Here is a 118,798-nt window from a genome sequence, read left to right on the forward strand (position 1 = left end):
AATGCTTTTACTTATTCCAGTCTGCACTTGATAAGGCAATATCAATTGACGAGATGATTCCATAGTCCCTGCCCATTTGAATATGCGAGATATCACTTGCCTGTTACCTGATACCTGATACCTCTTCTTCGACTTCGCTGGTTAGCTGATATCAGCTAATTCTGACGCATCTTGTGGGAATAACTCACTGTTATCCGGTTGCGCATCATAAAAACTTGGGTAAAACTTAAAAGGTACTTTGTGCCAATGTCTATTTAGACGATTTTTAAAAACATTTAGAGTGGGGGCTTCTACTACTGTACTGGGGAGTGAATTCCACGAATCCACCACTCGTCGACTAAAAATTCCCTGTGTGACTGTCGTTCTGCTCTGTTTTTTATATAGTTTTTTTTAATGTCCTCTGGTGTTAGTTTGTGCCATCGTGAAAAGCATGTTTTTATCCAATATGTCTGTATTGTTTAGTATTTTGTAAACTTCAATGACATCATTGCGTTTACGTCTGTATACTAGTGTTGGTAGCCCAAGTTTTTTTAGTCTTTGGTGATATGGCAGATCTTTTATGGAGTGTACTCTTTTTGTGGCTCGTCGTTGGATATTTTCAATGGCTATTTGCATTGGTCTTTCCTTAGTGATGGTGACCAGACTTGTGTTGCATATTCTAAATTTGGTCGAATCAGGCTTTTATATAGCTAAGCGATAGAAACATGGTTGTGTTCATGTACAGAAAAGTTCTAAAAATTAGACCCAAATACTAAGTGATATCTGGCTTATAGTGGAATAGGAATAGCCTAGCGAAACGGTGCTCTGTAGGCATAGAGATAAATTATCACAAATCTATTATCAAAGGGGCGTAACTCCTGTCGAGTGGCGTTCTAGATGTCGTAAAACCAGGAACTAACTTTTCGTTATTATTTATAGACATGCTATGAATTTTAGATATATACATACAATAGAAATATTAGAAACATATTTTTTTTTAATTCGACTGATTTTAGAAAAATCAAAAGAGATTTTAGTTTGAGTCAACAAATAAACATTTCACAGCACGTGCTTAGACCGCGTGGCGTTGTTTGTTCCGCCATCTTAGCTGTCACTGAGCGGTGGATGGGTGTTGGAAATCAAAATGAGCGATGAGGAAAGAGATGTGGATATAGAGAGTGATGTATGATTCCATTATTATACTTGGAAATTCGTAATGTTTAATTTTATATAAGTATTTCAGTTTGGGGAGGAATAAATACTGCAACATTCGTCAGCTGAAGGTTAATAAGTTCGGTGATTTTTACACTTCATTGCTTTCACAGGAGGACGACGATGATTTGGGGACATCGTTTGGTTCCGGGCTTGCTGGCACAGAGTTTATGTCACAGGTATAAACTTTGATGCCTAATTGTCTTTCAGATTTATTATAGAAAGTCTGATAGTGAGATCAGATGATATAAATAGTAGAATTTTACAACATTCCTTATCTGGTTTTTAGCGCATGTGCAGAAGCATGTGTACAAATCGGTGGAGATTACTGTACACGTCATAATTTGACGTTTGTATTTTGATTATGACCTTTTTAACTTCTTGTTTTTCTTTGTTTTGTAATATTATATTGTGGATATTTCAGTCAGCTTACATTTGTAATTAAATAGCTACAATGGAATGCTGATACTGTTGGAATCCCTTGGTCCACTTGTTGTTTACAACATGTAAACATGTAAATGTCATATGGTACCAACTTTCATAATATTATGCCAGTACAATTACCTGATTGATCTGGTCCTCATTTGTTTCGTCATCACTTATTTCCTCTCCAAATAACCGGTTATAATATTTGTACAGCAGTGTTAATTTAACGGGATGGACATGGTACATTGGTTTCAAGCTGTCAACCTGGACCTATATATGACACCTACCTGATTTAAAGCTTCGAAATTCCTAGTTGGCAATTCCATTGATTGAATTTAGGGGAACTCTATCTAGGCCTAGGCTTCTATTAAGCTAGAAGGCCAAACTTAAGGGAAATTGTATTCCTGTATACAACTAAATAACGGCTTGTGCATTGGCCCTTTTTGAATTATGTTCTTTTTTTTGCCACCTTGCCCCTGACTCTTACACTCCTTACACTTTAAAGGCTCACCCAGATTCCAAATCAGATTGATGTAACAAGAAAGCATGTACTGTCTACGCTTGCCTTTAAGCAGAGACTAACTGTGAGAACCCCAGCATCCAAATTCCCTTTGATTCCACCTAATAAATATAACCTCCAATCTACCACTACCACATAGACATATTCTATTCCTTCTAAAAGATAGTTAATAAATACCCTATTTTAGATGCAACATATATTCTTGTTATTGTGTAGCATGGATCAGTATTGTGGCTGTTGGTTGCTCTTATGCAAATTTCCATTTTCTGCCATAATCTTATAATCTTATAACTGAGGTAGCATTACAAAGTTGGCATTGACTGTTCCAGGCTGTGACAAGGAGGCAAACAGGAACATACAAATTATATTAGCCTCCTAAAATACAGTCATCACATGTACATGCATGCACCTCATCCACAGGGTAGACCATAGCTGTTGATATGGCATTTAACATTATGAAACCAAATTAAACCAAACATTCTCATTAATTTAGTCTCTCAAACTCAAAACTTAATACAATGCATACATTCCTAAAAGCACTTGCATGGAATTGCTTTTCAGGTATGAAGTTCATTTGGTCAAAATAACTTTCTCTATTAAAAAACAAGAGATTAAGTTTGACCTATACTCCCTTTAATAAACTCTTCAATCTCAATTTTGAGAAATTTCTAATGGTGCTTTCCTGATCATGTGAAGTGCTGACTATCTTAAGATTGTTTCTCGGATCTGAAGGTCAAGGTCACCATATCTACAAATGCAAAATCAATTTCTTTGCTATTGCTTGAGTTCACATGGTTTTTATTATGGATCTCAACTCAAAAAGAATAATTCAGTACTAAAAGTATGTATTAAGTAATTATCACTGTCTTGATAATTCATCTCCCTACTGTTGAACATGAGTCTGGTAACACACCAATTTCTGTTGAATCCACTTTTGTTTCAATTGCAATACACATAAAACAGATACCATATGCATTGCCTTCTCATTTTAAGTTGCATTGGTGCAGGACCCATTGATTGGAGAGGAATAATTCTATACAAATGGAGAAATTGCAAAAATTGCCGCTGGATCTTGAATTGCAGTTCAATTTTAACTTAGAAATTAAAATGAAGTGATTTTGTTTCAGTCTGAGAAGCGTGCTCACCATAATGCCTTGGAAAGGAAAAGACGTGACCACATAAAAGAGAGTTTCCATAGCCTAAGAGACTCTGTACCAGCCCTGCAAGGAGAGAAAGTAAACGTAAACGTTCTGTCAGATTTAACATCTCACAAACATATACATCTCACACCTGTACTTCCAGGGAAGGGTCATTTTCTTCATCAGAAACGAAAAATGCTTACATTGATACATATTGTATGAATGTAAGTGTGAATTTACAATTGTTGAATGGTGATTCTGGGGAAGGAGAAGACCATTTTTTACACAGGCATATGGACTGTTATATCCTAGTTACTCTGGGAATATATCATTCTCTGTCTTCCCTTTATGTAATACCAATGTACATGGCTAAAGATTATTATTTAGTAATTGTAGCCATTGACTGTAGATGCACGCTGAACCTATGAAGGTAATATATAACCAACCTACATGAAACTTGAGGTGGTGGGGGATTCTGATTCATATTAAATATAAAATTAAAATGTTACATTATCTTGAATATATGACAAAGAATTGATATGAGCTTGAGCTTGTTTTTCAATATCAGTGAAAATGTTATATGTTGTGAAACTATGAAACAAAAGTAAGTTAATATGTAACTGAAATGAGCAAAATGTTTTGGAAATTGCAAGTGCTTGTTTAAAACTAAAAGAAAAACTACAACAATAAAAGCTGATGATTGTATGTATGTTGAAGTCAGAATATGTAACTAGAATTGCTTGATTTTTTAAGTTCCCGGGTATATAATTTTGTGTCTTTTGTCGACAATGTACACATTGCAACGGATGTTAAGGTTTGATTTAAACTTGTAGGTATCCCGAGCCCAGATCCTGAAGAAAGCTGCAGATTATATCCAGTTTATGAGGAAGAAAAATCACGGTCATCAAGAAGATATTGATGATTTAAAAAAGCAAAATTCAATTCTAGAACAACAAAGTAAGTCATTATTTGTGATGTTAGATTTAATGTGATTTTAATTAATGTAAAGGTCAAGGTCAGTGGTAATGGTCTAAGGTCAAATATTGCAACAAATGTCCATGCCAGACTAAATCTTCTAAACCCTGACATACTTTGCAGTTTCACAGATTATGTTTCACTTAATCATGACCATATTTTATGATTAGAATTTAATTAAGGTCTTTGCCAGAAGTTCAAAGTCAAACAATTTTGATGCCTTTGCTTAATAGCCTCTTTGCTGAACACTACAATGTGAAAATTCCCATGTAATTATGAAGAGTAGTATATGTCTTAACTTTTTCAATTGCATACCTTAAGTAATTATATAAAAGGCTAGTTGATATGTGGCAAGTGATTTAATTTCAAATCAGCTTCTTTGACAAAGGAGATTCAATTGTTGTATATGATTATATTAATTTAGGAGTGGAGAGTGAGCCCCATCTTTCCCCTTCAGTATTGAAGCTATCACCTAAATGCCAACACTAGCTACTGCTATTCCATATTGAAATATGCGTAAAATTTTGTTTGTTTCAGTTCGTGGATTGGACAAAGCTAGGAGTACAGGACAGTTTGCCCAGTCGGGCACAGTTAGCTCGAAAAATAGTGCACTGACATTTGATGGTGGATCTGAGTCTGAAAGCTCAGCAGAAGGTGAACTATCACAAGGTCGTCGGAAAAAGTTAAAAACTGAATAACAGGATTATTAGGCTATATATTTTTTCTTCTGTCGTGACTATCGGATGGCAGGCCATGTGGTTAGACGGAAAGCTGGTGTAAAGACATATCGCTGGCATGTGGGAAATCCAAGTGTGTATGTAGTGTGGAGTGAAGCCAAACAGGATCTAAATCATAATGTACAGAATAAGATGGAACAACTGTTTTATAACTTTTTTAACTTCACGCTCAATCCCATTGCTGCATTTGGTGATTGATATATATATACGTCAGACAGTCCACGTGGAATTCATACTCAATTAGATCTCATTCTTTTATAAATATCTGAGGGGAGAGAGCTTTGACCCCTCACTCTGTGGATAGCAATTGCAATCAACTATAAACATCAAGCCCAGGACTTGTTAAAGCTTGAAGATCTAAGATCTAAAACTGTAAAATAATTCAGAAATGATAAGTTGATCAAAGTGCTTCTCTTGAAAAAGGTGGAAAAAACAGATGGTCATAAATCTAGAGGAAGTTAGTATTTCATTTTCTTCTTTTGATTAGTTGTATAAATTGTGGGCCAGTCAAAAGCCAAGGCTATTTTAGTATGTACTGGTTGATACATTTAAAAGGTGGTGTTTGAACTGAACTGATTCTTTGAAATGTACTTACATGCACATTAACTTAACAAAACCCACAACTTCCACTACTGAGTAATATTGAGATGATGTCAGGTGAAATTTTAAGTTTATGAATTATTTGTCTATTTATTTTAGAGTGACATATGCATGAAATTAACTAAAGGTGAAACGTGTGAAAATTAATTATTTTTCAGTAACAGGCATTTGGGTAAAGTGAATTTCCTGTATACTTACTAGCTTATGAGTGCAAACAATGTCCTGAAAGTGTACCTTCCAGCTACTACATATTCAAAGTACCATGTCTGTATGTTAATTGGCATCATTTGGTTTCTTACACCTTTGGTTAAATTCACCTATTTGTAAAAGATGTGAACTTGAGTGTATAATGTCACACATATTATTTACTGATACCAAAATCAATGATAAATGCTGTACATGTATGCTGCAAGAGTGTCACTTTAACATCTATTGGTGCAAATGTTCTTGGTGATAAAAGTCATTGTTTTGAATGTTGTACATTGAAAGTGTAGTTTTCTTATACACCTCTATGCTTTATACATGGTATTACGGTAGATTCAATGATTCAGTTTGACAAGGATTCATGAGTTATTGAAAATCTTGTCTCTTACAACAAGAAATTTTTTAAAAGTCTGTATCATATGTACATGTCTGCTAGATTAGATTTTCATTGTAATCCAAGTCATGTTGTGAATCTTCTAAGGATCTGAAAAGAGGTGAGAAACACAGATGAGATTGGGTGTTTTAGCTTTATTTAACAAATTTAAACTGTGTATGAGTGATATACAGATGAACTATAACGTTTTAAAGTGTATATATATGGAATAGCTGTTAATTCTAATGTTGAATTTGGCACAAAACATCTTAATTCTGCAAATCTATTGGAACAGAAGTGCTATAATGATTAATAATGAAATAAATGTACCTGATTATGAATTTGTGGTCTCCTAGTCCATTAGTCTGGCCCTTCTTTTGTTTAACTTTATATCAACATCTTTTCTGAGATTTTTTTAATTTCCACATAATTTTAAAGTAAAACTCGAGTGTTTTGAAACTGAAGCATCGATATTTCTGACTGCCATTGCCCAAGGGATATCAATCTGAAAGTGGTAATGGTTGCAACAGAATTAGGGTGCTTAATTAGTTTGAAACACTCGGAAAGCATCCAGATAATATACAAATTGAAATCCTTTTTGGTTTAAAACATAATCAAAGACCACAAAGTTGTAAAAACATGAAATATTTGTGTATAAATGTAAATTTTAAGCATATTTTTATCTTGTTTACAAATCCCAAATTCCAAAAATCAAACATTTAACTCTAAAAGAGGGATTTGTAACAAAGAGATTTGTGATTCTGTCTTCCCAACAGGGAGCCCTTAGTTTGGAGGTGTCGTTTCCTAGTCTCGGCTTGGTCTATTTTGTGTAGCTGAGTTGAGTCATGTCATTACTCATTCTTTTGTATATCTGGACTTACGACACACCTGACTTATAGGTAGATGTGAATGTTGTACAAATTAATAAACATGTAAAATCATTCGGATGTCTTTGTTTGCTTTCAGTACAAGTTCAGCAACATCAAAGATTAAATAAGCCTGCAATTGTATAAAATTTAAATCATCATTCAAAGTTGGTCGGTTTAGTATTGCTGTGTTACTTGTTTCACACATTTCACTGCCTCTGAGAAGGTGTAATATCATGATCACATACCAATATAATAATGAAACCTTTTCTAACCTTTTCACCTTAAATCTCGGATTAGTGTTTGAGTACATCTCTTATCTCTTCATACAAGGACTTTTCAACAATATATAGATCTGTTTATGGCTAAATATTGATCAGTTCATAGCCAAAGGACTGTTTTGTAGAGTGTTATACCAGTCCAAATAACTTGAATTATTGTCTGGAAATCAATTTTCTAGTTATGGTAAAAGTGACCTTGACAGTTGACCAGTTACATCAAAAAGGAATTCCAGGCAAGCTGTGCCGGTAGGAAAGTACTGTGTTAATTTTGAATTCATTTGGTCAAAGGGAACTTTCCAAAATATATATTATATTTATAGTGCCAATGACCTTGAGCTTTTGACCCTTTATATAAAATAATGTTGTCTTCATGATTTCTCTTGTTTATAAAAAAAACTTAAACAGGTCACAGAGACAAAGTCTCGGGTGATCTATTCGTAGATGGAAGAGTCTTGAGGTGCTTTACCAAAATCGTGAAGTTCATGAACCTCGGGTCTTGCATCCCTTGGAGAGGGGTAAAATTAACTATAATTTATAAATAGAAATGATTTTTTTTAGGATCATTTGTTGGACTGCCATTGGAAGTAATTCAAATTTGGTTAGAATTATCACCATTGGATGGCAGTTGGTGGTTTGCACATATTGGTCTTGACTGACCCTAGCGGTTGATGGTCGTGTATGTGTCAAATGGGTCATTCAAATTGACTTTAACATTATGGCTTAGGTGACTTAATATAAGGTCAATAAGCCTTTTATGTGTACCAGGGTAGTTCTATAATTTGAAGGCACATATCTAGAGACGCATACAAATAACTCAAGATCATCGCAACACAGCCTGTTGTGACCTTTGCTAGCTCACCTTCCCGAAGGGCAAGTGAGCTTATGCCATGGTGTGGTGGCCATCCGGTGTCAAATTTTCTCTCTCAATAACCATTAGACCTGATATTGGTCCTTTGGCATGCTGGGATGAAGGGCTACTTATTTTATTCAAATGAATTACCTTGACCTGTGTTCCAGGTCAAAGGTAAAACAACTAAAATCGTTAAAAACAACTTTACAAAGTTTGTTCAAATGAATTACCTTCACCTTCATTTAAGGTCACCTGGGTCAAATAGATTAAAATCTTTATTCTCAATAGCCAAGAGGCCAAAGGAATTGATATTGGTCTTGTAGCATGCTGGGGTGAAAGGCTACCAAGTTTCTTCAAATGAATGACATTGAAATATATTCACGGTCACGGGGTAAAATATGTTAAATCTTTAAACAATGATTTCTCAATAGCCAAGAGACTTCCGAGACCTGATATTGGGCCAATAGTATACTGGAATGAAGGCTGAAAAAATTAGCTTACATGAATAAACCTAGCTAGACTATTAAGTATCCTCAATAAAGTGGTAATCAGCACTAGTTAGTATCTGCATATAAATGACCTAGATTATAACCGACTTAAAATAATTGCAACGCTTTTAATCGTACTTGCTTGCTTGTATTTTTATTTTAAAATTTTCATACAGCGAAGTTTTTAGGCAAAAAACAATAAAGGGCCTGTTTCCAAAATGGCCCCTTCTCTGATTCAAATTTCCTGTTGGTGGTGCATTGCCCATGCCGTTGTGGTCACAAATCTATAAAGTATAAAGATTTAGGTCACTTGGTTTGTTTTTTATGGCTCCTCAAAGTTGTACATTTCAGAAGCTGTCTAAGTGTTGATAAAATGTGCATGTTATGTAAAATATTAATGAAAATCTAATCAAATGATAGTCACCGTAAAGGATACATTCATGGCATGATTGTGACAAAAAATCATGTTTCCAGCGCGCCATTTGGCTGTTTTATGGAAGAAACAATCTCAAAAATGCCATTTTCGATGATAACATTTTAGACACAAAAACTGTGTTTTTTAGAGAATACACCCTTTTATGGGCGTTGGATGCAAACCAATTTTTATCCTATTAAACAGTACGTAATATGCTATTGATGAGAGGAAAAATCATCAACATGTAAGTGGTGGAACATTTTCAAATCTTGGGTTGAATTAGCCTATGGTTGAATTGCCGATTTTCGACTTTCTTTAGATAATTAACAAAAACACGAGAGTATTTGCTCGGTATGTTGAGAATATGTACACAGATATGAAAAGAAGTGAGAGAAACACTTTCAAAAATCCAAGATGGCTACTTCACAAGTCCCCGTGGTTGAAGATATTAGCTGACAAATAGACAGAACAACAAACAAATTTGATCAAGATCAAAACACAGGATTTCCAACTAGAAAATGATTGCAGACATGTTCTCGTTCTGACGAACGCTTTTGTACGTTTTACCTACGATTTCTCTTCGTTTTCTCTTCGCTTCCCTTCTTTAACCGATCAATTGGCTTTCAACCCTCTCTGTGACCTTGAACTTCGAAGGTCAAGGTCAAATATGTGCATACCTTTTGTAGCCAGTCATTAATGCTTTATATGTGCCAATTATCAAGTCTGTTGGTGTCAGAGTATTGGAGGAAAAACATTTCAAGTGTAATTGTAGGATAATATTTAATTTTGGCAGTTAAATGTTTCCTATGTATTTTTTCTGAGATAAAGCTGACGTTTGACCTGGAAACGTTGCAAACATCTTCAAACAAACTTTTTCTTTAATATACAATAAAAATTAACCGTTTGAAAGAGAATTTGAAATTTTCGATTTTTGATCATTTGACCTCTGTGACCTTGAACGAAGGTCAAGGTCATTGAAAAGCAATCAAGTTTGTAGGCATCCGTACATGCTATCACTGTGCCAAATATAATATCTGTGTATGTAAAGATTTTGGAGCAGAGGGTAATTAAGTGCATTTTTGGGAAAATTTGAATTTTGGCGGGAAAACAAATATTTTTCAAAGTGCCATTTCTACGGCATTTTTTATCGCACGACCATAAAACTTGAACCGTTCGTCTTCATTATTCATGCACTTTGCAATGCAGTCAAAAAAATAACTAATTTTGAATTTTTTTACCTTGATTTGATCTCGCGCTTAGACCTTGACCTTGACATATTTTCTGATAACATATCGCGGAGAAAAGTGAGCCCCGCCAATGAACTACAAGATGCATTGATTGTTTAAGGAAAAAAACGAAAGAACAAAGAACCTGATTCAAAAGAATTTTTGTTTATTTTTTTTTTTATTATTTGACCTTGAATGAAGTTCAAGGTCAGTGAAAAATAACTTCTTTTGTAGCCACTCTTATGTTCTATGGTTGTGCCAAATATCAAGTCTGTATGTGTTTAAATGAAGGAGCTGAAAAAAATTTAGGCATTTTTGCTCGATTTTTTAATTTTGGCGGGGAAAACTTTGAAATTTTCAAAGTGCCATATCTCTGTCATTTTTTATCCGATGATCAAAAAATTTTCAAATTCCGTCTCAGTGCATCATACTCTTTTATTTACGGTGAAGAAAATTCTCAGATCGAGAATTTTTTTTTTGACATTTTCTTTATCCCATAGCGAGGTCATGACCTTGACATATTCTCTGATAAGATGGCATGGAGAAAAGTTAGCTCTGTCCCTGATCTATCTGGCACACTGAACCTGAACGCAATAGAACGATGGCGTGGTCGGCAGGCACAAAGAAAGTGAGACAAGTCAGGGTCCCAACCCTGACAGAGTCGCAACGCTTTAGAGATGGGACAATAAAACAAGGAAAGTGAGACAAGAATAGCTAGCGTCGAGTCAATGATTCCGTAAACGTATAGACAAAGACAAGAAGATACGGATAAATGTACAAGGCCACACAATCAGAAAATTCAAAAGATGACAACTTGAGATAGAACTGTATTCATGTATCAGGGTGTCCTCAGTGTAAATCTTTATATCGATACTGTTTATTTAGTCGTTAGATATCATAAAACTGTCATGAAAATATCCGCTCTGATATTCAATATAAAATTTTGTATATAATAAGCTATATAATAGGGTTTCAGACAAGGTTGTTACTCATTTCTCCTTTTCTTTCAATTTACAACCACATTCAGGCGGCGATATGAGAACGTTCCACCACATGGAATTAGCTGATTTTTGGTACACATATGAAACAAGTAAAGCTCTATCCGATTTTGTGATGGAAATTTGCATCCAAAACTATATAACGGGAGAAAATTGCAATTTTATGGCATTTTTCTTCATAATTGTGTCTCTGCAAGTGCATTTTCATCCGAGAAAATTTTGTTTTATGTTTTATGAATAAACACGATGTTTTGGAAATATTTATCAAAAGAAATTTATACTATGTTGCGAATTACAATTTCGAGATAACCTTCTTTTATTTACGACCTTATGTCTTTGATGCTCAAAATGACAACTTTATAAAAATACATTTTCACTGACATTATGAAATCTGGGTGTCGGAAAGGTGTAAAATTATTCTTCGGAAAAGAAAAAAACTGTAGTTGAGCTAGATAAGAAATTATACGGGGGCAGGCTCCTATGGAGAATTAACATTACTGGAAACAGGCCCTTTGTAATACATGTAATACGAACTATCAATATAACAAACTGATTCAGTTGGTCCCCTGGGATTATAAACATGTTTTACTGTATTCTCATATTTGACCAATATAATTTATATCTGTTTACCAAAATCAGTTTAAAATGATTTGCTAGCGTAATGACAAGGATTTTCTTTAAATAGTAACTGTGACCTGATCTGGGCACCCTGAAACACTGTGGTATTCTTATACTTGAACAATGTATGAAGCATGGTGCACACATATATGTACAGTATTTATGATGAATCTTTATGAATTTAGATCATATTTAGTGAAGGTGAGACAGAATTAGTAAAACTGTAATGTTCACAAATTTTAAGCAGGAAAAATGACAACAAATCTTATATTATTTCATAATCTACTTTATTTCCGGTTGAGTGAGCAATGTCCATTTGCAGACTTAATAATGAAAACCTAGTAGAAGGAACCAAATAAGAGACATGTATTCTTGTCATTAAAATTTTTGCTTCCAATGAATACATAAGGTCTTAATATTTCTAAAATGTAATAATATCAGTATCTTAAATACCTGTATTAAAAGATATCTTTAAAAATGGTTTTCCCAAGTATTCATAGACCGATCATGAATGAAACAACTCAAATGTTCTTATACTTAAGACAATGGATGTTATTTTAAGCAAAATATGCTTCTTTTCCTTTCAGAAAGCAGAAAAGGGGAGCATTTTTAGCAAAAACCATAAAACTTCAACATACCCGATCTATTTTGTTCAAAGACTAATACATAGCTAAAACTTTTAAAGTAATCAATGATTTCACAAACTACAACATATGTATGTCATACATTATATGCATGTTTCTAAATAAAAAAACATTTTTCCTTAAGAAGCCAATCTTTTTTACAATTTAATTACATGTACATGTACTTTGTATTTCAACCTTTCACCAAGCAGAGTCTCAGTGACCAAAATACAGTGCAATACACACTGCCTGTTGATTACTATGCACATAAATTATCTTAAGAGTACAAACATGCATCATCAAGAAATTCTTCATTTTAAACCAAGAAAAGACATCACAGAGCAATTTGCACTCATATAAAGTTGACCTGGCAGTGAAGATCATTATGACCTCGTAGAAATCACTGTATATCTAACAGGTAATTGTGGTGAAAGATCATGTGTTGAAAAGTTACAATCTAAACAGTACTTCATTACATGTATTTAATATTTTACTTATAGGCAATGCTAATTTACTTTATAACACTACATCTTCTTTTGACATGGTTGAACCCTCAATTCAAGTTTCGTTCATTGGCTTATATTGTTACAGCCAATATGTGATGTAATTAGAAAAGCTAAGAAAAAAAAACATTGTCTCCTTTCAATGCTGACCCCCCATTCTCCCTCCCCTACACCAAAATATAATTATACAAACAACTTACTGGTACACATGAACACAGGAAAAGCTGTGTTCCCAGATTAGAAATACATTCTGCATGCTTCAAATTTACATGTCTCTCTGTAGAATCTAGATCTTATTAACCCACTGAATTGGAAATGCGTATGAAGTGATACAACACGCACAACATTTAAGAACCCTTTAATTATCTTTATTTGGTATTCTTCTTTGGAACACCAATAATTGAAAGGCAGCTTTTTGAAATGATTCATGATTAACAATTTGGAACACAACAACATACATTTACCACATTTGGTCCAACTTTTCTGGTCCCCAATAAACATTACTTGGGTATTTTACCACACAACAGTTAAACCTGCTGTCACATGTACAGCAAGTAATCTACATAAAATCAATGAAATCTACATAATATCACATGATGTCACTTTATTCTCTTCCTCATCATTAACCAATAAAACAAAAGGTGGCACACACATGAATAATTGAAACATTGTTATGATCATTTATTCTGTATCAATATTGTATAAACAAGACTTTATGATTTAGATCACACAAATATCTCTAAAATGTATATTGACTGGCAGAACTTAATGAGATGCTCAACATACATTTAGTACTTACAGTAACTAAGGAAAATAAAAATAATAGCACTTCACCATTTTGTGTAATGTTGAATCATGTTTAGGTGACATGATGTCATCTTTGACAAGTTCTAGAACTGTTTTATCTACTGTAACACTGTAGTTTGATACCATATTCAAAACAAGTTGTCCAGAGGATATTTATCACTTCAAAATAAATTTCCATAGTAGTAAAATTCGATTTTCCCAATTTGAGATCTTCATGTTATGGCGGACAGCCCGTTACACTGCAGAGTTCTTTGTTCAAAAGAAGATTCATAGTTTATTCACCGAACTTAAATACCCCAACTTTCTTTTGGCTAATGAGCTTTGCCAAAAGAATTATAGACCCTTGGTCAAATTCTCCAGACCAAATCTAGTCAAAGTCTATTCCCACATTCTGAACTATTAGCACCTTAATGAAAAATTTGACATATGTTGAAGGGATGCTGCACCATGACACAAGTTCAACAGTCCTTCATTGAGCTTCTATACTATTACAGTAATCAAAAATATTGTACAAGTCTATTAAATGCTTCTATGAGATTATGTTGACATTATGCATATATAAAGCAAAATAAAAAAAAGATCATGGCTAAGGATTTTATGGTAAATGTAAAACTACTAAAGGAACAGCTAAAATGAAATACTTAAGGTTTTGGTTGTCATTATATCAGTTTCTCTTAAAAAATCATAGGAGTTGTCTGGATTGACAACCCGATTCATGTATGTTCCATATCAGTCTTGCCGCCATTATTTTTCCATTTTGACCCATTCTCGGCCCCCCATCAGCTGACAAACTATTGCTGTACCACCAAGTGAAAGAAAGGGAAGTAACTCTGATAGATCATTGGATGATAAATAAATATACAAATCACAGGGACTTGGCATAAACTCCAAACCTACTCTGCATATATACATACACAGTAAAAGTGGAATTGTTCGGGGGACGAAATTTTTTACTTATTTCGCGATCATTAAATTTCTGTGAAAATATCCACACACGAACATTTTAACATGTAAATATATTGACATGCGTATATTTCAACCAAATAAACTAAATACAACAAAATCCAAGAAGCAATTTCTTGGTGGTAAACCATGTCGGCATTTAAGCGCCATGTTGTCTGTGATGTGTAACTTTGCTATGGTCGGTCAAGTGTTTGAGACATAGCTATAATAACTTGAAAAGTGAGAAGAATGAGATTTCGGAATATACGGTTTATCTATAGAAAAGGAAAAATAACATAGAAGCCCTAGAATATATATTCAGTATGAATGACAGCGCGAAAATATCCACACCGTGAACAGTTTGGAAGGTGACTAAGCGAAAATATCCACTTCTAAAGTGTATGGACCATGTGTTGGGAATCTGTGACAAATCCCTGTGATACAAACAACTTTGGTGATATCTATCTGGTATGCACAGACCAAGAAATAATTACATGTACGGTTTGTCTAACCTCAATTTTCTAATCTAAAACATGATCTCTCAAAATCAAACTATTACTCAAATATATTTTATGTGTAGACCTTTCAACATTCAATACATTTACACAGAAACTAAAGCATTAGAGCAGTACGGTACCATAACTACACTGTATACCAAAGCATTCCATGCATCCATATTTACGCATCTCTTATACATACAACCAAAGTCCAGAATATCACATCTGTTAATGTTACATTAAACTTACTATACTGGAACACTATATGTGTAAATGCAGTAACATATCGAATGTTTAATATAGATATATATAAATTTTCATTTGTAAAACACAATCTAGATGGACACAGTCTATATAAACAATACTTTCTTTCTCTAGTGGGACACAGTCTTTATAAACAATACTTTCTTTCTCTAGTGGGACACAGTCTATATAAACAATATTTTCTTTCTCTAGTGGGACACAGTCTATATAAACAATACATTCTTTCTCTAGTGGGACACAGTCTATATAAACAATATTTTCTTTCTCATCACAACAGTTTCACACAGATTATAAAGATACTCTTTGAGAACATATTTGTGAATATGGTTTTTAGACACGTGTCTACGTGTAACTAGTCTAATAACATATACATTAAACATACAGACTGTTTACACTACAAATTGTATTCTAAAATCTGTCGACTTGGACACTATATAAATGCAACACAAATATTTGTATATATATATATTGATATCAATTTACATTTGCTCTGCATCATCCCATTGATAGAGCATATTACACCAGGGTTTGCATTGAAGCCATCCCCATAGTCTTTTGAATCAAAGAAATTTGAAAGGACCCCATTTTTTTCTGGAAGCTCCATTCAAATTATTCACAGGGACTCCATTTTATCTGAAAAGGACCCCATTTATGAAATGCCCAGTGCAAACCCTGTTACACCATGTATGTGTTCTGGGACTATAACACCATTTGATCATATGACCACTTTTGTGACATCACCTATCTCATTTTGACAGAATAGATTACGGTGTTTCAAGAACTACAGAAATCTGATGGGAAGTGTAACACAATAAAGAATACCTACACTTATGAGGATATTTCATGGTGTAATAAAATGTATTATCATTGCTTACAAACCAACAAAAATCTGTGGCAGGTTTTATATTAAAAGTTTATCAGCAATAGTTATATGTGTTACAGGATCATGACACCAATTCCTAAAACAATAACTGTGTAAATGTTTATTTGTTTTGTCTTGAAGATATGAAATATTTTAATAATCTGCAGATAGTTTTGCTCTACCACAGAGGCAACAGTTTACAGCTATAAGAAAGATCCACATTATATCTAATATTGACATTTTAATCTGATTCCCTGGATAATAAAGTGAGATACAGCAGATAACAATGTATGCCTATAAAATAATATACCTTACCAGTTAGTATACAACACTGGTTTATCGATATCAAAATATATTCAAGTCCAAAATAATTTTCTATACTTAACAGAAATGATATACATTTGTATTTGCAATGCACTGATGCTATGCCGATAACAGTCTGTATAAAATATAAAGTGCTGGTTTGTATACCACTTTCATAAAACCTTTCAAATTTATAGAGATCTCAGTTAAAAATCAATTTTCTTTTATCTTTACTGATACTGGTAATAAATTGTTCACTAGTCTGAAACTACCTTTTCTTTGAGTAGATGAAATGAATTACGTAAATAAATCACTTAATGTTATACATTAAGAGTCCATAGTACCAGTGATACATATAAAACACGACCAGACCTCGCAATGACTGATCATATGATACTGAAGAGATACTTGTAGAGGGAAACATGTGACCTAGGGCCATGTTATTTATGTAGTGAAACTAATTAATAAATTTCTTAAATGGAACATTTCAGGCATAAATCTTGAAAGATCTGCTGGTGTTAATATAGGCTTTGAAAGTCTTTGTTAAGGCTCGTCTGAAAACAACAAACCCCCTTGTAAGAGCAATCTGTCTATCCTTATTTCATAAACAAACCAATCTGGTCCTATCAGTCAAACCATTTGGACTGCGATAAAGGAAAGCAGATTTACTGATTGAACAAAGACTTGAACTTAAGCATACCTATATTTTTTTATGTATGTATTCTAAGCCTTAACTATCAATCAACTGGTCATTCCGATCCTGATGTTCTGAGAATGGGTAACTTTGTTGTTTCGTCGGAACCTTGAAGGATCAGGTGTAAGGAGCTCGCAGGTAATCTCCCTTGCCTTTCATCACTTTTATGTATATGCTACCATACACTTAGTCTCTCATATACACCACAATGGCTGACATCTACTTTGTAGACACGAGTTGCTTATTTTTTCTCCTGTGTGACACATCAAAGTTTTCTTCCTTTTTCTATACCAGCTGTACCTGCGTACAGACGTAATACCCTAGTATGTTGTCTCACGTTGTCCTGTTGAATACCTGACCTGGAACCTAGACACCAGGGAAGGACGTTGATGGAGCTGACCAATGTTTGATGTCATACATCTGGCTCCTGAGGTAGGGACAACTTGTTAAAGTACATGTTAGCGTGAGCCACAGCATCAACTCCTATATTGAATACTGGATGTGTTGGTTTCTGCAATAGGAATGATGAATTTTAGAATCAAAAACACACATAAACAGCAGATTTTTTAATTTTGTACAGAACTGGCTGCAATGCACTGTACTTTTTCTTCAAACTGTCATAATGAGTGTTAAACCATAGAATCTAATGAAGTTATCATCAAGATTCTGACAGGCCAGAAATCTCTTATTTTTGGGCTGCCTGTAAATCTTTGGACTTGCCTGCATGCTTCTTTCAAAAATTTTGGTTACATGATTCGCTCAAAACGTATCTGAACTCGCAACATAATGTAATCTTGGGAATGATTTTTCATAAAACTGAGAAATTAATCTAAGAAACTGTATATAATCTTTGTAAAATATTCAAATTCATGATTAATATTCCTTGTGTTTTAAATAATCCATCACAAATGGCTTTAAAGAAATCCAATAGTTTCATTATATGAAATCAATTCATTTTCTGGTCATAGCAAGGTGCGTTTAATAAATATAGCAATCTAATTAATATTAGACTTGTAATTTCCGCTCCTCTACAATACTCTATGATACACTTCAATGCAAGATCTAACGATGTCCCATATGAGGTCATCTCAGCATCATTGAATCTTGTATTCCAGTGTATCGTAGAGGAGTGGAAATTACAAGTCTAATTTTAATTAGATTGATATAGTTACCAGTTCATTGTCTTGGGATCCTACTGTGTGAAGATGAGCGAGTTTTCCACCAGCGAAATGTTGTGACACTGCTAGTCCACTGAGACAGTAGCAGGTGTGGTAGTAGTCACGGGACCTGAAATAAATACATAATCAGGGCCTGAAACTTTCAATAAATACATATAAAGGGCCAGCCACAGACATGTGAAGTTGTGCATTTATATAATATATTCATGGCATCCTACATTCGAAAATATAAATATATACAGTGCCTCTATAGGTAAATGTACAGAATGATTCTCTATAAACTGTAAATTTGTATAAAATAGAAATAGTATTTTTAATTTCATTTATTTTTCAATATTATTTTTCGAATCATTTTTTCTACTACAGTGATCAAAATAGATTAAGATCTGCACAAATATTCACTTTGACACAAAAATATTAAATATCATCTTCTTCATATTCCACACCATCATTGATATAGATTGCTATTGTCGTCATTGTCATCATCAATGATTGGTGATATTATATCTTAGGCCCTAGCAATGACTGGCTGTAGTATCCCTTACTGTTATCACTTACTTTCCAGGTTTGTCAATAAGACCCCCTCCTTGGTGTTGACAACAGACTAAAATATATTCCTGTAAGGCTTCGTGGTCAAACATCCAGCGTTCTGTACTCAAACAGTGGTCATCTGTGTGAAAAGTGTTTCATAAAACTAAAATCATGTTGAGATATTGAGGTCAAATATACGTCAGTTAAGTGTTAATTTACCACTGAAATCTATTTCAATCAATTACAATTAAACAGATAAAACAGCCAGATAAGTTTATGTTTATTTTGAATTTGAATGATCGTGTCGCTTTGAAATTTCAAAACAATTCTTAAATCAAATACATTGTATATCAATCAATATTTTGTGATTAACAAATTTTTTATTGCATGGACTGATTAGATTTAATAGCTGCTTAAGGTGGAGTCACTACAATAACCATACCTTGCATGGAACAGACCATGTGGAACAGAGGGAAGGCACCAGCCTGCCAAAAGGAGTAACACCCATCTACTAGTTTATTGGTACGACCCTGGAATCCACCCTCAAATCTCATCTGTCTGTTGGCTGTCCACCTCTGTAGGAATTAATCCAAGAACAAAGACAATTCTATAGTAGGTACATGTCTTACAGGCAAAACAAAATTAAAGTAGCATGCATATACCGGTATTATTAAGCACTTATCTTATTCTGAACTGTTTGACTTATTGAATTTGATTGTATAAGAAATAGTTACAAACCTAGTGGTTTGATGCTTTCTCGCAAGACTTGGAATAAGACTTTCTAAAGACGTTTTAGGCTTTAACTAACAGAACAGGTCCACCAGGAGTTACATCATCAGACAAACTCCCGAGACCTAGAAGACAAACTTTTTCCTAAACTACACTGAATGGACGTTGGTTCTTTGGGGATTTCCCCACTTTAATTTAGATAAACTAATTGTTCATCTTATGTGAGAATGTGATACATGTGTGGTGCTATATCATACATCGAGATTCTAATTTTGACTATGATTTACATACCAGACATGCCCGGAGATCACAAAGACTTGTCCGTCCCATGAGAGATAGAGCTGCCAGTCCACAGAATGAATATCCTCCGTGGGCCTCCATACCAGGACAACCTCCAAATCCACCCTCATAAGTCTGACAACTGTCAACAAAATACCTTATTACTTAACACAAAATCCAAAAAGAAAAGAAGAACAAAACAAAACAAGAGATCCCAGAGGGATCTTGGCGCCCACTATTGAATGATCTTTATAGGTTCCATGTCAGATTGATCTTTTCTCTACTTTTCCCTTCCTCTAAGTCTTACTAATCTGTGTAAATTCAGAAACAGCCCTCTAGTACTTTTCAAACAATGGAAACCTATATATAAAATTTAAGATTTAGCGATAATGGCCGCCTGTTGTTTTCGGATTGGTCCCAAAATGCAACACCAGGGACCAAGGGGAACCTATATATGAAATTTGAAAAAGATCCCTTCAGTACCTTCTGTAAAATAGCGATAACAAACTTCAATTGTCAAAATACAAGATGGCTGCCTGTCGGGCAGGTTGTTTTCTGACTGGTCTCAAAATCCAATATGCATAACTAGGCACAGAGGGCAACCTACATATGAAATTTCAGAAAGATCCCTTCAGCAATTTCTGATAAATAGCGATAACAAACTTCAATTGTCAAAATCCAAGATGGCTGCCTGTCGGCCATGTTGTTTTCCTATTGGTCCCAAGATGCAATATGCAGAACTACAGACCAAGGGGAACTTACAAAAATGTTTGAGAAAGATCCCTTCAGTACTTTCTGAAAAATAGCGATAACAAACTTCAATTGTCAAAATCCAAGATGGCTGCCTGGGGGCCATGTGGTTTTCCTATATGTCTCAAAATGCAATATGCATAACAAGGCACCAATGGGAACCTACATATGAAATTTGAGAAAGATCCCTTCAGCATTTCTTAGAAATAACGATAACAAGTTTCAATTGTCAAAATCTAAGATGGCTGCCTGTCGGCCATGTTGTTTTACGATTAGTCTCAAAATGCAATATGCATAAAAAGGCACTGAGGGGAACATACATATGAAAATTTGAGAAAGATCCCTTCATTACTTTCTGAGAAATAGCGATAACAAACTTCAATTGTCAAAATCTAAGATGGTTGCCTGTCGGCCATGTTGTTTTCCGATAGGTCTCAAAATGTAATATGCATAACTAGGCACCAAGGGGAACCTATATATGAAATTTGAGAAAGATCCCTTCAGTACTTTCTCAGAAATAGCGATAACAAACTTCAATTGTCAAAATCCAAGATGGCTGCCTGTCGGCCATGTTGTTTTCCAATAGGTCTCAAAATGCAATATGCATAACTAGGCACCAAGGGGAACCTACATATGAAATTTGAGAAAGATCCCTTCAGTACTTTCTCAGAAATAGCGATAACAAACTTCAATTGTCAAAATCCAAGATGGCTGCCTGTCGGCCATGTTGTTTTCCGATTGGTCTCAAAATGCAATATGCATAACTAGGCACCAAGGGGAACCTACATATGAAATTTGAGAAAGATCCCTTCAGTACTTTCTCAGAAATAGCGATAACAAACTTCAATTGTCAAAATCCAAGATGGCTGCCTGTCGGCCATGTTGTTTTCCGATTGGTCTCAAAATGCAATGTGCATAACTAGGCACCAAGGGGAACCTATATATGAAATTTGAGAAAGATCCCTTCAGTACTTTCTCAGAAATAGCGATAACAAACTTCAATTATCAAAATCCAAGATGGCTGCCTGTCGGCCATGTTGTTTTCCGATTGGTCTCAAAATGCAATGTGCATAACTAGGCACCAAGGGGAACCTATATATGAAATTTGAGAAAGATCCCTTCAGTACTTTCTCAGAAATAGCGATAACAAACTTCAATTATCAAAATCCAAGATGGCTGCCTGTCGGCCATGTTGTTTTCCGATTGGTCTCAAAATGCAATATGCATAACTAGGCACCAAGGGGAGCCTACATATGAAATTTGAGAAAGATCCCTTCAGTACTTTCTGAGAAATAGCGATAACCAACTTCAATTATCAAAATCCAAGATGGCTGCCTGTCGGCCATGTCGTTTTTAGATTGGTCTCAAAATGCAATATGCATAACTAGGCACCAAGGGGAGCCTACATATGAAATTTGAGAAAGATCCCTTCAGTACTTTCTCAGAAATAGCGATAACAAACTTCAATTGTCAAAATCCAAGATGACTGCCTGTCGGCCATGTTGTTTTCTGATTGGTCTCAAAATGCAATATGCATAACAAGGCACCAATGGGAACCCACATATGAAATTTGAGAAAGATCCCTTCAGTACGTTCTGAGGATTAGTGATAACAAGAATTGTTTACGGACGGACGGACGGAGGGACGGACCACGGACGCAGGGCGATTTGAAAAGCCCACCATCTGATGATGGTGGGCTAAAAATCTTCATCTTTTATGTATATATATATTTGTTAAAGTTTAAAAGATGTATTTTCTAGATATGACAGGTTAAGAAGGATAACACTATCAGCTACTACAGCATGTACAATGTGACCTTGGGTAAAGGTCTGACGTGAGCGTTGATCCCTATCCAGGGCGGTTTGTGTTTGAAACTTTCTCATGGAAGCTGAGAAGACGGACACCCCTGTGCTGTCCTGGTTGCGACTTATGCAAGACAATCAACCATTATTGCTCTGGATGACATGTGATAGTCCCCTCACCTGGCTACTACAAGGAGACTTTGCCTTAAAATGACTCCAGCTGTTCATCTGTAATAAACACAGCAAACAAACAAACAAACAGACAAATTTGGTTAAGATAGCCTACCTTACAATCCACTCAGGGGTGCCATCAAATAACGCCGGAGTCACAATGTTGGTCAGTCGTGCTGCACTCGCTGCACAGTAAGTTCCTCTGTAACAGAAATGTTTGTTATCTCCCTTACTAGGACATCAAGGCCATGTTTTATCACTCTTCGAACAGTTTGTTAGAGCAAAGTCAAAACTGTTGAAATGATATATGAAGGGATGGACCTATAATCATGTAATTTTCTTTACAGGTGAAACCTGAGACATGGTTTCACAGCCTACATCTCATACATCTCAATACATCTCTCATTTCACTCTTAACTCCCACACAGTCTAACACACTTACCTGGTTTATCACCTTTTGGAAAACACCATATAGAACATTTAAACAAACCAATTCTACACACTTTTACCAGGGTATCCCCCCCCATGTGTAGCAGAGGGGTATCACTTACCGTATATCAACTTCACCTCCTTCATGCATTTTGTAAGCCCCTTCTGAAGTCCGCATCTTCATAAGAAATGTATAGAGCTTTTGTCTGGAGAGAAAGATTTCACATCTTAAATTCTTAATAAGTAATAATGTGAAAAATTATTATAACATATAAACACTTCTTTCTGCTTCAATTTTTGTGATAATCTTATAATACTTAAGTAATTTTGAACAAGAGATCCCGGAGAGATCTTGGTGCCTGCCAATGAATGATCCATATCAGTCAAATGAAAGATCTAGACTGACCTTTTCTCTTCCTTTCCCTTCAAAATATCTAATAACTTTATATAACACTATATAGCAGGAACAATCTGCAATTGTCAAAATCAAAGAGGACCATATTCATTTTCATCCATTTAGTTCTTTGGAGACTAAGGGGAACCTCTACATTCAAATTTGAAAAAGAGTTTCATTGCCAATATCCAAGATGGCTGCCTGTTGACCATGTTGTTGTCAGGTTGGTCCTATAAAGGAATATGCACACCTAGGAACAAGGGGAGCATACACGTGAAATTTGAGAACAATCCCTTCAGTACTTTTTGAGATCTAGCTGTAACAACCTTTAATTGTCAAAATCCAAGATTGTCACCTGTTGGCCATGTTGTTTTTGTTGTTAATTTTTAAAAGATCGGGTCATTTTTTTTATTATCTATTATCATGTTATCTGCTTCAAAATCTATGTTAACAATGGTTTATCTTTCAAGGTTCTTTGTTTCACATTTATGAGCATGTGCTCTAATTTTATGGCTAAATATACATAATAGCCTTGGACAAACAGAACATTCACAAATGTATGGGTTTTTTACCTGTCTATAATTTTATAGGCTTCCTCCGTACCTAAGATGCATAATGCATTCACAGCTGCATAGGTTGGAGCTAAATGTGCATCTTGACCTGGTCCCCCTTAAATAAACAACACACAATTTTATGTACATAAACAGCATCAAATATAAAAGAAAATATGCCAACTTGGTTTTCCGCAGAATCACTCAACAATAAACAAGAAAATTCATCTGAATACATGTAGTTAGAAATAACTTAAATTCAAAGTCTTATAAAAATGGACTGATTTTTTGACAATTATCCTAAAAAAATGAGTAGGTGATTAGTGCCTTTCTATAAAACAGGTCCAGGACTTAAAAGCAAATATTATTTTTCGACACTACACATATAGTCTCTGTAAGAACACCTTGCTCCCTTCAGTTACATAGCTCGGTCAACAACAACTCGCACCAAGCTCTACAATATGGTATCATGCTATAATATATCATTTGATAACCAGATACAACTGGCCGGGTAGTCAAGCACCACAGCTGTTATAGTCCCTTAACCCAGTGTATAATGTGTAATACATAGCTTGGTATAATCTCAATGTATTTTTGAGTCTTTTGTTGATAAATTGATACATGTTATTACTCTACTGATAAGATTTATTATTGTATTGTTGCTTTTTACTGAATACCTGAAAATCCTCCACTCGCACATTGACACTTCCCCAAAAACTGTGCAACACTGAAAGTAAAGAATTCAAAAATAAAATCACTTTCAGGAAAAAATATTAATTTCATACTGCGAATAAGTCATATTTAATTGTCTTAATCTTTCAATGTAAAAACTCTTATAAACAAATTACAATACAGATAACAATCAAAGCAGAAAATCTTTCTGTCTCTCTATTCAAATTCAAAGAAAATTATTAGTAATAAATGTAAGTCTTTTAATAAATTTAGGGCAAAGAACTGAATATTGACACCATGTCACCAAACATAACCTACTTTGACAAAGTGTCCTCAGGGAGAGGTTCTTCCAGCAGTTCAAGGCTATGAAGAATCCAGTAACACAACCATGGTCGACTAGCATCTAGACACTGCAAGAAGGCCATCCTTGATGTTAATTTTTTGGCTTATCAATGCATTAAATACAGAGTATAGTTCATTGTTTATCATATAAAATTACTGGATTGATCAATGATATGTCAATTATTAGAATCAGTCAATTTACTGTGTGTGTCTGGTCCACAGACAGACATACTGGTATATGTGTTGGTTCAGTCAGTTGTTATATGCTTAAATTTAGTTACTTATTGAACTTGTTTTGACCAGGACACACAAATAAAATTCTCTGTATTCCTGACTTTAAATGTCACACTAGAGCAAAGAAGATTCAAAATCTACTTCTGACTTATTACCTCATATGATAATGATAGAGCTTTTAAACCCTTCAACAAAAATGCTATATGAGAGTGTCTGTTCAGCACAGGTTGTTCTTCTAAGCTGAAATAGAAACAGAAATACTGATCAGGTAACTGCGTTTTGTGACATTCAACTTTTTATAAGTTCAAACTTTCTTATTTATAATCTTATCATACCAATTTGCTGCTCAGTGATGGCATAATAAATTCTTTTATCTATATTTTCAATTATAATTGATAATTGGATCAGATGTTCACTTAATAACAAGTACCAGCATATGATAAAATAAAATGTTTCATGAGTTACGGTTAACAAATTGTATCAAGAAAATCCATGCAGTTGTCAATGTTTTTGATGTTAATTATCAAAGCTTTAGGACACGTTTCATCCGGAATCCATTTATCATTTTCCCATATACATGATAACTTACCTGTTATCTAACTCTAGTCTGCTCTTAAAATGCCTAAATATTTTCCCCACTGATTCTTCAACATGCATCTGTAAAATATGGAATATTAATTACACAATTTGAGAAAACAATGTTTGATCATGAGATATTTAAAGCAATTCCACTAGCTATTTTAGCCTGTTTTGTCACATATTGACGCTGAACATAAATTTGTCAATTCATTGCGGTATTTTTTGAAACTATTATTTGAACATTGTGCATGAAAATACTCCAACAATGTTAGATGTTTTACACAGCGAGATACTTTTGACAGGCGCTGTCGCAGTCGGCAAAATCATACCCGATAGAGAAAGAGCCGACCAGCGGCCTCTTATGTTATAGGAGTAACATGAAGAGTGTTATGGCAATACAGTACCACTATGTATATGTTGCCCAGGCTTCGTGATTGACCAAAGCAACATTGGCAAGCCTGTGTGGTATCATGGGATAATGGTTAATCCAGGTCTGTATAACAATTACCTACAGCTGTTTTGTTAACGTTGCTAGTTACTATAACTTACTAGAAATTCAAAGCTGAATTTACTGATCATTTAGGCTGACCTGTGTATGCCTCTCTCGTTTTGTACAATCTAACTGAAACGCTTTCGCATCTGGACTTGTCCATCACATCAAGTAATAGGTAACACCTGTTCTCATCCATCAATCATTTACAGTACAGTATATCTAAGCTAATGTAAGTATTTCTAACTTGACTACTGTAGATATATCAAATATATTTTCATATAATATATGGAATCCGTAATATTTCTGTGTACTCAATTTATAGCATTATATAAAATATAATCAATCTTATATCAAGACAGCAGACGCTCTCATTAAGAAACGGTAAATCTAGTACTCTGTGAGGCCGGTTTTGCAGCTGTTCCACACGATATAGGAACAACATGACAGTTAGGCAAATTTGAAGTTCGGACAGAGAAAGGTACATAGCTTTTCTTAAAGCATTATGGATGTATCGTTAAATTATATTCGAGAATATTCACCTGTTCATATGAAGAGTCTGTTGGGTTATCTTCATCGTCGAATCTTTCATTTTCAATCTTCTTGTTCACACACCGGAGTCGACTGTCATCCATTCTGCTTATCGGTACCAACTTTTCTACCTCCAATAACAATATCCTCGCAAGGGAGATAACTGTGATTATCTACTGCTGAGAGAGCCAAATTCGAATAGATAGGCCCTAGATCTCTAATGGGAATTTTTAACATAACCATGTCGCATTGATCATGCAATACTGATGGTTTTCTCACGAAATGAAATGAAATTTTCATATCTTCATATTGATTGGTATTACTGAATGTTATAGCGATGATTTCATCTACAATACTTCTTAGAAACAGAGACCTTTATTAATTTAGTATATATAGGTCTCTGTTAGAAATGCCTAAACTTAGCCTTTATTAGAGACGTATACTAGTATATCACATACAATATACGTCTCTGCCTTTATCCTAATGATGTAGCTAGGTCTCTGGAAATGTGCGTTTTAAGCTAAATATGCAACATAATTTGGCCTACATTCTTTATACAAAAGATAGTTTCATGGGAAATGTTTTTAGAGATATAAAGCTAAAGAATACCTCAAATCTGCAGTCTAAATGTATTACTTTCCCGCGCATATTCTGTCTCATTTTCCTTCATAGAGGGAAATGCTGTCTATTGTTTTACAGCCGTAATTAAATATGGAAAGGTTATGTTGTAGATTTTGATTTCATATTGCGCTTAGACAGAGACCTATATAGGCCTACTATAGTAGTATATAGGTCTCTGGCTTAGATAAAACATTTTGCGAACTACTTTATGTGGACATATTTATGCCTTCGACAACAGTGAAATATTTGATATGAAATGTCTTTCGAGATACTAAATACTCTTATCAATCAAAGCGAAACCATTACGAATTGTTTATATTAGATTAAGGGATTCTCTTCTAAAACTGGCCGACCTATTTCACTCACCTTGTACAACCCACTGGCACCTCTGAATTGCTAAAGTGTAACGGCAGCGGGGACTACAGGTAACCCCACCCCTTACAACACTTCGAATCTGATATCTTTTTCCTCCTTCCCTGTCTATTCTTTTATGGTTTCGTTTGGTGCTGTCTTACTATGTCACTGTACGGTTTGTTGTTGCGAGAAAAACACAACTAGATAATATGAAAACTATATATCGAAACAGACTTTTTGTAGTGAAGAAATAGTTATATAAGTAAAAATCAAGACGGCCATGACATGACTTATAATTTACACGACTATGTACCAATCATTCACGCGGGTAGGTGCAGTATATTTTAAACCAAAATATATTAATACATGTATCCCTTTAATAGTGCAAGAAAGAAAAAAAAAGAACGCAAGGCATTTCTTGAAATAATGATCGAAGACGAAACTCAAGTATAACCTCGCATAGGAAACAGTTTCTTTTATTTATTTAGGATACAATGTCTTTTGTAATTACTAGAATACCTCACATACAAAATATTGCGTTCAAAACATTAATTCTAATTAAAATGAGTCCAGCAAAATGATGACTTTAAAAGGATATATTACAGAATACGTGTTGGTATCGACCTAAATGAGCACCGGATGCAACATCAACCAACATTTCATCCATCCATGCTATCTGGTATAATCTAGTACATAATTTAATCTATATTACCGAAAGGAACTTTACTTGAAAGTTTTTACATTTCATAAAACAACAAAAATGCATAATAGGTTGGGGGGTAATACAGACATTGTATAGTTATATACAGGATGGCCATACATGTGTCTAAACTCTTTCTAATTATAATATCCATCACCTGATAGTGCATCACAGTGATCTAGAGAAAAGTTAGCATACCACAATGATACATACCGAAAAACACGATGGACAAAAACTAACATCGTTAAACGAGAGCAGTATCTGAATAAAGTATAGATTTTACACAGAGACCATAAAAATAACAAGACCAGGCGTTTGAGAAAGGTAAGCGTCTTTTTTTTCCTTGACGACACCCACCATACAAAGCATACATCATATGACATTGGACAAGTAATAATTAAAGGTTATGTTAATAAAATATATCCTGTTTACAGACACCGTAGTACACAACGTGTGTACGATCCAAAAATTGATTGCCTAACGAAGTTAAAACCAGATCTGATGTTTATACAATTTAAACACCAGTGAAGATGAAGCCAGTCAGTGTTTGTCAAACATCTTGTCCTTGAGGTTTGGCACGATTTTCCAAATGATGGTCCATATATATATATGATATTATAGTGTCAAGGGACACTATACTACATATATATATGGACCATCATTTGGAAAATCGTGCCAAGCCCCTGTGGTATTTAACAGCGTTAGAGGCCGCATCCACTCCTATCATGAATACCGGATCTGCTGGTTTCTGTAATTTGAAATGGTTACAGCTTTTAAAATGACAATGTTATATTTTCACTATTGACAATGAACAGTACATGTTTGAAATATTCTCATCAACTGTATCTTAATAAGTTAGTCAAATACCGACTATTTTGTTTGACTTTTATTCAATACTTTTCTGATTACTCTAGACACCCACGTCTTCCAGTTGGTGATTACTGTCCGAGTTGTACATTGGGTGATGTAGTCATAGATTGGAACACATAAGTATATACATATCATACTTGTCAGAACTATTATATACTATGAATACTAGCTGCATCATTATATTATGTTTATATCACCTAGCCTTATAGTAATCTCGATATTATAAACAATTTAACGCTATAATAACTAAATGTATAAAGGAGTGTGGTATCGTAGCAGTAAATACATTCCGTTATGTTAATTTAATTGATTATATCACTGAACCGTATCTTAATGAATAACAGTAAAAGAAAACAAAAATATTAGCCCCTACTCCTACTTTAGTACGAGCAGTGGCTAATATATTTTTTCTATTATACTAACCAGAAGCAGACGCCTGTGATATTATATAAGATATAACATATACTATCTATTATAAAGTGTGATATTATATCGTTAAGTATCTTAAGTTTTGTAAGTGATTATAAATAGCACATTTCCATCATAATTAATACATTTTATCTCGCCATGCATAAAAACAATGTAGTTACGAGTTCATTGTCTTGTGGTCCTAGCATGTGAAGGCGACCAACTTTTCCACAGGTAAAATGCTGTGACATAGTTAGCCCGTTGAGACAGAAGCAGGTGTGGTAATAATCTCGGGGCCTGTAACGTTTAACATGTCTATACCTTCCACAATACACGTGGTCAGTAATCATCATCTTATGCATCAAACAATTTCGTTCTGTTAATATACTAGTATGTAATTTTGAAGTGATGTCATGGCAAAATTAAATGATTATGGTTAGATATTCCAGTCGTTCAAGATATAAGACACTCGACAATAGATATATCTGCTGTTATACACTGTACATGAATGTCCCTTCAAGATTGTAGAGCAAAGTCAAGTAATATCATTCACAAGATTAAGAGGTAGTAAATTTGTCACGAAATATTTCTAGGGCACAGAAAAGAACATCAATCTACATTAGTAGAGATATGGTCAGGGTTTTCTCAATTCTCAAGAGAGATGTCAATATTTTGTGAAAGTAGCCTGACCTGATGTTTCTTTGTTCAGAAACACCAAGTCAATATTGCGTTTATGATGTCATAATAATTATAACGTTACTATGAATGCCGCAGTGTAAATTTCCTGCTATCGAGATAAATATAATGCAATTCCACCATTTTGAAAACAAGTTCCATATACATGTATAATATGAAAATAAAGAACCTTTGAGTCGGTCAATATGGTGTAGTGGTATAATCTAGAAGATTTGTCTTCGGGTTTCGCCCTCATTCAATATTTGATACTACCAGGTTGGTATAACACAATATTGACCTCACCAAAGGACCGTAATTAATTGATAATGACTGTAGAATCCTTGGATTTTGGTATAAAATGCAAATGCAGAACTTTTTTTTCAAAATGTAGGTTTAAGAAGAAATCCATAGAAGGCGATAGAAAAAGAACGTACTTTAGCCTTAATGTTTCACATTGCCCTATCGTCCATTAAAAAGCTATACTACAGGTGATCTAAAGATGGGGAAATAGTTTTAGTTTTTTTCTCAGTAACAAAATAACACTAACTTGCCAGGTTTGTCAATAAGACCCCCTCCTTGGTGTTGACAACAGACTAAGATATATTCGTGTAAGGCTTCGTGGTCAAACATCCAGCGTTCTGTACTCAAACAGTGTTCATCTGTGTGAAACATGTTCAATAAGTTTATATGTATGCTTCAGATACTGCAGTATCTCGAAGTCAGTGGACCATACAGAAACCGAGATATCCCGGGTAATCCATGTAACCGAGTTTATAGTTTCTGTCGGAATTGAATTTTTACTTCGAGTTTTGGGGATATTTATAAAAATATATGTTATATATTTAAAAAACAGGTGTATGTAAGAAAATTATTTAGTAAATAAAATAGACAGCTAAAACTGTTATAAATTGCAATTACAGTTGTGATACTGGTATGTGTTTTACATAAAATTTTTACCAAGCATGAGATACAAGTGAAACAATAACTGTCAAATGATGTATGTCACTGACATTGATAAGCAATACACTAAATCATGGAAATTAATGCAGAGAATCCGACTACAAAGTACTTATCTCAGAGTAGATCATGTAGTACAAAGATAAAGTACCAGTCAGCCAAAAAGAATAACACCCATCCACTAGTTTATTGGTACGACCCTGGAATCCGCCTTCAAATTCGTATCGGTCTGTTGGCAGCTCATTTCTAAACGATTATGAACTATGGTGACAGTTATTTTGACACTAGCTAGACTACGTGAATAATAAAAAATGAAAAAAGATTATCGGATGCTTTTGTTTTCTACACAATTTGACATATTATACAAGATTTTCCTTTGGGAAATAGTATATTGTTCAGATGATGTATTCTGGAAAACTATCAAACAATTGGCAAAGTCTGCAGCCGTTTACATACATGATAATTATTATCTAGACACATTTTACATGTAATTTTACAAGTAAAAGTCGACATACGTCAGTCTCCACTCAGAACTGCGACTATAAGAGGAGACAAGTTGTATTCACAAAATTTTAAAAAAGACTGGCGTTGACATACGAGATATGTACGAATGTCACAAAGACTTGTCCGGCCCATGGGAGAGCCGCCAGAGCACAGTACGAGTATCCTCCGTGGGCTGCCATACCAGGGCATATTCCAAACCCACCCTCGTACGTCTGGCAACTGTCATCACATAACATATAACCATTATATAGACATTTCAGATGTCAATTTTCCCAAGAAAAAATACATAGAAAATATAACAAAAATATTGCTAATGAACCAAAACAAATATTTTACTTCGAAATATCAAAAATCAATGAGACATATCAAATTGTCTTAAATATGAAACTTGATATTGATATTGATAGCTAAAATAAAGTACAGAATATGGTCTGTCTACACACCTCAATGCTTTGATATATTAATTCACTTATTGTTTATTTATTTGGAACTATTTACATGTATCATCAAATACAGATACATAACTATGTAGTTTGCTTACCTGACGATCCATTCAGGGGTACCGTTAAATAACTCTGGAGTCGCTATATTAGTCAGGCGTACAACAGCCGATGCACAGTAGGGTCCTCTATGATAGAAACCAGGCACAATGGGTACCTCTTCAGTAGACATCTGAGCAGGTACCTTCTTTATGTTGATAGCATACCTCAATAATGTTGTTTTCCTTATTATGAAAGCATTCCTTATTTTCTTGTTTACAATACTAAACTATTAACATCTATTCATCGAACAGAGCCAGAATACTGCAACTGTTAGTGGATTTTAAGCTAACTATACGTCTTTGGACAGGAATTGTTTTCTATGGAAAGCATTGTGGTAGCGCCCATTCATCAGGACACTGATCTGTTTTGATTCAAGTATAAGCTTAAATTATAGTATGCCAAAAGAAAAATGGTTTACGGTTTATCAAAATACTTGCAGTAGATCACGTTTTTAGTAAATATCTTATTTTTTTTAAAATTCAATAATGCCTTTATGATAATTCTACATAATATTTCATAATAATTTAAAATAACAAGTACAAAAGTAGCAAATGAACTGTATCCAATTCATTCTTTTACCGCATATCAGCAATTCCACCCACGTACAATCTGTAAGCTCCCCCTTCTGTGCGCATTTTAAGAAGAAATGTACAGGCGCGGATCCAGAAATTTGAAAAGGGCCCCCCCCCCCCCCCCCCCCCCCCCCCCCCCCCCCCATTACTGCCATTACTGTATATACTAAAAGTAAAGGAAGGATGACATTTATACCACTATGAATGCCATAACTTGTCATTGGCATTACTATTATAATGGCACACTTGTTATATTGAGTACCAACGATACTTCATAGAAAAAAAACACAAAACAAGGATACACTATGATACGCATACTTGAACTAAATTAATTTTGATAAGTTGAATGAATACTCAAAGATTTTTTTTTAATTGCTCTGTTTTTTTAAAACAGTCAATGCTTATGTAGGTTCTCTCGACGGCATTGATTTATTATAGTGTATATTTCTCTACCTAGAACACACACTGTTTAGTCTCACCTGTCTATGATTGTGTAGGCCTCCTCCGTACCCAGGATGCACAATGCACTCACAGCTGCGAATGTCTAGGATAGGTCAGCCTCCTGACCTGGACTTCCTTAAAATATATAATGTGAAAGTCAGACTCGATATACCAGATAGAATACTTTCAAATAAACTTTCCTTGGTAGTTTTTTCCCTGATGTGTCATTGTCGAGTCCTAGAAGGTAGAGACAGCTGTATAGTTGCAGTTTATTTTGGCTTTACTGTATCTTGCCCCCAGTTTATTTCGAAATGTGCCAATATCTTGTGTGTCTAATGTGCATGTACAGTCCTTTCATAAATAATACTGTCGCCAGTCGTGAGAGACTCTCACTATATAATTAAGATGTGTCTGTCACTGATTTCTTCAGTTATAACACCATCTATGCTTCCAATAATAAAACATCAAAAAATTATCCTGACGTCCGAAAGCCAAATATCATACAAGACAGGAATGTTATATCACATTCTATACGACTCCCGATATCATATATACGTCTTTGAAACAGGTAGGAACTTTGGATGAAGGCCCAAGGAGTAGCCCAAAGGACCAGCAGAGGACGATGCATAAAAAAAAGGAAAGTCATGTAGCATTTATGGAGCAAAAAGACGTCGATAAACAATGGACCAAGAAAAAACCAAACCCATAAGGAAGCCATTTGGATCATCGAACGAGGACACAGGAACACGAGGTAAGTGAAAGCTAATATCTTGTAAAATGGAAGTGTAGTGTTTTATTTTGTGTTTAGTGGAAAATTGTGTTTTGCAGAATCAAATAGAATAGATGCATAGTTATGTAGTCCATGAAATTTCCACGTGTTTTGAATTGGGACAGAGCGAATAAAGAATTGTTACAATTTCCCGTACTATTGTATATTCTAACATCAGACAATAACCCTCTTACAACATAGCAACTGACAAACTGATATTACATTTGTATTTAAACTATTGGACACTTTTTTGCTTATATACCTGAAAATCCTCCATCCGGGCATTGACATTTTCCCAAAAATTGCGCCACAATGAAAGATTGAAATAGGTTTTACAGTTAAATCTCTTATGTGAAACGTTCAAATTGAATCGAAATACAAAAGGATCAAACATTGATATTAATTAACAAATAATAATCATAATGCCATGCTTTCATGTTAAATTAAATGTAAGTTGCTACAATAAACATCACGTTAACACTGCCGTCATTCCATCTCAATTCAAAGTAATTACGAAATCAGAATATTACAGGGAAATACTCGTTTTAGACGAACATACTTTGATGCAAGATCTTCAGGGAGAGGTTCGCCCAGTAAGATTCTTCAACATGCTTCTGCAGAGCAAAAAACATATAGACGTTATACCAAAGATAAAAATACTCATTAAACATATTAATTTGGTGCAACATTAGTTTTAATTCAAATAGTTAACAGAGATTAGAATTGGTCAACCAAGAGCAAACCACGAAAAAAATATTGATTACGTTGGAGCTTTGAAAACAGAAGTAGAATAAGGCGCTCTGGAAGGGTAAGCGTCATCGAAGATCTTCATTACAGATCATGCAAGTGCAATATTTGGATATCAAATTTAGCGATGGTTTTATATAATATGAACAATGACATTTGTATATATCACTATAATGAAAAACGTTACATAATGTCCCCAGATATGTTCATTATGATATCTATCAAAGTTCTGCGATGTTGATTCTATTATACATTTGATAGTAAACTACAACAATCGTGACATTATTTAACATGATGGGAAAATCCATTCACACGTGCTGGCCTGAAATATCCAAACCTGGCCCATATCAGATTATTCTTTCAGATTAGATCCAAACTAGCACCTTCAACATGGTGGTTCGGCAGCCCTCCAATTATACAAACTTGCTACAAGCGTTTTTTTTCCAGCATGCGCGTTCTGCTACAATACGTTGTGTATTGCATGTCTAACCCGGGGTTTAGATGAAAAGAACAAGTTGATCTTTCGAAAATCTCCCAGCAAAGCTGAAATAAAACATATTACGTTAACTTATAAGAGTAACGTATGTTCATCAGTGATTTTTAATTAGCAGGTGGGTAAGAAATAGTGTATATAGTTTATGATTATAAATTTATTGGTAAAAAGATATTTTACAAGTATTTAATGTTTAAGATACAAATTTGTTTGTACACACTATTCGATTGATATGCCTATAAATCAGATATTGAAGGAAGTCTTACAAATACGGACACATAAATAAAGCACCAGTACTTAAATTAACCGTTTACCACTAACATCAAGTCCGTCTAATGGGACTTTAATTGGTGTCCCGTGTGAGAATGTCTAACTTGCACGATAAAGATCCCTCTGTGGTTTTTTGATGAAGAGTATATAGGGGTGATAACGCCGGCCCAGAGGATAGGATATTCTTAGGCCAATATTCAATATTTCGAAATATTTATTAGGTGTTTAGATGGACGTCAAAAAACCTTGATAAACCAAATTCACAGGGTAGGGTCTTCTCTCTTCTCCCTTCATCTTCGCTAGGGTAAGCGTAACTTCTACTAAACAGTGCTAGGTTAGGACCCCTTCGAATCTTGGGGTCGCTTTCAAAATTTAATCACACCATCAATTAGACAGGCGATTCTCTTCCACCTCACTTTCTAGATCGCTTATTGGTAAATGGGGCATAATCTTATCATTGTTCCACGCCAACTAATTCACCCATTGGTTGACGAAAGTAAGATGCACGCCCTCAACATTTAAATTCACTGCGTGTATATAATTGATGAATTGATTTCCAAAATTGTATTTATTGATTTCCATATTTATATACTGTATGAATGGGTCTGTAGAATTTACAAAACGAACAAATTGGCCGAAATGAAAATAAATGAGTGAAAGATGTGAAAGAGACCTCCTATGAGAGACTTCATATTGTAAGAGGGGTGAACCCTGGGTCCCAACCATGGCATCCCTCAATTTTGCTTGGATAATACAAATCAATTTAAAACCTTTAAAAAAAGCATAGTTGCATCTAAACTTTCACAGAAAAATAATAACATTTGGATTATGCCCTTCTGGCATCACCTGAAAATTAAAATGTGTCTATTTATGGATTTCCCAAAATAGGTATTTATTGATATCCACAAATCGAATTATAGAATTCCATAATTCATTAATGGATATCAATAAATATTAATTGATTTCCAAAAATGAATTATGGAAATCAAAAAATAATTATTGATATCCATAAATCGATTTATTGATAGGCCTATCCATAAATTGGGACTTTTTCCATTTGGCTTGCCATACAACATGAAGGGTACGTGGTATGTACTCGTGCACAGGTCCTGATTATATATTGAGTGTATATTGACAGACGATGCTAGGAGCTGTGTACACGTGTAGTAGTACGGACCGTCAGTCAGGTTCCGGACCGGCGTGTTTTCATTTTTCTATTACATTGTTATAATAATATTACACAGTTGTATTCGGCATGATTTTAGTTCAATTCAAGTCCTGCACGATACTTATCAAAAATAACTTGTTCAGAAATGCGCGTTTACTCGCTAACACCTCATCGGGTCACCTTTATAATTATGTTTACAAAAATCCAATGAAAGAGAGACACATGTTTTTTAGCTATTTTTAGACGCCGTTTCTATTTTTAGTTTGCTGCCACATCGGAAGTACCGCCATCTTGGAATCAAGACTTGGAAGTCGTAACCAAAATCACAAGATGAAGGCCGTGTTGTTAACGGGGGTTAGCTTTATCCTGACATCAATTGTCGTAGGAAATGCATATTATCAAAAGAAGCAGTTTTATCCGTCGGTTGTGTATATAACGAAGTCTAACCCGAGTATGGCCGTAAGTAACGATAAGTTAAAAGATCAAAGTGACAAGTGTAAACATTAGCAAAAAATATTTTGTTCAATATTTGATTATGTACACGTATTAGTACACGTATTAGGCGCGAGACCTTGTGAAAGTAATTGTATTGACACATTGGACAGAGCATAGATGATTTGAATGATCCAAATCATTCACTATATTCCATGTGCTTTACACATCTTATGTTGCACAGTATTAAAATAAAAACAAAACAGATGTTATAATCATAACATGATTTTGTTCAAAGGCAATGACTGAAACACTGTGATAAGAAAATCGCGGACATGGCACTCATGTTCAACTATAGATCCTAAATGATGTCATGACAATATAAAGCTATCTATGGTGAATTTATCAATTCACATAGAGCACTTGCATTCATTGGATAATGTAACGCAGTGGGACATGCTATTTCATTTTGAACATTAGGCCTATAAAATAAATGTGAAAGGAGTAGGTCAGTGTGGCTTAAATAGATTGTACACAATGATAAATACTGCCTCGGTCATTCAGTTGACAGAACATGCTTATATTATTTATCTGTAAAGGTATATGTAGAATCAGGGATTATCACGATCATACCATATATATATATACTTAATTGAGATTTGAAATCGGGGTCATTACATATAAAGCAATGAAACGAAATAAGTTTCATGTAATATCATAAATGTAATCCTGGCCTAACAAATACTTGCCGCAATATTTTAATATACCATATGCATGTGCACTCTGCTTGAGAGAACTTCTCTTTAGCTTGATAGGACGATTGAGCATAAGAATAGATAGCCAGAGGTCCTAGGTTTGATCCCTAGTGGAGTAACTAATAAATATCAAATTTTAAATATCATAGAATTACAATTCCTATTATGGGCTATGTTACATGATGTTTAGTATGTTGCGACCAGTAATATAATAAGACTACTGGTATGTATTTTACCAGGGTAACGTATATTATACCCCCCACCCCCAACACACTCTCCATCTCTGACCCCCGCCCAACAAGGAAGAACTTGTCCTTAAAGTTTCCAGGTGTTACAGCAATGCTTTCACATGTATAAGTGATACTATGTATTAAGTATCATTCCCGGTCCTTACGTATGCAACTATGCATGCATATATGGGTGCCAAATGCAATGTAAAAGAGTGCATGATCAATGAAGTTTAATATCAATGTTTTCACCAGGGCTCAAACACCGGACCTCTGGCTTGCTTAGACTCAAAGGAGCGAGTTAAAGAAAAGGTCTCTTTAGATGACCAATATATTAATTCCACATACCAGGGATACACTCGCAAAACATACATTAATTCATTATTGACAAGGTATATTTTTGTTTCAGATGCTGTATATACAAGCTTTTGTTGGAGTCATTTTAATGGGAAAATTAATGAGGAAAATTTTCTTCGGGCAACTGCGTGCTGCAGAATTGGAGGTAATGACTGAGCTAACAATTGATAATACTCTTTTTCGAACTACATTTGTAATACTTAATTGTGTCAAAAACCTTTTGAACATCAAATGGGCAATATTCTGAAATGTCAAAAGTTAATGGCTTGCCAAGGGTTTGTTTTGAAGAATAATGAAAGGTAAAAAGTCAGTGCCTGAAGGTAGACAATGAATTATTTTTTCTGCCTACCATCAAATAATATTTCAACAGTGAATCATGTTTTCTAAGCCAACTGCATAGTAATGAACATGATATCATCTGAATGTGAAATGTAATGACATTCTATGATATATATACTATATCTGTGTCTTTCGCATCCACCATCTCGAAATTTAGAGCTATTTTTTGATAACAGGTGAATCTAATTCCACAACATGAAATTTCTGCAAATTTTTTGTTGTTAAACAAATCAAATTTTGAAATAGAGGGACCTTTTTGTGAAGATATTTAATAAAACAATTTCCAATATGTTAGGAAATTTTTACTGTTTTGGTAATAATTATGATGCCACTGTAATGTGTAATTATGTATAATTTGTATTTTTTTTTTAACTTTGTAGCATTTGATCGAAAGATCTTGGTATGCAGTGACAGAGACCTGCCTGGCCTTCACAGTGTTTCGAGATGATTTCAGTCCAAGATTTGTAGCTTTGTTTACCCTTTTGTTATTCTTGAAATGCTTCCACTGGCTGGCAGAGGACAGGGTGGACTATGTAAGTGGATATTTTTTACTTATGAGTACCAGTATAGGTGACTAGTCCCACAGAACAGCATGACTTCAAGACTCATATATCAGGGCATCCAGTTGACCCTTAACATTGAGCTATTTCAGAAGTCAAATCACTATATCTCAGAAATCTGAAGGGTCAAAATATGTCAAATAGCCACGTCCCTTCAAACCCAAGTCAGATCTCAATTTGGGGACTCAAAAACTTACTCTCAAGGGTCTACTGGATGTCCAAAATATCACTGAAACGTTAATGTTGTCTAGTTTTAACAAAGACTGCACCATACATGTGTCCTATAATGCTTGGGACTCCAATACCTTTACCTAATTTTCAAATCAATCATTACCCCTGGTATATCTCCCATTTGTTCCATTTAGACAAGAGAATCTGTCAACACAGGGGCTTTTCTTGGGGCTTTTTAGGACCAATTATGAAATTATTTCATATTTAAGCTAAATTCCCAAAATTTGTGGTTTACTCCTGAAAAAATGAGACAAAGAGGCACTTTCCCAAACCAATGAGGAAACAGCCCTGAAACATTTGTCATACATTATAAGATTTCATCACACCCATTTGACAATCTGACCAATAGGTGATTAATAGGTTAAAACTTGTATTCACTGTTTAGGAAATAGACAATACAATACATAAAGACAAGCAGTGCTAATCACAGGCAGTCATTTGTCAGTCCAATTAGACTTACAAACTGGCATCTGATCAATTTTATTGTTACAAAATTGTATTCATCTTACTGGTGCTATTTCTGATTTAGAACACAAGCATAGATTTGAGGTTTCCATAGAGGACAGGTTTCTCCAGTGATTTGTGAATTTATTGGTGATTTCATAGAGGACGTGCAATTGCAAGCTGCCTTTCCAAAAAGGGGAAAATATGAGTGCAAATACTATCTATGGATATTGAATGATTATGTTTAAGTAGAACATTCTGAAATAAATTTCTATATGTGAAACTTTCTAAATCTTACTGGTATTTAAATATTCTTTAAATTTATTTTTTGTTTTTAGATGGAGCGGAGTCCAGTGATTTCTGTGAAATTTCATGCTCGAGTTTCATGTAAGTTATTTTTGATTGCTGTATTACCAATAATACTCATATTTAATATTATCAACATTTCAAGGAAAAACGCCACTAGTTGGACATCCTAACACATCAAATGACAGGCTTTATAATTATGTTATATAATTTGGGCCATACAATTTAAACTAAAGCCCATGTATACGTATTAGACTACTGAGACCGATTAAACAAACATTTTAAGGCAAAGATGTATCGTTTTCATTATGGATATGGAAAATGTTCACTAGCTCTCCAGACATAGAATCTAGCCCCTTTTGTCCATTTAGTAGAACTGTGCACCCATAATAACTGATTGTAGAAGATTACATATAGAAGTCAGTAATGTTAATCTTGATACATATCATATTTATCCTAAAATTTAGTATTAAGGTTTTGAGAGGGAGTATTTGTCATCCATTTTATAGTTTAATTTAACGTCTCAAAATTTATGATTCTGCAAAAATAAAAAAGAGGGTTTATTTATGGGTAGGGATTTATTTTTGGATAAAAATGTATATCAGGTTTATAAAAATCTTAAAAATATCCTTATACTCACCAGCTGATTATTTTTCCAGCTCTGCTTGCCCTGTTGGCAATGTTGGACCTGTATTTCATCAATGATGCCTACTACAGCACTCTCACTAAGGGAGCCTCAGTACAGCTAGTATTTGGGTTTGAGGTAAGGCTTTTATCTATTCCCTTGTGGAATAACACTGATTTCATTCATGGCCAGTAAATTTTAATAATCAAGTTATTCTAGATACCAACAGTCAAAGTAATAAAGTACTTCTGACATGTGTTTTTGCTTACAATATGTCATATGAGTTTCATTATAATCAGGGAAAAAATTGAAAACACAGTGGAACCTGACTTAACTTACCACTGACTTTATCAACTGCTTGCATATAAAATCTAATCCACTAGAAATGCAACATGCTTCCCTGACAAGATGATTCAGTCCCATGCTGTCAGTAACGTCAGATTTCACTGTTTATATACAGTATAAGATAATGTATTTCGTTATTGTATACAGTATTACAATTTTTACAAAAACAAATCCAGCATATAATGTGTGTATATATACGATATACAAATGTATAAAGATTATGAGAAATCATTATTAGAAACTGCCTATTTTGTGAACATGATTCTATTGAATAATGTCTATTTTCAGTATGCAGTCTTGTTGACAGTGGTGTGGATGACCTTGATGAAATACCTACTTCACTCCATTGACCTTCAGAATGAGAACCCTTGGGAAAACAAAGCTGTATACCTTTTATACACAGAACTTATTATAGGTATAATCTTGTAGACCTACCTAGTGTATTTGTACATTATGCTACAGCATTATCTGTTATCTGTTATCTGCTAAATAATATATTTAAAAAAATGTCTTACGCCAGTGTCAGATATATTTTGGAGTACGAAAACGTTATTCATAATTCTGTGAGTTCTAAAAGTCTTAAGTAGTTATATTTTGTGTTTCAGGTTTTATAAAGGTTGTGTTGTACATAGTGTTTATGGCCATTATGATAAAGGTTCACACATTCCCGTTGTTTGCCATCCGTCCTATGTATTTGTCTTTGAGGTGAGTGTAATTTGTAATATATTCTGGGAAATTTGATTGATGTCTGTCCTGGTTTTCGAGATCGTTATTATGGTATGACCATATATCCCTGATAATACTTGTCTGTATATCCCGAGTATTTAAGGTAACCAGGTATATTTTATATAGAACATTTACTATCGAAACTGAAGAGTCTTCAAGTTATCAGAGTTTGGGATAACAAAGTTTGACTTCAGATAATTGATACTGATAACTAGTTATGGAGCTCAAAATCACTGTATAGCTACTTCCATAATATTACTGATGCAAACTTAACATGTTCATTTGAATTTAAGAAAATTACCTGTTGCTTCACAATGTAAAGGACACTTTGTTCTCGTTAACACTGACAAACAATTTTTGAGAACATAAAGCACTAACATTACAATTTTTTTTATCTTATTGTAGAGGCTTTAAGAAGGCACTTCATGATGTGATCATGTCCCGACGTGCTATACAGAACATGAACACATTGTACCCAGATGCTACCGCAGAGGAGCTCCAGGCTGGGGACAATGTTTGTATCATTTGTCGTGAGGATATGCTGGCCACTTGTAAGAAACTTCCCTGTAACCACATCTTCCATACAAGTTGTCTGCGTTCCTGGTTCCAGCGCCAACAGACCTGTCCTACATGCAGAATGGATGTATTAAGGATGAACCGCCCAGAGCTGGCCACACCCCAGCAACAGCCTCAACAGCCACAACAACAGCCGCAACAGCCACAAGTACCACAGATGCCACAAATGCCACAAAACTGTAAGACATTCATTTTCCTAAATCATGAATCCTATTCAAGATTTACTGAATTCTTGTTTGTATCAATTAACAGGACTTTACCCAAGCGGTATCCCAGAGTTTTGGGGCATCATATTTTGTTTTCAGGACGATGAACCTTAAGTACTAGATTTTACTTGTCATATGAATATTGTGGGGAAATTTGTGGATTCAGGAGTCACTGGTGTTGGAATGTTTGAAAGCAAACACGATGTAGACCACTATTTCAAAGCATTCATTGTGATTAAAAACATTTGCATAGAATAACAGACATGATTCTTGGAAAAGTCAGACGAGCTAATTAACCCAAATTCTTAAGTTTTAAGACATGAGTGGTTATTTTGAATGCACATCTACATGTACTTGGATAATATCTGTTTATATTACATTAATTGTTCAGATGTTTTTTTCTCTCTCCATCATATTTATGACAGTTCCTTTCTATTATAACAGTATTCCAGGGATTTCCTGGTATGCCGCCAATGTGGCCAAACATGCCACAACAGCCACAAGGTAACTGTCATGTATTATATATCTGATAGTAACTCCTCAAGTGTTACATTAGAATTGATATAAGTTATATGAAGGCCATGGGCAGTACCAGTTACCGTCCCACACAGAACTGATGTTCTCATTACTTTAGAGGTTGTTGTTTTACTGTATTACTCCTTCATATGTAGAAGTTACTTTCCTTATCAGTACTACTAACAGCATTTGATGTAATATACAAGAGAAAGTGAATGTGGTCAATTTGAATTTATTGTCCTCAGAAGTTAAACATATCAACACCTTTCTCAATATAGATTGTCTACATGCATGGACTTAAACTTTAAATTTACTTTTCTGCTTAACATCCCATTATGATGTGAAATAAAGCTGTAATAATGTTGTTCAAAACTAATTCATTATGACAATATTTTCTGTTATCAGCAGCCCCAAGTACCACAGGTGCTAGTTCTACAACAACAACCCCAGCAGCCACGCCCACGACTTCTGCAGGCACACACACAGTGGGCTCAACCTCCACACAACCAACACCCACCACCACTCCTACCTCTGCGGTTCCTCCAATAGTGCCACCCATGCTGCCATTTATGATGCCGTATGGTAACTATGGTAAGATATTCCTATGTATCAGATGTCCTTAATACCTGATAGTCTATTTGAGGTTTAATTTGTTCAGAATCTTGCATGTTTATTTTCATATTCGAAATAGCTTATTTTCTGTTGAACAAATTTTAAGACAATATTTCTTTATTGTTGTGCTCATGTGATGATGGTTTGTGAGGATAAACTCACTTTGACAAAAAATAAGTAAAATAAGAAATATTTCCAGATGATTTATTATGAGTTTGACGAAGAATTTGTGAGTTATTTTCCTCAATTTGTGTTTTAGCTATACCTAAGTTTAAAATGTTTGTATATGTAGCCATGCCGAGGCCCCCTAGAAACCTGACAGGTCTGTCTGTGGAGGAACTGAAGGCGATGGAGGGACAACAACGGGAGAATGTAGAAGCCAGACTTCAATGGTTACAAGACATACAGGCCCTGCTGGACGGGGCTATGGTGCTCATACAACAGTACAATGCTGTAGCCACACAGACAGGGTAAGAGTTAGCTCCCTTCTCCTGAAAACCAGCAGTTATGGCTTCTTCCCAGGATTGACATCAAATGTATGTGAATTCATTGATAAATCTGTTTCCATTTGGGTTGGTGTTTGTTTCTCATGCCATATCTTTTGTAGGAAGATTTTTGTAAAATTTCCTTAATATTAATTACATCAATGTACTGATAAGTTGGTGTATTTCTTACAAGTATAAGCAACAGATATTGTCAGGCATGCAAAGGGAGCATGATGACTTTCCAGTATTCTATTATTAAGCTACATTTGTAGGACTGATTTGCTATATTTGTATAACATTGATACCACGAATGGTTTCAATTCCTCTACCGGCCCTGCTGGACGAGGTGGAGAGGCATTTAATATTATGTCTAATATCACTACGTTATGTTTTCTTTGTTGTTGATCTGATCTCTCTGTTGTTGTTAGATTTTAGGACTGAATCGCTATGTTTAGATAACTGACACAATGAATCGTTTTTCATTCTTAATTACCTAGTTGTCAGTACAGTTGAAATTTGTCTCTTTTTACAGGATAGCAGAAATCAGTACAGCAAGTTTTCCATTATCACAAAACAAATCTGATATAAAGAAAGAAAAGGAAGCTGATACTGAGAAAAAAGGGTTAGACCCCCATTCCACAGATAAAACCAATACAGAGGATCAAAAATTAGGTAAGGCCGTGTATACCATGTGCATTTAGGCATGTTCATTTTAGATCAAGTCAAACCTTAGCCAGACAATTTATGGGCTTTATGTAATCAATGATCAAATAAAAGTAATTTTTATAGTTTTTTTTTTAGTTGAGCTCATAAAACCATATAATTGGTACTCGTAATTTGAGGGAAACCAAAACTGAAATAAATATAAAATAATGTATGTAGGGTCAGGATCCTATTACTCAGGTAATAAAAATACTCATCAACATAAAATATCTTATTGCGCTTTATTTTTTCTTCAAATATGTTTTTTCTTTCAGATTTTACAGGTCTGGAAGGAGCAACAGGTTTCTCGCCAGCAAAAGAGGAAACGATTCCATCATGGGAAGACCCTCACGAAGAGGAACACAATGATGAGATGCACGAAGTACGGAAACGCAGGCTTCAAAAGTTTACTCAAGAAAATCCTTCTAGTGTGAAAATGGAACACAAATCACAGGACTGAGCAAGCTGCTTATCACAGACATTCAGCAACGGTGTGTTTTTGGCTCCTAGTCAACAGAGTGCCGCATTCCTTGGAACAGATGATGTTGTATGTGTGTGTTCGGTATCTAAGGTATCTGAAAGTGTTAGATACCTGAGGTATCATAAAGAGTGATAGTTATATATGTACCTGTATCCGGAGTGTTAATGTGGTTTATCAGAGAATTTTAGTTATACACGTATCTGAAAGAGTGCCTGCTACTCGGGAGAATGATGCCTGCTAGGTACTGGACCTCAGAGCGTGTGCAATAAACAGAATGATTTACAGTACCTCTTGGGGACATAAAATGGTGATAATGGAATCACAACGATGATGCCAAATGACAATTTTCGAAAAGAATAATCATGTGGGTCACATATTGAGGTTGTAGCCCACATGTTTACCTAGTAGGTAATTTGAATTGCTTGAACTGACTTACCCATCCCATAAATGCTATTCCTTGGGATTGTTATACACATTCAGCATTTTACCATTGTTATGCATTTTTTCTCATTATTCAATATTTGGATGCATAAAATAAGTGGAATGTTAATACAATCATTTTAATTGGGCTTCACAGTTTTAATAAAAAGAAAGGTGGTAGGGTATTTTAAATTCAGATTAGATAGGTTTGTGTTTTTTCTGATATTAAGTTACATGCTAGTGTTAATTTTGATTAATTACTAGTTGGTTTTCCAACTCGTTGCATTGCTTAATAAATCACATATATGTGTGGTTGTTTAGGCGGCTTTGATTAATCATCATGTAACGGTTTTAAGAAAGCTACACAAATTTACCTCCATTGTACTTCCATCTCATATATAGTAAAAATAACAGGTCAGTATTCACACCAGACTTTAGAAATTAATTAAAATATTTTGTTCACTGTGATGTTACTAGATGTTAGCAAACTTATTTCTAGTACATTATACACAATCGTTACATGTGATCATTTTTCAACAATTGCAAAACAAATCAATTACTCATATTGGCTCTTACGGAAGTGTGCTAGTGGTCTTGCAGTGTGATAGAAAGCAGAAGTATCCGGAGAAAAATCATGTTGTTCGGCCCAGGTTACCCCAATACATTTTCATTTTCGATTGGGGGCAAACCCCAGCTGTCTAGATGAAAGGCAAGTGTGTCATATAACGGTCCTGTAATAAGCCTGTACCTCTACTTGGATTAAGAAAGTATGTGTTGACCATTTTTGGCTAAGAGTGAGTTCAGAACATCATTCATTATTTTAAAAATACATATGCTTTGGAGATGAAGTTTGTAAGTGTTTATGAAGTCAATTCATTGCAGGAAGTTGACAAATGTTTTATTACTTTAAGAGTAAAAGGTAAAACATGCAACATGATACAGAATTGAAACATGCAACATAATATGCTATAATAAATCATTACAACTTATAAAGACATAACAATCCATTTTACTAAACATTTATAAAATATATAATAAGTCTGTCATTGTGGTTTACAATGTGGTGTCATCATGTGGTTATGCACAAATAAATGCAAATCAACGTAGTACCATTTTATTTATTTATTTATGTTGGTGTGTATTTGCTTCCCAATTTGAGAAATAGAGAATTTTTGTAGTTGTACTATAATTGGTGTTCATTTGCACCTGTTGAAGATTTTGGCAAAATGTTGATATTCTAAACAGAATGATTATGAAAAAAGGTATATTCAGTATAAATTTCCTCTTCGGCGGGAACGCCCGGAATTTGAGACCTCTGGTGGTAATTTCTGTAACTAGGGGTAATGATTCGCTTATAATTAGTTCCAAGTATGAGGCACGTCATTGTAGTCCGTCAATCAAAGTAGATGTGCACAGAAATGTATTAACTATGCTGATAATGTTTTGAACATTTCAGGAATTATTTTGAATAAACAATAATAATAATGTCTTGTAAATATCTACACCCTGCATCGATTTTTGCAAATCTATATTGAAAATACTGTTTGAAGGGAGATAACCTGCGAGATTCTGACGTTACCCTTAACAGAGGACACTTGTTTAACTACTAGAAATAAGGATGGCATAACAACCAAGCATAAACAAATTCCTGATTTTCATAATACCCTCCAGGTTTTGGCTAACAACATTTCTTTTGTTTACAACTTGGTAGTTTGTTCACGAGATTTTATGAGATTTAGTCCGATATGTAGGCGATCACGTGTTCCGTCTGTTACGTGAGCGAGCACTCTGTCAAAATGGAAGCACGTGGACACGGGCTTCACACGAAAGCATCAAAATGATGTTTGTCGCTAGAAATTAATATCTATCAACATGAATTAAAGGCAAGTTGCTTACAAAGTTTTAAATCTGTTGTTGGACTCACTGAAATAAGTGTTTGTTTATTTAGGACTAAACTGTTTACGGTAAGTTGTTCAAGCCTGGCCAGACCACAAAATCACAATATCTACTTGCGATTATAGTCCGAATTTTCTGACGATCTTGCTATATACTATATGCAAACTTTAATCAGCTTTAAGGCGATATCAACACCCCAGAACCCTTCGGATTACTGCGATAACTGATCGAAGTCCCTGTGTTTCAAATCCATGAATCGGTAGACTTACGTGATGGCGTGATTGGAATTCGATCGTTTATTTTTAAAACTAAGAAAACTGGCACATATCTGTCGTGGTGGTCATTGGTGCTGTACCTTCCCCGACAGAGACAATATACAAAATCTGGATTTCTGTGATAAGGTTTACTGCAGTAGCTACTCGCGCTCGTAATATATATGAAAATGCTAAATTATTATTGAACCAGCTTGTCTTATTATATATTATTCAGCTCACGATTCAACCTTTTCAAATGTTTTCATGTAATATATATATACATTTGTATACACCAAGCTGTGCAATGTTTGTATTACATAGAAGATTTAAACAATACAAAGTATTGTAGATTAACAAAATGTATACCAATTGCATTTAACCTATTAGTAACACCTTTTTGTTGTTTTCATGTAATATAACTTTTTGTTGTTTTCATGTAAAATGATAAATACATGTATATCTATTGGCAATCGATATCAAATCCATATAATATAAGACTTTCTCAAATATCAATATTCCCTATAACTTTCAAAATAAATCTATATTTGCTTTTGAAATTTAATTAAAAATGTTTGATTTTCATCAAAATAATCATCAATCTCCTTATTGGTCTCCAGAAAGTGTGAAAATAAATGAAACTTGTTTGTCAATAATTCTATTTATTATGAATTCATGTATACCATTTAGGTTTTTTCCAATGTTGACCTTTAAAAACTATATATATACAAGCAAACAATCTGTGGGATGTCAAATATGGAAGGCTATAGCTGTTTCAGGAATAAATTGCCAAAATGCTTATAAGTACTGTTTCTTATCACTGATAACATATATTGGGTTTTCGACTATTATGTGTTATTGCTACTTAAGTGTGATTTTTTTTCGGCTTAAGTGATATGTTATTTCTTTGTACTTATGTGCAACAGACATCGTGAGAGTTTAATTCTCGTACATATAATATTGACTCTACAAAAAGAAGTTGAGTGATCATGAGTGGTTGACCTACGAGAGGCATTTTATCAAATCACATATTGACCATACTGATTGCTCATGATCATATTTCATCCGGCCTAGTAAACTCTAGAAAAAACATCTTAATTTATGAAAGCAGCTAACTCATTTAATGTATGTGTACAAATTAATTATATATATATCGTACAAACCTCAAACTTCTAATATGGTAGATATGAAACATACATTTAGGCTGACTGCCTGATAATATATACAAATTTGTACGAGTTTACAATCCTTTGACATTCAGCTCATAATATACACCATTATAATTTGATCTGTCGTCATGCGTCGGTCTTCTTCTTAAGACCAAGATATCGCAGAATGGTGTACAAAAGGTTCTTCAGCTGTTTTATCAAAATTGTTAATTTCATGGCCCTCTATGTGTCGCATTCTCCCTGGGGAGAGGATACATTTACTATAGTTTATATAGGAAACTCATCACACATATTTTAGCATAATTTGTTTCATTTTATTTGGAAATTGGTTAGCACGTGGTTAGGGCAAACTTTCTTCAATGACATATTGTCAGAGAATGTCAAGGCCAACGACTTGTTTATGGGTTCGAATGTCAAAAATAAAAATCTCAAATTGATTATTTTTTTCATTTCATATGAAAGAACATAGTCCACTGAAACAGAATGTGCATATTTTATTGTCATCAGATAAAAATAAGGCAGAAAGATATGGCACTTGGAAAAGAATCATAAAGCTATTTCTTCTCCAGCCAAAATTAAATAATAATCCAAAATTGCAGAATAAAGGTTTCTGCTCTTTTATCTATATACACATGAAGGCTTGATGTTTGGCGCATCGATAACGTATGGCTGGCTACAAATGTTATACTTATATTTGACCTTGACCTTCATTCAAGGTCACGGGGGTCAAATGATGAAAAAAATTCAAAGTTCTTTCAAAAATTATTAATTTGGGTCACATTTTAAAGATCGGCCCTTCTAAAGGTGTGTGCAATGTATCAAGGTCAAATAATCAAAATGATATGGCACTTTTAAAAAGAAATTCCTACCAAAATGAAAAAATGACCCAAAACTGCACATACACATAAAGGCTGGATATTTGGCAAACAGATACATGTAACATGTGTGACTGGCTACAAATATTGAGTTTATCTCTCTGACCATGACCTTCATTCACATTTTAAAGAACCGGCTCTTATGAAGGTGTGTGCGAAGTTTCAAGGGTAAATTATTAAAAATGATGCAGACATGCCCTTTAAAGAATGTTTTCTTGCCAAAATTAAAAATTATCCATAAATTGCAATTCAATTGTTGGCTCAAAAGGAGTGTCCAGCAAGATTATGGAGTTGGGATCTGAATGGTTTCACAGATAAAACAAGAGGCCCAGAGGGCCTGTATCGCTCACCTGGTTTTATGAGATATGAAACAAGAATGATGCTTAAGTTAATTTGTCGCTGGTATTTCTATGTCAATATATCATAAGCATTTTATATGGGTACATGTACATTGGTTTATTGTTATTCTAAAAATGTCAATTTAGCGAAATTGACCTATTTTGGTCCCATCCTTCAGCCCCCGGGAGGTTAACCCCAGCATTCGTACAATTTTGAATACCCACCCCATAACCATGCTACCATACAAATGTAGGTTTTATACCAAATTGTGCAATTAATCCATGAAATGAAATTGACTTTGGGTACAACCCCATAGGGATTGCTACCACAACCAATGTGAGTTATATCCATAACTTAGTTTCAGAGAAACCAATTGACCCCTTTTGACCCTGCCCCCCAGGGGTCAACCCCACCATTTTTACAATTTTGAATCCCTACCCAAAATGATGCTACCAGTCAAGTATGAGCTATATCGATTGCTTAGTTTCAGAGAAGAAGTTATTTATGTCAATTAAGCCAAATTGACCAAGAGATGAACACAATCCTGATGTAAAAATAGGCCCAGGGTTCTTTCCCCACCCCAAGGGACTTATACAATCATATTGAATTGATATCAAATATGAAAGTTTCTTCAATATTTTGCATGTAAAACGCTGTATATTTATATACAGTACCTATAGCTACTAGGCTATTATCTACATCTTGGTGGTAAATTAAAAAGCAACAAATCACAAATCACAGTTTATTGTTAATATTGACATTGGATCTATTAAAATAGATGGAATTGATATCTAATTTTAAAATAATTGTCCTTAACAAATGAGGTCTTTGTTGAAAAAAAAGTGTAATAACTTTTAAAAGCCGTCAATCTAATTTTGATATTATTCTAAGATCAAAATAGAAAGGAATAAACAATTTTGTTTACAAGATATTGAAAGACATTGCACACTTTCAACAAAAAAAGTAGCAGACACTCCCTGTATTTTCAATACATATCGTGTATTGTTATAACATATCGAAATGCATATCATATTGTTTCGACATTCTAATACCCAGGCCTGTAAAATATAAGTTTGTTTAAACACATAAATGCAAATTTTGAACTACTTAAATATAAAAGATGGTTTAAAGTATGAATGTTAATGACATGTACCTAAGTAGAAGTCGATTTGAAAAAATTTAAAATGTTTGACTTCTTAAGTAAAGGTTTGATTGAAATAAGAAATGTTTAACTACTTTTAGAAGTAGGTTTGAAACTTTAAGATGGTTAAAACCATTATGTATATCGGAACAGTCTAAACCATTACATTCATCAGGACTGTGAAAACCATTATGTCCAGTTGGTTTGACACACTTAAGTGGAAATGTTTAGTCATGTTGATATCAGTTTAATTTGTATTCTTGCTTTATTTCAAATATCTCCTTTTACATCTGACAAACGCCTCCTACAGTACTTTCAGTACTTTGATTTTTATTGTTTTTCCTGAATTACATCTCTTTACGTCATAAACATTTATGTTCCATGCTATCATCCGACAGCACTTTCTACCAATGAGATTTGAATATACAATTGATAATTAATCAACACAAATCTGTTATGAGATAGGAAGTTACATAATTGATATAAAATTATAGAACAAAACATGTTAACACCTAGAACTAGACATAAGAACTATAAAAAAAAACACTTTACAAATAGTTTGTATTCTGTATACATATACAAATTACATATGTGATGTATATGGTTTGTGAAAATCGTAACTATGTAAATGTGATATATGCGGCTTACCCAGATTTATGCATGATAGTATAACTATTTGTAAATATGGTAAGTTTGATGTGCTCACTTGCTTCCACAAGTCTAGGGGTGGTGGTGGAACTATGTGTGAAAAGTGTGGCTTTTAAAGGTCTAAGGACTACAATATTTTGAGGTGACGTTTGTCTGGAATATTGGCAAAAGGGACACCTGATATCATCCTAAGGCTTGTGGGCTAATATCAACCTAAATGTTAAAGATACGAGTGCTTGTCATTATCTGCCCAAGATATAAATGTCTTCTCATTCTGGGTATCAATCAGCTATCAGGCAAAATACTTCAATTTTCTGCCAAATATCGAAGTCAAAAACCTTTTAAGACATTGAACCAAAATGAGGTATATCAACTCACATTTTAAAACTTGAAAGGAAGCCTATTATGGACGGCCTGTTTTTGTATTTCAGGTATAAATGTGATAAACATTTGGAAAGTAAAACTCCAACCAAGTGATGGATTCTGTTCAATTTACGAGTTATTTACAGTAAAACTCCCTAAACAGCCAAACACAGATGGTGGATATAATATATACATAGTTTGAATCCCAAAAATATTCCTGTATAATTTACATCTTATTAATTTATAAACGATGAAAATAGAAAGTTCTGTCCTTGTTTAAAAAATATATACATATATTGATGTAGTAGAATGTACGGAAATCAGTTTGATGTGTTGTGGATTAGAAAACACACACGACAAAGTGACATTATAGATATGATGATTTCATGTACAGATTAATCTCACTCTAAGTGGATATAAGGGTGTCAAATGTTTAATGTTTGATGAGGTTTTCTGTACACACAAAGTCCGGAAATAAAGTACTAATGAAGTTGTAGAAAATGTATTTTTAGTTATTTGAATATGTATATATACTACATATATGGGAAGTGTGGTTTTTGCACGAGGAGTGGTGCATGCATTCCTTATCCATCGTCTGATTTTTCTATGAATAACACTTTCTGGGAAACCATATTAAATACACTGGATATTTGGATATAGTGTATCTGAAAAACCAGAGATAAGTTCGTGTAAATGACCAGGAATGTCACAGGTATCAAACATGCTTAAAACGCCAAAAACATTTATCCTAAAAGGCACTGGGACATGTCTAGTCTTATATTGATAAAATTTGCCAGAAATGCCTATTACATATCTGATCAATTTGATAAATATATGACTAGACTTGCCTTTGTGGCAGAGGTCTAGAGCCATAATACCTGGGAATATAATGTAGACTGGCAGCAGATGCAAATCTTTTACATATGAATGAGTTTACTTTTTTGAGAACAAGTTTATGTTAAAGGTAGCTAGACACATCGATAGTCATTCTTCTTCTGAAGTACCATATAGCTGAGTAACATTTATATAAATTACCCTATGTTCTAGACTACTTTATGCTGAAGATCAGCTCGTGCGTCGGCCAATTTAATCATTTGAAATTCAATACTGCTGCAGCGGTTTCTAAAAGGCTGATATATTTTCAACTAATGAGAATTTTTTTATATATTGTCGATAAGTTGCAATGTACAGTAGAAGTGCTGGAAGCAGACGTCTTTTTGAGGGATTGCTGTGTATGTTTCATGTAGTCCCTTACCGGTGAAACCTGGGGGACTATAGCCTAGGTGTCCTCCCCGTCTGTCTTGTATATATATATATATATATATGTCGACATATTTCTGAGAAGGGGTCGCTTTAAGTCGTAAGTCGGCAACTCGATGGCAGAAATATGCCACCTACTAGTGGCTTCATTCCTTGAGGGATTTTGATTAAACTTCACGCAATGATAAATTACCATATTATCTCGAACAAGTTCGAGTTTCTGGGGTTTGGGGTCAAGGTCAAAGTCACTTTTTTTAGCGGAGTGCATTGAGCAACACCAAGTGTGCTTGTTAAGTTGGACTGGAGAACAACTAATTTGGTATACAACCAGGAAAGTGTAGGTTCCTCAATTTAAAGCTGCGCACAAAATAATACTTAGGGGAAAACACCAAACACTTCACCTATCCGATGACACAGGAAACGTCCCATAGGAAAACGATGTCGGCTGAAATGTCTTTTTGTCACCGTTATGCTGGTGTCATTTCTCTAAAACCTTTACTTTCATCATCTTATATCTATTTATATATAAAGACCAGACATTAGATATATTGAAGTATCTTTGAGAGCATAATTAAGTTCACTCTTGTCTACACATACTTCAATTTGCTAAAGGCCGACACTTCACTTATGAACTTTTTAGGAGCAATGGGAGTGTCTAATGGCAGTCTGTTGTGGCAATAAAATGCGGGCTCTACAGGATGATTTGGTGTCTTGGAAGCTATAACAGACGGACTTAACAAAAATAATAAATACACCGGTAAAAGATGACCGGGACCTGGCGAAATACTATTTCCATTGGCATCTTAAAAGATTCTTTAAAGGAGCCTCCAGTGTTCTGTATCCAGGCACTGCCAGATGGCCTACCTTAGACACAAGTCAGCACGAAACTCCCAAAATGAAAATCAGCATTACCATAAAGACGTCCCGATATATACATGTGCCTCAATGTGTCACCATAGAAATGTACTATTGTATACCCGCGTGACCCTGACAATGTTATATTGTATACCCGTGTGACCATGACAATGTTATATTGTATACCTGTGTGACCATGACAATGTTATATTGTATACCCGTGTGACCATGACAATGTTATATTGTATACCCGTGTGACCATGACAATGTTATATAGTATACCTGTGTGACCATGACAATGTTATATTGTATACCCGTGTGACCGTGACAATGTTATATTGTATAGCCGTGTGACCATGACAATGTTATATTGTATACCCATGTGACCATGACAATGTTATATTGTATACCGGTGTGACCATGACAATGTTATATTGTATACCGGTGACAATGACAATGTTCTATTGTATACCCGTGTGACCATGACAATGTTATATTGTATTCCGGTGACAATGACAATGTTCTATTGTATACCCGTGTGACCATGACAATGTTATAATGTATAGCCGTGTGACCGTGACAATGTTATATTGTAAGTTTCGGAGCAAATCTTGCGTTCAAGTTTAGACATTTTTCGAGCAATACTCGATAATCACGGAAACAAACAGGTTATTGGTATAAATGTAGCCCAGAAGGTGTTGGAAATTAAAATTGTTTGAAGTTGATGTTAGTTTTAGAGGCACCCAATATGATTTATTTGTATTTTGTTGCACAGTGTCATTATATGGGATAACTGAAGCAAAAGGTCGGAAATCAAACAAGAGATGAGTTTTATTACAACTAGCTATCATACCACGAATCTGGCCATGGTGATAGTACCCAATGACTGGCAGGACAGGCAAATCAGATAAAACAATTGTTATCTGATAGGAAAGATGATTAAATGAGAGAGGTCAGGGAAATACTCTTCCGTATGTCAACAGGAAAGTAACTTGTTTAATAAAAAATATTGTTTCTGGTATTTTCACTGGTCGAGATATATTCACTATCAGCGAAACTGAATAATATATCCATATCCTTGTCTGTTTTTGAAACACGACCAGGAAAGGTTGGTCATTTGACCACATATCGCAATAATAAAATGCTGTTTAAGACTTTGGAGATGGTCTGGTTTCGATCAATTGTCGGCTGTAGTGTCAGTAACTAAACACACAATGGCTGGTATTCCTGCTCATCTGTCAAGGCCTGCAACATTTCGGATCGGCTACATTCTTCGCTTATCATTCGTCTGTATGCGGGTTTATTATATACACTGTAGAGTATATCAGTTGATATGTCATATATTTATAAAGATGAGATAAACAAATCTCCGTCCAGCCAGCTTCTTTAAACATTCAGCATACTTGGCATGGTCTCTGGCCTGCGTGCTTGTCCTGAGAGTATCTGTCGCCGTCTTCAATACCGAGTTTGTGTACAAACATCACAGGGGTTGTATACGCAGTATATAAACGACATTTGTAACATCAGGAAACGGGTCGACCTACGTTGTAGGGCCATGTCCGGATATTGATGTATAGAGCTCTAGTACAGCTGCGGAAACGATGTCTCATTACACCACACACTGTGTAGAGTCAGTCCACTGCTGCACTGATTCGCACGTCTAAACGACACCATTTAACAAACTGTGGTTATCGTAGGGCACGAGCGGAGGGGTAAAACGTTCGCGACACTGCCGACATGGCAGACGACGGTGTAGACGAAGAGAGGAAGATAAAGGTGACGGCGGTGGGAGATTGTGGGGTGGGGAAAACGTGTCTTCTAATGACCTACGCCACCAACAAATTCCCCGACAGTGATGTCCCTGGACTTTATGAATGCAGTCAAACTGTGAAAGGTAGGGGCGCGCTTAAATTCGTTATGAAATCGATGTTTTAAACGGTATGAAGTTTCAATGTCATTTGTATCATAACGTAAATGAGTGCTTGAGCAATCCATCAGATGTCACGCGCACTCAGTTATAAGTGAATTGGCTTTTTATCAAGAAACTCTATTGTGAACAGAGATCCATTTAATGTAGGTTTAAAAGGATGTAAACAATAGTTTATGTGATAGGAGGACACGCTGTGACGTCATAATGCATTGGTATTTATATGTGTTAAGGCATATAAGACAATTTTAGATTATTGGACAAAGACATCCAGCTTTGAAATGAAATGTTTTTCTCTCCACACTTAGTGCGTATTATAAATAGAGACTACACGACTCGTATCTCGGCCTAATTTACATTGCCATCACCATTGTTCAACGAAAACAATTCAAGTATTATTGCAAGTGAAGTCTAAGCTATTGTATATGTGTGGTATGTATGCATCACAGTCTATCACAGTTCTACAAAAATACGACATTTCAACCACTCGCACTGTGAACAATACAATTAAAAAAGTCATGGGTACCAGCGAGTACATATCATTTGTTTTAGTTAAACTGTCAAGGTCATCTCATTTATTTACACAGATTATCCTCTGGGCTATCAGTCCAATCTAGCCAGATCATTATCCTCATCTAAATCCAATATTGTGAACGTCACACTGGGTATGACGACGGAAAGCAACTGCTGTTGAAGTAAACATTTGCATTGGCCCAATCTTGATCAAGCCTTCTCTCAAATTTTAGAGAATGTTCATTTATCAGTGTAATTGTGAGGGAGTTCAAGTTATATACTATCCTCTTTTCATTCTCCTGTCATGTCAGTGGTTTTTTTGTTTGCTGGATTTATTACCCGTGAAAAGCCAGGTTCATTATGAGGTGGAGTCTCCGTGTAGTAGTTGGTGACTTCCGCACTGAACAACATACAGGAGGGCCGTCGCATATCATCCGGAGCAATTAGGGTAGTGTCTTACTCAAGGACAAGACCACGACAGCGCGGACCGGCCCGTTTATCAGCTTCCTGAGATACACAAACCAACACGAGCTGGGAGAGTCGAATAACATCTGTCAAACATTTCTTTTGTTGAAATCGTAAAGGTGATGCACCTGCTGTTGTTTCAATGGAGTTTTTCTTCTTTAAAGGCTAAGACTGTGCGTTTTTATTGTTGTGAACAGTTTGTCTTTTGTTTTATTCGCCAAAGTCATTGTTCGTTGTTGTTGTCTAGGACTACATGGCTATTCACAGTACCCTTTGTCTTATTACATGCATTACATTGTGTAGCATTCTTTTTTATCAGCAACATAATTTTTAGTTTTCGTTCAATCAAAATGTTGCTAGATTTTGTTTATTTTTGTTTTCTTGTTGCTTGTTAAAGCAATATTTTTTTTCCGTTTCGTTTTCTGATTGTCCACTTCTTTGGTTTTTACGATTTTCAGTTATTAGTAGATAATGTTTTTGTTTCGTTGCCAAAATCACACCCTTTTTCGCCAAGGTCCATACATGTAAGTGACAGAGCTATCAGTGGTACTGTATACGGTATATCACAACCCGAATCTTTAGGTCTATAAAAAGCTTTAATGACCGATAGAAATCGTCGTTACCATGGTAGGGGTGTTATGCTATACGTAATTTTGTCATGACGAGTTTTCAAGTGCAAAACCACTTTACCCTGATGGTCAATTAGATATGCACGCTGCACGCGCTACAACAATTGTTAGGTTATATTGCTCTCGGATTTGATGTGATATTTAGTTATTTTTATCGTTTGTATGAAGTTATTGTTATAGTGAATAAAAATAAATCCATATGCTTATGCAACTCGTTTTGGTGTAATTTTGTACACTTTAAACAGGTTTTCTGTCCCTGAGTGTCTCTAGAATTCACGACTTGATGGGCCACTTCCTGTGTTAGACTTCCTGTAATGTACGTACAAACCTACACTCCTCGGATCACGTGTACCGCGTGTGGAACAACAGCACTGGCCGTACAGGAAATGTTCTCTATTTCCATACCGAGTCTCCGAATAGGACAACATTGTAGTTTATATTTAGGGTATTTTCGTGTTAACGAGCATACCACTGTACATTTATACAGCATAGATTACGGTAATTTGTATTGCTCGTAACATTCTAATTGCATACGTCGTTTGTGTTTCTCGGGAAGCTGAGGAACGGATCGATCTGTGCTGACGTGGCTGTGCCCTTGGGCCAAACACTTTACTATGATTGCGCTGGATGGCATGCGACGGGCCTCCTATTCGTTGTTTATTTATGTAGACACAAACTACTACAAGGAGAACCGGCCTCAAAATGACCCTGGCTGTTAACGGCGATAAACAAAACACAAACAAACAAACAAACAAACAAACAAACGGTTGTGAAGACAATAATGTTAAGTGCTATTTATATATTAGTTGTAGTTATTTAAGTTGTTTGGGCGACTCCAGTTTGCATTGTAAGTACATTTTAGTTGCTATGACAACTCCAGTTTGTATTGTAAGTAACGTTTTAGTTGTTTGGACAACTCCAGTTTGTATTGTTAATAACGTTTTAGTTTTTAAGACAACTCCAGTTTGTATTGTTAGTAACGTTTTAGTTGTTTGGACAACTCCAGTTTGTATTGTTAATAACGTTTTAGTTGTTTGGACAACTCCAGTTTGTATTGTAAGTAACGTTTTAGTTGTTTGGACAACTCCAGTTTGTATTGTAAGTAACGTTTTGGTTTTTAAGACAACTCCAGTTTGCATTGTAAGTACATTTTAGTTGCTAAGACAACTCCAGTTTGTATTGTAAGTAACGTTTTGGTTTTTAAGACAACTCCAGTTTGCATTGTAAGTACATTTTAGTTGCTAAGACAAGTCCAGTTTGTATTGTAAGTAACGTTTTGGTTGTTTGGACAACTCCAGTTTGTATTGTAAGTAACGTTTTAGTTGTTTGGACAACTCCAGTTTGTATTGTTAATAACGTTTTAGTTGTTTGGACAACTCCAGTTTGTATTGTAAGTAACGTTTTAGTTATTTGGACAACGCCAGTTTGTATTGTAAGTAACGTTTTGGTTTTTAAGACAACTCCAGTTTGCATTGTAAGTACATTTTAGTTGCTAAGACAAGTCCAGTTTGTATTGTAAGTAACGTTTTGGTTTTTAAGACAACTCCAGTTTGCATTGTAAGTACATTTTAGTTGCTAAGACAAGTCCAGTTTGTATTGTAAGTAACGTTTTGGTTGTTTGGACAACTCCAGTTTGTATTGTAAGTAACGTTTTAGTTGTTTGGACAACTCCAGTTTGTATTGTAAGTAACGTTTTAGTTGCTAAGACAACTCCAGTTTGTATTGTAAGTAACGTTTTAGTTGTTTGGACAACTCCAGTTTGTATTGTAAGTAACGTTTTGGTTTTTAAGACAACTCCAGTTTGCATTGTAAGTACATTTTAGTTGCTAAGACAAGTCCAGTTTGTATTGTAAGTAACGTTTTGGTTGTTTGGACAACTCCAGTTTGTATTGTTAATAACGTTTTAGTTGTTTGGACAACTCCAGTTTGTATTGTAAGTAACGTTTTGGTTTTTAAGACAACTCCAGTTTGCATTGTAAGTACATTTTAGTTGCTAAGACAAGTCCAGTTTGTATTGTAAGTAACGTTTTGGTTGTTTGGACAACTCCAGTTTGTATTGTAAGTAACGTTTTAGTTGTTTGGACAACTCCAGTTTGTATTGTAAGTAACGTTTTAGTTGTTTGGACAACTCCAGTTTGTATTGTAAGTAATGTTTTAGTTGTTTGGACAACTCCAGTTTGTATTGTTAAAAACGTTTTAGTTGTTTGGACAACTCCAGTTTGTATTGTAAGTAACATTTTAGTTGTTTGGACAACTCCAGTTTGTATTGTAAGTTACGTTTTGGTTTTTAAGACAACTCCAGTTTGTATTGTAAGTAACGTTTTGGTTTTTAAGACAACTCCAGTTTGCATTGTAAGTACATTTTAGTTGCTAAGACAAGTCCAGTTTGTATTGTAAGTAACGTTTTGGTTGTTTGGACAACTCCAGTTTGTATTGTAAGTAACGTTTTAGTTTTTAAGACAACTCCAGTTTGCATTGTAAGTACATTTTAGTTGCTAAGACAAGTCCAGTTTGTATTGTAAGTAACGTTTTGGTTGTTTGGACAACTCCAGTTTGTATTTTAAGTAACGTTTTAGTTGTTTGGACAAATCCAGTTTGTATTGTAAGTAACGTTTTTTTTAAGACAACTCGTGTTTGTATTGTAAGTACATTGTAGTTGCTAAGACAACTCCAGTTTGTATTGTAAGTAACGTTTTAGTTGTTTGGACAACTCCAGTTTGTATTGTAAGTAACGTTTTGGTTTTTAAGACAACTCCAGTTTGCATTGTAAGTACATTTTAGTTGCTAAGACAAGTCCAGTTTGTATTGTAAGTAACGTTTTGGTTGTTTGGACAACTCCAGTTTGTATTTTAAGTAACGTTTTAGTTGTTTGGACAACTCCAGTTTGTATTGTAAGTAACGTTTTGGTTTTTAAGACAACTCCAGTTTGTATTGTAAGTACATTGTAGTTGCTAAGACAACTCCAGTTTGTATTGTAAGTAACGTTTTGGTTTTTTGGACAACTCCAGTTTGTATTGTAAGTAACGTTTTAGTTGTTTGGACAACTCCAGTTTGTATTGTTAATAACGTTTTGGTTTTTAAGACAACTCCAGTTTGTATTGTTAGTAACGTTTTAGTTGTTTGACCAACTCCAGTTTGTACTGTAAGTCACGTTTTCATTGTTTGGACAACTACAATTTGTATTTTTAGTAACGTTTTAGTTGTTTGGACAACTCCAGTTTGTATTGTAAGTGACGTTTTGGTTGTTTGGACAACTCCAGTTTGTATTGTTAGTAACGTTTTAGTTTGGACAACTCCAGTTTGTATTGTAAGTAACGTTTTGGTTTTTAAGACAACTCCAGTTTGCATTGTAAGTACATTTTAGTTGCTAAGACAAGTCCAGTTTGTATTGTAAGTAACGTTTTGGTTGTTTGGACAACTCCAGTTTGTATTTTAAGTAACGTTTTAGTTGTTTGGACAACTCCAGTTTGTATTGTAAGTAACGTTTTTTTTTTAAGACAACTCCAGTTTGCATTGTAAGTACATTGTAGTTGCTAAGACAACTCCAGTTTGTATTGTAAGTAACGTTTTGGTTTTTTTGACAACTCCAGTTTGTATTGTAAGTAACGTTTTAGTTGTTTGGACAACTCCAGTTTGTATTGTTAATAACGTTTTAGTTGTTTGGACAACTCCAGTTTGTATTGTAAGTAACATTTTAGTTGTTTGGACAACTCCAGTTTGTATTGTAAGTAACGTTTTGGTTTTTAAGACAACTCCAGTTTGTATTGTTAGTAACGTTTTAGTTGTTTGACCAACTCCAGTTTGTACTGTAAGTCACGTTTTCATTGTTTGGACAACTACAATTTGTATTTTTAGTAACGTTTTAGTTGTTTGGACAACTCCAGTTTGTATTGTAAGTGACGTTTTGGTTGTTTGGACAACTCCAGTTTGTATTGTTAGTAACGTTTTAGTTTGGACAACTCCAGTTTGTATTGTAAGTGACGTTTTAGTTGTTTGGACAACTCCAGTTTGTATTGTAAGTGACGTTTTAGTTGTTTGGACAACTCCAGTTTGTACTGTTAGTGACGTTTTAGTTGTTTGGACAACTCCAGTTTGTATTGTTAGTAATGTTTTAGTTGTTTGGACAACTCCAGTTTGTATTGTTTGTAACGTTTTAGTTGTTTGGACAACTCCAGTTTGTATTGTTGGTTACAATATGTAATCAAAACACGCCTCCTATAATTTGAATATTAGATGACATTCCATTGGATTTCCAGTTAAAAATACCCAGTTGACTTTTCCGTTTAGGAGAAAATCCTTGAACTATTAGTACAATTAGTATAATTTGTAATTCCACAGCCCCGTATAAACCGGATTAAGTGCACTGACTGCCATTTATATAAATCCTGTTAGTGTTATATGTTACCGTACGGTGATAGACCAGTCAAACTTCTTCCTGTACACACATATTCCGCGACTGATACATACACACATGTGCCTGACCTACAACACCTATGTCACAGGAATGTCTATATTAGATAACGTGTGGAACATCTAATCACATCAATCTGTCTTTCATCATTAAACATGCCAATAGTTATCGTTTTGTACTTGCCCCTTCACGACCTCTGATTTATAGATAAATGCTTTGCCTGAACTAGATATCACTCATTGAATTCTGTTTGAATAACTCAGTTTACCTCAGATTTGAACGTGTTCTATAAGATTCGATATTCAATTACTTCTACCCAATATCACGATTTCCGTGACAGACGGTGACTGCTGACGAAATAAATAAATAATGTTGACGAAGACCACGGGAAAGTTTGTTAGTTGACGTCGTGATGTCACTGGAAAAAAGTCCCATTTCCTTGTACGATTTGAATATGCCTGGTGGGTCCTTTGCCATGACCCTGATCCTAATTTGTCGTTTTGGTTGGTATGGAGTTTATTCTCACTATTTCTCAGGAACAAGTGATTGGATGTTCTTGCAACTTGAGAGGAATTCAGTATGGGTTATGGATTACACAGATTAACATGGCGATGTCATCGATGTAGCAGCAGAAACTTCCCCTTCCAGAATATTTAATCTCCTTGTATTATTGTTAAACATGTTGTTTGGTTTCCATATGAATCTATTTTTATTCATATTTTGTACTACACGTTTTATCGATGTGGAGTAAGAATAACCATTTCATTTACATGGCGCTATTCCCCGTTTTTATTATCTCTCTGACCACCATCATTGAGCCCTGTTCAGACCTCGGTCGCCGAATTTTCTAAAACAAGTTGACTGAAGTTTGATAAGAACATTGTATTCTGTGTCAATAGAACTCATGTCACTCTTTTCTCTGAACAACATTCCCACCGTCTGGTGCGGCCCATTGACGGATGTGGGTCTGGCACTTGTCTTCCGAGGAGAGCATTACTGTCAGTGTGCATTATTGTCTTCAGATTTAGGAATACCATCACCTTTTCAATGAAATTTCATCACGAATGTAAAACATTTCGGTATTCAAAACATCATTGTCAGATGAAAACTATCTTAACTTAATAACATTATTATTGTCTTCAGTAGAAATTGTTACTGTTGTATTCTACAGAAAACGTTGTTATTTTCTTCTGTACAACTTGCTGTTGCCTTCTATAGAAAACGTTGTAACTGTCTTCAGTACAAGTTGTTGTTGCCTTCTATAGAAAGCTTTGCTATTGTCTTCAGTAACTTCAGAAGAAGCTGTTGCCTTCTGCAGAACGCATTTTTAAAGGATTTAGTAGAAGCGATGTGACTGTTTTCAGTACAAGTTGTTGTTGCCTTCTGTAGAAAACGTTGTCATTGTCTTCAGGACCAGTTATTTTAGTCTTCTACAGAAAGGTTTGTATATGCCTTTAGTACAAGTTGTTGTTGTCTCCTACAGAAAGCGTTGTTGTTGTCTTCAGTACAAGTTGTTGTTGCCTTCTGTAGAAAGACTTGTATTGTCTTCAGTATCTTCATTAGAAGTTGTTGCTTTCTGCACAAAGTTTATAAATGTATTTAGTAGAAATTGTTGTTACCTTCAGGATAAATTGTTGTTGTTACCTCACATGCTAGAAAGACCATGGCGTTTGAGCTCGGCCGTAGTTCTACGTCCTTCGTCACTTCTCCATTAAATTACTTCTTCTGAATAATCAACAGGCCTTTTACTAATGGCACAAATCAAGAGACATCCATATGTACAAGGTGAATTTTATCGAATCTGATTGATGAAGTTCATAGAAGTTAGTTAAGTAATGGGTGAACGAACGATACAAGCCCATTGGACATACTGTTCTTCAGTAAAGAATTTTTGTTTTTGTTTTTTTGTTTGGTTAATAATATTTTCATTGTGTTCATTATATTTGTTTGTTAGATTAGTACTCTCTGTTGAATACATTGCTATTTTCTTTAGTAGAATGTGCCTGCCCCGCTCAACATTTTGGAATTCATTGGGACGACTGTTTCGCCCGTTGTCAGTATAATAAAGTCGCTATCAGTTCCATGCTATCACAGGGAGACAAAAACATACACACCACATCCTCACAAAACACATTCACCACACACATGCGCTTCGCATACAGAGAAAGCCGTCCTTAACTGACCTTGGCTGTTGATAGGACGTTAAACCAGACAAAACCAAAACCAATCGTAGAAAGTGTCGCGGTAGTCATTAGCTTACATTGTTATTGTCGTAATTATTATTTAAATTAATGATAATATATATTAAGTTACTAACAGGTTATATATTAATGAAGCTATCTAACATTTCAGCTAAATAGGGAAGCAGATCTTTTGTTTTACATATAATGATTGCGTTGGAGACACTTTAAAATCAGCCCACTGACAAACGCTAACATATACATGTAGACAGGAAAACCTCTGTAATGCTCTGATCAAACAGTGTTTTCGCTTTAATCTCTTGTTTTCAGTTAGATCAGAGAAACTATTTATTCTAATGTTCACACTTTCCCCTCTTTAACTTTGGAATTATGTAAACTAGCAAAATAGTTGCATAAATTGTACATAGGATGTAAAACGTAAGAGAAGTTGTGTTACATAGATGGTGTAAGCTGTGATTTGTCTGTATATATAAACCTCAGTACTGTCGGCAGTCACTTCCTCAACGATTTCTCCCTAAACACTCCCTTTTACTACTACCACTTACATACAGTGAAGTGCATGTTAATCATTATCTTCATATCACGTGTACACGTGTTACACATCATCTCCCTTTACAAATAAGAAGCTAAATGATACACACCATATTTTTTTTTTTTTTTTTTTATAATAGAATATCATACAATATAGGCAGTAGGGACGGTTGTTTCAAGAAGTATTAATCATTTAGCTGTGGAATCTATCAATGGAATATAATGTTTAAATGTATCTATCGTAAACATCAAATCAAATATTTAGAAATGTTTATTTTTAGGTTAATCAAAACATGAAAATATGGTTGGATCTCATTGTAATGATTCCTAACTATGGTCCGAAGCCAATATCGACCGGTTAACATTGTAACCTATTTGTACACGATAGGGTAAAACTTCCCGTGTGACTGGTGCTCTGCCGATAGCTATCAGTGAATTTGGGTGCTGAGTTGTACCTGGTACAATTTTACTAATATTATGATATTCTAATTTCATCTTTTCCGTGTTATAACTACACAGCTGCCTTCCCTGTCCCTTTTTCCATTTTCCTCTATCACAAACAAAACGATATATCCATTTATTCTCTGGAAGTTTTAGACGTAGGTTCCTCCTTGAAGATAATAAATGAAGTAAAATATACTTTGGGTACTTATTACGTATGTCATCTTTGTGGATATGTAAAGAGTGTAATGTTTAGTCTGCGTATTGATCAGAATTTATTTTATTGCAATATGACATCCCTAACTAAGGCGTAATAGACCAAAAATGTTCTTAGGAAGTAGGGAGAATGAGGTAGACATCTCAATATTTTGTTACATTTTATCGTGGTGGAATAGATATAATGAACATTTGTAGTTTCTGACGCGGCACAATGGTTAGCCACGTGACATCTGTTTGGTAACTTTAATGGCATGTTTTGTATGCTCCATGCAGTACAGTTGAGACATCTGATTTTCATGTGTAATAATCCTTGTCGAGAATGAGACATTCTGGTCTGTATATTATAAGGATATGAGTTCTGGACAGTTTCAATATCTTTTATTGTTAAAGAGAACGAATTTACAATAAAAATGTCAAAAATCATTCAGGGTACAATTTAAAGACATATAAATTCTCCATCATGATAATGAATACTAATGAAATTATAATTGATACACGTTTCCACAGTTCATTATTGGGTGATAATTGAAGTAATGTTCAATATGTATTGTAGAGGGGAAGTTAATGGTTGTGTGTTGTAGAGTTGTAATTTGATCACTGTGTATTGTAGAGGTGTAATTAATGAGTGAGTATTGTAGAGGGGTGATTAATGGCTGTGCATTTAAAATAGATAATTAATGAGTGAGAATTGAATTTTAGTTATTTGTTGGGTATTGTAGCGGAGTAGATAACGTTGTGTATTACAAATGGATAATCAATGGGTGAGTATTGTAGAGATTTAATTAATGTATGAGTATTGTAGATATTTAATTAATGGGTGAGTATTGTAGAGATTTAATTAATGGAATGAGTATTGTAGATATTTAATTAATGGGTGAGTATTGTAGAGATTCAATGAAATGGGTGAGTATTGTAGAGATTCAATTAATGGGTGAGTAGTGTAGAGATTTAATCAATGGGTGAGTAGTGTAGATATTTAATTAATGGGTGAGTATTGTAGAGATTTAATTAATGGGCGAGTATTGTAGAGATTTAATTAATGGGTGAGTAGTGTAGAGATTTAATCAATGGGTGAGTATTGTAGAGATTTAATTAATGGGCGAGTATTGTAGATATTTAATTAATGGATGAGTAGTGTAGAGATTTAATTAATGGGTGAGTAGTGTAGAGATTCAATTAATGGGTGAGTATTGTAGAGATTTAATTAATGGGCGAGTATTGTAGAGATTTAATTAATGGGTGAGTAGTGTAGAGATTCAATTAATGGGTGATTAGTGTAGAGATTTAATCAATGGGTGAGTAGTGTAGAGATTTAATCAATGGGTGAGTAGTGTAAAGGTTTAATTAATGGGTGAGTATTGTAGAGGGTAATTAATGGTTGTGTATTGTAAAGGTTTAATTAATGGGTGATTATTGTAGAGGTTAAGGTAATAGTTGTGTATTACAGAGATATTTAATGGGTGAGTATTTTAGAGGAATTTAATGGGTGAATACTTTAGAGAATAGTTAATGGTTGAGTATTACATTTTGATGTTGAATTGTTGAGTACTGTAGACACGGTGAATGTATAAGTATTGTAGAGGGATTATTACTATATGAGTGTTGTACAGCGATTATTAACGGGAGATTATTGTGAAGGGATGATTAATTTTGGAATATTGTAGGAGTTAATTACTGGGCGAGTATGTCAGAGGGATGATTAATAGAGGGTTATTTAAGAAGGGAAACTGATTGGAGAACCTTATTAGTAGTTGTATGGGAAAATATCATCTTAAAGGAAAATTTGAAAGGGCGATTATAGGATGGATATTATAGAGGGGCGATTATTGGATGGATATTATAGAGGAGGGATTAGAGGATGAATATTATAGAGGGGGATTAGAGGATGGATATTATAGAGGAGGGATTATAGGATGGATATTATAGAGGAGGGATTAGAGGATGGATATTATAGAGGAGGGATTAGAGGATGAATATTATAGAGGAGGGATTAGAGGATGGATATTATAGAGGGGGATTAGAGGATGGATATTATAGAGGAGGGATTATAGGATGGATATTATAGAGGAGGGATTAGAGGATGAATATTATAGAGGGGGATTAGAGGATGGATATTATAGAGGAGGGATTATAGGATGGATATTATAGAGGGGGATTAGAGGATGGATATTATAGAGGGGGATTATAGGATGGATATTATAGAGGAGGGATTAGAGGATGGATATTATAGAGGGGGATTAGAGGATGGATTTCATAGACGGAGAGATTAGGGTATGAATATTATAGATGGGGATTAGAGAATGAATATTACAGAGTCACAATTAGGGGATGAATATTGTAGAGGGAGGGAGGGAGGGGGCGGGGATTAGAAGATGGATATGATAGAGGTTATGGGATACTTACAGGATTAGAGGAGGAATGTTATAGAGAAGCGATTAAAGGGTGAATCAGAGGAGGATGGATATTAAAGAGAGGGGATAATTAGTTATATTGTTTGTTCAATGTTTACGTTTAGAAAAACAATTGAGATATGATTTTATCTCACAGAATTTGAAGCGTTTCTTCGAATACGCCCATATGATTCATATTAATGCAGACAGTACATGGTCCTGTTTATATATATGTGTGTGTGTATGCATGTATGTATATATATTATGTATAACCGGTTATAGACGTAATATTACTCATCCAGCCTCTGGACCAATAGGGTAAAGGTGAAAAAATCATTAGTAATGAAGCTTGTATTAACTACTCTTTAGATGACAGTAATAAACCATATCAAAACTCACTGTGAGACAGATAAGTGGAAATTGAACTTTAAAACGCGTTTTTGATGACGAAGCAGTATCCCTATTGTATTTTGCCTATTGTATGATTTTGTCATTTTCTGTAATTTATTAAAACATTATTGCAATTTCAGATGGAGATAGATGCGTTTTAAAATTCTAAATGTCATTTTGACTGAGTTTAAACCACTTGGCATGATACTTTTTATATAAATTTCTTGTCTTCTTTAAGCTATTGGCCCCGCTACATTTTAGAGCAATCTTCCAAACCAATTATTTGATGACATGCAATGTAAATCTTCTGCCAATAAACCGAGTTTCCTCTGGCCCTGACACCATACTTGGGAAATTCCCAAACATCTGTCAGAATGTCCAAAGGAAACCCGGGCTATCCCATAAATTTGTATGGCGTGTGTCGTCGTTGAAGCAAATCTATACTTTCGTTCATATTTTGCTCTCGTTTGATTTTGAGTTAGAATTATGGTTTTTGCTATTATGTCGTTGTAAGATATTTTTGATACCGAACTTTCATGTCTCCGGCAATGTTTCATGATGCGACATCATGTCCTGTATTTGCTCCTAAATCATGCAGTCATACATGGAAAATTACAAAGGGCTGCATATTTCATATGATAAATATCTCTATACCTATATTGTTATCTTACTACACTAATAATGTATTTATTTATCTTTTTTTTTTTACTCACAGCTGGACGGTCAACATCATTTGAAGTCCCTGTGGAGATGCAGTTCAATGGCTGTAAATACAGCATTGGTTTGACAGACACGATCGGATCAGTAAGTATCCATCAGAAATCGGATCATTGGGTTGCACCAGTTTGGAAGTGGAGGGTTGACTAATTTACTTTCATTAGAAAAGTTCGAAAATACTTACCGGATTAATTTTCATGACGAGTGACGTCAGAATGTTTCATTTCAGTTTCAAATTTTTGATGGTAATGTTATCACTTTATGAAAATTATAAGTAACATGATGTCTGGTAAAAATAACAATAAATCAGAAACAATATACAGATTTACAGATAAAGAGTAAAATTGACAAACAAAGATGACGTCATAGTATAGCCTAGGCTAGCCCGAGTTTCCTGTGGCCCTGACATTGGACATTCTGACACAGAGATGGCAGGTGTAGCATGTTTCCTCTGACCTGTCTAGTGTCAGAGACATAATAAACTAAGGCTAAACTTAGGCGGATTCTAAATAGTTAATGTGTAAATATTTGAGCCAAAAAAAAAGAATAGGCAGCATATATTTTATTAACAATAAATGAAATAAAATAATTTGGCCTAGGTGTTGAAATAATTAGGGTGTTTACTTTTTACCATAAAAGTAATAATGCAAGCATCCATACACATATTTGTGTAATATTTGATTGATTAGTTTACTTCCACAGGACGAGTACCGTCGATATATATATGTAATTATTTGATTGGTTGTTTCCATAGGACGAGTACCGTCGATATATATGTGTAATTCTTTGATTGGTTATTTCCACAGGACGAATACCGTCGATATATATGTGTACTTCTTTGATTGGTTGTTTCCACAGGACGAGTACCGTCGATATGTATGTGTAATTCTTTGATTGGTTATTTCCACAGGACGAGTACCGTCGAATCCGCGAGTTGTTTACAGTGGGAACAGATATATTCCTTGTATGTTTTAGTGTGACAGACCCCGACACACTGACCAATGTTAAACAAAACTGGCTCTCTGAAATCAAAATTCTGGCCCCAAAGGCTACCTTCGTTTTGGTCGGCACAAAGACAGATCTTCGAGAGGACGAAACTGTGAAACAAAAATTAAAAGAAAAAGACCAGAAAGTAATATCTATTCAAGAAGGAATTAAATGTGCGAAAACCTTCGGTGCGAAAACGTATGTAGAATGCTCTGCATTGAACCAGATTGGACTTAAGGAAGTGTTTGAGACCGTCGTCATGGTTACTGGTCCAGAAACCAGCGACCAGCGGCATTCCGGAAAGAATGGCGGACCATGTGTCGTGTCCTAACTATGTCGAAATGGTGGAATTCACGGAGAGCATTACGCATCACAGAAAGGAATTTCATCGTAGAAACAAGATGGGTTTAGTGCAAAAGACTGAACTTCGATATTATAAAGGGTTTTCGTTGCATTATTATGCATCGTGTACCCACAGTGCATTCGGAACTGCATATAAACAAAATCAATGTCAACTGGATAAAACAATGGGCTCGAGAGGAAGAATTGAGATATAAGCTGGACTAGAGTAAATAATGTCGACTTGACAAGCAAAAACAAAAACACTGGATATTAAGCGAAAAAGACAAATGTGTCAACAGTGCATGTTCTTTTAATGAAGAATGAACCTTAAACACTTTAAGAATTCCGAAATATTAAATGTTATCTAAACCAGCGGCTGGTCTGCTGATCTAACTATATGTCCCTAGATGCCGGCCATTCTTGTATATGATATTACTATTCATCATCAACATGTACGTTATGCCTTAAATGGATATTTATGAAAAATTGTTGTACTGGTTGGGTGACTAAATACAGCATACATGTGTCCATGACACACTCGCGTGAGGGCAGAGAGTGCAAAGTTCGGAGTTTGTAATAAGCCTGTGCCGTGAGACATAATCGTCACTACCAACAACAAACTGTAATCTGTCAGACACCTACCACGGACTACTCAGGATAATTCACCACATAAAAAATAATAACGTCATAAGATATCTGTTCCTATGAAAAAATGATAAAGTTATCTTTCTATGTTCGTAAAAGCAAGTGTAATATTACTTTACTATCAATCCTTTGGGGTGAAAATTTATTATTTTTCAAAAATTGATGAATGATTGTAGATTTAACTGGATTTTCTGACTGTTTATATGCTTTTAACATTACCTACTGTATCAGTATTGCACGAGTATGTAAATTAATTTGACATTTTCATCATGTGCCCATTTTTGCCAACTTTCCTTAACAAACCATGAACTTCATGTACAAGTAATACAATGTACAAGACATTTTATATATTTATATATTTTTACAATTAGTTTGTCTGCTTTGACACCAAGTGAAGACATTTCGTTAATTTATATCATCCATAATTTCTTTTGTACAGATTATGTTTAAATAAAATCCATAAAACCAATGACGAGTTGAAAACCCTGCTCCTCCTCTAAAATCCCAATCACACTCAGCCACGTTCCCACTACGACCACCACGTCCAGGAAAACGTTGTATGACGGAGATAGAACGCAGTATGAGCTGAAACCGACAAGGGCATGGTAAATGGTCTTAATGGACATGGAGGACGTGCACAAACCTTGAACATGTTATAAAACGTAGTGAGGACGTGGTTCAATCAGGACGAACATAGTAAAGACGTTGTACGGGCGGTATTGACGTGGTAATGACGCAAGTTAATAGAGACTGCATTGACACAGTAAAACGTAGCCCCGACGGAAATGATCGAATTGCGCTGTCACTGCGTCCTTGCTAAGTGAACGCAGTTCTCACTACGACCTCTATACGCTTGTGCAACGACCATGATACGCCTATGCCCTGTTGATAAATACCATTATGCTGCTAATACATTCAGGCGGTGCTTAATACGTTTAAGACACTCCATGAACAGCATGTTCTAGCTGCCGTCTGTGTCACGTTCATGGAATCGACGGGGAAAAAATACTGGATTCCAGTCCAATTCCTATATCACTGTCGGTCCGAACACCATAGAGAATAACAACACGGAAAGTTCTTCTGCTGAATTCACACTTTATCACTAGCTCTCCCCCTCTGGATTGCGATTTCGATACCCACGTGGGGCAATTGCCTGGTACTGACCGTAGGTCGGTTGTTTTTCTCCGGGTTCTTCAGCTTTCCCCAACCTCCAAAACCAGGCACGTCACGTCCTTAAATGACCCTGGTTGTTAATAGGACGTTAAACAAAATAAACCAATTGTTCTGATGCAAGGACAATATTTTGGTGGCGGGAAGGAATAGAAGACAGCCGTGCTTGTCTTTCTGTTGAAAAAAAAGGCTTTTGTGATCGATCCACGACAACAAAACAGCACTCTAAGCAGTTTGGCCCTTAATGACTCATATTGTCGACGGATCGTAAAACAATACAATACGCCAAGCAGTAGTGCACGTGTAGAAAAATCGTTTGGGTCGTAGTAAAAACGTAGTAAGAACGAATTTGGTGTGGTGCACGCGTAATTGTGCGCGTGATAACGAATTAGTGGAAATGTGTTTTGGACACAGTAAGAAACTGGCAAGGGTGTAATGAGGATGCAATATGGACATGAAACCGGCATAATTGTCAATTTCGACAACATCAAATATGATGGTGCGGACATTGGTAGGATCAATGATAATATGATAACGTTTGATAATGATATGATCAGACAAAAGAATCGTATCCATTAAAAAACTGTGAATTATAAATCTCCTAATGACTGGGAAAGGTATATATTAGTTCGTAATGAAACTATTGATCTTATTAGAGACACACAAAATCACTTAATAACAATCTGATTAAAATCAGCTGTTACATGGCTACGTTTACTATGCACTACGCCTGAATGTTTCAGGCGTAGTGCATAGTAAATGTAGCCATGTAACAGCTGATTTTAATCAGATTGACTTAATAACAACCCACCTCCAGATAAATGGTGGAAAACAGCCAAATCTTTGTTGAAAACTTACAATAAACAAACCTGTACAAATGTATTCCTTTTCTGAGAGATTGTACCTCCTTTCTCCAACATCCATTTGGTAACGCAGAATGCCTGAATACTTACTTTACTTTAAAATTTCAACTTCATGAAATAACGTTAATCTTCTACCTCTTCCCCGAATTCTCATTCAAAATTGATAATATTACATTTACTCAACAGTACATCATATTTCCTCTTTAAATGCAAAGAGACCCGCGGGTCCTGATGGAATTGTCTTAAAACATATAATGACTACGAACCCCTTCTATCACACTTTCCCTTACCCTTCTTTGTAACCCAACTATTGAAACTGGCTCTATTTCTTTGTATTGGAAAGCTGCAAACATCAGTGCCATCTACATCTATATACAAAATGGTCATCGGGAATAATAGGGTTAATGAGTAGGGTTTTGAGTTTTGATCTTGAATCGTTAGAAATTGGACATGCATATACAAGGAGGTAATGTTCTGATGTTTCATCTCCAATATTACAATCACATGTTGGGGAATATCTGAAATGATCCCGAAATAGGTCAGAGTTAATGTTGCTGGCTAATTTTCTAAGTTGGCACAAAATGATGCATTTACATCCATCTTTCACAAAGGTATTTTACATCCATGTATCTATATATCTAGTCATCCTTAGTGGTATCTTTCGTATTCAGGACAATATAAAAATGGTTGTGCAATGTTTTTCAGGTATTTTGAGACATGCCATGGAATATTTTAAACATGATTTTTTTTTAACGCCGTTCAGAGAGAGATTCCCAAGGAGGCTACTCTATAAGCTGTTTAGATTACTCAGAGAAATTACCCCATAAGACATCCGAATATTCCAAAATAGGTAAAATATAGGGTTTATTTATTCTTCAAATTCTTATTTTAACGATTTTAATATATTAGTTCGTTTAAATGCTTTCTGGTATATATAATCAATATAATGAATCCATTTACCATCTTCTGATAATATTACACTTGTTTATGAGAAGAGGGTGATTGAACTGGACTATTATTGAACTATATATTGGGAGTGATAGTGAATATCAATAATTCAGTTTATGTAGGATTAGATTTTATATCCAATTTCTTATCCCAAGTACTAATATTTGGCAGGTTTTCTGAAAGTTTATCGGCTAAAAAAATTGGTTATTATCAATAATTTTTTTTAAAGTTTTCGTTTGTTGCCATACTATTCTTATTCATATAACAGCCTATTATGCCACACTCTATCAAAGCTTTGATTTATATAACAGCCCATCATGCCACACTCTATCAAAGCTTTAATTTATATAACAGTCCATCATGTCACACTCTATCAAAGCTTTAATTTATATAACAGTCCATCATGCCACACTCTATCAAAGCTTTAATTTATATAACAGTCCATCATGCCACACTCTATCAAAGCTTTAATTTATATAACAGCCTATCATGTCACACTCTATCAAAGCTTTAATTTATATAACAGCCCATCATGTCACACTCTATCAAAGCTTTAATTTATATAACAGTCCATCATGCCACACTCTATCAAAGCTTTGATTTATATAACAGCCTATCATGTCACACTCTATCAAAGCTTTAATTTATATAACAGCCCATCATGTCACACTCTATCAAAGCTTTAATTTATATAACAGTCCATCATGTCACACTCTACCAAAGCTTTAATTTATATAACAGCCCATCATGTCAAACTCTATCAAACCTTTAATTCATATAACAGCCCATCATGTCACACTCTATCAAACCTTTAATTTATATAACAGCCCATCATGTCACACTCTATCAAACCTTTAATTTATATAACAGCCCATCATGTCACACTCTATCAAACCTTTAATTTATATAACAGCCCATCATGTCACACTCTATCAAAGCTTTAATTTATATAACAGCCCATCATGTCACACTCTATCAAAGCTTTAATTTATATAACAGTCCATCATGTCACACTCTATCAAAGCTTTAATTTGTATAACAGTCTATCATGTCACACTCTATCAAAGCTTTAATTTATATAACGGCCCGTCATGTCACTCTATCAAAGCTTTAATTTATATAATAGTCCATTATGTCACACTCTATCAAAGCTTTAATTTATATAACAGTACATCATGCCACACTCTATCAAAACTTTAATTTGTATAACAGTCCATCATGTCACACTCTATCAAAGCTTTAATTTATATAACAGCCCATCATGCCACACTCTATCAAAGCTTTAATTTATATAACAGTCCATCATGCCACACTCTATCAAAGCTTTGATTTATATAACAGTCCATCATGCCACGCTCTATCAAAGCTTTAATTTATATAACAGTCCATCATGCCACACTCTATCAAAGCTTTAATTTATAAAACCACCCATTATGTCACACTCTATCAAAGCTTTAATTTATATAACACCCCATCATGTCACACTCTATCAAAGCTTTAATTTATATAACAGTCCATCATGCCACACTCCATCAAAGCTTTAATTTATATAACAGTCCATCATGTCACACTCCATCAAAGCTTTAATTTATATAACAGTCCATCATGTCACACTCCGTCAAAGCTTTAATTTATATAACAGTCCATCATGTCACACTCTATCAAAGCTTTAATTTATATAACAGTCCATCATGTCACACTCTATCAAAGATCTAATTTATATAACAGTCCATCATGTCACACTCTGTCAAAGCTTTAATTTATATAACAGTCCATCATGCCACACCCTATCAAAGCTTTAATTTATATAACAGTCCATCATGGCACACTCTATCAAAGCTTTAATTTATATAACAGTCCATCATGCCACACTCTATCAAAGATCTAATTTATATAACAGCCCATCATGTCACACTCTATCAAAGCTTTAATTTATATAACAGTCCATCATGTCACACTCTATCAAAACTTTAATTTATATAACAGTCCATCATGCCACACTCTATCAAAGCTTTAATTTATATAACAGTCCATCATGGCACACTCTATCAAAGCTTTAATTTATATAACAGTCCATCATGTCACACTCTATCAAGCCTTTAATTCATATAACATCCCATCATGTCAAACTCTATCAAACCTTTAATTCATATCACAGTCCGTCATGTCACACTCTATCAAAGGTTTAATTTATATAACAGTCCATCATGCCACACTCTATCAAAGCTTTAATTTATATAACAGTTCATCATGTCACACTCTATCAAAACTTTAATTTATATAACAGTCCATCATGCCACACTTTATCAAAGCTTTAATTTATATAACAGTCCATCATGTCAAACTATCAAAGCTTTAATTTATATAACAGTCCATCATGTCACACTCTATCAAAGCTTTAATTTATATAACAGTCCATCATGCCACACTCTGTCAAAGCTTTAATTTATATAACCGTTCATCATGTCACACTCTATCAAAGCTTTAATTTATATAACAGTCCATCAAGTCACACTCTATCAAAGCTTTAATTTATATAACAGTCCATCATGTCACACTCCGTCAAAACTTTATTTTATATAACAGTCCATTATGTCACACTCTATCAAAACTTTATTTTATATAACAGTCCACCATGTCACACTCTATCAAAACTTTAATTTATATAACAGTCCACCATGTCACACTCTATCAAAACTTTAATTTATATAACAGTCCACCATGTCACACTCTATCAAAACTTTATTTTATATAACAGTCCACCATGTCACACTCTATCAAAACTTTAATTTATATAACAGTCCGCCATGCCACACTCTATCAAAGCTTTAATTTATATAACAGTCCATCATGCCACACTCCATCAAAGCTTTAATTTATATAACAGTCCTTCATGTCACACTCTATCAAAGCTTTAATTTATATAACAGTCCATCATGCCACACTCTATCAAAGTTTCAATTTATATAGCAGTCCATCATGTCACACTCTATCAAAGCTTTAATTTATATAACAGTCCATCATGCCACACTCTATCAAAGTTTTAATTGATATAGCAGTCCATCATGTCACACTCCGTCAAAACTTTATTTATATAACAGTCCATCATGTCACACTCCGTCAAAGCTTTAATTTATATAACAGTCCATCATGTCACACTATCAAAGCTTTAATTTATATAACAGTCCATCATGTCACACTCTATCAAAGCTTTAATTTATATAACAGTCCATCATGCCACACTTTATCAAAGCTTTAATTTATATAACAGTCCATTATGTCACACTCTATCAAAGCTTTAATTTATATAACAGTCCATCATGCCACACCCTATCAAAGCTTTAATTTATATAACAGTCCACCATGTCACACTCTATCAAAGCTTTAATTTATATAACAGCCCATCATGTAACACACTATCTAAGCTTTAATTTATATAACAGTCCATTATGTCACAATCTATCAAAGCTTTAATTTATATAACAGTCCATCATGCCACACTCTGTCAAAGCTTTAATTTATATAACTGTTCATCACTCCACACTCTGTCAAAGCTTTAATTGATATAACTGTTGATCACTCCACACTCTATCAAAGCTTTGATCAATATAACAGTCCATCATGCCACACTCTATCAAAGCTTTAATTTATATAACAGTCCATCATGTCACACTCTGTCAAAGCTTTAATTTATATAACAGTCCATCATGTCACACTCCGTCAAAACTTTATTTATATAACAGTCCATCATGTCACACTCTATCAAAGCTTTAATTTATATAACAGTCCATCATGTCACACTCTACCAAAGCTTTAATTTATATAACAGTCCGCCATGCCACTCTCTGTCAAAGCTTTAATTCATATAACAGTCCATCATGTCAAACTATCAAAGCTTTAATTTATATAGCATTCCATCATGTCACACTCTATCAAAGCTTTAATTTATATAATAGTCCATCATGTCACACTCTATTAAAGATTTAATTCATATAACAGTCCATCATGCCACACTATATCAAAGCTTTAATTTGTATAACAGTCCGCCATGTCACACTCTATCAAAGCTTTAATTTATATAACATTCCATCATGTCACACTCTATCAAAGCTTTAATTTATATAACAGTCCATCATGGCACACTCTATCAAAGCTTTAATTTATATATCACCCCATCATGTCACACTCTATCAAAGCTTTAATTTATATAACAGCCCATCATGTCACATTCCGTCAAAACTTTAATTTATATAACAGTCCATCTTGCCACACTCTATCAAAGCTTAAATTGATATAACAGTCCATCATGTCACACTCCGTCAATACTTTATTTAATATAACAGTCCATTATGTCACACTCTATCAAAACTTTATTTTATATAACAGTCCACCATGTCACACTCTATCAAAACTTTAATTTATATAACAGTCCACCATGTCACACTATATCAAAGCTTTAATTTATATAACAGTCCGTCATGCCACACTCCATCAAAGCTTTAATTTATATAACAGTCCATCATGCCACACTCTATCAAAGCTTTAATTTATATAACAGTCCATCATGTCACACTCTATCAAAGCTTTCATTTATATAACAGTCCATCATGCCACACTCTATCAAAGCCTTATTTATATAACATTCCATCATGTCACACTCTATCAAAGCTTTAATTTATATAACATTCCATCATGTCACACTATCAAAGCTTTAATTTATATAACAGTCCATCATGTCACACTCTATCAAAGCTTTAATTCATATAACAGTCCATCATGTCACACTCTATCAAAGCTTTAATTGATATAACAGTCCATAATGCGACACTTTATCAAAGCTTTAATTGATATAACAGTCCATCATGTCACACTCTATCAAAACTTTAATTTATATAACAGTCCGTCATGCCACACTCTATCAAAGCTTTAATTTATATAACAGTCCATCATGTCACACTCTATCAAAGCTTTAATTTATATAACGGTCCATCATGTCACACTCTGTCAAAGCTTTAATTGATATAACAGTCCATAATGCGACACTTTATCACAGCTTTGATTTATATAACATTCCATCATGTCACACTCTATCAAAGGTTTAATTTATATAACAGTCCATCATGTCACACTCTATCAAAGGTTTAATTTATATAACAGTCCATCATGTCACACTCTGTCAAAACTTTAATTTATATAACAGTCAATCATGTCACACTCTATCAAAGGTTTAATTTATATAACAGTCCATCATGTCACACTCTATCAAAGCTTTAATTTATATAACAGTCCATCATGCCACACTCTATCAAAGTTTTAATTTATATAGCAGTCCATCATGTCACACTCCGTCAAAACTTTATTTATATAACAGTCCATCATGTCACACTCCGTCAAAGCTTTAATTTATATAACAGTCAATCATGTCACACTATCAAAGCTTTAATTTATATAACAGTCCATCATGTCACACTCTATCAAAGCTTTAATTTATATAACAGTCCATCATGCCACACTTTATCAAAGCTTTAATTTATATAACAGTCCATTATGTCACACTCTATCAAAGCTTTAATTTATATAATAGTCCATCATGCCACACCCTATCAAAGCTTTAATTTATATAACAGTCCACCATGTCACACTCTATCAAAGCTTTAATTTATATAACAGCCCATCATGTAACACACTATCTAAGCTTTAATTTATATAACAGTCCATTATGTCACAATCTATCAAAGCTTTAATTTATATAACAGTCCATCATGCCACACTCTGTCAAAGCTTTAATTTATATAACTGTTCATCACTCCACACTCTGTCAAAGCTTTAATTGATATAACTGTTCATCACTCCACACTCTATCAAAGCTTTGATCAATATAACAGTCCATCATGCCACACTCTATCAAAGCTTTAATTTATATAACAGTCCATCATGTCACACTCTGTCAAAGCTTTAATTTATATAACAGTCCATCATGTCACACTCCGTCAAAACTTTATTCATATAACAGTCCATCATGTCACACTCTATCAAAGCTTTAATTTATATAACAGTCCATCATGTCACACTCTACCAAAGCTTTAATTTATATAACAGTCCGCCATGCCACTCTCTGTCAAAGCTTTAATTCATATAACAGTCCATCATGTCAAACTATCAAAGCTTTAATTTATATAGCATTCCATCATGTCACACTCTATCAAAGCTTTAATTTATATAATAGTCCATCATGTCACACTCTATTAAAGATTTAATTCATATAACAGTCCATCATGCCACACTATATCAAAGCTTTAATTTGTATAACAGTCCGCCATGTCACACTCAATCAAAGCTTTAATTTATATAACATTCCATCATGTCACACTCTATCAAAGCTTTAATTTATATAACAGTCCATCATGTCACACTCTATCAAAGCTTTAATTTATATATCACCCCATCATGTCACACTCTATCAAAGCTTTAATTTATATAACAGCCCATCATGTCACATTCCGTCAAAGCTTTAATTTATATAACAGTCCATCTTGCCACACTCTATCAAAGCTTTAATTGATATAACAGTCCATCATGTCACACTCCGTCAATACTTTATTTAATATAACAGTCCATTATGTCACACTCTATCAAAACTTTATTTATATAACAGTCCACCATGTCACACTCTATCAAAACTTTAATTTATATAACAGTCCACCATGTCACACTCTATCAAAGCTTTAATTTATATAACAGTCCGTCATGCCACACTCCTATCAAAGCTTTAATTTATATAACAGTCCATCATGCCACACTCTATCAAAGCTTTAATTTATATAACAGTCCATCATGTCACACTCTATCAAAGCTTTAATTTATATAACAGTCCATCATGCCACACTCTATCAAAGCTTTAATTTATATAACAGTCCATCATGTCACACTCTATCAAAGCTTTAATTTATATAACAGTCCATCATGTCACACTCTATCAAAGCTTTAATTTATATAACAGTCCATCATGTCACACTCTATCAAAGCTTTAATTTATATAACAGTCCATCATGCCACACTCTATCAAAGCTTTAATTTATATAACAGTCCATCATGCCACACTCTATCAAAGCTTTAATTTATATAACAGTCCATCATGCCACACTCTATCAAAGCTTTAATTTATATAACAGTCCATCATGCCACACTCTATCAAAGCTTTAAGTTATATAACAGTCCATCATGCCACACTCTGTCAAAGCTTTAATTTATATAACAGTCCATCATGCCACACTCTATCAAAGCTTTAATTTATATAACAGTCCATCATGCCACACTCTATCAAAGCTTTAATTTATATAACAGTCCATCATGCCACACTCTGTCAAAGCTTTAATTTATATAACTGTTCATCACTCCACACTCTATCAAAGCTTTGATCTATATAACAGTCCATCATGCCACACTCTATCAAAGCTTTAATTTATATAACAGTCCATCATGTCACACTCTGTCAAAGCTTTAATTTATATAACAGTCCATCATGTCACACTCCGTCAAAGCTTTAATTTATATAACAGTCCATCATGTCACACTCCGTCAAAAGCTTTAATTTATATAACAGTCCATCATGTCACACTCTATCAAAGCTTTAATTTATATAACAGTCCATCATGTCACACTCTATCAAAGCTTTAATTTACATAACAGTCCATCATGTCACACTCTATCAAAGCTTTAATTTACATAACAGTCCATCATGTCACACTCTATCAAAGCTTTAATTTATATAACAGTCCATCATGTCACACTCTATCAAAGCTTTAATTTATATAACTGTCCATCATGTCACACTCTCATGTCACACTCTATCAAAGCTTTAATTTACATAACAGTCCATCATGTCACACTCTATCAAAGCTTTAATGTATATAACAGTCCATCATGTTACACTCTATCAAAGCTTTAATTTATATAACAGTCCATCATGTCACACTCTATCAAAGCTTTAATTAATATAACAGTCCGCCATGCCACACTCTATCAAAGCTTTAATTTATATAACAGTCCATCATGCCACACTCTATCAAAGTTTTAATTTATATAGCAGTCCATCATGTCACACTCCGTCAAAACTTTATTTATATAACAGTCCATCATGCCACACTCTGTCAAAGCTTTAATTTATATAATAGTCCATCATGCCACACCCTATCAAAACTTTAATTTATATAACACCCCATTATGTCACACTCTATCAAAGCTTTAATTTATATAACAGCCCATCATGTAACACACTATCTAAGCTTTAATTTATATAACAGTCCATTATGTCACAATCTATCAAAGCTTTAATTTATATAACAGTCCATCATGCCACACTCTATCAAAGCTTTAATTTATATAACAGCCCATCATGTAACACACTATCTAAGCTTTAATTTATATAACAGTCCATTATGTCACAATCTATCAAAGCTTTAATTTATATAACAGTCCATCATGCCACACTCTATCAAAGCTTTATTTTATATAACATCCCATCATGCGACACTCTGTCAAAGCTTTAATTTCTAACAGTCCATCATGCCCCAAGCAAGCACTGTGCGGACGACGCCGCCGCCGACACAGTGACACCTATATGTTGCCTGCTGTCCCGCGAAATGAATCATAATTGTTCTTTTGCTCAATGGGATTTCTCGTAATTTATTCCAATGCATGTTTCCATTTTCAAGAAAGGTATGGCGTTTCTTGGCCAGCGATTTTATCGCTTCCATAATCGTCCAGACATTTGTAGATCTGGGCCGAGACACGAACGCACAACTGGTTTTGTATCGACTTCAGACTGGCGTCAATGTGGTAGTCATAGAAAAGTATGTCCATCAAGGAATTAGCATCTTCCTTTCAATGTTAATATACAAAGGTAAGGTAAGTGATCGGATTATGTTATTTTTTTTTTAAACATACGCATGAGGTATAATGCTGCACTCCCTTCTGAAGTTCATGTAAAGTATACATTGTTGTACATTGTTGCAACTTTAACATCCGAAAAAAATATAATTATGCTCTACTCCTACTACATCATCTGATTTTGCTATTAATACTAACCAGAAACAGACACCTGTGGTATTACTACTGTAAAAATGAACGTTTGTCCTACTGTTGAGAGGTGTATAAAACAGTTCCACTATGGTAGCGCAGCATCTTAGAACCTTGACCACTCTGTACACATAGCATCTAAGAACCTTGACCACTCTGTACACACAACATCTTAGAACTTTCGCCACTGTACATGCAACGACTACGAACCTTGAACACTCTGTACTACAGCATCTAAGAACCTTGACCACTCTGTACACACACCATCTGAGAACCTTGACCACTCTGTACACACACCTTCTAAGAACCTTGACCACTCTGTACACACAGCATCTAAGAACCTTGCCCACTCAGTACACATAATATCTAAGAACCTTGACCACTCTGTACACACAGCATGTAAGAACCTTGACCCCTCTGTACACACAGCATGTAAGAACCTTGACCACTCTGTACACACAGCATCTAAGAACCTTGCCCACTCAGTACACATAATATCTAAGAACCTTGACCACTCTGTACACGCAGCATGTAAGAACCTTGACCACTCTGTACACACAGCATCTAAGAACCTTGACCACTGTGTGGACACATCTGCGAATTTTGACCACTCTGTAAACACAGCATCTAAGAACCTTGCCCACTCTGTACACACAGCATCTAAGAACCTTGACCACTGTGTGGACACAGTATCTGAGAACCTTGCCAACTGTGTGGACACAGCATCTAAGAACCTTGACCACTGTGTGGACACAACTTCTAAAAAACATGACCACTTTGTACAAACAGCATGCAAGAAACTTGACCACTCTGTACAGACAGTATCTAAGAACATTGACCACTGTGTGGACACAGTATCCGAGAACCTTGCCAACTGTGTGGACACAGCATCTAAGAACCTTGACCACTGTGTGGACACATTATCTAAGAACCTTGACCACTGTGTGTACACAATATATAAGAAACTTGACCATTGTGTGTACACAGCATATAAGAACCATGACCACTGTGTACACAGCATCTAAGAACCTTGACCACTCTGTACACACAGTATCTAAAAACCTTGACCACTGTGTGGACACAGCATATAAGTACCTTGACCACTGTGTGTACACAGCTTCTGAGAACCATGTCCATTGTGTGGACATAACATCTAAGAACTTTTACCACTGTGTGGATACAGTATCTAAGAACTTTAACCACTGTGTACACACAGTATCTAAAAACCTTGCCCATCGTGTGGACACAGCTTCTACGAACCTTGACCACTGTGTGGACACAACATCTAAGAACCTTGACCTCTGCATGGACGCAGCATCTTAGAAGTGAATACTTTGCCCACTGTGTGGACACAACATCTAAAACCTTGCCCATCATGTATACACAACATTTGCGAAACGTTGACCACTGTGTGGCACTGGCTATGAATGAGATGGAAAAAAAAGATGTACAGAATTCCATGATTTAAAAAAAAAAATTGTATTCTGTAACAAAATTCTATATTCTGTTTTCAAAGCATAAAGTAAAATTGGTTATACCTTTTTAACAGATTATTTAACATGGCAAATTATGTAATATCTGCATCCATTTTGTTTTTATGATGTTGTCAACTGCCAACAAGATTTTTTTTTCTTATTGTACGACTACATTCCATCACAAGTTATTGGCATCTAATGAAACATGCACCAACATATAGAATTTCGCCGAGCAAAATGTAAATGTTACCGCTACTTCTCAGGAACTGCTTGGACGTTCTTGATTTTTATGGCTTTTTTTTCTAGCGCTTCATGTTGAATTTGCCTCTGTCCAGTTGGCATTCATATTGACTATGAATGCCAACTGAAAGCCGTTCAATGCTTATATTTACCATCTCGATTTTTTTATTTGTCGTGCGATTTTTTTTTGAAATTTTCAAATTCAAATTTCAGTTGGCAGTTCATAAGCTGGTGAACTCGCAACTGAATTGGTAGGGTTATATAGTGGCAGTGCCATACAATGGTAAATATATAATGATGAAAAATTGAAAAATAAGCACAGTAATAATTATTACAAAAAAAAAAAAAAAAATGTTTTGTTTTATTCAAAGTGGTGGTTCATTTTTCATATATATTATAAATCATTATTGCCAATTTATAAAGTTAATAAAAAGCTTATGAACATTTATTAAATTTAAGATACCATCTCTATTAAGAGACCGTTTTTCAACTTCCCTTGAGTGGTCGCTTAATACAGATTCGACTGTATTACGTTTATATGGATATTCAAATTGGCAGTCATCCATCATTTTGGATTTTGACGTCTGAAACTACAACTATTTCTCAAAATCACTGATGAAGATCTCAAAACTAAATTAAAATGTGTTTAATATTTTGAACATTTATCAGATATTCAATGTAAGATATTTGAAGAAAGTTACTGCTATTTTAAGAACTTCTGAAATGATATTCTAGAGCTTTAATTTGGAGACATGTTCCCTCTCGAAAGTCACATGGCATTTTAGAGTCCTATTCAACATCCAAGATGGCCACCAGTGACCATTTTGAATTTTAACTCCTTGTTACGCTCAGTCTTAAATGTGAGCATGCACAACTAAAGACCAATTATTACTGTACTTTCTAACAAATGGTAATAACATATTTTCAGCCGTCAAAATCCATGATGGCCAGCTGTCATTATGTACGTGGTTGTCATTAAATCAAACGCATATATCTAGAAACCAAGGGAAACCTACACATGATTAAAAGCAATGTAGCAATGAATGAGAAATAGCTATAAATATACAAATAAAAACATAAATTTTCAAAATCCAAGACAGTCATCCATTTTAAATTTGAGCAGTTTCAAAATTGACCATGCAAAACTAGGGGGAAATGGGGGGGTCTACATATGAAATCTGACAAAGATCAATGAAACTGTTTTGTTATAAACAGTTGCACAGAACGCTTATATTGAAATAAATCATCAACACAGTGTAATATGGTTTTGTTTACATTTTATTTCGGTACACATCAGCATAATAAAATTTCAATTATAAAATTAAGTATAAAATTATAGTTTTATTAAGGTTTGTTTTAAAATCATAATAATTTCATTTAATAATGAATTTCGTTCCAGTTATTGTATTTTTTGGAATTTTTCATCTTTTTAAAAATCACATAATTGGTAAGTTTTTAGGGATGTTCTGCTTGAGTGTGTGAGGCAATGATTTTACATCAACGACTACACACGGCTTATAACCTAAATAAAATTTCAAATTACATGGCATTCATTTATCTATACATCACACAGCTATGTACAAGGCACTTCAAAGCATGCTATATACACAAGTAAACCTATTTCTACAGTAGGTCACAAGGTTGTCATGGCGATACCAATAGGCTCAATCTACACATAGCCTGAGTTGCCTCTGGCCCTGACACAAGACTTGGACATTCTGACAGCTAGATGTCTAGTGTATACTTGGACATATACTGACCAGACATCTTGCTGCCAGAATGTCCAAGCCTGGTGTAAGAACTGGAAAAAAAACTTGGGCTATCTATACCTGTACAATAATCACAAAATATTTGTTTGTAGTCAAAGGAAGTCTGCATACACATAAACACTTTTGCCACAAAATGAAAAGGGGGAGATAATCTTCTGTAATAAAATTGACTGCTAGGTTATATCGTGATAAGGTATGTCATTTTTTATTCTAGAATTTATGAAGCTTTCTACAAATCATATTTACAGTACAGGTACAAATATATGCACATCCCATGTGAATTATTAATCGCATATAACCAGCAAATTCAGATGACATAAAATAAAGTAGTTCAAAAACCTTCTCTTTACACAGAAAGAGGTTTGTAAAAAAAATTGATTGAAAACTCCCCAAGTGATCACTTTAAAATAGTCCTGTCCAACCAATGATTTATGGCAGTGTAAAATGTTTGTAACTAGTATGTAGCTACAATATCTCTTCATGCTATCATATGTTTTACTATACAATAGTAAAACAATCCATCATTATAGTACATTGTACATACATAGTAAATTTCAAACTACAATCATATTATGCATACAGCATGAAAGTAATTAATGACCCTGTAGATATGTTTGAACCGATAAACCATCGACTGGAACACTAGCAATGCCATTAATTATCAAAGATGTACCACACACATTAGATGCTGACACTGGTAACTAAAATAGGAGCATTGTATTCTTAGACCATTACTGTTGAGTTCTAATATCCTCCCTAATTTTGAGATTCCTTGCCCCAATTTTGCAATTCTACTTTGTTCATATGTTGAAACCAACTATAAGAATTTAGATCTAGTAATATTATCAACAAAACTTTACACATATATATATATATATATATATATACATAAAAGAAATTAGTCCTAATGAAACCCGTGATAGAGACGAAATTATTCGACAGAATAATCTCAACATACCCACTTTTGATAAAGATTGTAATTTTGATCACCCTGCATACCTTTTGGTATCCATACTCACAGCTAGGTACGTAATCTAATATCCACCCATTTCTACCTGACACTTGCTCCATCCCTTCATAGTTATATATATATACATATATATCTGGTGGTGCTAATGATCCAAGTCAGTTGATACTGGTTTTATCAACATTAAAAAACAAGGTTTTATACTAGCACTGAACAGTGTATCATGTACATGTACATGAACAGAAACACACTTTGATAAAAAGGATATCTGGGTTTGGACACCATTGTAATGCATATAATAGGTCATACAGGCAGAAGTTCACTTGAAAGTGCTTTATGTACATCACATATTTACAATATTTTCTACAGTATCAGGTAAAATCCATCTCATCAGGACCAGTTACAGTGATTGATTATTAGCAGTCTCCTTGTAGGTGTTAGTGGCTTCCTCACTGAACAACAAAGGGGAGGCATGTAATTGGGGCCAGCAGTCATTCCCAAAGGATACTACCACAACAGCAGATAGGCAAAATACAGGGACTGAACAGTAATGTTAGAGGGCAGCAGTCACATGGCCATGGGGTCACAACAGTGAGAATATCCTACATACTGATTGGTGATCTTTCTCAAACATCATGTCCAAAAATAAGCTTTCATTTGCACATGTAAAAAGAAGGGCATATGTCTAAATATAAATAAAATATCTACTAGTAAAATATTTCAAATTTGACCTTGAACTCATACCAGTACTAATACCAGTTGATCACGCTTCCTTTGAGGTGAAGACTAAAATACACATAATCTGCATTTGTGTAAACGAATAAGATGGCCCCGGGGTCCTTTGACCAGATATAGTTGTCAAAAGTTTTCTCCGTGTGTCAAAGGCCAAAATAATAGTAAAATATGACAGCTGGTTATCCAAACTATTCCAGAATTCCTGGTAATAACAGTAAAAATTAAATAAATCCTCGACGTAAAAAGAAAGTTAATCCTTCAGTAATGAAGATATTGATTATACACTGTTCCATGCCTGCCCACATGAATACATGATGTCCCATTTTGATGCATACAATTCATGAATGTACATATTGGGCTATCTATTTTTATATCGCATATTGATACAATTAATTATAAGCCTTAGCTCTGCTTCATCAAAGCTATTCAAAGTGTATCAAGACAGTTTTCTTTGATAGGCAAAATGTTTGATGCTTTCATTAAATTTAATGAAGCAAATAGGAAACGTCTGAACTAAGCTGTGCCACCATATATGGCCACCCAGATGAATGATTACATCAAGGGTAAAGTGTTAAAAATTGTGAGAACAGTAAACTTCTGGTCAGTTCAAATAGGTAGTTAGTTGGAATGTGATTTTTTAATCTAAACATCCAATAAGGTAGGAAAAGTAAAGTTTTTTGGCAAATGCCACCGAAATCTCAACCTCAGAATTCAAAGTTTTGACCTAAATTACAAAGCGAACATTAGATTCATGAAGGATGAATGGCTACCCGTTGAATATACCCTTATCATTTTTCACTCAGGCTCAGTAAATCATAATCAATAGCATTCAATTTTCCATTCATTCAAGAGGGAAAAAGAAGGATAAAGAAATATTCATCTATGTATTGAGAAAGGACAGTGAATCTGGCATCTTATATATATTATGATGCCACTATTTTGAATGGGCTGCTCAAGGCAATTTTTTCTGTTGTTACCTCATCATTTTTGCATGAAAACTGTTGTGAATAAGTATTTTGTAAAAAAAAACCACCTGCAATGTGTATTGCAGAAATGTAGTGAATTAACCACATATTTCACCTGTGCTTCAATTGGATCTGAACAGGAAAATTGGTGTATTCAATCAAGGTAAATAGAAAGCACCATTTTGATTGGTTCTTTATAAATTTTTGATGCTTCACAGGTAAAAGTAAAAAAGACCTACCAGTTATATTAACTCTTTAAGTATTATTGACAGCATTTATTTTTATTTATCATTATTATTTTACATTCAGTATTTCGTTTACATCTTTTCCAGACATTTGAAATAAACATAATCTGGTATGCAAAAAACTTCCTCCAATACACAAATGAAAAGTGTATTACTTAAGGGCTTATATAATTATATTATATATATATATATATATAGCTACATATTGGCTTTTCCGTAATACATGTATATACATGTATAATGATACATGCAAAAATGTAACAAGTTCAATTACCTGGTTTACACCTATTATGTTTTACACTTCATCGAAATTAAAACTCACATTCATTTTTCTGTAGCATGATTTTGTACAATTAGAATGGGTTCAACAATCATTATCAAATTTTGTTTTATCTGACCAAAGGTTTACTGTAACAAGATGCATGTAAGTCTATAAATCACAGTTTATTGTCCTAATTCGGTTACTGGTACATTTTACATTATAATGTAAGTCCACAGGTATGAAGGACCTATGTAAAAAACATCAAGTACTAACAAGTATATATATAGTACAATTAACAGCTACAACACCATACCAGCACTGTTCAAGTACTAGGAAGCACTACATCAAACACTTGGTATGGATATGCTAAGTTGTTGAAAGCCATGATTACCACTATAGGACTGTATAACATATGTACTTGTGTTGGGGTCATCTGTGCTAGTGCTAGTGCTATTTGCCTCCACTACCTCCGACATCTCTTCTGTTGAATCATCAGACAGTGTAATGATTGAGGAGTGTTGACTCTCCTTCTCCTCTTCCATATCCACAATGAGGCATTGGTAGTTGTCACCTTCAGGTCCACACTTTGTTGACGTGTCCTCTGCTTTATCCTCTTCTTCATCATCATCACCACTGTCAAAATACAGCAGCTTAAGGTCAGAGGAAGAAGACGATATGTGTGAAGAAGAAGATGGTGATGGGCTATAATATGGTTCACACTTTTCGTCACTGTCCGACATGCTACTGAAATTGTCCTGAAATTTTGTATTTAAAGAGCAACGTACACTCCTGCGAGGGGTTCCATACACAAAACTATCTGACAGATTAGAGGTATCACAGATGTCTACCTTTTTGCTTTTTCCACGGGGAAAAGTTTTGGGCGTATATATCCTTTTCTGCTTATGTTCCACGCTTCCATGCTTCTTATCTGAGATAGCCTGGCGTGTACCGAGAGCAGGGCCCGAGTCTATAGGCAAACTACTTTGTAGCACTGTATCAATCACAGAATCAGCTTTCTCACTCAGAGACTGTCTTGTAATTCGAGCTGGACTGGAGCCAATACATTCACTGTTTAACACAGAACGCAATACCATATCAGATTTGGGCCAATTATCCTCTGACTCTGCGTTTTCCGACTTACTATCATTTTCTTTCTTTACCACAAACTTCTTGCCTTTGTACTTGATGATCAGGCTTTTCTCATCATTAATGTTTTCTGCCTCTGTCTGATTTAGGAAGTTAATGTCATTTTCCATATTGCCTTTTTCTGTTCCAAGCAATGTTTGTAATTGTTCTCCTTTATGCCCATTCATTCCAGTCAACCAGCTTGTGATCGTCATCTGGCCCCGTGCAACACTCGATTGTAAACTTTTCTTCCTCCTTGTCTTCTTGGAAGCTTTCGGAATCTGTTCACTTGATTGCCATTTTAATGTCATTTCTGCACTTTGTGATACTAGGTCACAGCTGTTTCCTTCACTTTTGTCACATATTGAATCCGATTCCTTCCCACTTGCCAACAGGGACCTGAGAAGCCCCTTCTTTTTCACTGCAGTGTTGACAGGAATATCATCGGCAGACATTCCAGTATCTTCACTAGAACTGCTTGCAGCAACATGTGTTTTTGAAATATATTTCCCTTTGCTATCTTTTAAACGTAAAGGAGACTCACAAGCAGATTCAACATCACTACATGTGTTCTTTTGTGCTGCCCTCATAGCCCATTTTTTCTTTGCTGCAAGAGATTTTTTTCGAGAGTACAGTCCTTTACAATGACTCCATGGATCTGCATTTTTTTTCCTCGGTGGTGCTACCACGCCACTGGACTTTGATCTCTTCATTTTAATTTTTGGATCTTTCTTCATCCTTTCAAGTCTCTGCGTATCTGCTTGAGAAAGTCCTACCGATCTTGTTCTTTTAAACCCATTGCGGGCTCTTTTTGCTTGTATATCAAGGGCCGACTGTCTTGTGGACATTTTAACAGGCGATGCCTGGCTTGATTCAGGATTTGTAATTGTAGCTGTAGGTATTGTCTTGCTTGCTGACATACTACAATCTTCCTCCCCAGATACTTTTTGTCGTTTTGATGGGGAATTTTTCATGTATTTCTTACGCTTTTTTTGCTGACTCTGTGATGGTTCACCTGCATGGTATCCTTTGGATGTGGAAGGTTGACTGTCAGTGGAGTCCACAACAATTAATTCGTCATCTGTCTCCTCGTATGACAGACGAAGTACTGTGCCAGGTGACAAAGTACTGGAAGGCGGCGGGGAAGAAAGAGTTGAAGTCTTTGTGGGAAGTTTTTTCTTCACCAGTTGATCAGATTTGCCTGGGTATTCACTCTTACATTTGCTGTCCAAGTCTACTTTAACAGGTTTACTTGACACGGTAGACTTTTCTTTTGTTGTAGTTTTCTGCTTTCCTTTAGACCCTACAAACAGGGAAAATATTGCATTAGCTTACAAGCTAATTCTTCAAAAGCAGGTAATTCGTATTATGCCATAGAACTTATCATATTAAGTGCATAACTGGCTTGTACATGTCCTGCTATGTAAAATAGTCATGTCAACATAAATGATACACATTTACAGTAACATTACAGCATGTCTCTATTTGGGACATCATATAAGTGTCTGGTACTCGGGTAATAAAGATGCAATTTACAAGTTGAAATATGCCCTTATAAGAAATCTGACAGTAAGCCATGTAGTAGTTATGTGAAAAATAGAATCTTGCATCAGGTGTCAAGGTTATATGGAATATATTTTCTTTATCCAGTAATCATGGATGCTTGTGGAAAATGTATGCCCAAATTACTATACACGAGCTCCAGGAAAACAAGAATACTGTGTATTGCTAAAGCAATACATATCCCCCCTATCAGCCCCATAAAAAGTGACCTTGACCCAAGAGTGCTGACAAATATAAGGCATTATGCACGTACAAGGAAACCCTAGTTCCCCCAGTTACACAAGTAGGGGGCTAAAAATATCAATTTTATATGTTAGTTATTTTAATGTCTGATGGTGTCTTTCTGTGCGACATGGTACATTTACTTAACAAATTATTGACAAGTTAGGTACATTGGGCAAAACAAGAACCAATATGTTTGACATTTGGTATCAAACTGCTGTTCAGCAGCATGCAGAACTTACTTTTCATATCAACAGCCTTACAATCCTGACAGACATCTTCACTGCCAACCTTGGAGAGACTGTGGCAGCCTACATGTGATCCCTGTGATCCACACCAGTTACATACGATGATCTCCCACTTCCTGTTGACAAAAACAATAAGAGAATAAATAAAATCAAAGCAAGTGGGGAGACTTGCAACCATTTGTCTAAAGTGGTCAAGTGTGACCTTGGGTCCTTTATACTTTGACTGATGACCACCAAAATATAAGGAGTAAGAATTTAGGTCACCTTAATTTAGTGTACATAAAAATTTAATCTGAGGAAGGGCTCACAAGATTTCTTGTACACAAACAAGCATGCCAGGTATTGCTAAAGCAAAACATGTCCCCTACCGGCCCTCGCTAAAAATAGTAACAGTGACCTTGACCTGGAACTAAAAAACCTTGAAACTCAAACCCGATCTGTAGCTACTCATAATGAAGTTACATACCAACTTTCACCAACATACCAAGAAGCATGGCTGAGAAAAGTGTGGAAAACTGAGTGGGAAGACTGACAGACTGACCGACAATCGGACGAACGGACAGTGTCACTGGTAGGAGACTAATACGCCTTCTGAGCTTCTTCAGCAGCTTTCATTTCAAAAGTGTGACCTTTGATCTTGTAACCTTAACCAGTGATCATCTTAATCTCATCACATCCCCTCTCTAATGACAGACATACAAATCAAAATAAATAAAACACAAAAATTTGGTTAATTATTCCCCCATTGATGTTAGGCAAAAGGTCTAAAAGGCTATGTGCAATGAAATGTGTACCATCCCACCTTTATTTATCAATCAGTTAGACGAAGTTACTCACTGGCCATCCTGATTGTAGTCCCTGCCCTTAGGACAATGACAATGTCTAGCGTCACAGTGCAGGTATCGTTCTAACAAGTCACGGAAAGCATCCGGCTCGGTCTCCCAAGCAGCATCTCTGATGACATATTATAAAATAATAGAAATTATTTCATGAAAATTAAGAAAATGCATACGTTACGGAACCTACAGAATTAGGATTGTTATGAACATACCAGGAGCCTGATAATAGAACAGTAAAGTTTTTTTGTTTGTGCACAAAATGAAATCTGAATCCAAGATTTACAGGTTTGTATCAGCAGTTGTCAACACAAACAAATTTTCAAAGTACAGGGTCTGCAATGTCAATATAAATTTCAGATGTCCTTCCAAGTACCATCAAAGATTCTCCATAACAAGTAGCTGTCAGCTTCAAGCTGATGTTAGTGTAATAACATACAGCTACTAGTAATATATCATGCTTGGTTCTTAGAAAAGATGACTGAAATAAAAAATCATGACTGTTTTAATTTTGCTACTAAATGTGTTATAAGATTATAATGTTCACTCACTGGTCTGGCAGGTAGATACCAAACTTGAGCATCTCCTCCTGGAATATCTCCTTATTATTACACAGTGGACACTTGAAGAAATACAGCCCAGCTGTCTGTGCATGTTTCTGTAATAAAGGAAACCATCAACACCGAACACAATCACAGGATTAAAGGCAAAATGCCTATCATTTTAGTCTCCAATTGATGACTTGAAACGATTAACAAGATCATAATTATTTCAAATACAGCCAATATACTTTTAATATCACTTTCTTGATCAGTTATACTTTACATTATATGTAACCTGATAGATCATGCAGTGGAATATGCTATGTACTAGTCTATCCATGTAATATCAATTAAAATTTCTTCATAGAAATTTGAAATAAACATCTTTCAAGTATCTCAAAGATAGTCATGATCAATTTATAAATTTTGTACATAATCTAAGCTGAAGTAAATGAATACCAACCGAAATACAAGAGCGATGGAACCAGGAATTACGACAACACGGAGCCCGCAGAGTTTCATTGGAGGCCCTTGTCTCTACAGATGTCATACAGATAGCACATGTTGTGTTGGCAGTACCATAGAAGGCCAGGCGGTCACTAACAGATACCATCTGTCTCGGTCTATGGTCCTCGCAAAATGACCTGTCACATAAATGTATAATACCACCATGTATTTGTCAAGAGATACATTTCCCAACAGGACATCAATGAAAATTAAGATCTTGCAGACACTTGTGTCACTCTTTAACAAAAAATACTTGAAGGGAAATATCCATGACCATATTTGTTACTTGTTACTTATGTTCATGAACGCTGACAGAACACTGACTATGGTCAATGAGATGAAACCAAGCAATGGGCTCAGTCATGTAGATGGTTAACCAGTAACTAATAAACTTACATTCTTTATGTGCTGGGCCTTTTTCTTTCTTTTTTTAACATTCCGTCCTTTAAAAGCCCAACACATAGCTAAAGAGCTAAACTATATATATATATCTATAGAAGTCATACACCTACTGAAATATATATACAAGATCACAGAGGGACTTGGTGCCCACCATTAAATGACCTTTACTGAATCTCTGCAAGACTGATATTTCTCTACTTTTTCTCTTCTTTCTCAAAATCATTTGAAAACAAAAACCTACATACTAAATCTGAGAAAGGTCCATTAAGAACTCTCTGAGAAATAGGGTTAACAAACGTCAATTAGTACATGAGAAATCTAAATGAAATTAAAGGCATATCCATGAAGAACTTTCTGAAAAATAGCCATAAAAAACTTACTGACCAAATTCAAAATGGCCGTCTGTTGGCAATCTTGTAATCTGGTCACTCCTAAAATTGAACATGCACAACTAGGGACCTGGGGGAACCTATGTAAGAAATTTGACATCACAATGATTGATTGAGTGATTCTCCAGAAATAGTGATAGCTAGAATTGTTACAGGCCGAATGGATGGACACTGGACGAAGAGCGATTTGAATAGTCCACCACCTGATGAAGGTGGGTTCAAAATACAAAACCAACCACTGTTGTAATCAGTTCTCTTTTTCCAATGCAATCCCCTGCATACTGTTGGGTATCCAGGCAATAGGTGATCATGAACCGTACATTTTTCAAATGAAACAACACCTGTGTAAATATGTTATCATTCTTTACCTGAAGGAGTCATAATACTGGTGTAGAGTTCCACTGGTTTTTCCACATCCAAAATGGAATACACGCCGACAGGCTCCGACTACACAGCCAATGGTAGCACCCTTCTGTTTACAGTACGTACAGCGCTAAACAATAAGACATGCTCCAAAATGACAAGACTGTAGCAATGGATGGTACTGATTGAGAAGTTTATTGTTTGGAAGTAGTAATAAGACAACAATCACATTTGATGATCAAGATTTATGTATGATAATTAGGTACAGCTAGCTTTGGCATAAGTAACTGTTTTTGTATGGTTTCAAAACCAGTCATGACTTGTCCAAGACTCTTGTCAAGATAACTGTTTACAAAACTTTGGTCCCCGATACTGGAAATTAGAAATGCTACCCTGACTCTGGAAGCCATTTTAAAAATTTTTTTTGGTCCTAACAAAATGGCTATTGAAACCAAAGTTTTATATTGAAGAAAATATATAAAATTAACTGTAATGTAATGAATTATTGTATCAGTTATCAGTTTATCAGTTCAAATTAGTTTTGGGTATATCCAATTTCCAACAAATAGTGTATTTGAATTGAAATATGGGAATTCCTTCTTTCCGATACCCAAGTCTCAAGTTCTCAACAAATATGAAATATTTAAGATTGTAGGGAAAGCATATTATAATTGTTTAATGTGATCCTCACCAGTCTTACTCCTCTGCGTACTTCCTTCATGATATCTTCAGGCATGAAGCCAAAGATACCTTCATCTTCTGACTTGCCCCCTTGACTTAAACCACTTGAAAACAGCTGAAATAAAAGGAATTAAAAAAAGAATTATATGAAAGTAAAAACTGTACCATTGGCATGAAACTTAATCAACCCATTTCATTGCAAGTGATTTCACCTTGTGTTAATTCTACCAGAAGCAGGCAAGAGGAAATGTAGATAGTGATGATATGAGCGTTACATATTTAGAAAACATATATTTTTTATTTCTCAGCATGGCTGGATCTCTGACTGGCATTAGCAGAGTGAGCAGAAACATCAGCACACACTTCAATTATTTTTTCCAAGATTTTTTTTAACAAAGCACTGTGAACATTCAAGTACTTCTTAAGATTTGTACAATACTACAAAACATCATCATATGAAGTGACAACATGAACATGCCAGCCGATGGTTTTGGCTTTCTTATAAATTGACATAAAAGTGGATTAGAAAATATTTCATGCTAACTTGCCTCTTTGTGCATTAGAAAAGGTATTTCATGCTCACTGCAAAAAGTGTAAAAAAAACCCAAATGTTTTAAGTTTTGATTGAAAAGCTTCTTGCTCATCATTCTTACCATGCAGAAATAATGGACAGTGAGGCCACATTTTTTAATCATTTTTCCAAACACTTCTTCATTGTCTTCAGCAACATTGCAGAATGCACAGACATTGGGATCAACCACAACTGGAACATAAAGTGAAGGTAGTAAATTAAATAAGTAAATTACATTTTGTATGTCGCCCTTACCAATATCAGTATCTTGTCATGCATCCCCAAGACTGCATAAATATGGTAAAGATCAATTTTGTGCCATGTGTCCTTCGATTCAGAAATGGCGATATCATATTAAAGTTCATAACTGCAATCTTGCTTTTCCAATCAGTCTCTTTTAATAGAGATATGCAGATATCTAAATATAAATAAATAGGACATGAAAAAAAAATTCAGCATCATCGGTCCTTCAGGGGCAAGTTTGGGTTCAAAAGTACTTGCCCAGAGTTCAAACATGTCAGTCCAATTAAACTGAATTAGTAGTATCTTATATTATCAGATTACTCTGAGAAAAAGGTAAAAATTTTGAGAAATTTCCAGTAGGGCAAGTTTACGTAGTCACCAATATTTACTTGCCAACAGACCAAATCTACAGGCCTTGTTTTTGTTTTGTTGTTTTTTTCTCGCCCAGATAAAGACCAAAATTTGATCACAGGTACATATACAGAGACAACAAGAGCTGCTTAATGTTTGGTATTGTTTCACAATGATCAATAATCACCTGAAACACTCTGTCTTCTTTTTTTGGAGGAAGGCATCTTGATGTTTCTGTAAAATACAACAAAATGTAACAGTAATCAATATCAAAATTTAAACAGGACTCCATACTTAAAATAAACAATTTAATAGAATTTATGAATTACACTGATTTTTCCCCCCAAGGACAATTATATTAGATAATCATATAGATTTTTCTCTAATCAGTCATATCAGTGATGAAGATTTTTTCGATGCCAGTGCTGGAGCTTGCTTGTGCCTTTAGCTAGGGTACGATACTACGATACAAAACATTGGTATACTTGCCTAGGACAGTTTACACAAAAAAAAACTTATGCTCATGTGTCAACCTATTTTTTTAACTATACACTTTCATTTTACCCCATCAAAACCATTACAGCATGCATATGCGCATGACCAATCTGTTTTACACTATCTCTTCAGGGCAGTAGAGCTAACTTTCATGTATCCGTGGCGTGGCTTGTCAACCTATTTATATACACTCTGTCACTCCAGAAACATTTTATCTTATTATCCATTTTCACTTTTGATATAGTCTTGATTTGTTTTGCCAGAAACCTAGGCTCAAATACTTCAAGATATTTTACTGTTCATTGTCAAGTCCTTTCAATATTTACCCTCTAGTGATGCAATGCACGGTCGTCGTGTCGTTGCACGTACGTTATCGAAGTTTAAATGGAATGGGGTACCCATATGATTTCCGGATCATCGGAATGAAATAACACAAGGAAATCGTGCCTAATCGCACCAACCGATAGGCCTAATGTTACTTTATTATCTAGATAGTGAACGTTAAATAAATAAACATGCAATCAATAATTAGTGTAGGTCCATGTCTTATTGGGAATGCATGCTGCTGTCGCTGCTGCCGGATGTGTACGTAGCACCTGTTGTTTTGATAGAGCATAAGCATTCAGTGATGCGAGCAACAGCTCCCGACCTCTTGCCCTCCAGGATTTCAAATAAGAGGACACGTGGCATACTCACTGATCATTTGTTGCAATAAATATGCATTCTGTAAATGTATATACCTTGTTTAGTAAATTTATGGTTATAATAGCCCGTCTTTCGTTCGCTAAGACATCACAACCACATCATAGCACCCGTTCCTCCGCTGTTTTCAAACCTTGCGGCGGGTGACATTGTCACGTGACAAAATTAGAACTCATATTTTGATGACGATTTTCCAAGATGTCGGCTTCCACGGTGGTAAGGGTCATAGGACAGTTCATTTCTATTGGTATACACCAATCACACATATGCTTATTTCTTGTTTTCTCTTGAAACGGAAACTATGCCATGTTTTATGGGGACTCTTGTGAAACGTCATCAATGTGAATTAAAGAAATTGGAATAATTCCATAAAAAATGTCAAAGGGAAGTAACTCATTTTTGTACTCTCTTTTCTGTACATATACAAAAATCTATTACATGTCCCTGATATACTGGACAAAACGCTAGACTAAGATCCATATTGATTATGGTTACAGTTACGCAAAATTGTTATAACTTATCTTTACATATAACACATGGGTACATATCGCATGCGAATACCACAAGCATCATGGTTACGTCATTTAAATGGATGCAATATATTAAAATGGCACAGTAATATGACAAGTCCGAATTTTCTGACGATCTTGCTATGCAGAGAAATCGTCATAAGACAGCTTTAAAAGCTATATTAGCATCAGAACCACTCAGATGATATAATGGCTGGCCGTTTGTTGTTTTGTGCTATTTGATTATTATTCAATTGTAGTAGTTATCTTATTGATTGAAAATAGAAATACATATGTATCTTTAATAGTCAATTTAAACTGTTATGTCAAATCAGAGACGTATATACCCTGATATACAAGTCTCTGGTTAACTTAAACTTGTGCTCTTGGCGTAAACACATTTTACTTATATGGTTAATTGCTGTATATGTAATGTATATATATTATGGTGGTATTAAGTGCACAATAAAAATTTTTAACCTTTAATTTGTTTTCAGATGGAGTTTGCTGTCAAAATGACATGTGAGGGATGTGCAAAGAGTGTGAGATCAGCACTTGAAGGAGTGGATGGTATGCCTGACATAAGCTAGAATTTTTTTTTTTTTAAATGACAACAATAATGAGATTTATATATGATATAATAGCATCAATATAAACCTTGTTGTTAGGAGTAAACATTAACAACATGTGTTCTTAAAATAGTACATAATATTGTAATTATGTATTTCTGATAATGTTAACAATGCAGATGTTGAAATCTGAAAAATGAAGAATTAAATGTTTAATATAGTTACTCCTAGTATGTATGATATGTTCAGAATTAATAAGATACAACATGACTTATATACATGTATCAGCATATATATGGGGAGATAACTCTTACAAGCTGTACTCAAACAAGTCTGACATGACCACAACTATGGTACATCTAGTAATATATGTAAGTGTATATATGGGGGATAAAATCTGATAAGCTGCTTTGGTGATAGCATTTTATGAGTTTACCATATCCTATTAATTACTTCTTTTGTACAAATAATTCAAAACCTTTAAAAAGTTGCTCTGAAGATAAATATTCTTCGGAATCCCTTGTTAATTAAGTTTAATTTATTGCTGAGAATATGAATATTTTTCAGGAATCAAATCTGTAAAGATAAATTTGGAGAATGAACAAGTGATTGTAGAGGGAACCCTTCCATCAAACAGTGTAAAAGACTTAATAGAGGCTACAGGAAAACCTGCAGTATTGCAAGGATATGGGTCCAGCACAGGTGAGAATCTGTATAAGACCTGCCATTGGTTATAGCTATTTTACCTCAACAGGGGTTATAACCAAGCACTCAAAATCTAAAGAGACGTTAAGCTAGAATCTGAGTCCATGAATATATGATGGTGTCATAAGGTCCTTGTATTTCAGTTTCTTATAATTTTTTTTCCAAAACTCCTATTGACCAACTACAAAATTCAGTTTAAAGTTATTAATCGGAATGAGTAATTCAAAGTACAACTGTATGTGTATATGATTTGTAATCAAATAATATCCCTAAGGCTGGGAGGAGTAATGGGCTGGCATGATAGGATCAATGATAAAAGAAAAGTCATACATCCCCCTCAGTACATATATGCTTGATGAAATTTCTCAAGGAAAATCTTCAGGAGTGAAAGGGTTGATAAATGTCTCCTTTCATTAACTTCGTGAATTTATTGTTTCATTTTTGAAGTTGCCAAACCAAAACAAACTGCTGCAGCAGTGGCCATGATGGAGGCAGGAAACACTAATGTCAAAGGAGTTGTGAGGTTTGTGCAGACAGATAATGATACTTGTGTAGTGGATGGTACAATGGATGGACTACCACCAGGAAGACATGGACTCTTCATACACGAGTGTGGCGACTTATCCAATGGCTGTAATAGGTATACACAAAACTCAAAACTTTCAACCCAATGCATATGTCTATTCCTATGGTTGCCTGCTGTAGGTTATATTCAGATTTTAAAACTCTCAAACCATATACATAAACTGTTATTGTCTTTAACAGGTACATAAACAATGTACATGTGACTAGTGTGTACAAATGCTTAAACTTCCAAACTTCCATGTCTTAATATATTGAAGGTGTTTTTGTTAATCTGTTTTTCATTTGAAATCCAGTAAAACTTGTTGTAAGAAACTCCACAGGATCAGAGGAAATACACATGTAATTTGTTATATCGGACATTTGTTATAGAGATTTTGAAATATATATGGCTAGTCCAAAGTCAGGGATTTTAATTTACATTTGTCTTAAAGAAGTTTTATTGTGACAAATGTCAAATTGATCTTTTTACAACTAATAAGCTTTTTTTTTCGATTTGCAAAAATACATAATTTCAATCTAAAACAGTATTTATTGAGTGGGAGTGGGAGTATATATTGGAATAATCTTTTAAAGCAAAATGTTTTTTTCATTCCAAACATTATGTTTGCCTTTGATAAATACAAATTATTTAGTAAACAAGCTTTGCTAAAATATAATTTTTCATTTGCTTTAAAACTTAAAGCTTTAAAATTGTGAGACATCTTAATCATGTTTTGATTTAGAACCAATTAAGCAATCAATTTGTTTAGTACAATTAGGTATTTTATTTTTACTTTTAACTCTACAGTTGTAAAGTGCATGTATAATATACATACATCATTATTTGTTTTAAATTCACTTTTTTCCAGTTGTGGAGATGTTTTTGGCAAAATGGGGCCTTTGACAAAAAAGGTTGGTGATTTATTAATACCATGCATATAATATCAAATCTTTGTTATTTATAGGTTTTGTCTGTATCCCCATATTTAAAATTTCATGAGTTAATTAATTTTTCAAGACTATACGTACAAAACATGGTTCTGCCTCTTTACCTTACACATATTTTATTTGATATAAAGGCCCAAATGTGATTTTCACCAAATAAAACACATTTATGTTACTATTTATTCCATTTTTGTGTTAATTTAACTTATCTCGCTTTGTTGTTTGAAAGCGTACAGACTAAAGGATACAGGAGTTGTACTTTTTGGCCTTTTTGTTACAGGTAGCTGGAGCTATGGGTGATATAGTGGTCCATCCCGATGGACGGTCAGAGTTTCATATGATCAATAAAAATGTCAAAGTCTGGGATGTGATTGGCCGGTCCATGGTTATTCATGAGGAAGACACAGATGCGCGAATTCAAAATAAATTGGAAAATAGGTAAGTTAGAGATTTTTCTGTGGTGCGCTGTAAGAATGGTTCAATTATATTTGATTGATTTCACTTTTTTTGGCAAACAATTATTAAAACAGTCTGTTAAGGGGAAAAATGTATGAAATATATTGAAAGATGGATCTTGATTAAGAACCAGTAGTACAGTAATAGATGCTGAGAGTTGCCAGGCTAAATGTATCTGGACCGGTTTAAAGGCTTGATACTTTGTAAGCTTACCTGCCAAAAGGCCAGGTGATGTTTTGCTGTGGTACATTGTCCATTGCCTACATCCTACGTCCTACATCAACTATTTTTTTCAAGCGACTTTTTCTTAAAAACAAAAAAGCCACATGATGATTATTTGGCTAGTACAAGTTCTAACCAAAAGACCTAGAATTCTGATACATGTATTTGGCTGGTAGGTTCCAGAGATGAAGCCTGACAAAGTTTGTGGAATGAACCTTGATCCAAACTCATTGGAACAGGAGTCAATTATGATAAAACACAAGAACAACTTCATTATCATCAAAGTCAATGAATACTTGAGGGATGCAGGCCTATGAGGCCTCTTTTATTTGGAAATACATGTACTTTCTTCTGTTTAATCTTGTTATTTTGCTGATTTTAAAGTATTGTTACTTTTGTCAAGTAATTTGTTACTTTGTTCTGTTACAGGTTAAGTGTGTGGTATCATTGTTACTTTTGTCAAGTAATTTGTTACTTTGTTGTGTTACAGGTTAAGTGTGTGGTATCATTGTTACTTTTGTTAAGTAATTTGTTACTTTGTTCTGTTACAGGTTAGTGTGTGGTATCATTGTTACTTTTGTTAAGTAATTTGTTACTTTGTTCTGTTACAGGTTTAGTGTGTGGTATCATTGTTACTTTTGTTAAGTAATTTGTTACTTTGTTCTGTTACAGGTTTAGTGTGTGGTATCATTGTTACTTTTGTTAAGTAATTTGTTACTTTGTTCTGTTACAGGTTTAGTGTGTGGTATCATTGTTACTTTTGTTAAGTAATTTGTTACTTTGTTCTGTTACAGGTTTAGTGTGTGGTATCATTGTTACTTTTGTTAAGTAATTTGTTACTTTGTTCTGTTACAGGTTTAGTGTGTGGTATCATTGTTACTTTTGTTAAGTAATTTGTTACTTTGTTCTGTTACAGGTTAGTGTGTGGTATCATTGCCAGGTCAGCAGGGCTGTTTGAGAACAGTAAGAAGATCTGTTCCTGTGATGGCATTACTTTGTGGGATGAGCGAAACGTTCCAGTGGCAGGCGATGGACGCAAATCTAAAATGTAATCTGAGCACTGGACAAAGAGTTCTATCATCGTTTTCATGAAATATGAGAAGTAAAAAATAGATTGGTGATAAAAAGACAGAAAATTTTTGATGAAGTTAAAATATTTCAGACAACAGACTTCTGAAGCTATGGAATACAACAATGTGATACTGATTTATGTTGTGACTTGTGACCCTGATAACTCAACACCAGATATATCAACAAGGAAGAAACGTTGAACATTATCTCCATCTTTTAGGAAAATTGACAGAATTGCAATATGGGGAAAAGTAACAAATGTGATTGAGCGGTGCTTTAATAACCTGTGGTTTGATCGAATTACTGTGACAATAATATGTACATGAAACTTAGATGTTAAACAGGTGTACTAATCATGTAATTTGTAATCCAGGATGATCTCTTTTGCTTTTAATGATGATTTGATATATGTTATTTTGCAATTCTTATTTATTTTCTCTTTAAAAATATGATAAATATACAAATTGCTGGAAATCCAATGGCTTTAATATAGATATACTTACCAGGTAACTTATCATATGACCCATGGAATATGTCAAAATATATTTATCAGACTCGTTGTCAGGCATTTGATTGGTCCAAGGAAAACAAAAAAGCAAAACAGCTGACCAATCACAATCCTGATATATTGCCTTTAAGGACCCCACTCTAAAACCACAGGGACTTGACATGTTCCAATCCTATGACCAGAATGAAATATTTAACCCAAGGGTCACTTCTGTGGGTTGGAATCTGGGGATAAAAAAATCATGAGACCTGGTGTATACATATATATCCATGGCAGATTTGTCTAGATTGCTACAACTCTACCTTCTGGGACACTGTGTCTCCAACCTCCTGTATTGTATATTTAATTTTGGTTCATAGGAACATGTCAAGCCCCTGTGACTCAAACCAAAGCCTGGTTTTCATTAATGGTACCACATGATTTCTTTTAATTATGAAAGTGATAGATATACGATTCCCTGTCCCTGTCCTGATGGCTCATACAGTGCTATTAATTTTGTTAAACGACATATTCAAAGGTTATGTTGAAGGTAAAGAGGAAACCCTTCGACATTGAAGATGAAATTAATTGTACCTTTACTTTGATAGTTGTTTTGAAATTGAAAAATCCAGATGTGTAAATCTGCATTTGATTTTACATCAATTATCATAATTGTTATGTTATGAAAGATGTTGTTAATAAGTACATCTAATGTTATTTGGAATAAAACGATATGTACCAGTACTAGATCATAACTATAATGTATTCATATATTTGAAAACAGTTGCCATATATTGATTGTATGAGTTGTTCACATTCCTGGGCGGGGCATATTTCATTATAATATTAATGTACAATGCCCGTTTTGTCAGTTAATAATAGATGATAAAAGGCCCTTAAAATATAGACAAGTTGTCAGTTAATAATAGATGGTTAAAGACTATTAAAATATAGACAAGTTGTCAGTTAATAATAGATGGTTAAAGACCATTATAATATAGACAAGTTGTCAGTGTCAGTTAATAATAGATAGTTAAAGGCCATTAAAATATAGACAAGTTGTCAGTTAATAATAGATGGTTAAGGCCATTAAAACATGGACAAGTTGTCAGTAAATAATAGATGGCTAAAGGCCATTAAAATATAGACAAGGTGTCAGTTACTAATAGATGGTTAAAGGCCATTAAAATATAGACAAGTTGTCAGTTAATAATAGATGGTTAAGGCCATTAAAATATGGACAAGTTGTCAGTTAATAATAGATGGTTAAAGACCATTATAATATAGACAAGTTGTCAGTTAATAATAGATGATAAAAGGCCATTAAAACATGGACAAGTTGTCAGTTAATAATAGATGATAAAAGACCATAAAAATATAGGCAAGTTGTCAGTTAATAATAGATGGTTAAGGCCATTAAAACAAAGACAAGTTATCAGTTAATAATAGATGGTTAAAGACCATTATAATATAGACAAGTTGTCAGTTAATAATAGATGGTTAAAGGCCATTAAAATATAGACAAGTTGTCAGTTAATAATAGATGGTTAAAGACCATAAAAATATAGACAAGTTGTCAGTTAATAATAGATGGTTAAAGGCCATTAAAACATGGACAAGTTGTCAGTTAATAATAGATGGTTAAGACCATTAAAATATAGACAAGTTGTCAGTTAATAATAGATGGTTAAGGCCATTAAAACAAAGACAAGTTGTCAGTTAATAATAGATGGTTAAAGACCATTAAAATATAGACAAGTTGTCAGTTAATAATAGATGGTTAAGGCCATTAAAATATAGACAAGTTGTCAGTTAATAATAGATGGTTAAAGTCCATTAGAATATGGACCAGTTGTCATTTATAAATTTCAATTTGATTGTAATGTTTCTCTGTGAGAGTAGATACTGAAAGATATGGAGAGTGACTGATGTAAAATTTGATGTATTTATAACTTAGAAAGTCAATATGATTAAAACCAGATCCATAATACCAATCTGATACTACATTCCAGTGTTTGACTGGAACATTTGGACTGGAATGCAGAGTATCAGAGTTTTAATCAGATTGTTGGAGTGTTAATGTATGTTTTGAAATTTTAGTGATGGAAGTTTTAATTTTTCTGTTGATATGTCTTCAAATAAAGCGTAAATCTCACCTGTTTGCAAAACTTTATTTTATATTATTTAATTTATGACACTGTTTGAGTAAGCAGTGCTTAGTCAGTTACATTTTAATCATGTCATTGCTTTACTGTCTAATAAACAAAATGTAACCTGTATCAAGGTTGAAAATGAAATAAAAGAATTATAAAAATACATGAGGTTCAAATGTTATTATTATGAGATAACAGTGCTGACGATTATCTGACTTAAATTAAGTATGTGTCGGGCAAAAATACAACTAAGAAATCATAAGACTTGTGTAGGAGGGACTGAAGTTTCATGCCTTTTACTAATTCCACGATCACTAAGGTGATTTCTGTTTTAATTTGCACAAGTCCAGTTGTATACATGTAGATAGGTGATAGCATGCAATTAGTCAAAGATTGATTATGACCTGATATATGTGATAATTATCATTTAAACAACTCTCTCAATAACCAAGAGCCTTGGGTTCATGATTTTTGGCTAACTGGATTAAAGGGCTATTGAGGGTGTTCAAATTGTTGACCTTAACCTAATCTTAGGTCACAGGGGTAAAATATGTTAAAATATTTTTTGTTAAATCCTCTCAATAGCCATAGGTGAGTAATACAGGGGTTCTTGTAAAAGGATAATCTTTTAGAATAAAAAAAAAATATGCCTGCCCATATTTTTAAAAGACCCATAACATCAGAAACCGTTGGATTAGTAAAAGTAGTGAATGATTTGGATTTTATATCAATCAATTATATAGATATGCCAAAAATGTCACTCAGCTTCTTTGGCTCCGTGGTAGAGCCATGCGAGTCAGGTTTATTTTATTATTTAAATTTCCCGCCAAACAATGAATTGGTTACGCCCCTTGGATAGCTCTCCCGCAATAACATCAGAATCTTTCTGAGGATGCAGTCGTGACAGAAGACAAACGTACAGAACTGATTTTTGACAACGATGCGTGACATACAAGTATGAGTCACTTGTCATCATAAACAATATCCTAAAACTATGCATGGTTTATGAAAATGTCGTAATTTAAGATGTACGTGTGCATATGAATTGTATACTGAGTGGGTACCCGGACGTTTAGCCACTGCCTGCGGAAATGTTGCGGAAAAGCAATTTGGCACTTTTGTCTTGGGACCTATTGTCAAATGCTTTTCCGCTAAAACAGTAGCTACCGGACGTTCAAACGGTTCGGTTCATTGACGAGGCCACAGTGATGGGCATGTAACATTTCTGGGGGAGGGGGCTTGTGGTACTACAGTTCGAGTTCTTTTGAATACAATGCACAACACTTACTTAGAACTTAGAAGGCTCCTGACGCATAAGATAGGAAAAATACTATGTAATGCATGCATTCATTACATAGTATTTTTCCTATCTTATGCGTCCGGAACCTATATGACTAGAGGACTTCAAGGCACAGGTACCCTATATACAGCCCAGAGGTATTTATGGACATGATTATATATATTATGATGTTTTTAATTAAAATGCATTACACGCTATATAGACGAATAATTATATAAATCATTATATTTCGATCGCATGTTTTACATAAAAAAAATATCATACCTTGGCCTTATAAATAATTAGTATTTACAGGGACATATATTATTATACGTCCCTGGTATTTATAAGGCCAAGGTATATGTAAAAAAAAATAAGCATGCAATCGTAATACAATAATTTACTCGTCTATTACATAACATTTTAATTAAAAACATCATAATCATGTCCACAAATACCTGTGATACAGCCCATATCGAAATAAAGGGCTGTATAGACTGTATGCATTGAAGTCCTAGTTTTAACATTGTGCATTGTATTAGCCTATAGTCCATGCATATGACCTATAGTTAGACATAGTGTTATATATATAAAGATCAAATTAGCCAGAAATACCTATATATAATGTAGTCTTTATGTGTATGGGTATTTCTAATTAATTTTGATCATATGAGACAAGACATATCCCTGTGTTTAAACCAGTTCCAGTATTGCATGATCTGCTACTCTAAAAACACTGCTGACCTAATGATATACAGGGGGATCACAACCCCTCTTCATCTTTTATCAGTGTACAAGGGATGCAGACTCAGTTGTTTGAGAGCAAATGGCCCAGCTGGGAGATGGAATATATTAAAAACATAATTTTTTTTAATAAGACCTGTCAGAATTCTGGAGCCTGCAATTATGTTTTATTATTTTAGAGGACTTTAGCTAAAATGAGTCCCTAATCAGCTATTTTACCCTTGGAACGTTGTATTTGATGTCTCCATTTTAATATCTTGACATGCATGCCAAAAAATAAGTCATTCATGCAACAAATGATTGACAAAAATGATAAAAACACAAAGCAACCAGAGATTTAGATATATTTATATATCACATCTCTGCAGTAACTAATTAAATATCATTAATTTTATTGACTGTGCATGCATATGTAAAATTGGAGCGTTTATATTCGAATTATCAGCTAAAGACTGCAGATGCAAATTTCTTTACGCAATACAAATGAAACTTTTATAGAGCAAGAGGTCACATGAAACTTGTGACACAAGTTTGAGCCCTGTCATGGAACTTCCATTACTCCAAATTACATATAAACATTTACATGTAGTTATTTGTTTTGAATGAAAACTGCAATGAAAAGATTTGTTTTATTGAAAAAAGTGGTTTAAATAAACATTTGAAATGAAGTATTAAAACAAGTAGTTAAGTATCAAATTATATTTTCTTCATTCCAAGAGACCATTCTGACAAGGCTATATAATATAACAGCTAGCCTTGAGTTGAAACGATCGAGCTAGATCAAGGTTTCCTTTGGTGTTTATGCACTCAAGTCAATAATGACTCAACAAATCTTATGTTCATATATTAATCTAAATAATTTAGATGCCCTTTGGCAGCAGTATAAAAATCAATAGGTATATATGCCAATTTTCATGTTATGGAAGTTGTCACGCCCTTTTTATGAATCAAGGGAGATAACTTACTTTAGAACTGTACAAGTTTCCATGTGTACGTTCCTGACTTGCAGACTTGACATCAAAGTGTCCAAGGGCTCAAAATACGGATATCCAGAGATAAGAGTATGCTACAGATCACAGCACCTTTTGAAAATCGGATGGTAATGCAATTAAGATGACAGAACCTCCTTGAAGGAGAGAGGAGGTTATTGTCACATGTAACAGTCTAATGAAAATAGTTGGATTATATTTCTCTTTTAGAACTTTTCTCTATCTTGTTTGTAACAAGCTCTTTCATGTTTAATAATGTATTGAATTTATTGTTTGCTTTTATTGGAAATCCTTAAGTTTCTCCTGTATTTCTTTTCAGATGAGAATCTGATGCTGAATATACATGTCGGGGCTGTGAGATGGTCAAGAATCCGGAGTCTGTGATGTTGAGTTATGAGCGCCTTTCCGTGTGGCTTCTAGTGCCTGCCTGTATTCTCTATAGCCTAGCCTTTGTGTCTCATGCCTGGTTCGAGTTGCCAGGTGTTTTCTATGGTCTGTGGTGGGCTGAATTCTGTGACTACCTTTCTTGTCAAATAATACCAGCATTTTTCACTGAAGAACCAGGTACATATATAATTAGATAAAAATACACATTGCTAGAAATGTACACATTGCAATATAGCTCACATTTGTTGATACAATTAATTAGTTCAACAAACTTTAAAGATTTAACAATTTAAAGTACAGATGTATATGATGTAACCAACTTATTTTTTGTATATCTTTTTAAAGTGAGAAGTTAAATATGAATGCCTTTGCCTGTGTTCAGTGTTAGACAGGAAGGTTTTATTGAACTGAAAATATTCTATCATGCTGCAACTCTGGTAAAACATTCCTTTTAAAATATAACTGAATAATAAAATAAAAAAAAAAAATCCAAGTCTTACTCATGAAAAAATGTGAAAACAAATAATTACAAGGTAAAATGCAAAACAAAAATTACTACTGTGTACATTTCAATCATCTTTATTTACATATCTATTTATAGACTAAGCATTTGAGTGTCCTCCATTTTGACCTTTGTTATTTTTTTTCAGTATGGTACCACATTCTACAGTTAGTGAGCTTATTTGGAATGGTTGCTATGACCGTGTCTTTGGCACTGTTAGTCTCCAAAAGATGTGATTTCTTCATCCCTGAAAAAATGAGGCGGCAACAAACAGCATCAGCTATCGGATTGTCATCTGGTTTGTCACTATTTATCTTATTTCCTTGTCAAATCGATGTAGCGTCATCAATTTATTTTTAATATAATACATGTGTATTTTGTTTTTCTTGTCAGAGAGTTTGAAGTACATTTTGTATATTAAGGAAAGGACAATTGAGAATCTGATATAATTAAATTTAGAAAATTGTCTGTCAGTACTTATTGTACATTGTACATTGTAAGTTTGTAACATGATTGATTATGTAACTAGTCTGTTCTATCATGAAATATGGTATGGCTGGGTAATAAACATTGTAAGACAGTCATGTATGTGCAAAAACACTAGTAAGGTCTGTTTCAGGAAAACATATATGGATTGGGGAGTGGGGGGAAGGCACTTTTAGATTAGAAGCGATTTAAAATTTGATGACCCTCCCACATATCCACTTTATTATGAACAGTACCCTGGGTCAAAATTCGTCGGTCTTATACAGAAATTTCTTTGAGAGTTATCATTTATATTCTCATCAATATCAGTTATGTGAGAAAAAGAATCTTACACTTGTGGCAATGTCATATTGAATTTATTGAACAAGTTCAATAATTTTTATACGCCATGAGCCTGTAAAAGGACAAAGCCACTCTTGTAAGTTCCTGTAGCATCCACCTTATCAATAAACAATACCATGTTAAACTTAAAAAGGTCATCATGTGCTCTCAGAATCACCATCTTTGAAGACTTTACTAGTACTATATATCGGATGCTTGATATTTCAGTGTTTGCCATATCCCTGGCTCTGATGATGTTCTATGGGAAACTGGACGAGTCAAGTCCACGTGCCAGTCCCCAGATCCGCTGGTCAGCTGTCATGGCCGGAACAGCTTGCCTCTTGGAGTTTGGAGCAGCACTACTGTTACTGCAGACATAAACAGATCTGAATATTTTGCTGAAATGACTCTAATCTTCCATTCTGTTTAAGACTTTGTACAGAAAAAAAAGAGAGAGTTTTGCTCTTAATGGTATCGCCTGGAGAAGAAAACTTTAAAAAAAGTTCTACATATAGGAACAGTCATCTTTGGTTGTGTGTGAGGTAGTACTGCAATGAAGCATTTTCCTCATAATATGATACATATTGTGATACTTGTCTCACTATACAATGCATATCACAATACATTTATTTCGCAAATAATGACTGACACATAGAGACTTCTTTCATTGCTGATCTAACACTGTCTATTTCAGTTACACAGAACCCAAAATGTTTCCATATAAAATTGATTTTGCCGCCATGCTGGTTTGGGGCAATACTAATTACCATACAAAACCCCAAAATGACCTAATCCAGAAAACTGTGGGTGTACTGTGGTGTGAGAAAAAAATACTGTGAACTGAACCATGCCATGTATACTGCGATATATCATCCCACGGATTACTGTTGCAGCACTAGTGTGAGGGATGTTGTGGTAGTCAGTGAATTATGCGCTGGAGAGGGTGGACTTCCTCGATATCTCGCCATTTAGAATAGTCTAAACCATTCGGCGGGGGGGGGGGGGTTAGTTAGTCACTGTCCGTCCTTCCTTACTGCCTGCATAATAGATTTGTTTAATCATGTGTAACTGGTCAAGATGGGGTTATTTAGAGTCAAAACCAGAAGGCAACCTGGTCGGGGTTGATGTATTTACTTCATAGATTTGTACAATTAGAATGATCAGTAGATAAAATGATGGTTGTTTGATAGATGAAATGTTAAGAGATGACCCTGAAAGGTACAATTAAAATGTCGGTCATACAATTAAAAAGTACATTGGAATAATTGCCTTGTAAGTGTACAATGCAAAAAAACTATCACATGCATTAAAATCTGTGATAATGAATAAGAATGACATGTTTTCCTATATACACCGTGTATGTGTCACTAGCGGATCCAGGGGGTTAGGACCCTCCCCTTTTTTGGAGGAGGAAATTTTTTTTATAGCCCCAGACCCCTCACCCCAAAAAAAATTTGGCTTGCGTCTATGGCGTTCGCATTATCACTAAATTACTTGAACCCCCCCCCCCCCCCCCCTTTTAAAAATCCTGGATCCGCGCCGGTATGTAATGATCTACCCTAGTGAGACATGTAGAATACAAGGGGAGATAATCCACCTATTATACAGTACCTTATATAATTATAATAATACCCTAGATAGTGGATATGATCCAAATCTTCACTAAAAAATATACAGGCTACATTGAATAATATAACGACATAGAGTTTAAAAATAATGCTAATAAAGAGAATTAAAACAACATATCACAAAATGTATACTGCTTTATAATTCTCATGTAGGTCTGATATTTTTGTTTATTTGGATACCAGTCAAGTTGTGTAAGATGGTGAGTGTGGTCTCAATCAGATTCTACTGTAATCACACATTTTAAAGATTAGAGTATTTACAATGTTAGGTATAGTTACGATTATTAACAAAAATAATGATATATTATTCCATTGTATGACATGCCAGTAGATGGCGTTCATTTGTGTATGTACAAATTAGCTGGTAGGTTTTACCAGATTTTGTGTGGGTCTGATTTTTATGTACATGTATGATTAATTCAATATTAAAAAAAAATCACAAGTTTTTTTTTCATGATTTCACAAAAGGAGTTATATATGGAAAAATGATAGTTTTGTCATATATGTAAGTAGTTGTATAGATAGTTTTGTCATATATGTAAGTAATTGTATAGAAAGAAATGTTATTTTAACATTACACCAAGATGTGGAAGTAATTGGAAATGTTTCAATGGAACTGAAGAAGAGTTTTTGAAAGCTCTAATTTCAATCGAGCTGTATTCCAAAGTCTTGACTTGAGAACTTTTATACATTATTTTTACTCTTTTTAGTTTTGTTCATTTTAGTTTATACAAGTTTGTTTAATTATCATGTAGATGATTTAATAGCTATGAGGTCTGAAACAGTTGTTTTGTAAGTAGCTGTGAGGTCTGAAATATTTGTTATTGGCCATGAGGTCTTCAACATGTAATTGTGATTCATTGCTGAGGTCTTGTGTATTTGTAATTGTTTGAAAACCAGTGTACTTGTAAGCACAGGTGAGACTTCCAATACTGGGGGCGGCTTGTGTTAGACCTCTTAACAGGGTCTTAAAATAATTGCGACTAGTCAAGTCAAAGATGTAATATTTTAATTGAAAACAAAGTTTTACATCATTGGATCAGGGTGACTAAGACCCTATTATGTTTGGACTGTCATGGACTGTCTGCTGTTCATTAACTTTTCATGTTTTCAACTACATGTTCTTCATAATAACCAGTGAATTTTAACAAAGAATTTCCTAGAATGTTCATTGTGAGATGAGAATTCAAAGTCTTTTGTAAACAGGCCCTTATCGCCCGGGGTTGATCTGCAAGATATGTGTTCCCAAAAAACTCATTTCAATGACAGAATGCCTCTTTAAAATAAATGTTATCCAAATATACATGTCGTGTATATGTTGCTACACAATTTGTGATAACAGCATATATTGTGGGTATCCTTCAGTCCTATCAATGCCACAGTAACTAGCAATCTTCAGATATTTTAGAGGGTACATAAAGAACAAACGTTACAAAAGCGGAGTCCCTAGCTATGTTTTATGATAGTTTGACCATTTTACAACAAATTTACATTTTGTATTCAAGTGTTATTTATCCTTAAAAGATCACCTTTATTCAAGCATTGAGCATAATTTGTATATATAAATATATACATGTATATATTGCAATTTTTTTAAAGATGAAACATTAACCAGTTAATTACCGGTATATATAAGTTTTAAATATGTATAACACATGGGTATGGCACAGATTCTCGGCCCACAGTCCATACATCACATATTTGTACTGTCAGTTAGCAATTTGTGTCAATCCCTGTAATTTACAAACTATTATTGATCAGAAATTGAAAGAAATTAGAAATTGGATTCACCTCACTTGTTTCTTGTATGGATATAACTTTGTATCAAATGTATGTGAATGACCCACTCAATACCACACTCCATTTCATCCAGAGTATTAGCAATGATTGTATTTTAATCAATAATGAAAATTTGCATACCGTATTTAACCTAATAAGTACACTGCATGCTTACAAAAATACAAAAGGGGTGAGCTTAGTAAAGCCATGTTCAGGGAAAAGTTTCCATTGAAATCCAAGTGGAAAAAATAACATTTTTTCATTTAAATATATGTAGAAAATATATGTACACCTTTATGTAGTGAAAACAATCCAGTGTCCTTGGTAAAGACTGGAGACTATGTTGACAGATCAGTGAGGTAAGGCCCTTGTTATATGTTTTAATATGCACACCCATCCTCTTTTACTGAAAAAAGGTGGTAATGTAGTTATAAGTGCACTAATTTGGTATAATACAGTATTTCGAGTGCTCATTTATAATTAACATGTATTGGTTTGCTTAAAAAAAAGCTTAAGTACAACTTCTTCACACAGAATTGTTACTTTTGCAGGTTAATCAGATTTTAAATGTGGCTGTACTTATATTCTCTGGGTGCTGCATATGCTGGCTTGGTAACTATTGTATTTGCCTTTGATGTGTGGATAGAAATCAGTTACACACTCAAGCTGAACTTTGAATCATCTTTTTAACTCGGGTTACCCTTAAGGGTCTGTTGCTTTAATTTTAAAATTTAGTTAATGATTTGTTCTTAAGAGATATTCTACAGTTATATTAGGTTTTTTAATTAAAAAAAAAAAATTCTAAGTGCATGAAACTGTTGTCAAACTTGCCAAGATGTGCCATTTATCATTGTATAGAGGCTTTGATTAACTTCGGAAAGTGCAAATGACACAAATCCAAATCAAAATTACTCTTTAATAGTATTGTATATGAAATAATATCTAGATTGTGACAGAAATATTTTACATTTGTATTTTACTGCATTTTACACATGTATTAAAAGTTAAATCTTATCTAAGTAGGATGTATTGCAAACCGGAGTCTGAATATCATAGTTTGCTTGTATTATAATTACTTACCAAATTATTGGGATACTAATGCTAAAGCTACCTAAATCAAAGATGTATTGCTTTTATAGATATGTGGTCCCTCTATTCCATGGTGTTTCTTTGTATTGGTCTTCATAATTCCAGTAGATTTGAAGATATTTTTGTATGAAGAATATTTGACTTATTTCATTGTTATTGATGCAGAGTTTAGACAGGTATATGAATATTTCATCATATTTCTGCGAAAGAAAGCCTTTTAACATCATATTTCTGTGAAAGGAAGCCTTTTAACATTGCCTTCATAGTGTCTGTCTGTAAACAGAATTTGTTGCCAATATATCTCAGAATGATCCAGAGTTCCTAATTTATTTTATTGTAGATATCCCTTGGTAACAGTTAGAACATCATCCTTTTTTGTAGATAATATTTATCAAAAAGATCACTCAATTTTTGTCCACATGATTCTTTAAGTCTCTCCAGGACCCGGCCTGATTGTGCAAAATCACTTTTCTATGTATGTGGATATACAAAAGAATGTATGTGTAACATTATGGCTACCAGATCACTATCAGACATTTCAGGGCCAAAGCTTGTTATTGAGTACTGCATTTGGTACACGTACATGTCTTCCCCCTGAACCATAAGACATATTTGTGCATATTTTCACATTTGTGCATGTAGTCAAGGTCAAAGGTCAAGGACAGATTACACATGTTTGTTTCTTTGTCCTCAAAATAATGACCATAAGAATAGACCATAGAAATAACAACCCTTGTTGTCACAGGATCGCAGTGTTAGATAACATATCCAAAATAAGTAATGTTGTTGGACTGATGCAAAGGGAAGGTCATGAATAAAAAGTCTAGTTAATTATATATATCAATGATTTGCCATGATGATGAGAATCAAAATATGAAGTAATATTTTTGTGAAAGACAGTCTTTTTTATCCCATTATTGAGGCCATTATTAAAATTGTTAAATGGAATATCTTCTCCACGGTAACCTGTGGTTATTAAAAAATGACTGATGAAACAAGTCTGAATTACTTACCTAGGCCACTGTGAGTGTTCCTTCTATAAGATTGTATATGATCATTGATTAAGACTGATGATATGGTATTTTTAGGTCCAGATAATTCTTTTGGATTAATTGAACAAGAATTAGTCTAAAACAGTAAGATACAATTACATTACAAGAAGAGAAAAAGAAGGGATACCATTTCTTAATCTAATGGGGTGCATTTGAATTTTAGTTATGGCACATTACTGGTATCAGTACATAAATGCTTAGTATCAAATCTTGGAGTGTCATTTATAGTTGTAGTGACATGTTATGTAACTTATTTGGTGCTCTTGATTGTTGAAATACTACACATTTTTTGTTATATTTGTAAAATGCTTGCTTTCTTTTTGTTATTATTATTATTATTTCTTTTTAGAAAATATATTGTGTTTGTACATCTATATTAGAGACTGTTCAGATGCCCAAAGGCAAACAACTTTCTTTAAGCTATGGTGCAGCATCAGCTGTTTCTCGTCTATTGCCATGGGGCTAAATGGAGGATGAGCCCATTTAGAGGGATAAATTATACTTACCGGGGGGTACACAGTTTAAACTTCCAATGGTATTTCAACTTAATTTGGTATTGAAGGTCCATGGGACAAAAAAGCTCAGTGATGAAGGGTTTGGACCCCTATTTGGTAAGGGCCTATTAGAGGGAAGATGCATTAAATAAACTTGCTTAAAGCCTGGTATATAAAAATCACTGGTTCATTAAGAAAACCCATAGTTTGTGTTGTTTGTGTTAAACAGTGGACCTATTTCTTCACCTTTCAGGTATTATATTTCTGGAAATATGGGTAAATTAGCAACATAAATAAATATTCAT

At 34.4% G+C, this 118,798-nt stretch overlaps 7 protein-coding genes and 1 pseudogene across 10 annotated transcripts; 5 read left to right on the forward strand and 3 right to left on the reverse strand.

The window, feature by feature from the left end:
* The first annotated feature begins 1,031 nt into the window (after window positions 1–1,031).
* LOC117323474 (protein max-like) lies at window positions 1,032–7,108 on the forward strand. Of its 4 annotated transcripts, none has more exons than XM_033878718.1 (5): window positions 1,033–1,162; window positions 1,305–1,370; window positions 3,265–3,378; window positions 4,110–4,233; window positions 4,789–7,108. In XM_033878718.1, the coding sequence occupies exons 1-5, from the start codon at window positions 1,124–1,126 to the stop codon at window positions 4,947–4,949; spliced, it is 504 nt and encodes a 167-aa protein (XP_033734609.1). In that variant the 5' UTR covers window positions 1,033–1,123; the 3' UTR covers window positions 4,950–7,108. The 4 variants fall into 4 exon arrangements, with proteins under 4 accessions (XP_033734611.1, XP_033734612.1, XP_033734609.1 ...); XM_033878719.1 differs by having other exon boundaries at window positions 3,265–3,372; XM_033878720.1 differs by lacking the exon at window positions 1,305–1,370 and having other exon boundaries at window positions 1,032–1,162.
* Window positions 7,109–12,175: 5,067 nt separating this feature from the next.
* On the reverse strand, window positions 12,176–27,174 carry LOC117323475 (protein farnesyltransferase subunit beta-like). The gene is made up of 13 exons (XM_033878723.1): window positions 27,076–27,174; window positions 26,054–26,121; window positions 25,620–25,704; window positions 25,207–25,298; window positions 24,894–24,943; window positions 24,238–24,334; window positions 23,394–23,477; window positions 22,958–23,044; window positions 20,132–20,261; window positions 19,554–19,686; window positions 19,139–19,250; window positions 18,575–18,689; window positions 12,176–17,913 (listed from the first exon to the last, which is right to left on the reverse strand). Exons 1-13 carry the CDS (start codon window positions 27,166–27,168, stop codon window positions 17,815–17,817), a joined length of 1,245 nt encoding a protein of 414 aa, XP_033734614.1. The 5' UTR covers window positions 27,169–27,174; the 3' UTR covers window positions 12,176–17,814.
* A 1,524-nt stretch (window positions 27,175–28,698) lies between these two features.
* Window positions 28,699–34,791, reverse strand: LOC117322637 (annotated as a pseudogene).
* Window positions 34,792–37,436: 2,645 nt separating this feature from the next.
* On the forward strand, window positions 37,437–47,680 carry LOC117323476 (E3 ubiquitin-protein ligase synoviolin B-like). Its single transcript, XM_033878724.1, has 13 exons — window positions 37,437–37,614; window positions 38,979–39,071; window positions 39,646–39,798; window positions 40,839–40,887; window positions 41,466–41,569; window positions 42,065–42,191; window positions 42,382–42,481; window positions 42,908–43,257; window positions 43,729–43,788; window positions 44,206–44,391; window positions 44,705–44,882; window positions 45,430–45,569; window positions 45,875–47,680. The coding sequence occupies exons 1-13, from the start codon at window positions 37,486–37,488 to the stop codon at window positions 46,057–46,059; spliced, it is 1,854 nt and encodes a 617-aa protein (XP_033734615.1). The 5' UTR covers window positions 37,437–37,485; the 3' UTR covers window positions 46,060–47,680.
* A 9,205-nt stretch (window positions 47,681–56,885) lies between these two features.
* On the forward strand, window positions 56,886–72,574 carry LOC117323477 (cdc42 homolog). Its single transcript, XM_033878725.1, has 3 exons — window positions 56,886–57,191; window positions 70,130–70,218; window positions 71,042–72,574. The coding sequence occupies exons 1-3, from the start codon at window positions 57,035–57,037 to the stop codon at window positions 71,447–71,449; spliced, it is 654 nt and encodes a 217-aa protein (XP_033734616.1). The 5' UTR covers window positions 56,886–57,034; the 3' UTR covers window positions 71,450–72,574.
* Window positions 72,575–87,139: 14,565 nt separating this feature from the next.
* On the reverse strand, window positions 87,140–100,211 carry LOC117323478 (uncharacterized protein DDB_G0284459-like). The gene is made up of 10 exons (XM_033878726.1): window positions 100,101–100,211; window positions 99,053–99,099; window positions 98,354–98,463; window positions 97,711–97,815; window positions 97,025–97,149; window positions 95,822–96,002; window positions 95,368–95,474; window positions 94,818–94,934; window positions 93,975–94,096; window positions 87,140–93,250 (listed from the first exon to the last, which is right to left on the reverse strand). Exons 2-10 carry the CDS (start codon window positions 99,087–99,089, stop codon window positions 91,167–91,169), a joined length of 2,988 nt encoding a protein of 995 aa, XP_033734617.1. The 5' UTR covers window positions 99,090–99,099; window positions 100,101–100,211; the 3' UTR covers window positions 87,140–91,166.
* Window positions 100,212–100,220: 9 nt separating this feature from the next.
* On the forward strand, window positions 100,221–107,906 carry LOC117323479 (copper chaperone for superoxide dismutase-like). The gene is made up of 7 exons (XM_033878727.1): window positions 100,221–100,278; window positions 101,069–101,141; window positions 101,708–101,842; window positions 102,293–102,485; window positions 103,279–103,321; window positions 103,635–103,792; window positions 104,949–107,906. Exons 1-7 carry the CDS (start codon window positions 100,261–100,263, stop codon window positions 105,082–105,084), a joined length of 756 nt encoding a protein of 251 aa, XP_033734618.1. The 5' UTR covers window positions 100,221–100,260; the 3' UTR covers window positions 105,085–107,906.
* Window positions 107,907–108,601: 695 nt separating this feature from the next.
* On the forward strand, window positions 108,602–113,101 carry LOC117323480. Its single transcript, XM_033878728.1, has 4 exons — window positions 108,602–108,698; window positions 111,075–111,319; window positions 111,793–111,942; window positions 112,680–113,101. The coding sequence occupies exons 2-4, from the start codon at window positions 111,115–111,117 to the stop codon at window positions 112,829–112,831; spliced, it is 507 nt and encodes a 168-aa protein (XP_033734619.1). The 5' UTR covers window positions 108,602–108,698; window positions 111,075–111,114; the 3' UTR covers window positions 112,832–113,101.
* Window positions 113,102–118,798: the final 5,697 nt, after the last annotated feature.

The sequence above is a fragment of the Pecten maximus genome, chromosome 3, assembly GCF_902652985.1.
Source record: "Pecten maximus chromosome 3, xPecMax1.1, whole genome shotgun sequence".
NCBI lineage: Eukaryota > Metazoa > Mollusca > Bivalvia > Pectinida > Pectinidae > Pecten > Pecten maximus.

What these genes read in the sequence shown, in the direction of transcription:
- LOC117323474 (XM_033878718.1), top strand. Translation starts at nt 1,124, where the DNA reads ATGAGCGATGAGGAAAGAGATGTGGATATAGAGAGTGAT. An exon ending in ATGTGGATATAGAGAGTGAT is followed by an intron (nt 1,163 to 1,304) that starts GTATGATTCCAT and finishes TTGCTTTCACAG; the next exon opens with GAGGACGACGATGATTTGGG. An exon ending in GCACAGAGTTTATGTCACAG is followed by an intron (nt 1,371 to 3,264) that starts GTATAAACTTTG and finishes ATTTTGTTTCAG; the next exon opens with TCTGAGAAGCGTGCTCACCA.
- LOC117323477 (XM_033878725.1), top strand. Translation starts at nt 57,035, where the DNA reads ATGGCAGACGACGGTGTAGACGAAGAGAGGAAGATAAAGGTGACGGCG. An exon ending in ATGCAGTCAAACTGTGAAAG is followed by an intron (nt 57,192 to 70,129) that starts GTAGGGGCGCGC and finishes TTTTACTCACAG; the next exon opens with CTGGACGGTCAACATCATTT. An exon ending in TGACAGACACGATCGGATCA is followed by an intron (nt 70,219 to 71,041) that starts GTAAGTATCCAT and finishes TTATTTCCACAG; the next exon opens with GACGAGTACCGTCGAATCCG.
- LOC117323478 (XM_033878726.1), bottom strand. Translation starts at nt 99,089, where the DNA reads ATGCCTTCCTCCAAAAAAAGAAGACAGAGTGTTTCAG. An exon ending in AAGAAGACAGAGTGTTTCAG is followed by an intron (nt 98,464 to 99,052) that starts GTGATTATTGAT and finishes TTTATGTTCCAG; the next exon opens with TTGTGGTTGATCCCAATGTC. An exon ending in GACTACAATCAGGATGGCCA is followed by an intron (nt 94,097 to 94,817) that starts GTGAGTAACTTC and finishes TTTTGTCAACAG; the next exon opens with GAAGTGGGAGATCATCGTAT.
- LOC117323476 (XM_033878724.1), top strand. Translation starts at nt 37,486, where the DNA reads ATGAAGGCCGTGTTGTTAACGGGGGTTAGCTTTATCCTGACATCAATT. An exon ending in CAGAGGACAGGGTGGACTAT is followed by an intron (nt 39,799 to 40,838) that starts GTAAGTGGATAT and finishes TTTTGTTTTTAG; the next exon opens with ATGGAGCGGAGTCCAGTGAT. An exon ending in ATACACAGAACTTATTATAG is followed by an intron (nt 42,192 to 42,381) that starts GTATAATCTTGT and finishes TTTGTGTTTCAG; the next exon opens with GTTTTATAAAGGTTGTGTTG.
- LOC117323475 (XM_033878723.1), bottom strand. Translation starts at nt 27,168, where the DNA reads ATGGATGACAGTCGACTCCGGTGTGTGAACAAGAAGATTGAAAATGAA. An exon ending in AGACTAGAGTTAGATAACAG is followed by an intron (nt 25,705 to 26,053) that starts GTAAGTTATCAT and finishes TTTCTATTTCAG; the next exon opens with CTTAGAAGAACAACCTGTGC. An exon ending in CTTATTGACAAACCTGGAAA is followed by an intron (nt 18,690 to 19,138) that starts GTAAGTGATAAC and finishes TATTTATTTCAG; the next exon opens with GTCCCGTGACTACTACCACA.
- LOC117323480 (XM_033878728.1), top strand. Translation starts at nt 111,115, where the DNA reads ATGGTCAAGAATCCGGAGTCTGTGATGTTGAGTTATGAGCGCCTTTCC. An exon ending in ATTTTTCACTGAAGAACCAG is followed by an intron (nt 111,320 to 111,792) that starts GTACATATATAA and finishes ATTTTTTTTCAG; the next exon opens with TATGGTACCACATTCTACAG. An exon ending in AGCTATCGGATTGTCATCTG is followed by an intron (nt 111,943 to 112,679) that starts GTTTGTCACTAT and finishes TTGATATTTCAG; the next exon opens with TGTTTGCCATATCCCTGGCT.
- LOC117323479 (XM_033878727.1), top strand. An exon ending in AGGATATGGGTCCAGCACAG is followed by an intron (nt 101,843 to 102,292) that starts GTGAGAATCTGT and finishes TCATTTTTGAAG; the next exon opens with TTGCCAAACCAAAACAAACT. An exon ending in CAAAATAAATTGGAAAATAG is followed by an intron (nt 103,793 to 104,948) that starts GTAAGTTAGAGA and finishes GTTCTGTTACAG; the next exon opens with GTTAGTGTGTGGTATCATTG.